Here is a 144179-nt window from a genome sequence, read left to right as displayed (position 1 = left end):
TCGACGTTTCGAATAGAGCCTATCCTGTCTCAAGAGTGCAGTTACGGTGATCTTCGTTCTCTTCTTTCTTTCAGAAAGACAATATATATATATATATATATATATATATATATATATATATATATATATATATATATATATATATATATATATATATATATATATATATATATATATATATATATATATATATATATATATATATATATATATATATATATATATATATATATATATATATATATAGCTGTGAAATCATGAGGTACTCGTCTGCTTAAAATAATATACATCGAAGTATACGCTTCATTTAAGAAAACATTTTTATTTGATTCGACGTTTCGATCGGAGGACCGATCTTGAAAAAGATCGGTCCTCCGATCGAAACGTCGAGTAAAATAAAAATGTTTCCTTAAATGAAGCGTTATACTTCGATGTATATATATATATATATATATATATATATATATATATATATATATATATATATATATATATATATATATATATATATATATATATATATATATATATATATATATATATATATATATATATATATATATATATATATATATATATATATATATATATATATATATATATGCTTCAAAAAGTCTACTACCTAGCACCCTGCCCACCTTGTCAGGCGGCAGCTCAATTAATCGTGAGAGGGTGCTCTGGAAGAGCAAGAAGGGTGCAACCCAAGCCCCACCGATGGCAACACCTATCATAGAAGGTCAGTTCCGCATCACTTGAGCGCTCCACAACTGCGCAAGGAGTGGTATAGAAGACTCCCAAGGACCCATGAATGTAGAGAATGACCAGTTCCGCACATATGGACATTAACCCATTATAGCTATCCGAACAACTGCCATCCAGGAACACTGGATCTGAACACCTGAACCTAAGTGAAAAAAGATCTGGCACCTTGCAGGAATGGGTCGATCCACCATTACACATCGGATCATCGGACGCACTCCGGCTCTGGCGGGCTTTTCTCCTATACTTCAAAGAAGAAGAAGGGCCTGGCCGTTTCTTCGCAGAGCCGACCACAGGACCACCCCACTTCGAAGAAGTGGAGACAGGCCCTCCTCCCCCTCCCCCACCTCCACCCCCATGAAGCCCCTCATTTCTGCCGCAAGGCTAGGCCTATTTTATGCAGAAATAAAGACGTATAAAAAAAAGATCTGTTAGCGCACCTAATTCGCATTTGGCCTAGCTACGCAAATCGACCATCATTTTTTTCTTCCACTTTCCAATCAATCATCTTTCAGCCATAACATAATTACACCAACCATTTCCTCTTGGTAAACATCATAGGGCAAATAGAAATAGACATTCCCCTATGCTTTCCTTGGTTCAGGTTACTGTTGGCAGCCTTAATTGTGTAGTCTTAAAAACTACTTTGAAACTGATTCATGACACCAGAGACATAGCAAAGAGGAACACAGATCGCAGAAATCTATTGTCTTCATTTCCGCTCGTTAATGAGAGTTATTTACTTCATTTATTCCAGTATTCCTTGCCTCGAACTTCTGAGAAATTTATGCATAAATCAGATGCCCCGAAAGGTTTTCGGTCTAGGCCTTTCTACAGTACATTCAGTACTTTCAGCGTGGAACACGAGAGAGTTTTGCAACCTCCGCCTCAATGCACTGGACCCTGGACTGCGCCTTCGTCTTCCACATAACTTAGCATGTCGCGAAGCATCATTGCTATGCCGTTTATGAATCGGTGTTGCTTTTACCAACCATTATGCTTTTCGGATGGGGATGGCCGACAGTCCTGCCTCTGAAAGCTGAGGTTCTGAGGAGACCATCACTCATCTTCTCTGTGGGTGCCCTGCATTTGCGATTGCAAGACATACACTATGTTGTGCCCTGGACCGCCTCGATCCTCGCCCATTAACAGAGCAAAAGATCCTCGGTCCGTGGCCACAGCAGTCGACTGCCCTCAGGCATACAAGGCACTCTTTGCCTACTTGAGAGCGACTGGATTGAGTGACAAATTGTGACAGCGTTGTGCGTGTGTGTTATGCCTTTTTCCCTTCTCTCTTCCTCCTTTTAGTCCCCTAATTCCTCTTCCCCAGTGCAGGGTAGCCAACTGGAACCCCTCTCTGGTTAGCATCCCTGCCTTTCCCTCCTCCTTTTTATCTACATACATACATACATACATACATACATACATACATACATACATACATACATACATACATACATACATACATACATACATACATACATACATACATACATACATACATACATACATACATACATACATACATACATACATACATACATACATACATACATACATACATACATACATACATACATACATACATACATACATACATACATACATACATACATACATACATACATACATACATACATACATACATACATACATACATACATACATACATACATACATACATACATACATACATACATACATACATACATACATACATACATACATACATACATACATACATACATACATACATACATACATACATACATACATACATACATACATACATACATACATACATACATACATACATACATACATACATACATACATACATACATACATACAAGTTTTATTCTCCACAAAGAAGTGGAAGGAGGCGGAGGGAAAAGCCGTACATTTGTGGCTTGAAAAATCCTCCGCCCCCTTACAGTGCATACAGCAGCAGAGCGGGACAATAGACAGTCACATTTTTTTTTTGTTGCAAAGAGGAAAAAAAATAAACAGCACTATATCGCATCACAAAATAAAATAAGCCTAAATAAGAGTTTCAATAGAACACTGGGTTTGGACTCCTGGAAAAACATTTTTTTTTAAAGTAAACAATGCAATGTAATTGAACATAAAGGTAGACCTGTGCGTTCATTCACAAAAAAGAGTATGAGTAGCAAAATATTTGTACATATTTGGAAGAGACATATTGGATACATCAGCGCCTTCTTTTTCTGCAGCATTCAATAATCGCGGAAGGTTATACCGGAGTGTTTGTTGTCCATAGGCAGTACGACATTTTGGAACTTTCCATCGTTCTGGAGTTCTGGTGCTGTAGATGGGATAATTGGGTTTTAGTTCTGCCATTTCAGTAAAAACTGTACTCTCTCGTTGGACACTTAAACGGTACTGCCTGCATAATTTGTATTCGTAAATATTTCTTACTTTCAATAAATTAAGCGAAGCAAAGATATCTGAAGAAGGCGCTGTGTATTCAACGTTTTCAATTATTCGTACTATTTTTTTCTGTAGCCTTTCAAGCTTCAACAGATTAGTTTTTGTTGATGTTCCCCAGACTAAATGAGAGTAGTTTAGGTGGGAAACAAAGAGAGCGTTATAGATCATTAGTTTAACTTTTTTGAAGAGTATAGCGGTTGCGATTTAAAATTCCAGTTATGCAGCTCAGTTTGCTGATTAGACTGTTTACATGATCATTCCATTGTAAAGTTGAAGTAAAATATACCCCTAACACCTTGACAGTATCTACCACATCAATGGCTGCGGATCTAAACATTACGGTTCCTTGTAACGAAATTTGTTTACTTTTTGGTCGAAAAATTACCACCTTTGTTTTGTTTGCGTTAAGTTTTAAGTGATTGCTGGAAATCCACGAGTCCAATTTGCGCAGAAAAATATTTGCTTTAGTAATTCCTTCAGCTTCAGAACGTGATGGCACCAAAGCACTCGTGTCGTCGGCATATATAACGAACTTGGTATCTGAGCAGATGTGTACAATATCGTTAATGTACAAATTAAATAGGACAGGGCCTAAAATGCTACCCTGTGGGACTCCTGAAATTATTTTTTTTCTGTGAGAAATGAAACCATTTATGTCGACATATTGAAATCTATTTGATAGATAACTTTGGAGCAGGGCCAAAACATGTCCCCGGATACCATAATGATGCAGTTTTTCAAAAAGGATAGTATGACTAATATAATCGAAAGCTTGGCTAAAATCAACAAAAATACCGATAACAATACATTTCTCTTCAAAATGTTTTAGAATATATTCCTTATGGTCCAACAGTGCCAGCTCTGTAGACCTGTCCCTTCTAAAGCCATATTGCGAAGTAGTTATTATATTATGCTTGTTGCAGAAGCGCGATATTCGATCTAGGATGATTTTCTCGAGACCTTTCGAAAAGGCAGGAAGAATTGACACCGGTCTGTAGTTATATACATCATTTTTATCACCTATTATTTTTATTATTATTTTTATATATCTATCTATCTATCTATCTATATACATATATATATATATATATATATATATATATATATATATATATATATATATATATATATATATATATATATATATATATATATATATATATATATATATATATATATATATATATATATATATATATATATATATATATATCAATTTCTCACCGCCCTGTAATCGAAGTGTAAGAAAGACGCCAACAATAAAATCGCGCAGTGGCCGCTGATTGTTACAAGCTTCGAAAACTATTGCGCTGTGAAAAAGAACGAATTATATGCTCAATCAATAACATACACTTACCCTACGGACAAGGCGCTACCATAGCGCTACATCTTGCTTTCACTGAAGCTTGTTCTTCGCAAAGGTGTAGCACCAGAGCAAAGCCATCAGCCCGATTCACACGCTCCATAAAAAATGCCCTCGACGATATCCGCGTTTATCTATTGCTCACCTTTTATTTATTTTTATTTTCTTCCTGGCTAAGACGAAAATGGGCAAACGCATTGGCGTTGGTGAAAACGCGTTGACATTCAGAGGTAGCCTACCACATGCTCGTTCTTTGTTTCTTGCATCTGTCGTCTCACCGTTACACCTTGCTTCTATTGAATATGTAGTCCGTAGCAAACGTCCGTCACTTTTGTCTACGTCTGGTGGATAGCCCTTTGTATTTTGATGCGTGATCATTGGAGGGGACATGTCTCCTCCGGCTAAGCATAACGTCGGACGTCAATTAAGGTTTAGGATTGGTGTCGCGTGCATTACATGCAGATGAAGTTATGTGCGGATCTTGTATCCGAAAATGACGGGCATGAAATCGAGCATACTAATGGGGGCCTAGGTTTAGTTGCCGCTGACAATGAACAGTATAAGTAAGTGGTCGGAGATAGCTTGAGGGGTAATAACAGCATGCATGTTTTCAGAAAGTACAGGCAGTAATATTTCACAGTATGATTCACAGTCTATAACAGCGCCGCCTGTCCACGCGTACTGCGACTTTTAATATGCTCATGCTTTTAATAAGGCGATAGCATTAAGGGGCGCAGTCGCAGAAAATCCGGCGTCGGCGTCGTTGACCGTGCGCGAAAAATCCACGAAAAACCCCCCAGAGAAGCAACCTTGGAGGCAGGTGTGCCAAATAGGACTCATAACTTCGTGGCGTCATCACAACCTGCCAACCGGATTGCGAGCAAACTGCCCTTCGTGGCATATGGCAGGTGGCAATTATTGATTGGTCGCGAGAGGCTGCTCGCGAAGAGAAACGAACCTGTGCCGCACAAGCCCCACCGCTGGGAGCACCTACCATCGCATGGCAGTGGCGCATCGCTTAACCGCTGCACCAGTGAATCAAAAGTGGTATGACGACTCCCAGGGATCTATGAATGTAAAACAAAGGATGACCGTTGTCTGTGCGTTAAAATAAGATGACAAGAACGAAAAATAAAAGAAATAAAAAGAAACGGCAACCGCTCACGCATTTTCATCGCGTTGCCCAAACGAGCTGGATTGAGGTTTTCATGTGTATTTAGCTTTTTCAGCGACGAACCGATCATGTAAAGACTCGTCTTTACGCTACTATGTCCCACCGGACAGGTTTTTGCAGTCGTAGTTACCCGATCTCCTTTTCTTCCGATCGCCTCTGGGTCCCTCTGCAAAAGTCGCCAGATAACGACAGACACTGCCCGCAAGCCAGAGATCGAGGCTGTCTTGCCGTGCATGCAAGCACTCGTCTCGTGTTTCTGCATCGTTGCATACATCTTCTTGTTTTAATTCTTTGGTTGTCTGTTTTCGGCTCCTGTCTAGGATGTACTAAGGCCAAAAGTATGCTCTAGCGCGAGCACTTTCTTTAATGACCTTCTCTGTCCCGCTTTGGCCATTTCTTTTTGATGTTTTCAATGCAATATTCTTTTTTTAGAGGCGATATTTCTTCCTTACAGGTTATTCTGGGCACACGTCTGTCCCAACCGTTGCCAAACAGCTGTTGCTAAGGAAATCGTATCGGCTGCATTTATGCGAGCACCTTATACCTGTACTCCCCTGTCCCTCTTTAGATAATCTCCTTTCCTTCTTTCGTTGCGTGTGCGTGTGTTAGTGCATTCCTTGTTCCCGTTTCACTGTGCTAACTTTGTAGCTCAAAATGTGGACTTCTGTATCAAGCTTTCCGGGGCCTTCATGGAATTTCTTCCTTAATTCGTGACGTCATTTCAACGCTATGTGTTATAGGTACGTTTCACTGTGCCAGTGCAATGTGGACGAAGGTAACACGAAACAGAGGAAGTCTTAATTGCCCTCTCGTCCTGCATCTTGCGTGCACTATGCGGGTTTCACTGATAGCCAGTTTTACTGAGCCAATACTGATAGGGGCACTCGACTAAAATACCAGTCATCCGCGTGAAGCCTCTACCATTCAGAAGCCCCACCCTCAATCCACCTCCCCACCACACCCCCTAGCTGTAGGTTGACGCCCACCTAGCCACTGCCACCTTTGGTTCACCTCCTCACGGTCATGTGCCTTAAGCGACAGCCACCGCCAATCTACCTATGTACACCCACTAGACGACTACGCAGCAGCGGAACGAAAAATTGACGGTGAAATTAAATTCAAACACGCAGTGAGAAAATCGGCTTCATTCCAGAACCCCCCGACAGCCATCTCCGCACTCTACAACCCTCCGAACGCCAGTCTCGACCCACATCCCCCCCTCCCCCACCAGGCAGCAAAAACATTCATTAAAACAAAAATACCGAAGTATAATCATCAAGGTGAAATCCAACTGCTAACAAAGCTTTCTCGCTTCATGTTTCGTGATTGTCCTGACAAATTTTTCTTTTTTTTTTTTGGAGGGGGGTGGCACTGCAAAACAACCTTCTATTATTTAGTCCTGTTGTATTTGTAACTTCCTGGGGTAATACAACTTATGTGCTTTACCATTAGCCCATTATCGAACACCACCGCCTTAGCGACGGTAAAATTTATGTACCACCACCCCACGTGCGAAGGTGCAATCCTCGCGAATGTGCAAAGTGTGTGAAGCGATAACATTACAACCCGTTCCTAGCAGCAGTCGACGGCCTGTCAGCCTTACAGGAAGAACCGCACGCTCGGAAAAGGACGATAAATTTCGCGCAAATCTCAATTTACTAGGAGGATATAATGCCACGGGAGCGTTCGGAAGTGCTGTAAGAAGCGAGCCTGCGAGCATCCCGAGAAGCAGGAAGGCATTTGTCACTTTAAGTGACAGTTTGACAAGCAGCAGAGGTTTCCACAACTGCGAGAATTTCGCTGATGCGCTCGAGCTGACCGAATGGCCATGGAAGCGCGGGAAAATGAAGAAATATCGATGTTACCCTAGTGGCGGTTGGTTGTGGCCCCATGTGAGTTTCCTGAAAGCCTTGTAGATATAATGTTTTGAATCGAGGGAAAAACTGGTTATTTCATTCTATTTGTGATCGTAAAGTGCAGTGTGCCCCGATGACAGATTGATTTTAGTTCACAATTTATCACGACCACTTGTTTGTCCTGTCTCTTCAGTCTCAGTTTTCTTTGCTTCTTTGCGTAGGGAGAGTAAATTTATTTTGTGGTTACACAGCAATTCGGTCGCTTTTGGGCCAGTTTATGCCCGCTTTGAGTCATCATAAATGGAAAATTTTGACGCCACCCTTTAACCATCCTGAGTCATCCACTTAATAATAACCACGATTCTGAAAAAAAAGTTCGTTGTTTGCTTTCTGTTCATCATTCACTGTCGAGATAGATATGACACTAATGCTGCTTGCGCCACTAGCTGTTTCGTTGACACTGATGATGATGCTTCCAAAAGGGTGTAATAAATCATACTCACAGCCAAGACTCACAACTTTCTTGTGAGAAAAGTTCTCCACAAAGCAAGAACAAATGCGGAAACCAAATTTCTTTTGCGTTTTCTACGTGCTGATTTCGACTAATACGTCTGCTCATTTTCAAGCTATGCGGGGACATGCGCAGGATACAATGACTTGCATTTGTTTTCCTTACTTCATTTGAGAGGCGCATATACGTACTTCGGGCTAGGTGCTTGATTGTAATGGAATCAACAAATTGAAATAATGTAAAATGAAACGTGTTTTGATACTTTTGCAAACTGGCAGACAGATCATAGAAAGTGAGATGCCCTCACCCGACGAAGGCCTCACCCAACACGAAGATGGCGACAGAGCAATATTATATTGCTAGAATTATGCCGAACAAGTGTACCACAATAAAAGCAACATTTCTGAAAGAATTCACACATAATCGTTCAACATAGAGAAATTACCACAAAACCAAAACTGAGGAAAAGATTGGAAAATGTTTGCACTGAATTTTAAGCTAAAATTGACAATAAAAATTATCTAAATGTTGTGCTCTTGCTTCTAGGAACAGATAGCAAAATAACTAACCAGGAACATACAAAAGGATATTATAAGACAACCACTGCACGAATCATGGTTTTGAATGATGTCTAGCTATTTATTGATTGCAGTAGGACAAGTACATCTGGGTATGTATTTATTATATACACGGTATCTGCTAATCCAGCCTCACAAATTCGTAGTTGGTACAAGTTTGCATGCTGCGTTGATAAAACAGAAAAATAACACTTTTATGATCGTATATTTTTGAAACTTCTTTTTACACGTAAAAAGCAGCAGTAGTTCTGATGTGCCTCATTAAATCAGAGAGTTTTCAAATCAAACCTTGTCGGTATATGGACAAAAGTAAAAATTATTTTTGCCGGGTCGCCAGCATTAAGCAGTGGAAGTGAAAGTAGGTACAAATAATAGTGTGAGAGCGAGAAGTGGCCAAAATGAGAGTAATTGAATAAAGTGCGAGCAGTGAAGAAAACGCTAATTACCGAAAATTAACAACGACCTCATTTAGAGTGAACGTTGTTACACATTGCAATCTGCGAATGGATTTCCTGACATCGCAGTTTGCTGGAACAGGTGGAACAGGGGTAAACAAACGTCTGATAAAAAGCTAGCAATAGCCAAAAAGGAACACCGTTGACCGGAAATCCTCCAGAACTAGATTAGCCGCAATGCTTCTATTTTGGTTGATTCTGCGTTTATATCCGCCTACAACCAATTTTCTGCAGCAACGGAGGCTTTTTTGGCACAAGTAAAGCCATGTCTGCGTTTCCGCATCCTCTTCCTTCAGCTTCCGGGCCGGAGATACGTTCGTCACCAAGTAAAGCAAAGCGTCTGCACTTCCGTTCCTTGGCCACTTTGTCAGCAAAATGTGGCCCCGTGACAGGGAGGTAGACTGCCTGTTTTTTGTTCGTGTGGATTTGTTTTTCGGGCACTTTCTCTTGTTTTGCTTGCTTCGGAGCTGACGCAAGTTGGCTGGAAGCATGCTCTCACTTTCGCCACTGGCGCCGATCTTGAGCGTTCATCTGGCACCTGCGGAACAATAAAATGTGACCGTCAGTTCTAAGTAGCTCTCGCTGACTGTAGAGGGTTGTCTCTTTAATCCTCGCAAGAATGACTTAGCAAAAAGGAAGAATATGCTGAAGAATGTTTTGCCTTAAATGAAACATTAAAATTCTTTTCCTGAGGCTCAAAGCCCACTATGTTGCTTTCGCTACCAATGCGTTTGTTTCTGCATTGCTTTTCACCTCAGTGTTTGAGCTTTTTTTCCTCAGTTAAGTTCATATTGATTAAAAATTCCGTTCCCTCAACAGATGCTCGCAGAGTCCGTTACAAGGTTATGCCTTCTTTACCATTCGGGGCTTTCACCGATCCTCTCGTTGTTGTTGTTGTTGTTGTTGTTGTTGTTGTTGTTGTTGTTGTTGTTGTTGTTGTTGTTGTTGTTGTTGTTGTTGTTGTTGTTGTTGTTGTTGTTGTTGTTGTTGTTGTTGTTGTTGTTGTTGTTGTTGTTGTTGTTGTTGTTGTTGTTGTTGTTGTTGTTGTTGTTGTTGTTGTTGTTGTTGTTGTTGTTGTTGTTGTTGTTGTTGTTGTTGTTGTTGTTGTTGTTGTTGTTGTTGTTGTTGTTGTCGTCGTCGTCGTCGTCGTCGTCGTCGTCGTCGTCGTCGTCGTCGTCGTCGTCGTCGTCGTCGTCGTCGTCGTCTTTCAAGTTTCAAACCATCATCTCAACGACCCTAAGATTAGTGGAATTACTGAGTGCTTCAACCGGACCCTCAGGGAAATATGCTCGCCATATACGTTGACGCCATTCACCGGTCGCTATACGCTGCGTCCATCGTCTGTACCACTGAAGGTACCCTAGCGGCAGCCGTTTGAACCATAGCCGCTGCAAGCACGGCCGAGGTACGTGCGGGTGATTTTCTCTGGTGCGCGTCCTGTAAAGATAATATTGCGGCGAACGCATGCACAAGGAAATCCCACTGCATGAGAGTGGACATGTACTCGACGTTACACCTACCTCACAAGGACAATATTTTGTCCATATACAATAAGCATTTGTCACAGACTAGCTTCGCCGACCGTTGCTAAGACGAGGAGCTGATTATACTATGCTGCCTTCGTTGTTTTTTTTTTGGTAGATTGATTCCGAGAGGTGTTTTTGCAATCAATAATCTTTTCTCATGTGTTTACCACGCAGGCTATTTTGCCTTGCTCACATTGTAAGTGATGATTTTTGAAGCTTTGAGGCAGTGGCGTCAGACTTTCGATTTACTGTCACAAGTGAGGGCTTGTGAAAGGCCAGCGATAATAAAGCCGAGAAAAACTAATGCACTTAATATTCGCATGCGAAATTAACTGCCGATATTCGTGGTTGGTCACAACGCATTTGTGCCTGAACTACTAGCTTTGCTTTCACGCGCACGACTAGGTCTTATGAAAGAACGTTGGTAGACGGTCACACTTGTTTTAGCACAAATGACGCTGGCCTTTGCCTGCGTAGCTTGGGGACTGTAATTAACGTGAAAAGATAAATATTACAATTCTTACAAAAAATATATTAGTCGGTCGTGAATAATATGACTATTTTCATGAAAAGGCACACAATTGTCTCCGAAGAAAAATTTTCTTTCATTTGTTCGCATGACGCCCTCCTACATGCCGTGCATTTACTTCACGTGTTCATTCGTTAGAAGAGTGGAGCGGATGCAATCTATTGTCGGGAGAAGCGAGTGAGATTATATGACAACACGCACTGCTGAAAAAGCTCCCGACTAAGCACGGCAGGTCATTTTTTTATGTTTTTATTTAAAGGACGTGCACATTCGTACCCTGTTGCTTAGGATGACATTATAAGTATACTTAATGACAATGTAAGCCTTAAAAAATTTTGTCCACTCCGGTCTGATTCATCCCATCTTATCACCAACATAATGAATAGCGTCCAAAGCATTGACACAGCAAATGAAGCTGTGTAAAGTTTGCGAAACTGAGCAGGAAGTGTAAAACACTATCGAGACAGCATGAGAATGTGCCATGGCTACAGTCACCATGATTCTAAATCAGAGGCTCATTGAAACACCATCGAGCCGTGCTACAAAGCGCTTACAGGCTTACAGGCAAAGCACTTACGCGAGGGGAAGCGTATAGTGCTCACAAATGCAGGTGCATCAAACAATGCAGCCATTGTGGTAAATTATCAACATGCATATAGCGGAAGCACTTGTCCATAAACAATTTTAAAATGACTGGACGCATTTCGGCTCAACTTTAAGGTGGAGCGACAGCCAGTTCTTCTAGAGGCGGGGTACGCGGTCTTGTGTGTAAAGCTGGCACGTGCTTCTCGGTAGTCTTGTCCCAGAAACATGCAGAAGTAGTCAGCCGCTTATAAATTCGTTTTGTGTCCTCTGGCTAAACTTTCCGAACCAAGTTTTTTGTTTGTTTTTTCAAGCGCAATTTCAGCTAAATGAGGAAGGCATGTCATGTTCACAAACAGCGCGCCTGTGTGGCCCCTTGCTAGTTATTGGTGATCCCACTTGAAAACAATCCCTAAATGTGGAGAGGGACGTAAAAGCAAGAAAGGTGCATAGCACACCACGATTAAAATCAAACGACGCAAATTTAATTTTACTCGCCGAACAGCCGCTATCTGCTGGCGCCGCTGTTCATGAGTGCAGGCAAGGGACGTTCGCAGGAGCGGGTTCTGGGGAGTCTTCGAGCAGCCAACTACGCAGCTATAGGTTTCTTTACGTCGCTGCAGGCTTTCGGGAACGAGCACTGGCGACTAATGAATGTTCCACACAAAGAAACGGAACCGGAGAGCGACGCGGCCCGCCTATGCTTCGTGGGCCTGCCGAAAGGCGGCGCAGCCCTCGGCATGCGCACGGAGTATGTCCCTGACGCCTCTATGAGTAACCTCCTTTGCAAAGTTCAAGCTCACTCCGCAAAATGCCAACTTGTACCCCGCTTGTTCCCCACTCTGCACCAGCGGCCCCAAAAACACAGCCGTGACCCCACCAACCTCGCCCTGTCGTACCCACTTCAGCGGAGTTTAGCGTGTTCTTCAGAAAACCTCCAGCACCGTTGTCGCCGCCGGTGTGAAACTGTGTACGTTGAGCGTCTAAAACCCAACTGCGGCACACTCATTATTCGTGGCCTGAAGTCACATACCGGCGTCAGAGAATACGCCATGACATAAGAGGGCTGCAACGCAGATACATCGGCGCCGCGTTTTCGCAAGAAGCCCCTTAAATAAACCCCAGATCACACTCATTATATTGATCAGTGAAGTACTGGAACACTGCAGCCATTTCATGTGGATACCAAAGAAAAATAAAATTTTGTGAGCCTTACAAAACAAGCAGCCTGTATCTTGCTTATATAGCTATTGCCGCGGCTCAGTAATGAATCAATTTCCTATTTTTCAGGTCAGCTGTCATATCTATCCGAGCAGCGACGCAGAAATAAAAATTCGATACAGGGATTCAAGAAATGTGGGAGGATGAAATTAAAGAGTCTGCGGCCATACGGTGGGCGCAGCAGCTGGAAAAGAACAGAGTTAATTGGAGAGGCATGGGAGAGGCCTTTGCCCTGCTGTCGGCGTATTCAGGCTGATGATGATAATGAAGAGTAATTCAGAATATGGGGAAAAATTACGCCTCTGAAGCATGTTTTATTCCTAGTTTTCTTTAAAGTTCTAGCAAGAAGTAACACCACAGACCATACTATATGATAGCACTTGATACCCCAACATATCGACACGATAACGAGATCGGTTAAGAATGAGGACACATCTTCCCACTGGCAGGGTCGCTGGTCGGCCAGCGTGGCAGGTCAGCGCAACGGAAGCGGTTGTCTCCGGAGCTTTGTTGCCTGTCACCGCCGTCGCCGTCATCCGGAAACGGAAAAGCGGCTTCCGGGCCACAGCTGCCTGTGCACATATCTTGCTTCCTGTGCACAACGGTTCCAATTACGTACGGACTCTCTTCCTTTAGCCCCGCGTGCAGCGGCACTAATGAGGGTCCGAAAGGAAGGTCCTTCGAACGAGCACGGACCGATGGATTATTGAGAATAAACACCCCGAGGACGCAGATTCCCGATTAAATTAACGAAGGATCTGATACCGCGCTCCGCTGGGGATTGAAAAATAAATACAGCGTGCTCTCTCAATCACCGAGCTGAGTTTACAACTTCGGACCTTTGGATGCACTTCAGAACAAGGAGCTTCTCACGGGTGTGCAGGCGGATGCAATATGAGAGGCAGGAATCTATGACCACGCATTTATAGATAAATCCTGGATTGTGCGTAAGGAGCATAGTTTTCACTTCGTTTATCTCTATGCGTATTATAATTGTATTGTGTTTTAAAGCTAAATGCTAAGGTAGAAATAATGAGCTCCTTGAGCATGAAGTGCTTTTTGTTTGACTGCTCCTACCTCTGAATTTCCTTTTAATTCTGAACAAAGTTGCTTTTTCAGACGCATGGATACTTCTGTGTTACCTAATACTATTTATGCATACTAAAAAGACCAGAAAAGTAATATATATGGTTCAAAGCCTCCGTATAATTTTCTACCACCGTCGGCTATTTACTCAGCCTACTCGGTTTTTTTTGTCGTTGCACTTAACTTGCATCAAAATTCTTCCGCCGCGGCTATAGATAAGGAACCTTAGAGCCTGTGTTGATCAGAACACGGTCGCTACTGAATCACGCCGGACGGCATAGTGGCGTCATACACCTGACATAAAATCTATTCAAACTTATACGCTGTTGAGGGCCCTGAGCAGATTCCTCAGAATCCTCTTTAGTGCACCTTTAACATTATCGCGTTAAAACTGAAAATAACTTGCGTTCGTTCACAATTTTTAACTTGCTCCTGCGGCATGCTGTCAGTGCCTCACTGCTCTAATTCAGGCCTTCCTATGTTTTAGAGCAGTGCGGGCCTCCGCTGTCAGCTACAATCTGGCACTCTAGTGGTGCGCTTGTAAATATTCACTCTTCTCTTTTGTTGCAATCGTCCCCAATGACATCCCTTTTCCTTCCCCGGCGTGTCGCACTCCCGCTTTTCTACCACTCCACGCATCCCACCGGCACGCATCCCACCGGAGCGAAATGATATAGCAACCCCGCCTTATAGCACAGCCTTATCGCTTGTCCGGTAACTGCGCAGTTTCATCACTTGAACCAGTTGCTGCGAATGAAAACACATGCCGGTTACGATCAGACGCACATCTACTAGGCCTCTAAATTCGCAGCCCCTGCGGGAGCCTCACAGGCTACTCGATGCCAGTTGCCGTTACCTCTCTATTTAGAGCGGCTCGGCGTCGATGGAACTGAAGATTGTGGCTCCCACTCCACACCTTTTTTTTCCTGCGTAAATAGCCAGAAAATCCACTGCTCTGTTGCTGGAGGCGCTCTATACGACAATCCTTTGGCTCACAGAGGTTGCTTGCGTTACCACGCTGGGCTGGAAACAATAACTGATGCGCACAGCGCAGAACCCAATGGTGAATGTATTTTTTTTTTCTAAATAAAGCTTCGCTGGTTTTGATTTTTTTATGCGGTTGGCTGATTAATGTCTCCGGAATGAAACGAAGCTGCAATTAGAGAATAAATAATTTATGTTTCTTTTGCTTGTCCACTCCCCGGCTCTTAGTGGAAGGTTCATTTGGAGAACGATTCTCTGGAATTCATGCTTTATTAGCGAGTCGGAGCAGAATTTGAAGGACGCTCGCCACAGTGCAGCTATTTGTGTATACTCAGTATACTGTATACAATGAGGGCATCTCATCGGCACTGTTGCACGTTAAAGACCGAGTACTGCACAACATATGCTCATCAGGCTGTGTAGCTCTCGATTTCGACATCTTGTACTTGATTCCTTTGTTCCGCAGCTACCTCACAACAACTACATCAGCTTGCTACTCTACTTTGCAAGAGCTGTTTTGTACTGCCAGCCTTATTACATTCCTGTTGCGCTTGAGTTGTCGCCAAATTTTACGTTGCATTTTCGCAGCCTTGACTTGAATTTTTAAACCGGCTCGCTATGCTACGAACGATAAGCGTTGAGCAGAGCCCTAAATCCCTAAAATGTCACAATCACTGTTTCATATTGCAAGGTTATTATCAGTGGCATGTGCAGAGGGATAGCAGCAATATATACAACCATATGTCTAATGAGAGTCCATCCCTGCCTAAAAAAGTAAAGAAAACAAAAAAAATAAATGGCCTGAAGAATATCCCTAGCGCCCGGTCTAAGAGCATATATGCATTCAAAGTGAGCCAAGAAAGCATTCGCCGTCGGCGCCTGATGCAAGAAACCAGCCGGACATTTGTCAAATCTCAATGGGAGACTGGTTTCACAATGGTTTCGCTGTATGCATGGGCTTCAAGAATTCTATACGAGAGTAGGCACCGCAGTAAATCCAGTTTTCATCTAAATAAAGGCCTAGCGCGCGTTCTTACCTCTTATTTGCTGTCCAGGATTTCCGTAGCTTCGCCATACAAGGTAGCGGTCAGTGAATTAAACTCAAAAAGAAGCTAGCTTAGAGAAGTTTACTTTTCAGTAATGACACTAATGACAACACTCTGTCGTGCTGTTCCGGAAATTCGGCCGACTTCTTGATGTACCGAGAAAAAATAGGATTTGAAGCACACTAAAAGTGGCACCTGGGCCATCAGAAAGATCCATGGCGTTGAGAGGAGCACAGCAGGAATGGCACAGCTCGCCCTCTCGGGATTAGGCTACTGTAGTGCGGAGAAAGGAGAGATGAATTTTTTTGGAAGGTAGTGGGGTGGCTGTGTGACGCTTGGACACGACCAAAATGTGTGTGTTTGTATTTTCAATGTAGGTGCCGCATATCTGACAGCGACGGTTGCCAGGTCAATTGAGTATGTGGCGCTTGTAGAGGCCACAAGGTCGAGAATTAGTTTGCGCTCGTCTGATTCAAGTAGACTTGCGGGCAATGAGCTCTGAGGAAGCCGAATAAATAAAGCGGCGGAAGTGGCATAGTTTTTTGAGTCTCTGGCTTCTGTATTCGTGGCGTACGTAGGGTTTATCCCTAGAGCTGTAATCCTCTTCGTTCCTTTCCGTTACGTGGGAACAGAGGACCATTCTACAAGGACTTCGACGTGTGGGTGCTGGGACGACAGGTGCCTGAATTTTCGTGGATCAGTCTTGATAGTAGGATGGTGGCGAAGGCGTTTTGGCTGTTCGTGCGCACTGCGATGGCGTTAATTTGGTGAAGGTGGTGAATGTAGATTTGACGATCGCTTGTGCTTCATGTGCGGTTAGGTCAAGAGCGCCGATATGATGACGGATGTTGGGGGTTCCGTGATGCGCCGGTCTATCGTGGATTGAGCTTCTAGTACCTTACTAGCGTATACTGACGACGCCTGGATCGGCAAACAGCGCTCTGCTTTTGGTATTCTACCAACTGTGTCATTTTTCTTCTTTTTTTACGTGTAAAAGAGTCTGCCGGCGCCCGCCTGATTAATGAATCTTGTGCACTTACCATACAAAATCAGGAGCAAAGGCTCTTTTATCGACCCTCGGTTTGCGGTGAGCCAAGGACCGAAGAAGAGCGAAGCCATGGCTCAGTCAATAAAATCAGAGCACGGGAAGACGAATGTAATCATTAGCGGGTGCAAGAACAGGGTCTATGCATTAAGGCGTCCTCAGAAATAGCTGATGTGAACAGAGAATAGATTGAGGTTAATAACGATGACCTGCCCCGCAAGCTGGTAAATTGTGCTTCGGGAGAAGTTCTCCTAACAAGTGTGGTAAAACAAGCTTGTGGTAGTCTTCTTCATATGGATCCCTTACCGCTCCTTGTTGTCTGCAGCAGTTTTCAAAGCGAAACGTGTCCTGTCATTATTCCAAGTGCCTGCATAAAAGGCAGAATAAAGGCGTCTTTCATCAGACCTTAAAAAAAACCTGTAGCTTTATCCACAATCAATAAACATTGATACATCGCAGTTTCATCTGATTCAGTGCCGAAAGTGATTACCGGCCACTGTAATTAGACCGAATGGCATAACGGCTTTGCTTCAGCAGCTATCCCGGAGATGTCAAAGGGTTGAAGAAAACATCTCTGAAGTAGGCTTTACAGCAACTTTTTTTTTTTTTTCTGGAACAGGCAGCGCCGACCTTTTCTTTGCAGAGTGATATCACAACTATGCCGAACGTCATTGTACTAATTAATTCAGAATTTCTGAACATCACTATCAATTAACAAACTATTTTGTTTTTATTCATTTAGTCCTCATCACAGAATTAACAATTGGTTATAATTTTTCTTGCGATTAACACTGGATAATAAAATTTACAAGTGTGACTATCCTGTTGTCCTGAAAAGGGCAAACTGGCAAAGCTTCCCGAGGGTCGTTAAAACGCACGAATTAAAACCGTCATGGCAGACTTTTACACATTTTTTTTCTGCAGAAAATTCTTTGAATGGATACTGTGCGACTATTTTTGCTGCGAAAATTTCGTTGACGCAGTTTCAAGGGTAAAAAAGAACGATGCGCCGAAATTTTAGAACTAAAAATACTTCTTTAGAAAAGCACAAAGGAGTTGGTTCGTCCTGAGAAAATATTACGCAAATTCTGTTGCATTTCCTTTCAGATGTTAAAGCAGTCTGGTCAAGTGTTCCTGTATAAATAGGCGAATTCGTCAGCCATGAGGTCGAAGTTGTGACCACTTCCTTTATTGCCGTTCAGGCTTTTGAGATTGCTTCGTGCAACAACTTTGGGTGTTGTGCTTGCCAAACACCTCTGTGGCAGTTCGCGCCTAGGAATTATGCAGCTATGCTGTCCTTCGAGACGCCTGAAGAAAGGTTGGTTGTTATGCTAATCTCTTTCCCGGCACACGTTCTGATAGAGAAAAAAAGTGGAGAAAATTGGCAGGCAAGAGACCAGGGCTGCGTCTATTTTCTGAAGCTCTTCAAAAAGTTTGGGGATGCGCATTTCCTAAGCAACGCCTGGAATGCAAATGTGGCGAACAATTTTCGAATTACTAAGCAGGACGCTGACGTGAGTACAACTGGCGAGCCCTGAACAAGGAGTTGAACGGGCGAGGCCCTAAAAAAACTTGAATGTAAACGACAGCCTGGAGAAGAGATCTGGAGTGAAGATAAAATAACACATGCGCTGGGTACTTAAAGCCGGAAATTAAACTTTGCATCACACTTGAGGATGCATGCTTCGAGGAGCCGTTCATTCCGGCCGTTCATTCGTTTGAACGAATGCCGCCTTAAGCTTAATTCTACACGAAAACAAAAGACTATCTGGCAACCTTTCATTCGTTTAGCGATCCAAACCTAGAAAACAGTTTATCTACTATTTAGCCGAAAAGTCTAGACATTTATAGATTATGCTCATGAGTCTGAATGGAAGGCTTAAGTCGGTCTTAATGGCACGTTATTTTAAAATTTGTTCAAAGCGCTACTTGGCTAGATTGGCTGTTTTCTAACCCGCAGAAAGAACTTCACAACAGGAATTCTAAAACTTCAACTATACGGAAGCAAATACAGCGAATCAACAACGACTATTTGCACATGCGATTTATCACTACTGCCTGGCCCAGCGGGAACAAACCGTTTGTTCGTAACTGAGCTTATTGGCTGGCCAGGCCGCTGCTGATTCTCGATGACGACAACTGCCATCTTTTTGGGTTCTAGGGCTGACCGAACCTCTAGCCTTTCATGGTGCTCTTCTACGTATGTATATTTCGATATGTATATTTCGATTGCGAAGCTCAAGAGCGGTAAAGATAGCGGCGCATATGTGGCAAGGCACTGCTGTGCGCGCAGCCGAAAGTGCGGTTGTTCTTCGATGCGACCAACCCGAGCATCGCCATCAAATGAAAGCCGTTGATGCCCATGAACGTCAGGTATGACAGCGGGCGAAGGTTCCGCCCGTGTCTGGCCAGTCGACGACCATGACAGCCCATGATGGAGCATATCAGTCGCCGCCTCCTCTCTTTAAGCTCAATTGACCCATAGACGACGAGGCGAAAAACCTAAGAAAAACGCCAGCTGTTCGCTGAAATTTCCTGTTTTATTCCTGTCATGTTAACTTATATATCCACATATTTCCTTCAAAACCTGCGAAAAGTGCATTGGTTCGATCTTAGCAGGGGGGTTGTATGACAAGTCGGACATTGCATGCGTGATAGAGTGCAGTTAAAATAATTATAATTGCTTACATTAAGTATTAATTTCTGATAGAAATTGGTTTTATGGTTCAATATTACAGAACAAAACCGAAGGCCGTCAGGATTGAAGATCAGCCCAGTTTTTTAGATTTCTGCGTTGACACCATGGTTCGAGACTTCTATTATAAAAAAGAGGCTATCGACAAATTTTTAATCTGGTTTTCCCCCTTTCACATCAATCAGATAGAGTTCCTCGGATTTTTAAATCCAAAGATATGGACGCAAGTCATATTTTCATTTATGCGCGCGTCCACTTTTTTTTTAACGTGCTTCGGGAATAAGTTAGGAGACTTTGCTCCAGCAAATAGTTTCTTGTCGTGTAGTTTTCTTCACAATGCAAACTCTTTTCTTGCGGTGAAGGGTGGCGGGTGCTGTGCTCCTGCAAATTTCTTCTGCTTCTCGTTCGTTATAACGCCAGCGTGTTACTACCGGTGGTGACACGCCTTCGACATCCACTTTCAACGATTTCTTGGCTCCTTCCAAAGACTAATTTGCTTCACCTCATCAATATAACATATGTGGCGCAGACCGCTTTACAAGCCATCTTAAAATTGGATTGCTTAGTTGACATTGGCAATGACTGAGTTCATTCTTGTGTGTATAAACCGGTGCTGAACCCTAATGCGGCAGGAAACATCGCATTGCTAAACAGGATTAGTTACATAATTAACGCTAAACGCTTGTGTCAAGATCTGGGCACATAAGCCATTCTTAACAGCGGGAAATGCGCACCTAATGTCAACGTTAAATGCAAAATTACCACTCAACCCGGCAGAAAAGTTCTATTCGATTCTTTATTGCTTTGGAGAAATAATCGTCCATAACTGCAACATCACCCTAGCAGTACTAAAATAATGGCGGGAAAAAACCAGTCCTCAAGCATAAATTTCTGTGCACGTATTCTTCGCGTCATGATGGGATAGCAGACTTCTTGTGTCGTCGTTTCTATCCTGATCGCCTACATCCGGGACTAACAATATACGTTCGGGTCATCATTTCGTAATAAGGAAGTAATTATTCATTTAGCATCCACCCAAGCGCAGCCAGTAATTACTTCTTTATTACAAATATAATCCACGTTGGGAGATTCCCCTAAACATTTGACTGGGTCATCGTTTTGGATGCAGGTATGAGGGGGCAGCGCCACTGCTGCATCAATACTTCTCATGCAACTTTCTATTTAGGCTTAACTGTAGGCATTGAAATATTGCAACACAGACGCCGCATTAAGAGCCCACGGCATGTCCTCACGCAGTTCTGGCAGTAAAGGCGCCCTGTTCAGCTCAGGCGGCGCTCCGGAAAATCGAATGTCCTACTCAAATCTTGCTATGGAATCCGCTTGAGCCGCAAAGGAAACACGTTCTGAGTGACACTGTGCACGCTCCCGACTTACAGCGTACCTTTGTGCGTTTAATATGTCCCAGTTGAAGTGATGGTCAAGTCACGCTGGGCGTGCGCTACAAGTGCCAAAGGTAAGATTTGGACGCTCGTGCCTTAGACCTACGCGGCAGGAGGTGGAGTCGCTCTATTAACGCGATGACGTTAAAGGCCACGTTCTCCAGAAAATCCGGTGTGGGCCTTGTGGGCGTCGGCACCGGCATTGGCTTTGGCTTTGGCGTTGTCGGCTCTGGCAGACCAGGGAGCCACCTAGGAAGCAGGTGTGCCACAATGGCCACGTGACCTTGCGGCGTCATCACAGCCTGCCCACTGGATAGTGAGCAAACCGCCCACCGAGGCAGATGGCAGTTAAATAATGATCTGTCGCTCGGAAAGAGCAACCTGGACCTCACAAGGCCCGCCGCTGGGAGCAGCTGCAATCGCAGGGCAGCGTAACATCGCTTAACCGTTGCACCACAGCGCCAGGAAGGGTATGAAGACTCCCAGGGATCTATGATTGTAAAGTAGAGAAACACCTTCTGCACATATCAGAATTAACCCGTTACACTATCTCGTCGTACCCTTAAGGCGAAGTTTAAGTGACCCCTCTAATTTTTGTCAGGAGTCCTGGACCCTAATACAACGCTTAGCGCTGTTGCCTGCACTCGCTAGGCTGCATATTATGGGGCTAATGTGAGGGCCGAAAGTTTCAGTGGTGTCAAACATGCCTTCCAGTCGACGCTTCTTTACGCCTCCCTACTGAAAAACAAATAATTTTTCGATTTTTATTATTGAAATAAGAACATGAACCGTTTTGTATACAGGACCTGTAATGTTGGTAATGATCACAATGATGATGACATGAGTAAGGGGCACAATATCAAATAAAAACTCTGTGCAGCTGGCCGTTGGTATAAAATATACAGATGACCACACTCTTGTGCAGACAGTATAAATAAACTAAACAAGTGAAACTAAAGATATCAATGAGCAAGGTTAACTTCATCCAAGTACTGATCAACATTAACGCTCCACACCTACGAATTAACACAGTAAACGCTCTAGTACACTAGTATAGTATTCGTGATAAACACACATGAAGAAAAATGCACATTCAGATTTCTGATATAATAGCTGCTTGAAAACTTCTCTCCAGCACGATAGGATGTTACTTTACCGAACTCTTGCTGACTTTGCATAGTGATTTTATTTTCCTGCTACTCTCTTTTCTCCTCATCTTTTCATCCCCTGAAACTTTTCCCCCCATGCAAGGTAGCAAACCGCTTATTCTTCTGGTTAACTTCCCTGCCTTTCCTTTTCCTCCTCCTCCTCCTGCTACGAAATCCGAATGGTCGACAATGAACTTTTTGTAATTAAAAATCTGAGAAATACCTCTCGGTAGTTGATTCCATCTATTGGCTCATATATGCCAAACTGAAATGTAATGAATTAATTTGTGTGAATACAATGGTTCAGCGTTGCAGATGTGATCGACGTGACGAAATATTTGCAATGCGGGCGTGATTAAAGCTGACGTGTAGTCGATGAACTGGAATGAATGATGAGCATGTGCAGTGAACCGCTTCAAGTTGTGCTCGTCTAGTGCGGATACGCAGACACGAGGTTTTTGTGCGCCCACACAAAGTGACAAGCAGAGACCAGCTCCACGTTTAGAGCTTCCAGATTAATCACACGCGTACGGGCCTCGAGCGAGACCGCACCTTAAGCAACCTTCGACAGCGCTCGCACCCGTATTTTGTTGTGGAAACTTGGCCTCCAATAAATAACGAAAAATATCGAGGCACACATATTCTCACTAACGCCAGCAGTTTATATTTCGTGCGGTTAAGAGTATCAAGCTTTGGTGTTGCAAATGAAGCATGAGCCGGGTCTATATAACTATGGTGGGGAGTAGATGGTGGCAGCACTAAAAAAAACTGGCAAAGTTGCCGTGGTCAAGTCATAACGCTTTTATATAAGAGTGCTCTTAAGAACTTCGATTCTACGTCAGTCATGATTATTATCAGCAAGAAGACGTCTGGGCTAGACAATGCAGATCACTTTGCAGGTTGTAGGGGGCTGAATAGGTTTGTTCACTGTGACGACGCTTTTTAGGACGATAGAGCTTAGGTTGGGCAGAAAAAAATAAAGAAAAATAAAGTGCCCGGCCTGCACTGCTTTAGGCTGACAGCAAGAACACTGTCTCAGCTCGAACACGCTTTTATTCATGCCGGACAAACTTCCAGTCAAGTAGAAAAAAGAAAAGCTACTGCGCGCTATGAACTAAGAGAACCCGTGTTTGAAAATGTTCCGCACTCGAGTGAACATTTTCTTGGTTTTCTTGCTCGACCGTGTTAGTAAACAGGACGCACATGCTTTTCCTGGCTCAAAAACTAAAAAATACATTGAAGGAAAGTAAACTTTATACAGAATACTGAGATACGCACACTTTTCCAATACGTTGAAGTAAACTCAATTTGCAATGTGGCCTTTACGCAGTCAAGACTTCAGTATGAAGAATAAGCGGGAAAACCTGGGAATGTCAGCGGATAAGCTATTTTTCGTGTGACTGCTATCTGCGTAGGCTTCTTGTAACAAAAGCTGCGCCGCAACTTCCAAAAGCACAAATTGTCACGAGAAGAGCTAGCCCTGCGTTTAAAACTTCCCAAGTTTTTCTTGCTGTTCTGCTTGTTTCTTTCCACCGCTGCTTTCCATCTCCGCTCTGCGCCACAGAGACGTTCACTTGCCCAGTTGCGCTAGACAGACAGAAAGAAGGGAGTCTGATGCATTGCAGTTTGGAATGGCAAACAGGTCAAATGCGATCTCTCTAGCGGTTCTCCGCGCTAGTCCAGACGCAAGAGAGGGAATCTGAATGCGCACGCTTCAGTATACAGGAGGGTAAGGAATGAAGTAGCACCAAGAAAAGAATGAAGAAGAAGAACTTGCTTTTTTTTAGTACCGGGCCAGCTGAAAGTTGATTTCCCCCCCTTTTGTTCGGCCTTCGCAGGCATGCAAAGTGTCGCAATGCGTCAAGTTTAAGCTTCATTAAAACTTTTTTTGCGGCGAGTTGGTGCGTATTGACTTAGTGAAAAGTTATAGCACAAACATCGACAACCCCAAGAAGACGGCCGTCTCCATGTGGTTGTCGATGTTTGAGCTATAACTTTTCACTAAACTTTAAGCCTGCGTGTAACTGCCGTGTAAAAATGTTTAATTAGTATGCAAAATTCTCAAATTAAGAAACACGGCAAATGCTTGCCTGTGGTCAATCGAATGTCCCTCTTTTTCCGTCTTTCTGGCCAAACCTGGTAAACGGTGAAACTCTCTTGCACAAAATTTGTCATGAGAGGGGAAGGAGGTGGGAAGCGTTCTTGTTAACCGCACATGCTCATGAAAAATAATTTTCATTGATAATATAATTCGAACGTTGCTCGGGTGCAGTTATGCAGCCCCCTATGAGCACAAAAATTTACACGCTGCTAGTGGCAGCAAGAGAGTAGCTTAAGCTTGAGAACAAACTCGAGCTGATGATATCTTGATGAATATGTGATGCGAAGAGAAGGTAACCTTTGGTCGTTAGGGTAGCAAGGCACATTCCGAGAGATGAAAGCGTAGCAGAAGACGGCAGAAGCTAGAAGTGATTGAGAGACTTTCTGAGATAAGATGGCCGCAGCCGGCTGAAGATAGGGCAAATTTCAGATCAGGGGGAAGGCCTGTAGTCCCGTCGTGGACGATGATAAGGATGATGAATCGCACAAGTGGCATTTCGACAGTGAGATTAAGTTGGGTACCCAGGAGCTGCCCATACGGTAGCTTTCATTGTGAAGATGAAGTAACTCCCTGAGCCATATGTCGTATGTTTAACAGTAGTAACTTAGTTGTGTTAAATGATACTGACATGCGACCTCCGGCATATAGCTGCGCACACTAAGATTAACACTTGCTCTCCGTTGATAGGGATGCTGAAAATCCGTGCTTACAACGCTTGTGGTTTAAGAACAACTGTAGACAACTTCTCCGCACTCATGCCTTTCTACAGACGCCCTATAACTTTCTCGTATGGCCTTCGGCAGTGGTTGTGCCGCTACATTGTTTGCAGAAATCGTCGCCGGTGTTGGAGTAAGATACGAGTATGCTCATTCGGTTCCCGAAACCAGCTGGACTGAGCGAACAGCCGTTTGCAGTGTGAGGCGCGTGCACTGAAGGGGATGTTTGCGTGCATTCCTCGCAAGCAAATTCCTCCTCACTGTATTATCTATTCTTTTCTTGCACCGCTACATTTTGAAGTCAATTTTATAATGCCTCTATTGGTCGAACGTACGTGCAAAACACTTTCGCAAGTTCAAAAGAAAACAGGTAAAAGTGTAATGTGAACACAAAAAATGTCTTCAGAAAATTGTGTTTTACTTCTGATTACGAAATATTCAAAACATTTTAATAGTTCTTCTTGCAAGAGAGTAAATCATATGCCCTACACTTGTTTTCAAATTCCTTAAAGGCGACGACTATTTTCATTAACAGCAATATGTATTATAGACTTAGATATTCAGAAAAATGCGCTGTGTTTGGAGCATGGTAGAATTCATTGTTATTACGCCATAAAACCCAACATAACTAGAACAGGTAGGCTAACTAACAAAGCTGATTTCTTCGCGACACAGTGGTCAGAGATCCGAGCAGGCTCTTGTTTAAGCTTATATAGCGTCCACTTTTCACCATCACTTACTTATACCGCACATATAAGAGCCACCCAGCTTCTCAAGGAAATATGAAAGTATATTATTGCAAGACTTAATATTACTCGGGAGCGGATGCAAGTAACCGCTGAGAAAACCTTTCAGCCACTGTCTCACCTTTACTCGATTATAGTACGAAACCGAAATAAAATGAAATCATAGAAAGCTACAGCCTCTTGTTGTGTGTGATTCCTCCTACTCCCTGGTAGAAAAGACAGCGTCTCCGTTTGGAATCGAGCACCAAAGCCTATCTAAATAGGCAAGCCTATCAGTCCGTCCCAAAGCCAGTCGGGCACTCTACTCTTGAAGTAATCCTATCTGGGAGCGCGGGAAGAAAGTGGACGGGGGGAAGGGGGGGGGGAATAAAACAGAGTAAGAGCACTAAATATAGGACTCTGCACCGGGTGCTTCCTTCAAATGGTAGTATAGAGCATCTGCAAAATTAGTCTATGCGAAAAGACGGCGAGGAAACAAAAGAAATAAATACAGGTGAAAGAGGAGAGAAAAAAGGAAAGACAAGGGGCAAGACAGATCAAAGGAAAGAAAATTTGCCATTTCCAACCTCCTTTGTAGTCCAGCATAAGGCGCTCTTTTTTTAATGCCGCCTCAGAAACCTCCCAAATGCGGCTCGCTGAGCCGATGCATCGAGAGTTTCGGTGGCTTCACCACCTTTTTTCTTCTTTTTTTTTAGTCTCTACGTTAACCCGTTAAGGTGGATCCTTCGCTGCAATATAAAAATCAAACTTCGCACAATGAATTGTTTTATATTTTTTTCCTCCTATTCCAGTTTGAATGACTTTATCACGGATGACTAGAGGAATACTTCATGCTAACTCGCAAAGCTCTTCGGGTAAGAGCGAAAGACTTGTTAAGTTCACGTGCGCCTAGTCCAACGATACTTCTTCGCTACCGAGACAAAATGGGCGCCCGGCGGCCGTCCGAGATTGCCTGGGCCGTCGTTTTACAACTGGCAGAGCCGACACCGTGAGCTACTCTGGGGCCTAGGAGGGAGGCTTTGCGATTACTTTGGCTTGCAAACGGCGGCTCGTTCATCTAGTAGCTGACTTCCTGGCAAGCTTGCAGCAGAAGGAGAGAGGCATTTGGACTCTAAAGAGATTGTTTGCGTGAGTGCGCAGTCGCGTGTTATCGACTCTATTTGCCCCTGCGAGTGCAGTGCTTGCAACTAGCTGGAGCCATTGTAAATTTTATGCTCAGCTGAACCCCGACTATCCACTCTATACCAGCCTTTGCAGGGAAGACTTTCAAATATTTTCGAAAAATGCTTTTTTGGGGTAAAAATAAGGCTTTTGTGGCATAGTTTTACCAGTGTCGACGGACACCGGAAATCCGGTGAATTGTCGTATTAAGCTGGTTAACTAATTTCTTATAACTAACTTTTTAACTATCACAGATACGCGACTGGGTGCAATTAGAGATTTGTAGCCGCTCGTTAGTAACAGCCATAACAACTTTTAGAATTTAGAAAACGCGATTACCCTCGTCGCTGTGGCTCGACAAATGTTGCCTGCATCGTGAAAAAATGCATTCGCTTTCGAAAGCATGCAGGCAATGCGACCCCTCCAGTGCACGTAACTAGTCGAAGAACTCAAAGTTTGTCGAGCTACAGTGCCAAGGGTAATCACGTTTTCGAATTTAAAAAAAGCTGATAAGGCTATTACTAACGACCACCTACAAATCTCTAATGCCAACTAGGCACCTAACTCTACTAGTTAAAAAGTTAATTTTTAAAACTTAATTAACCTGCTTACTACTTATGACGATTCATCGATTTTCTGGTGTCCGCCAACATTGGTAATACCATACCGAAAGAACCATATTTTTACCCCAAATGACCTATTTTTGAAAAATTTTGAAAGTCTTCCCTAAAACCCCGGTATGTTGAGTGCCCCTTGTGTATATGACCGCACTGCATGAGTAGAGGGACGAATTTTCGTACCACCCTTGACGCTGTTCCTGCTCAATATCGGCTCTCTAAGCGCAGTAGTGTGCATTATTAGCCTATTTTGGTGATTGAAGTCCTTGCAAATTGTACTTATGTCGTAGCACGCGCAGCTTTCATTTGAAGCAGATGCATACAGGTTCACGACAGAAACAAGGCTCGCGTCATTAAGTTTCCTTTCAAACCTCTGAACAGAAAGCAGTAAAGCAAACATTTTCCCTAGCACTAGGCGTATCTGTGTGGATGACAACGTTACTTACTATGTTCCTTCTTGAATGCTTGCTTACACTGCCGTTTCGTACCTACAGAGATGAGGAAAAGCAGAATCGGCTGCATGTAGCGACCAGCTCTACTGCACTTGTAAACCGCAGTAGTTTAACGCAGCAATGTATGTGCTGCGCCCTTCGTTCTGGGATTCTATTTTTACAAGAATTTCGGGGGTAAAAATCCGGAGATATTTTTTTCCTTTAAATACGGGTACAAATCGGGCTATTCCGTCAAAATTTCTACAATTTCAGTTTTTGGGCCTTTTTTTTTTCAAAAAAAGACACTTTGGTATAGACGAATACGACTCAAAAACGAACTAGCAAATGCTCCTCGAAGGAGGACCTCCAGCCAATGGCGTCCACCGATTCTCTCTCCCCTTGGTCAATCACCTTGCACCTGTTAGCTTGAAATCGCGGAGGAGGCAGATCAATGGTGAATAGCCATGGCTTAATCGAATTAACCGCGGAGTTCAGAAAACCGATCTCGGGGGGTGGCAGCTCGATAGGCAATGACCATGGCTTAATCAGGTGAACCACGCCGTCCTGAAAATCGGCTGACGCCTTTGGCTGTAGAGTCTATTTCAAGGGGCATTTGCCGCTTCGTTCTTGAGTTGTATCCGACAATATGAACACTCGTTATTGTGCGGGACACAAATTGGCCTATGTTTCGCTCAATATTCACAAACATGAAAGTGACAGGTAAATCGTAAAAAGACTGTTCAGCAAATTAGGTTTTTTTTCGTCGACTACACTTATTTCATCGCGTAAACTGTCAATCTCCTACGCAGTAGTTCGCGATCATTGCAATGCCTTGTACACTACGAAAACAGTCATTAAAGATCAGAGGCTGTTTTAAACGGGCAATAGCCGTGACTCAAGACGTTGTTAGCGCGGATAGTGCTTGATACATGAAGCCGAACAAACACCTGGTCAATGCCCGTGTTTTGGCGTCTCGCTTCTAAAAGTTATTTACGAGCGTATCCTGAAAAAGTCACGCCATGAAAACAATCCCTAAGAGAGGTTGAAAAAACACTTCTCTGGAATGAGCGCAGAATAACCGCTAATTTTAGTGCAGTGTCTTCAGCTTTGTTCACGAAAACGTGCGTTCTCTGTGTCCTTTCATGTAAACGTATATCGTAACGAACCCTTCATTTCCTTGCCCGAATGTGTACTATGGAAGGGGCAATTCGCGGTAGAAATCAAACTTAAGCTAACTTTTAAGAAATGTGTTCGGGGTTCAAGAAGTGGATAAAATCTGGTTTTACACTAAAGCGAAGGGTCTTGTGTATGCGGGGGTGTTTTGAGGTTGGGTTTATATCCCGAAGCTGCACATGGTTATGATGGACGTCGTAGTGAATGGCTTGGTTTCGCTTCACTGACATACGTTGACATAAGAGCGCACGTGCGTGTTTGAATAGTGCCCCTGTTAAAAGGCGGCCAACGTGGCCGAGGTTAGGCCTGAACATACTATCCGAACTCCATAGCCACCGAACCACCGCAGTGGACGCTAGCTGAAAGTAACAACAGCAATAGACAGAGCAATAACAGTTAGCACCCTTTAAATTGAAGTGGCTAGTGACTCCAAACCAAATAGGTATACATTCTATTGAGCAGTATATATGACGCGTTGGTGAAATCCTCATAGCTCAACTGTCGTACATCAGCGTCGCTATCTTCCCCCCTTACTTGCGTAAGAGTAAACACGAGAAAATGTTCCTCAAGTCTCCTGTTTCCTGTCCTTCGGAAACAGTTTTCCCCTCCACTTTTTCACAACTTCGCGCGAATTATGCTTCCAAGCCCGCACGTCCACCTCACAAACTTTCCGCTCCACACTAAGGAACTCGACGAAGACGGTAACGCCGGCTCATCTTCATTCGGTGACACCTGGGCGGTCGCCTATGTTTTCCCACGCTGGCTTGCACCGCCTGTTTATCTAAGCACTCCGCGGTGCACCCGCGAAGTTTGTTCAAGATGTGCGAGAGCCCTAGCGAGCTTACTTGAAAGGCCTTAGGTGGCGAAGAGAGAGGACAGAACGTCTCGCGAGAGCCCTGCATCCCTGCACCTTTCGGTCGAGACAACGTACTCCCAACGAAGGGGCGGCCTATTTCGCACAACTGCCTTCATCTCACATCAGTGTTCGGTGAGCAACGGAGCTCTCCTATAGATAGGCTACTGCCGCCGCTCAGGAAATGAGACTATTTTCTTCCTTTATTTTTATGCCGCCTTGTTTTTTTTCTTAAGTGATTTATTTCTCCGCTTTCACCACTTCTTTCTCGCTTCTCTTTTTTAAACCTCATTACTGCTCTCATTTACGGCCGAATCCCAGAAGATTGTCTTGACCAGGATGGTACCTCGCGGCGTACAGTAAACCGTCTAGCGCTGGAGCGCGGCAAACATTGTGGGCAGATCTCAACTCCTGCATGCCACACTGGTCTCTAAAGCGCGGCTTTGGCAGCTATTATTTTCACGCTCGGATGAAAACAATGGGTTGAAAAGTACCCTTCCGAGAGCTGCCTCGAATCGTGACAGCTTGAGTTCTCCTTGCATACTGAACGAGCGGGAAATAATAAAAAGGTATATCTTACATAGCCGTGCGAGCTTTTATGATATGCCCACCAGCCGCGACAAATAGGCTTAAACCACCGCACATAGAGGTTGTGTCTAATGTCTGAAGTATTTCGATCTCCACCTTTTTTTGCGACAGAGCTCTGTGGGAATCTCTGCGGGCATTGTATAGAGTCTGACATTGCTCATATAGCTTGGTATGTCGCTGGACTCTGCACATTAAAACGGCAGCATGTATAGAAAAACGAAAACGCAGTGGCGAGGGCAAATGGCGATTTGTGTTAAATTGCGTTGTCGCCTCCGGCAGTGTTCGAGCTTCACCTTTAGTTCTTGGGGTCGCCATAGTGAACGGCTAAGGGTCTATTTCGGCTGCGGTCTTCTTAATGTGTTCTGTGCAATGTGAACGCAGGTAAAGAACTCCAGGCGGTCGAAATTAATTTCTAGCCGTCCATTACAGCGACTCTTTTAATATCCCTGCTCTCAACACCTACCCCCCTCCTCATGGTCAATAATTGTTACATTTATTAGTTGGCAATATTGTTACTATTGCAACATGTCCGGGAGCGTTGGGTGATGCTGCGGAGGGAAGCTGCGTCACTTTCTGTCTCAAGGGACTACTTATATTCTTTGTGCATTCGTTCATCATTTAAGAGTGTGCAGAAAGTATCACTGTCTTTATCGTTTGGAACGGCCCGAACGGGTTGTACTTTCACGCAAGGTAGATTTTAACTGATGCTTTTTTTAGTTGCTCTCTCCTCTAACGCATCTCAGAGAAAGGTTGTCTATTGGCTTTCGTAGTATACAGAGCCTGTGATTATAAACGTACTGGAAGAGGGCCCAAGTTAAACGTTGTAATAAATCCCCTTATTAAAAAGCAGACAGAGCTTTAAAAACACTCACGCACAATAACTAGACCTTTTATTCGTTTAATTAAACCTAAACAAGTTGCAATTCTAGTTTTAAAATGGGTGTCCAAACAAAAAAAGAGCGAACAATGTTTCGCATCACAATGATGTAAAACATTTCATTCAGAAGGAATGTTTCCGTGAAAAAAAATTAGAGAAAAGCGACACAATGTTCGCAGACACCAAAAAAAAATAAACAAAGCATGTGTTTCAACAAAGAGTTCGCTTTTGTAGCTGGTTCAGGCTAACACCTTCTTACTTTTGTTTCTTCGATTTACGGGCACCTCTGCCTCTTCATTAGGGAACAAGTCAACGAGCTCGGGCTTTGCGAGCCGCTAATTGGGATTTTACTCTCGGAGACGTAAGAGAAAAGGAGCTGTGAGACGTATGAAAGAGAAAAGAAACTTGTTTTTCCATAACATTTTCAGAGCGAACGCCAAACGTAAAGCACATAGAACAACCATATTTGAAAAATATTTGCGTTCTACATTTTTGAGCTGCTTGCAAAATATGACATATGACACTGCAAATTTGGAAGCCTCGTATAATTAATCAGAAAAGACCACAGAAAATTATCACGCAGCATAGCAAGCAGATGCGCCTTGCGTAAGAGTGTTTTTGTTTTTTAGAATATTGCAGCCAATGTCGACAATTTGACAGTGTTTTCTTGCGCTCATGTGTATATCTTTAAATTACGTATATTTACGTGCTTAGCTAAACTTATTTTTATCGCATGCTGGCCAAAATTAAATGTTTCGTTATCTCTACAGCACATACGTAGGGGTGACGGCAGTCGAAGCAGCGATGAAGACCGACAAAAGGGTCTTCTAAAAGAAAACTGTTTATTGGGCTGACTTGCACCCAAAATAAACTGAATCACTCGGCGGCGGCGAAGCGACAAGCGTGCTCGGCGGTCGTCGAACAGAATGCCCGCCGCTGTCGGCCGTGCTCAATTTAAAGCTGATAGCGAACTTTCGAGATAAAGCGTGCAAAGTTACTAGATCATTCCGGAACAACGTAGAATCAGCTCTCCCTGGCTGCGATCAATCGAGATAAATCTAGTCACGTCTTGTGTCGCAAACAAAGCGATAAAGTGGTGTGGGGGCAGATTTGAAAAACGAACAAATACTGCAAATATTCGCGGCATTACTCCCCTCTCAAAGACGCATCGACTCGATGCATTAAAACAAATTAAGCGACTAGTAAGAGAAAAACGCATCTTGCGAAAATAGAGCATAGAAACGCAGCGGCCTTTAGCGCGCATAATACGGCTTCAGACGGACTACATGGACAACTTCTGGTCGCACGCGGCGTCGCTGCGATGCAGTCATTGCGTCAGGGATGACTTCGTAATCCAGTTCACCTAGCCGACGAAGAACTTTGTACGGGCCGAAAAAGCGGCGCAAAAGCTTTTCACTCAATCCTCGGTGGCCAATGGGCGTCCACACCCAGACTTGGTCTCCTGGCTTGCATTCCGCGTTGCGTCTTCATAGGTTGTAGCGTCTGGCGTCGGACCACTGCTGATCTTTGATCCGTAATCGGGCAAGCCTTTGAGCTTCTTCAGCGCGTTGAAGGTAGGCGGCGATGTCGACGTTCTCTTCTTCGGTAACATTGGGCAGCATGGCGTCTAGCGTGGTCGCGGCCTCCCTGCCATGGACGAGCCTAAAAGGAGTCATCTGGGTGGCCTCCTGCACTGCGGTGTTTTAGGCGAAGACGACGTAAGGCAAGATTACATCCCAGGTTTTGTGTTCGGCATCACATACATGGCGAGCATATAGGCGATGGTTTTGTTCAGGCGCTCGGTCAGTCCGTTGGTCTGCGGATGGTATGCAGTTGTCCTCCGGTGGCTGGTTTGGCTGTAGCGCAGGATGGCTTGCGTTAGTTCCGCCGTGAATGCTGTTCCTCTGTCCATGATGAGCACATCGGGGGCGCCGTGTCGCAGAAGAATGCACTCCACGAAAAATTTGGCGACTTCTGCTGCTGTTCCGTTCGGTAGGGCTTTCGCCTCGGCGTAGCGGGTCAGGTAGTCTGATCGCTATGACGATTCACTTATTTCCAGACGTCAACTTTGGGAAAGGACCAAGCAAGTCCATGCTTATCCGCTGAAAGGGCCTTGAAGGGGGCTGAATGGGTTTCAGAAATCCTGCTGGTCGTGTGGGAGGGGTATTTCGTCGCTGACAATCTCGGCAGGTTTTCACATAGTGTGCGACATCGGCAGACAGTTGGGGCCAGTAATACTTGTCTTGAATGCGGCGGAGGGTGCCAGTAAACCCGCGGCTGGGAGGCGGCGTTGTGGAACAAGTGGCTCATCTCGGGGAGGACGTAGGGGTTGTCACTGGGGCTGAAGAGTCCTTACTGCAGCGACGTAGGACATGGCCTGGGGTTCTGTAGCCGTCGGGGTGCCTGTTGCACTTCCCGTACCACATCCATCAGATTCGTTGCTTGTGGCTGTGGGTAGGATGGCAGTAATCGGCGTAGCTCCTCTCGGACGATTTCGCGGATAACTTCCCGCAAGCTGTCGCTGGTGGTGGCCGTCGTGTCCGATCGGATTGCACAGATAGAGGAAGGGCGATTGTACTGCCGAGCTCGGACGTCGAGGGTCTTCTCAATCGTGCAGGCTTCTTGCGTGAATTCTTCAACTGTTTTTGTCGGCTGGCGGACGAGGCTGCCAAAGAGTTGTTCTTTTACGCCGCGTATTAAAAACTGAACTTTCTTTTCCTCGGTAATCTCGGGTCGGCGCGGCGAAATAGGCGCTTCATCTCCTCGACGTAACCGCGGACGGACTCATTCGGAAGCTGGAACCTGGACTCGAGGAGTCGTTCGGCTCTTTCTTTCCTCACGACACTGGTGAATACCTTCAATAGTTCTCTCTTGAATAGCTCCCATGTCGTAAGGGACGACTCGTAGTTTTCGTACCACGTGCGTGCGGAGCCATCTAATGAGAAGAACACGTGTCCAATTTTTGCCGCATCATCCCACTTGTTGAATGACGCCAAGCGCTCAAATTAGTCCAACCATTCTTCAGGGTCTTCGTCTAGGGATCCATTGAAAGTTGGCGGCACCAGCGTCTGCTGCAGTATGATTGGTTTCGACATCTTCGGTGAGGTTGCGATGCTCGTAGCAGCGTCTTTTCGCTGTCTGGTGCGGTCCGGCAGAGTCCCGAACCCAGGCTCTTCTCCCTGGAGACGTCGGCTGGCTCGTTGAGCTGCTGGCTCGTCCTCGGGTGCGACGCGCTGAGGGCTGGCTTCACGACTTGAAGGGGGCGTCCGGAACATGGAAGGCTTCCCCGCACCACCACCAGATGTCACGTAGTGGTGACGGCAGGCGAAGCAGCGATACAGACGGACAAATTGGTCTTCAAAAAGAAAACTGTTTTTGGGCTGACTTGCACCCAAAATGGACTGAATCACTCGGCGGCGGCGAAGCGACAAGCGTGCTCGGCGGTCGTCGTACAGAATGCCCGCCGCTGTCGGCCGTGCTCAATTTAAAGCTGATAGCGAACTTTCGAGATAAAGCGTGCAAAGTTCTTCCGGAACAACGTAGAATCAACTCTGCCTGGCTGCGACCAATCGAGATAAATCTAGTCGCGTCTTGCGTCGCAAACAAAGCGATAAAGTGGTGTGGCGGCACATTTGAAAAACGAACAATTACTGCAAATATCTGCGGCAATATGCGCGAAATTGGGATAACGAGAAATCGTGCACTGAGATTTTGCTTACTACTGTACGAGCGTGATATGTTATCTTGTTTAATGAACAGAGCAGAAGCTGGAGTTGAGATTACACTCGCCACGCGTATGATAGCGACGCGTTTTTAAGTGCTCTCGTGACGCCCAAGTTAGATACCCTGCATCAGTCTTTTCGGTACATGTACAGAGTGCTAAAAAAATTGTGTCGAATCTGTACATGCACTACATAGAAAGGAAGCTTTGTTTCCTCAACGTCTCGTCCATAGCACCGCAATCTTCAAGTCTTTAGGTTCATATACTTAAACGGCACCGTTGCTAAGCATTTGCCTCCCTGTAGTAGTTTTACCCCCTCGTTATTTTGAAAACAATAATATGAAAATGTGCGCGAGTTTAACGCCACATAAGTGCACACTAAATATGAATGAAGCTGTAGTTGAGGGCTGCGAGTTAATTCGTGTCGTATATTTATTTAACGCGCATTGACATCGTACAGCATGCGGGCGTTTCAGCCGTTTGTTTCGCCACCGGAATTCGATTCCGTGGCCTCTTGTATAGTAGCTGAACGTCTTAATGGCTGATCCGCCACGGTAAGTCTTGAAAACAGCATTATTTGAGTGAACATGAACACTGTTTCCTTGTTGCAGCTTTCTCTGTACAAACTAACGTGAGTCGGTTTCACGACATTCATTGTCCGATTCATTCTGACGTCCCGGAATCCCGTCAATTACAAATCTTCGCCATGGTTGGAGCAGCGGCTTCATCTCTCGTAGCGAAGGCGCAACTTTCTGTCCCATGTTTCACCACGCTTCAAAGGCGTTTTGCACTTTTTATTCTTGAGCCTAACATGGCACATATTTTTAAGCACAACGAACGCAGTGTTCATGTATGTCTTAAGTCCTACTGATTTCCATGTTTTTTTTTTACTTCGCGTTCTTATATCTTCCGCTAGGAGCTTGCTATCCGCTTAGTGAGCTTTCAATTTTTTTTACAATTTATTAATTGGCCTGCCATACAGTAATCTTCAAGGCCACTATGACATATGCTTATTGAATTTTTTATCTAATATTTCTTTTCATTGGTGCAAACATATATCTCAATATGGTTATGAAGATTGCATTTTACTGTCATGTAGGAACTTTTGAATTTACGTCATGTAGAAATTAGTTTGTGCACTGGCTACAAACATACAGTAATCTGTTTTTATATAAAACCCTATCAACACTCTGCATTAAATCTATGGGCACTAAAATGTATGCTATAGCCTGTAGAAATGAAAATTTTGACCTACTAATCGAAAACCATGATCGCTGCCTCATTTGTGTTCGAAAAATTTTCATTGGTACGTTATGAAGCGGTCATAACTTTTACGGGCGGAAAATGTGCATACGCCATCATTACTCCATTCAAAGGCTATCGTGTACATTCTTTTAGAAAACCTGCCTAGATCAGACATTTTGAATTCTATAAAGGAAGATCTTTTTGCAGCGGCTATACGTGTATCTACTAAAAACATCTGATCGCCATCAAATCTGATGCACTGAATTTGTTCTGCACTAGGGGCAAAAATGGATCAGGAACCACTGATGCATTTCTCGGAGCATGCAACCGCTCTTAGTCCCAAGTCATTCTGATGCTCGTTTCAATGCGAAGTCTCCGTCTAATACCCCTGTCACACGGCATTCCCAGAAGTCCTTTCCAGCAAAGGCACCTTTTTTCACCAAGGGAGCGAAAGCTTAAAGGAGCAGCGACGCAGCTACACGGTGCAGCCCAACGGTGAAACAGTCGTTGAGGCTTAGCACCCGCTGGTGTGCACAAGGCGGCTGAAGTGTTTTAAAATTAAATTTGGAAATTCTGTTCATTCGTTGAGCTAAGACATTTTTTTTATTCTAATTTCTTCTTTAAAGGATCTGCAACAGCTACTCTCATAAGCAGCAGCAGGTTTTGTGTATTGTCTTGGCCACCAGGGGCACTCGGTGTTGCTGCAACACTTTTACTGTCTTGAAATCTGGGCATCAAATATAAGCACCCGTACAAAAAGCAAAACATTGTTGGCTACATCTATTTTTTCATTGCTTTTACTTTTTGACGTGGGAAGGCACTGTCATCGCTGGTTCTCGAAGGCCGCGTTTTTGGGCTCCAAAGGTCTCGGGCGGGCGCCTTCGCCTCCAAGGCCCTTAGCGGCAAAGGCGCAACATTTGTGCCGTGTAGCTGCACTCCTTACGCCTTTGGATATAAGGACCTTATTTTCAAAGGCCTTTCCGGTGCCCGTGTGACAGGAACATAAGACAACAATCGAGAGATTTAGCGTAGCGAAGACATTCTAGTGGAGGCGTACTAACGGCAGGCGTATAAGGAGTATTCACGTGATGTCGTGGGAGCTATTTTGTTGTCCAAAGCGTAGCTTCAGCAGTGCAGGCCGAAGCAGAAAGCGATAATCCCATTAGACACGCCCGCACCCTTTCGCGGTGCTCCACAGACAACAAAACTGCGGCCCCTGTAACGTCAGTAAATACCCCGCATACCTGATTGACAGACGCTCACTGCGCATGCGCAGTGGCCCCACCAAGCCGACCCTTGTCAAAACTGCGTGTGCGCAGGTGGCACCCGGAATGTAGGTATATGTTCACGCTAGAACGCATTCGCTATGCTAAATATATCTAAAAATCACCGGCGCCCTTCCGAAACAAGTCTCTTTCTCTGCCGCAGTCCCGGGAAGGTGTTTCCATAAATTTGCTCGGAGAGGCGAGACGCGCCAGTTTAAGTCCGCAACAGCAGCTGTTTCAGTAACTAAGACTACCGATACTAAGACATTCCCGCGTGTATTCGTTTCCTACCCGCCGCGACGTCTCAGTGGCTTTGGCATTCGGATTCTAATCCTGAGGTCACACGATTGAACCCTGCCGCAGCGACTAATTTTGATGGAGGAGTGTAATGCGCGATGTAAAACCCACGTTAAAGAATCCCATGTGGCTTAAATTAATCCGAAGCCCTCCACTACGGCATCTGTATAGGGCAGGTGTCGCTTCAGGTCATTAAACCCCACTTCAATACAATATTTTGTTTCTCCTCCACAGCAGCCACGCGTACTAAAAATGTCTCACCGCTGGGAGCATGATTTGGATGTTGCTAGAGTCCTTCAAAAGATGCTGCTCAGACCTGCAGTGCGAGGAGGGTCGCACATAAAATTCATTTAAGCAGATAACCTTCGTAAAAAGCATTTTCTCAAACGAAGTTTCATAAGACAATAAAACACTTTAACGAAACTTATAATAATAAAAATAATAAGTGCGTGTTTGTTCATTTTAATAAATTGCAATAAGTTTTAAGCCTCATAGTTTGTGCGCCAATACATTTTAACAAAACCCACACAATATGGCCAAATTTCCCACGGGAGTAAAGAAAGTGGTAGGCTTTTAACGTAGTTAAACCGAGTATACATGCGAAAGCATGCGTTTAGTCTGGTTGCCATTGGTTTTGCTCTGCCGGGTCGATATTGGTTCGATAACAGTATTAGTTTGGGAACACGACAATGTCAATGCACGGCACGAGAGTGTGTTGCAAACAAAAGGCGGGATCGGCTGCGGCGATAGCGTAGTGCTCTCGTGCAGTAGCCGGTGATCTGTTCGCGCCGCCGCTACTTATAAACTAAGTCACGGCAATATTTGTCTGTTTGTTTGTTTGTATGTTTGTTTGTTTGTTTGTTTGTTTGTTTGTTTGTTTGTTTGTTTGTTTGTTTGTTTGTTTGTTTGTTTGTTTGTTTGTTTGTTTGTTTGTTTGTTTGCTTGCTTGCTTGCTTGCTTGCTTGCTTGCTTGCTTGTCAAGGTAACCCTCAAAGTCAACCTTCACACAAATTCGGCCAGCCGGTTAGACCTCGTGAAGAAGTGCTTTCGTACTATATATAGTTTACCTACACCAGAAAGATGGTTTCACCTTAGAGAGGGTCGTAGAACATGAAAGCACGCTTTACAGGACGCTGGAAAAACGTGTTGTAGCGAATGTTGTAAAAATGACCACGTATATCATCGTCTTTGGGGACAGTCAGGCACCATTTATACTTCATGTGTCTCCCCCGAAGAAAAGCCTTTTTTTTAATCATCGCCGCGGTGGTGCTCGGTTACTGAACCGGCGTGCTTAGAATCACACCCGGCCGCGGTGGCTGCGTTTCGATGGAAGCGAAACTCAAAAGGCGCCGATGTGCTGTGCGATGTCAGCGCACGTTAAAGAACCCCAGCTGGTCCAAATTATTCCGAAGGCCTCCACTATGGCACCTCTTCCTCTCTTCTTTCACTGCCACCTTCTTTCCTTCCCCCATGGCGCGGCTGGGGTGTTCACCAATAAGTGAGACAGTTGTTGCTCTTTTCATTTGCTGATAACCAATTTTTTTTTCTAATCATGCAAAACGCTTCGCGGCACTGCGCAATCTTTGCGGCTCTAGAAACCATTTTTGAAGCAAACTAACTTGCTTATCTAATCGTTCGTTTGTTTCGCTCGCACAACTGCGCTTATCAAGTTGAGCGGCAAACTTCTCTAGTGATCCAAGCTGGGTAGAAGTTTCCGGAATGGATAGAAAAGGCGCCTATTGCTTTCCACTTTCCCTAGGGTGAGGGCACAGTGGGCTAAAACGACTGGAGCTAGAATTAGTATTACGTGCTCGGCAGAGTCAGACGTTCCGCCGGGACCAGTTGCCGCCGGCCTTCACAGGTTACCGCTGGCGGCTCGGCACGTCCGAAGCCCACATCTTCCTCGGTGCCTTGCCTGCTGCCTAACCTTCCCTCCGAAAAAGAAAAAAAAACTCAGTAGTGCGTTGCGCTTGAGGGCACACGTGTAGGATGTGTGTACGTTTGGAGAGCGTGTGTGGTTGTTTTTACGTGCTGGCTTACTATAGTGTGATCTAGCCTTCCGCTGCGGGCATTCGTTCTCGATTCTATTCCTCTTGCCAAGACCAGATTGCGTACCCTTACAGCTCCTCCGGGTCGCAGACTTGCTTCAGGCGTTCGGCTCTGGGCTTCTGTGTGGATTGCGGTGCGTTCTGTGGGGATCTGCCATGTCATTTGGCTAGATCATTCGTTAGTGCGCTTTCCATTGCCGTGTTGCTGTAGTCCCAACGACTGCGAGCTTTTTGTTTTGATTAACCAAAAGAATCTTGTCGCTTGAGGGTCAAATATAGTTTTTGTTCGCACATTAAGCACAAAGGAGTTTTCTGTCATTTGAATATGGTATTGTCCCCAAACTGATTTCAAGGTTTAGCGACGTAGTAAGGTACTCCGTACCTTTCGTCTATGACTTTTTAGTTTTCTGTGCGTATAACCCTAAGAATAAAAATAACGGCCGTGGCTTAGCTTGGTTAAGCCTGGTGATTGCGAAGCAATAGTGTGTTATACTCGGATCAGCTGGTGGTAGTCTTGGGTTATGCTAGTGTTACGGCTTACAGTGAATCATCTATGAGGAAGTCATCCGTCGAATCCGTGTATGCCGGGAGTTAGGCCGCCGTTGGTGGCTACCGCCTCGCCTCGCGACGGCGTGAGATGGGGCCCCGTTTTTACACAGCTGGTGTGACGTCACACCGACCGTAGCGCCCCTGGTGAGAGGAGCGGGAGTTAGGCCGCCGTTGGTGGCTACCCCCTCGCCTCGCGACGGCGTGAGATGGGGCCCCGTTTTTACACAGCTGGTGTGACGTCACTCTAGGTCACGTGGTGTGACGTCACGCAGCGAGGTCACGCTAAAGGTCAATGGTGCCTACCACCGCCTCGCCACGGAACGGGCTGAAGTGCGACCTAAAGTAGTATTGCTTCGCAATAAAAATGAAATCGCCCTGCGGACAACTCAATTAAACTATTGTTCTCATTAAAAATTGATTCTCCGGCTCTTTCTGGCCATGTTGATATTTTCCGACAGCAGAAGACGCACTCATCGCTGATGAAATCAAATTTGAAAACCTTCCTCCTCGTCTATTCAAACTCGTGACGTCTATCAGAAAAAGTAGCGTTTGCCACCGTTGTTAAGTGAATGGCGTATAACGTACCCTCTGGGATTCGTGCCAGAAGTCATTTTCGGTCTACGTGTTTGACTTGCAAAACCAAGGCCACGAATGGTGTCTCCTGCATTTCGCTTCTTTTTTCTTTTTTACTGCTTTATAAAAGCTCCGTTTGGCGAGAGTGGTCTCTCTGTAATTATTACGCGATACGTTATTGATAGGGCCAATCCTATTTGTCCTCATCATTCTTTAAAAGACGCCTATATGATATGCCACCGAAAATGGAGGCGCTTTTCTGTCTCTCCGTGTAGCGTTCTATGTGTACATCCTGTAAGCGGGCTTCTGGTGATCTTGGAAGAAGGAAGATAGGCAGACCTTGTTTTATAAATTGCTGATGGCTCGCAACCTTAAATCCAAAAGTCTTTAGCAAATATCTTCAATAACTTCATCATTTTTTACTATTCACGCTTCTAGAATGGCTTTCTGTGTTCCTTGTGTGAGCGCCATCAACAAATCAAATAAAGGAACGCGAGATGCTCTGCACTGAAACGTATTTAAAAATTGTTCCTTAGTATGCACGTGCAAATCCTTCTCTGTGTTCTAAAATGCACAGAGATGGGCAAAATTACCTTAAAAGGTAGAGTATGCTACCAGATCAAGAAATAAATAAGTGAAGCGGAAAAGAAAAAATCCAGCTTCAAAGTGTTCTGCCGTGATGCATTTACGTGCGCATGCTGAGAGGGACCTTATTATTTTCGATGCGAGTGTGTCCAAGCAGGGCTGTTTAGCAAGCTTGCCAAATCATGCTGACAGTCAGCCTCTCAAGTCATCGTTCTTCTGTATTGCACGCTCTGACTAGCATTTACATTATACAACAGCCGAAGCCAGAAATGACGAGCTTTACACCAACATCACCGCACGGGATCACTGAACAGCGAAGGACCAGCTGGATGCATGTTCCAAACTGCAAGTAATCCGTTGGTCATCTAAAGCGGACAACTGGGCTAGTTGGGGATCTTTAGATTCAATGCATATGGTAACTAGCGCTAAAGACAAGGACAGAAGAAAGAAAGACGGACACCACGAACTCTAGACATCAACTGGTTTTATTCCAGACAGACACATTCAAGATATAGGCAAACATGTACAACGGATCACACCCTAAAGCGCATGTGCAACGGCACCTTCTCGTTTATGAAATACAATTCTTTGGATGACAAAGATAAGGTTGGGCTGCTTACGCACGACTGTCGTTCCAAGTGAATGAGGAATGCTTCCAGTATTTCGCGTTCCTTCTGGTCTGCACTTGCAAAAATGACCCTAGTCTGATGATCAATCGGAGCACATTTATTCTTGCAACGCTTGCAATGTGCCGTCAAGTGTCCCGGACCTGATAACGCCTCGACAGCCAGCTTGTGCTCCATTAGCCGAACATTGATACAACGGCCAGTTTGACCGATGTAGCAATTCCTGCATGACAAGGGAATTCTCTAAACCACGTTGGTCCTGCATCCGTTGCAAGGATAAATGTGCTCCTATTTATAATCAGACCAGGGTCATTTTTGCAAGCTCGAACCAGAACGAACGCGAAATACTGGAAGTATTCCTCATTCACTTGGAACGACAGTCGTGCGTAAGCAGCCCAACGTTATCTTTGTCATCTAAAGAATTGTATTTCATGAATCAGAGGGTGCCGTTGCACATACGGTTTAGGGTGTGAGCCGTTTTACATTTTTGCCTATATCTTGAATGTGTCTGTCTGGAATAAAACCAGTTGATGTCTAGCGTTCGTGGTGTCCGTCTTTCTTTCTTCTGTCCTTGTCTTTAGCGCTAGTTACCATGTGCATTGAATCCGTTGGTCTCCGCGAAAATCATTACTCACAAAGGCCCCATCCAATCTGTGGTGACTAAAGTTTACACCCTTTGATTTTCATTGCCTGCCTATTCCATCCTTTTTCTCTCTTCCGACTGTATGCTCGCGCAGTCGTGCGTGAAAACCTCTATTTAACGGAAGTAAAGCAGGACTCAAGCACGCGAGGAAACTAAGTTTAGTTCATACACTGCCGCAGACCACTGAAGGCACAAGTCACGAGCAATTTATCGCCTAGCGACACGTTCGGCAATGTTTTATTTGCTGTTCAGAGTCTTGTCTGGAAAGAAGCTCTGTCATCGACATTACGGTCTGGTTAGAAGTCATTGCGTCACGTGGCGGGGCAAGCTTTTTTGTATCTGAAATGCAATATTAATTACTCCCTGTATAGAGCCGCAGTGGCTCCGCAAAGATGCAGCACATGTGTATTTTGCTTTAAGGTCACTAGCGGCATAACGTATACTTTAGTGCTCAAGAATGGAGCCAGCTATAGACGGAAGCGACTCAAGAACAAAGCGGCAGACGCCCCTCAAAGGAGGCCCTCCAGCCAATGGCGTCGACCAATCTTCATGAAGCTGCAGTCAACCCGATTAAGCTGTGGTTACTCCCCTTTCATCTGCTACCCCCTGTGATTTCACGCTAGCAGTTTCAAGAGGACCGGTCAAGGGGGAGAATCGGTCGACGCCATTGGCAGGAGGGGCTCCTCTGAGGGGTATCTACAGCTTCGTTTTTGAGTTATATCCGACTGTAGCTTATCTTCATTGGTACAAACTTTAATCAGTGAACCAGTTAAAGTAAAGCACGATATCACTACTTGTCTTTGTTTCCTAGTTTACAGTCTCAATCAACATGAAGGTAAACACTACAAGTATAACCTGTTCGGATAAAGAGTTCCATCGCTTTGATATTTGCAGGAAAACGGAAACAAAATATGTTAGCTGGCTGCTTTGTTCCTGTATTAATGCGACAGCAATAGGAGCCTCAACGAAGAAAAAACCTGGTGACGTCCGGTGTCGTCTGTCACAAAAATTCGCTGATTGGTCCGCGGGGTGTAGGGCATCATGAGACCGCGTGACGTGGCCAGAACACTGATTTGTCGAAGGAGTGTGTGACGTCATGAGACGCCGTGACTCGGCCGAGTTGGCGGGTGCGCGGGCATTTTTCAGGTGGCATTTGGGAGATGCGCTTGACACGTGACATGGCCGAGCGCGATGACGGGCTCGACGTCAGTTGGCAGGTGGGCTTGGTTGTGTGCAGATGTGTCTACACAGCTCGGCGAGTCTGCTTAAAATGAAGCCAGAATCGACGCCGCGTTTATCTACCATAGTGGAAAATCTCCGCAAGTTGAGAGGGCGACCACGGAGGTATGACGCTCAAGATAGAGTATCGGCGGCTGCGCAGGCTCAGCGTATATGCGATGAGTAGAAAAGATGGAGGAGAAGAAGCAAGCACAGCGGACTTCAAATTTTAATGCTACCTTATTCTCAACACGTACAGTAATTAGCTGCAACAAAATTTTTCTTCCCAGTGTCTTCTTTTTCTCGGTGAATGAGGCATCGCAACATTACAAATATTTATTTTTGTCCGCCTGCACAAAAAACGGTCGCCTGCAAATTCATACTGACTGAACAGTGAGATGTGGTTTGACGATGATCATTTCCGGCCTGACTTGCCGACATAAAAGTGCTCTAAAGCAGTTTATCATTGCAAGAAGGCTGGATAATATACATGAGCTCAGCTGACCTCTAGGTCTCTCTGCCCTGTACCGTCACTTTTATTAGAAAACTTTTGAACATCAGACCAGGAAAAAAAATAATTTTCGTTTTCTGCCGGAAAGACAGTGATAACATTTAAATTGCATCCGACTGTGCACCATATCACTCTCGGCGCATGGTAAACATCGAATGGTACGCAACGAAACTTTTTAGGCCTAGTTTTGCCCGGGTCGTACGGTGCAAGTTTCACACCCACAAATTTTAGGAAAGCGCATCTTTCCGACGGGAAGGTGTTTATGAACGAATTTTTTTTCGCATATCGTAAGACTGCAGGACAAACTTTAAAAGCACGATTCTGCCACGCATCAGAAGGCTAGACCATTTCCCTCAGTGTGTTCATAACATTATGTTACAATATTCTACGGTTTCCTCACAATTAAAAGTAATAGCCAAGAAAGCTGGACTTGAGAACTGATCACTGTACTGAACTATACATGGAATTTAGAAATGGTAAGCCCAAGGTTCGGCACCGCCGATGGCGGCACCTTTCCCAGTTTCAACCTTGTGAAATGAATATTCCACAAACTGAATATTGCTCTACGCATTCACTGGCTGTTGTTTTAAAGTCAGATCCACCAAACTCAAAATTGCACTACGCATTAGCTGGTTGTTATTATAAAGTGCAATCCATTTACTGATCACGAGTGCAGATTGCCGATGATGATCATGAAAAACGTTTAGGTTTTGCTTCAATGGTTCCACATGCATGTGCTTTTAAATTATGCAGCTCAAATGTCACTGCTGAATGAGAACATTGTTGTCAAATATATATACAATTTTGAAACTGCAACAAATAACAACATAGACGAGGTTCATTTTGCTCACTCGGACCGCATTTCCACTTGGCTGAAGTAATATTGCAGATATCGTTTTGAATAATGCCGCCCTTACGTGTCAGGCTCTGGGGTGTAGCACTCAAAAATGCCTCATTTACTGACTATTGTAATACCCAAAGAGTGCCTATTGCATATTCCACGCGATTTCACTAAATATACCTTTTCGGCAGCGGTACTTTGTGTTCACAAAAAAATATGAAAGACGTCTCAAAGGGAATGTTATTTCCAAATCTCCCTGGAGCTTTTCAAATAACTCGGAAGTCGGCGAAAGCGAGGCTTCTGGCCATACGATTGAAAGGCACAGTGAATGATTGGAATCTCGCGTACAGCGTCGGGAAATTTTTCCAATTAGGCCACCCAGAAACGGACAAGCCCCCGTCAACAGCGAGAACTTCCTAGGGCCGCTCGGTTAGCTGCTCTATTGACTAGCGGCATTCCACGCCTGCCAACCTAATTTCTACTTTCAGTCGTCGGTTTGAAGACCGCCGCTCATTCATTAAATTTATACCAGTTCGGGCTGTGTGGAGTAAAACTGAAATTATAATTATTGGCATCTTAAATATCAAACGCAACGATCTAAATGCAGTGCGCGCGGCTATGCGTCGCTAATAGCGACAAATAGACCAAAACGAGTGACTGGCTGATTGCTTGATTAGATTAACAGAATCTTCAGAATGCTATTCGGTAAATTTTGTCTTATTTAAGTTGTGTGTTTACACTTCCGCGTTTTTTATTTTATGCTTATTCAGCGGCAACAGAAGTTAAAGTTAAAAAATTTTTTTTCTTCATTTCAAACCCGTAATGCTGATGGTGTTGTGCATTTAGAACTCAGTGATCTTTGCCCGAAACGGGCTGATGGTGGTGATCAGCCTCAAATATCTGACAGAAATGCACTTGACGTCACTTTGCTTGACTTAGAGAAAGGGGCCTATGGCAACAAGGTTTGATGTCATTTTAAAGTCTTTTCTTGCTGATGAGATGTCTGGTTCCTGAAAAATATCCTCGTTGTCCTTTGAACGCGATAATCAATTAATGTTTGTCGAATTCAATCTGCCTCGGCGCCTTTTTAAATACGCAAAAAAAAAGAATTTCATTGGCCATCTGGAGCCGACCATTCAAGACTGCTGCATTCAAATCCGGCGTTAGCGTCCTCGTCTTCAGAGAAATCTGAAGACGCACTGTCTTAGCTTCCCAGCATGGTTAGGCATTCAGTTGGCATAATGGTAAATTTCAGGTTTTCCATATTCAAGTCGTAGTTAAAACTGAAAGCATTTGAAGAGGATATATTAATGGCGGAACACGGAGCGTGTATTTCGCAAACATTGAGGAAGTTGAAACCAAAGTAGCTGTTGAGATTTAGCGCGAAATTCTCAGTCATAGCGATCAAATGAGCATATGCAGTGGCGACGTCAAGAAGTTATCAGGTTGTGTACTGAGCACCGATGGCTGAAAAGAGTGAACTGGAAAGCACTATAGGAGAGGCATCTGTATCTTAATGCAACTTTCTAAATTCGGCTAATGACCATTATCGTCGAAGTACGCAGGCAAAGCCTCTTTTTTTTTTCAAAGCAATCAACCAAGAATCGGGAGAATTGTAGCTATTGTTCTTTTCATCCCTAATCAGCAAGTAGTTGTCGGCTGCCGTTGCGTGTATCGTTTCATTCTCATCGTTTCGCTTGCTTTACAAATGCTGTGTAACCTCCACAGATTCCGAGAGCTAACTGTGCCGCCGTTTTTTCTCGAACGTTAAGGGTATATTAATCCTAATACGGAAATTATATGTAGAACAGTCACTTGCCGCTTGACCTGTGAAACCAGCGTGAACGAACACTTGCACAAGATGTGAAGAAGTACATTGGAAGTCCATAGACCTGCAGTTGACTTCATTCAATGACAGAAATTTATCGGAGACAGAGAGGCACACGCATTCGCTGGTCCCAATACAATATCCGATAAATGTCTGTTGTATTGTTTGTTGTACTCTAAATATGTCTTGTTTTTCTCACGGAATAAAGATTCGCGTTTTTTTGGCTTGGCCGTATAAGCGCTTGATATGAATTTCGTGGGCCCGGCACCTGCGTACGCCTGTCACTGAGAAGTTTGTGTCATTAAATCAAATCAAGCTGTAAATCCATCGCTGCCCCATCTGCACCTTCTCTTGTGTTGTGTATGTTTGCGCTCGTTTCACTTATTTACCCACCGGAAGCGTGACTCAAAATATTTTTTCCGCATTTCAAAGTTTTGCCTGTGTCACGGTGGAAGAACAAGCTGGCCTGTGCGATGGGAGTGTCCAATATATATATATATATATATATATATATATATATATATATATATATATATATATATATATATATATATATATATATATATATATATATATATATATATATATATATATATATATATATATATATATATATATGTGTATATATATATATATATATATATATATATATGTGTATATATATATATATATATATATATATATATATATATATATATATATATATATATATATATATATATATATATATATATATATATATATATATATATATATATATATATATATATATATATATATATATATATATATATATATATAATATGGAATTTCTGATGACTACATGAAAGTTAAGGTCCTAAATATTAAGAACAGTTTTTGCTTGTAGGCTTCAGTGTTAATAGTGCTAAGAATTGCTTACAATATTTTACCGCGTGTTAAAATTTGCGTGAATTGTATTACGTATTTTTAACGCCACCATAAAGTGCTTTCACGCTGACAACAGACTTTTTAATGGCAAATCAAGAAGAAGAAAACTACCGGATTTTGGTCATACTAACCAAATAACAGAGCAGGTTCTAAAAGAAGCCCAGAAACAGCATTCTACAGGATGAGACCTTATTCCAAGGTCTTCTAGGATGCGATTGCGTTGCTCAATATACTGAATAAATATTTCATTCTCGTGTCCTGGGAGGATACAGAGAGACGCTTCATAGCTAAGGCGTCAAGCTTTCTGTTAGAGGAAAGTTTTAAATTCCACGAATTGAGAAACAAAAATCCGCTAGACAGCATGGGAAACTTCAAATATAGCTTCAGAATGGACATCGTGATATATTCGGAACCAAAGTACAATTATAGTGCAAATATTTTATTCCCCAAGGTTTTCAAGAAAGTTAAGGGACCTTCGCCACACGGCTCCAAAGACACTAGAAAAAGCCAGCTTTTCAAGAACTCTGGGGCAAAGTGCGCGGCGTTCAAGTCGTGCGGACCGTTGAGAAAGAGAAGGCAGTGAAAGAGTTGAGTGAAGCAAAGAAGGGCAACCCGGAGCACGGCTGGGCAGCTCAAAACACTGAGTAGCGGCGGCACGGGGGTGACGGTGGCTGAATGCATTAAAATATCGAAGGCTTGGCTTCGCTCGATTGAGGTGCACGCACCTGAAGAGTTGCCTATTCAAGAACGCCTGCGTATCCGCAGAATCCGTATTTTAGCATGCCGTCTGCGTTTGTTTTTGTTGTCTCTCGGGAGGAGGGAGGGGGTGGGGGGTGCAGGCCCAAGGCTATAGTTGGCGTGAGCACTCTGAAATTGCATTATAATCCTACTAATATTTATTTCATTACTCCCGTGAGTTCTTTAACCCCCCCCCCCCCGACTCGCGCTGTATTTGTGCTAATAAGGAGAAATAATAACTTTTCCGTCATACCGTTGTTGCTACTGGTGTCCACAACTATAGCACCAAAAAAGGGTTATGTGGCTAGCACACAATTACGCGAAAATTTTTAAATGTGCAATTTTTCACGAAATCGCGACGAGCCCTAAGGCCCACTGGAACAAGTGGCCTTATTCATTGTTAATGCAAAACGCGATGGCAAGTCATATCGTTTACCAAGCCTCTGCCTGAGATACTATGCATTTCTTTTATTTTTCAGGACACTGTGCACTTTGCGACGAACGAATAGATACTGATGCGGTTGTTCTATCTACGGTCTGCACGCACAACCCTCAGGTGCCGCGCAAAACCCATACGTCAGCGATTCGCGAACTTGTCCTGCCACCTTCCGCCGATATCTTAAGATACGTACTGCGCATGTTGCAGTTAGCTGCCGCGAGGTAGCGCTGACAAACCAAATCGCAGAACAAAAGAGCATTAAACGACAGGTTAAAAACGTCGAAGGTAAAAATTGAATAGATTCAATCGAAGAGAAGCGTAGTGTAGAACTATATCGATGCTAGAAAATGAAGATCAGGAAGGAAACGTTTTATGATAACTCCTCTTTGAAGCTAGGTCAGGGTGTCTTAGAACGCGCAGCTACAAAAAGAAATTTAACGAAGATGATGACACATGCGCTGTGTGTGGTAAATCTGTAGAAACAATAGAACACCTCATCCTAAAATGTGATGGTGTCCATCCCGATGTCGATGCAGGCACAGTCACTCTTCCTGAGGGCTTGGGGTTTAGAGACAACAATAGTCATGTAAATAAATCGGCGGTGGAAATTAGCAAAAAGCGATTGGAGGATTGGTGGCACAAAAGCAGAGAGGTGACATATGTTCTAAAGTGTAGGAAGACGTATTTTAAAGAAAATGGCGAATTTTATTATCTGACAGCAGAGTTAAACAAAAATAAAGGAAAAAAACTGAGCATGGTGGCAACTATCACTGCCCCGTTTCAAAGGGGACGCTCCTACCTTCCATCCATCCATCCAGCAGCATAACCTGGAACTCTGCATCAACGCAGGAAGCGGAAAGAAAAATTTCAAGATAGAACAGTCTGAAATTGGAAAAAGAAAAAGGAAAAAAAACGTCCTACTCTGCAGTAGGACGGCTTTAGACATATTTCAAAAAAAAGTTACGAGAGTAAGTGACGGCGCTTTTCTTGATCCCGACCACTGCGGTCGCATTTCGATGAAGGCGAATGCCATAAATGCCCGTGTATCGCTCCATGTAAATGCACGTTAAAAACCTCAGGTGGTTTAAATTATTCTGAACCGTGACAATGGCGTCCCTCGTAGCCCGAGTCACTTTGGAACGTTAATCCGCATAAACCAAGCAAAACTTCTCATGGTTTAAAGAACGTCTTGCTGTGAAAGTTGGTAACTGCACATCTTTTGTTACAGCCGACACAATACAACGCTCCGTCCCGTCTTTCTGACTTGTGTCTGTTTTCGCGCCTGTAACCAAAGATATACTTTTCTTGGTGTCTAAAAACTCGGCGGCGCCATCTCGACTGTGTTCTCGCAAGTCCAGCTGATCTATTCCTTCTGTCCTCAGTCTCTCTGCCCCTTCCAGCTGACGAAAACACCTTTTCAAAAAGTGTCGATGGGCGCCGCCATGTTGGGCACTGAGCTGTGCTCGTACTCTCTAAACACGAATACGCCTATATAAGAGAAAAAGAGTAAACTCCACTAGCGCACTCCATTTTAGAAAGAGTGCACTATAGGACAGTTTACTTTTACTCCTTTCTGTTTATAGTGTAGTACAGGACAGAGTTGCGGATTAGACTCTCCCGCGTTCTTCCCACAGCCCAGAAAATTGACTTTCCCGGAGGTCGTCGCCCTCGGGGAAACACCGGGCCACGGTCACGGCCCGCGGCGTCCTGTGTTACTCCGCTAGCAAATCGAAACACCAAACAAAATCAGCTTTTTATTGTTTGACTATTTAAGAAGCCAGGTATCCAAATTCTAGAGCTTTTAATATTTTTTCTTCAGTTATCTTGTTTAGGTAACAAGAGTAGTTTTAACAACGGACTAATTTCGTGTCGTGGAGGAATTCTGTGTGGCAGTGCTGAATGTGGGCGGAGCTTCACTCTAGGCAAGTTGTATCGTACCATATCCCCAGGAGCCATTTAGCAGTAGTTTACTTATACCCACCGTTCTTTGTTACTGCATCTGTTTCACTGATTATTGCCAGGCGCGCGGCTTTGCATCTACCAATACTCTCGGAAGTGCTCGGAAGTCTGCAACACGGGCCCCGCGACAGTCTGTAATTCCCGAATTTCAGGCCAATCAAACCACCACTTTTTAATTGTGAATGGTAAGACCAAAGAGCTCTGGTTAGGAGCGCCAAGTGTTATGACGCTTGAATAGCTCTGACGTGCTTAACAAGAAGTTCCTCGTATACATGCGTAGTAGTTGGGGTGGCGCATGGAGTTGACCAGTTAGTCGTGCATGAAATATGGCGGTTCCGACGGTTCCAAGCAGGGTCAGGGTGAAGATTGTGCGAATGTGTGGACAATACCAGAATCCACACATTATTAGGTAGTGGCCGAGATTGCGTTGAATGTAGCGCATGAGGGCGAAACCGCCTGGCCAGTACGTGCTGTCCGGGCGTGCGAGACAAGGGTTGGGCGCTGATAAGGAGCATCAGCTGAGTCTTCCATCGCTGCGGATACTGCTACGAATGATAAGCGACAATCTAGCTATGAATAAAGTAAATATGAAAGAAAAGAAACAAAACAAAGTATTTCAAGGCGCCGAAGCAGTTCATGCACAATGTTAGAACCGGACTCATTATAGAGTACTGTCGCTCGGTCTGCATGCGTATACAAGACGCATCCGGTCCTCGTGTCTAACGCAAATGTAGCGTCTGGTAACGCAGCATCCAGTTCATCACGCTCACACACCAGCCACAAGGTATCTTAGAAAAACTAGTGGTTGAACCGCATTCGATTAAGCCGGAAAATGTCACAACCAAACCGCTAATGTAAGCTCTGCGCGCGGTTCGACAGCGCACACTCAACGGGAGACCACACAAACGTTCTGCAACCGGACTGTACGTCATTCAAATCGCGTAGAACATCCAGCGTGCTCTCTTTGGAAACGCAGAAAGCCTCGCAGAGGCTATAACACCATAACACTCCGTGCAAACAGTCCACACTCATGTAGCTCACTGGTCCACACGGCTTATGAGCATCACTATAATCATGTAATTTAAACACTTAAAACATATAAAAACGCTCCGCTGAAATGTTCGATTGAGGCGTCTCTTTCACGGCACCAGCTGGTGGAGGCCGCCGCTAGACCTGCCCCGGACTGGAGGACTGCGAAGGCCCAGGAGTCGAGCCGGCCGTCCGCTTGTGGCGCGTGAAATGTCGGAAGACCTCGGTGAGGCTGACGTCGCTGACGAGGTACTCGTGGATGAAGTTCTCGGCCCGCAGTTCCTCCATGCCGCTGAACAGCTCGTGCCAGGGCCTTGCCGGCACGATAAAACGCAGCAGAGCGCCGGCCTGGCGTCGGCGCAGTCGGCAGCCCGGGAACCGGGCCTCCATTGCCTCCAGCAGGGACTCTGGGGACATGCAGTATAAGTGCGCCCATCATCACATGTGCAACACGGATTCCGTTGAAGGCGCCCCCCCCCCCTCATAGGTACACCACCGATGCAGTTAAAAGCTGCGCAGGCTGCCAGCTCTGATCCAGTACAACCTTGACTTGAGTGGTGCTGCAATATGTATGCATAGGCACTTGAAGACGAATAGTAGAATACAGGAGCACCGAACTAAACCGCCTTACTTTTGACGTTTCTCACCAGATATTAATCCTCAGTCAAGAACAAACATTGAAAACAAGTCAAACCACTGAAGTACAGAACCGATTGTTTCAAGTATTATTTTTTAGTTCAGTCTATACACGAGTAGAACAAGCTGCCAAATGAAATTGTAGCCCTTAAAGAACCAGTACCACTTGAAAATGCTTTGACAAAGTACTTGCTAACAGTATGATATTTCCTGGCATGCTGTAACCAAAACTGGTTATCCACGCGCTTGTTTAATTATGATTTGTTTCAGTGTATAGTTTTTGCCTTGCAAGGCAGTAAGTATTGTGCATCCTGTACGTTAACACTGCAAGCACCAGCGTATTGTATAGTTTCACTGATTTGTATTTTTCCTTTTTTAAATGTGTAGTAATTTTTATTGTATTCATCCCGCAACTCCTGTTTTGGCTCAGGCTGGGAGTATGAATAAATAAAATAAAAAAACAAGATACGGTAGACAATCATGCTGGCAATGAAATGGACCAATCTTTTGAGGCTATCTGGTAACACCAAACACAAGAAACCGGCGGCGGTGAGAGCAGCAATTTAACTTGCCAGTGATCCGGTTAAGAATGAGCGTCGCTTTCGCCATGCTAAATTTAAAGGTGGCGACAAATTTTCATATTTTTTAGGTAAAGCACTGTAACACCTACAACAGAGCCGAATACCGTATAAACAGCTGAACGTAGCTAAATTCACTGCAAAATAAACGTGGTCGCCTCTAGCGTGGCAAGCAAAGGGGTTCCACGCAACGAAAAAAAATGTTCGTTTGGCGGCATTAAGCCCCTTTGAAATAAACATGGTCTATTATATGGAATGAAGAGAAAGTCAGTAATAAATATTATTAAAGTAAATACTAGTAGACTCTAAAACACAGCGTCCACAGCGCGCGTGGTACGCCTTGAGACGGGAATGCGCGGAGCCTCTCGGACGCAGCCTGTCGATCATGGACGACCTCGAAGTACAAGTCTCCAAGTCGTCGATGGATCTTGTATGGTCCTCCCGACGGCGTAATAAGGAGGCATCCGACCCGCCGCGGTAGCTCAGTGGCTTTGGCGTTCGCAAGCCTATCCCTAAGTCGTGAATTTGATCCCGGCCGCGGCACCGTATTTCGATGGTGGCGGTATATAAAAACGGCCGAGTGTTGTGCCGTTTTAGACCGCGTTAAGAACCCCAGGCAGTCTACATTATAGCAGAAAAAGAGGAGCACTCGCCAAAAAAGAAAAAAAGGAAAAACAAAGACGTTTCGGGGCCCGTACGGGTACCTTGTACACAATGGCAGCGGATGAGCGAAGGTGGTTACTTATGTACGGTGCAGGTGACGTAATGAGCATGCGTAGATCTCAGGAAGATTACCCCTCGTTCGGTTTAATACATGTGGTGTCGTTTGGATGTGAAGTGATTCTAGAAGTAAACGGGACTATAAATACTTCTCCGTCGCGATGACTGAGGCGTTGTTCCAATCGATGGCATGGGATGCACTCACACTGGTCGGTACCTGAGTTTTCATTCGGCACACCCTGTCGCACATAAACGCTCCGTTGCATCTGCACTTTTCGGCCGCGCTTTTCGCCTTTGTTCAAGCCCGAGGACACTCAGATCCGAACTAAAAATTGTGAGGAAGGATCTTGCCAACAACGGGTACCCGAAAAATATGATAATCACTGCAGAACGCCGCTGTTCACGTCGAAACGCGGAAACAACGGCCACCAAGAAAAGCAAGCAAGCAAGCATCCCCTACGCTCCAGGAGTGAGCGAGGCCTTAGCCAGGGTCTTCAAGGACTACAATGTCCATATCGCCCACGTGCCACCAAGTAAGCTGAAGCAAAAACTTGTCAGAGTTAAAGACCGGGTTGAAAGAAACAGATTCCCCGGAGTGGTGTACAAGATCCCCTGCAAGGACGGCAAAGCTGCATACATCGGTGAATCAGGCAATTTTATCAGGCGCTTAAAACAACATCAAAATGACGTCGCCAAAGGCCGCACGAAAGAAAATGCCTTGGCTGAACACTATCAAGTTGCATCCCATGCCATCGATTGGAACAATGCCTCAGTCATCGCGACGGAGAAGTATTTATCGTCCCGTTTACTTCTAGAATCACTTCACATCCAAACGACACCACATGTATAAAACCGAACGAGGGGTAATCTTCATGATATCTACGCATGCTCATTACGTCACCTGCACCGTACATAAGTAACCACCTTCGCTCATCCGCTGCCATTGTGAACAATGGACCCGTACGGGCCCCGAAACGTCTTTGTTTTTCCTTTTTTCTTTTTTGGCGAGTGCTCCTCTTTTTCTGCTATTATGTTCCCTCCTCGCCAGACGGGATTCCGTCAAACGCTCGACGCAGTCTACATTGATCCGCAGCCTTCCTCTATAGCTACGGCGTACACCATAGGTCATGTGTCGCTTCGAGACGCTAAACCTCTCAGATTAGATTTATGAGGGAGCCTCCCGTGATGTGAATTTGCCGGCCATCCTAGGCAGTCGTAATTTTTTTTTTAACTGAGCGAGGAACGATCTTATAGGAACAGAATAGCCTGCACCTCGGTCCACCAACGCAGCTTCCGCTAAGCATTAGAATAGCACTCTCTAACGCTTTAAAATATCAGGACAAAATAAATTAAGAGGTCAGGCATGGTAGGACATAACACACCAGCAAATGCATAAATGAGTTGTTTTCAGTGACTTCTTGCCAATGCGATCTATGAAAGTAATAAATCACCTTTTCAGAAAACACTCCCTACGAAAAATGCTGGAGCACTAAACTTTAAAACCGTCCTGCTGAAGAGTTACGATCCCGTATTTCGGCTATTTTGTTCCATGCTTTCGACGTGTTTCATGTTCGCACCGCTTTCTGTCATCAATGCCCATAGGCAGAAATGCGCGCTCACGTGGGTTGGGGGACGCGCTGCGAGCCAGCACCGTGGCACCGTGACCGATGCTCTCTTTGAGCTGCTGCGTGGAGCCGAGGCAGGCGAAGCGACCGTCGGATAGGATGCCCACCCGCGAACACAGGGCCTCGCATTCGCGCATGCTGCGAGGAAGTTTACACGGATTTGCGTGAATATCCTGGTGATGCGAGACCAAAAAAACTGCCAGAGCGTTGAATCACATCTAGTGCATTCCAAATGAGCATTGGAAAGCTCTGGATGGACCTGATAAATAAAGCAAACAGTCAGCCCTGTAGGCCTATGAAAAAACCAAAGGGAGTTTCAGAAACTGCGTTAGGTTCTAGCGCCTGTCTCGGCTGCTGTATACGTCTGGGTAGAATAGTCGCATGCAGGATGCATGCATGCGTGATGTTAAGGATGCCGTGCTCGCCAGTCAGCCTGACACATTACTGCCGTCACGGCACAGACATGAATTGTCGAACTGACGGGTACAACCTCACCCCGTGTCGTTTGCAACGGCCAAAACCCACTTTTGCGAAACGAACCGCGAGTACCTGTTGAAAGATCCATCAATGGTGTCTGGCTCAAGAAACCTTGTTCAAAACTAGCCTACGTATTTTCTCGTAGGAAAATTCTGGACATGGCTTCTTGTTGCGCAGACGAACTCGTGCATATGCTTCTCCATCTTTTCATTACCTGCGCGCTCATCATTCGTCGTACGTTACTACTGTACTGTAGGTGCCAATTCATCGAAGTGTTTAGCAGAATTGTGAATCAGGAAAAGACTTCGCAGTATCCGAAACTATAGCTTATCTGGCTGTACCAGTGTGAAGAGAGGAGGATGGCCAGCTCCAGGTGCTGCTTGGCGGCGATCAGGATACTCCAGATGCGCCTGCGCGCCGGAGGATCCACGGCTGCCGTGGGCTCGTCCAGAAGCACCACGTTCGGGTTGCCCACGAACGCCACGGCCAGGGACAGCTTGCGCCTTGTGCCGCCGCTGCATACGGTAGGTCTTAATTTTATGCAAAGCTAGGAGAGGATAAAGCGATGAGCATGTGAGCGAGGCGCATATCTTATGAAGGATGGATAACGGGTAATTAATGCTGAAGGGGACAAAGAAGCAGAAAACCGCGCGCATTTATATCGGCCGTTTGGTTCCAGACGTCGGCCGCCCCCTTATCGTAAAACGTTAGCGAGCATTATGAATTAAACATATCTCTCAAATACTATAGCAGCGATTATCGCCAAGTTCAGACTGTTGATTTATCACTCATATTTTGGGGAGTATCATGCATAGCGAGAGAAACTACATCCATGGACAGAACTGTAGCGATGTCAATGCATCCCTTATATACGTTTGTGTGCTACTATAGAGTGTGTGTGATACTATATCATCATCATCATCATCATCATCATCATCAGCCCTACTACACCCACTGCAGGGCAAAGGCCTCTCCCATGTCTCTCCAATTAACCCTATCCTTTGCCAGCTGCATCCACCCTTTGCCTGCAAACTTCTTAATCTCATCCGCCCATCTAACCTTCTGCCGCCCCCTGCAGATACTATATTGATACTATATAATGATACTATATAATGATTGATACTATAGATTGATACTATAGAATTGATACTTTGATATTGATACTATAGAATACTATAGATTGATACTATATAATGATGACCTAATCTTAACAACGAATGGGCAATTGGTCAAAGGCAACCATGACACAGGGTGTTTTTTTCCACACAAGGTAGGGTGCAAGGCCCAGTTGCGAAACATGTCGCCCGAGAGAAGCCGAGCACTAGGTCAGAGGAAATCTTGCACCCATTAGGAAACCGATGGGAGCCCGGTGGCACTGAAGATCAGTTCAGACATCTCCTACGAACGTGGCAGACGATCTATACCTTTTTCTCTTAGTTCGCCAGTTTCCATATCATGGAAGCACGAGCAGCCGACAAAGAAGTTCTTCCACACCAAATGTGCGCCGATGCTCTTTACCAGCGCCTGTTCAAGAGGTCGTCCATGCTCTTCAATTCACCGTCGTTGAGTTCGTAAATAGCATAAGACTGCTTGGTAAGCAGCCGAAGTTCGTTTTCCGCAGCTACATCCATGAGTTCGCCGCCATATCATCCATGCTGAAGACTGCGCCCAGGTGACAAGTGCACCCCGAAATGCGAATTAAGGATAAGCGCACCACACGCGTACCTGTATGTGCCGATGGTGAAGTCCGCGTACTCGGTCATGTCCACGAACTCGAGCGTCTGGTGGATGACGTCGGGCACGCTCTGCTCACGGATCCCTCGCAGCCTGGCAAACAGCGCCAGCATTTCGCGGCCCGTCAGCAGGTCCAGGGCCACGTCAGCCTGGGGGCAGTAGCCGATGCGGGCCTGGTACTGCACCACCAGGAGATGAAATGAGACACCCATTCCCAGAGCACAATCCTGCCTCAGGAAGTTGCGACATCTACCAACTGAGCAGTGTGTAAAACAAGTGCCTATTTATGCATTGTGATTTTTTTCTATACAACCACTCCTGCAATGTCTCACATTGAGACAGCAGTATTTGCAAATAATAATAAATAATTATTTCCTAACAAATAAATAACGCTAATTTAATGCTGGGGTCATTTAAGTCAACGGCTTTCTCTTGGTGGAATCAACGAAGCACTGCTGCGAAAAAGGCACGACTTCGGCTATTGGCAAGAGTGTGGTGACGACACGTCACGTTTTTTTTTTTTTTGACGCCTCCTGCGCAAATATTCCACGTTTCACCCTAACATGAGCGCAGATATCCCTTAGTCAAAAAACTGGCGCATATGTCATGCCATTATAACTGGAGAGATACTAAAGAGAAATTGCATTTGGTCTATATCAATAGATTACCGCATTATAACGACAAAGAGCCTACATTCCCGGAAAACAGAGCATTTATGAGCTAGAAAAGGCCGAAAAATTAAATGTCGCCACCACCGGCCGATTTGGCAAATAAACTAGGTGCGTATTTTAAGCTAATCTACAACGTCATTCGCTTCAAACAGTGACTACGGAATCGTTTCGGCGTAGACGTCACAAGTCTCAATCAAGTGGAGGGAAAACTTTCACACACAATTTTCTCTGTAAGAAGTACAACACAGCCAGAAAAAGGCATGTAATCGATCTATACTGAGGATAGAACTTGGATGGCGTTGTCCTAAGTAGCCCTTAATATGGTTTTAAAAAAATAACTTCAGCGTCATTTCGTTACATGGGTTACACCTTCAGTAGCCATGCACTGTAGAGTATAGCGTTAAAGTTTCGTTAGATTTCCTTTTGCTTGTCCCAACGGGCCCAATATGTCTCGTATTGCTAGGCGCCGTTCTTTACATTGACTTTTCAAAACCTGCCGCATCGATTGGCAACGCGATTATTAGCCAGCCCATGCAGCGCTTTCGCTCCTGGCGTTACAGAGGCCGGAGAGTGCATGTTGCGCGACTAACCTTGCTCCTCTTGGTGACCAGGTCGGCGTCGTCGATGAACGCGTTGCCCGACGTGGGCGTCAGGTCGCCGGTGAGCATGCGGAACGTGGTGGTCTTGCCGGCGCCGTTCATGCCCAGCAAGCCGAAGCACTCGTGCTTGCGCAGCGCGAACGACAGACCGTGCACCGCCTCCATGGTGCCGTAGCTCTTGCTCAGGTTGCTCACCAGCAGCGCAGCCTGTGTGTCACGTCGCACCAACAACGTATAGGAGGGGTGAGGTCACACTGCACTCTTGTCGTCCAGCAGTCACGTGCCCACTCACCTGTTCAACGCGGCCTTGCGAGATGAGGCGGCGCACGCGGGTGCGCTCCTCGACGACGCCCCCGTGCTCGGTGGGCAGGGCACGCGAGTGGCGCCGCATGCGAGCCACGTAGCCCAGGCCGGAGTCGAGCGCCGTGACCAGGACCAGCAGGGCGAGCCCCACGAGCAGCATGAGCAGCACGTCGCGCCCTCCGCTCATCTTCTCCCACGTCAGGCAGCCCTTGGACAGCGTGCAGTCGCGGCACTTCTCTGCGTACACGCACCAGTCGCCACACAGCAGTGAGACGACGCGGCGTTAACGACGAGGGCGCCCTCTGACGTACGCCGCCTCGTCGTTTACGTAGCAGGCTTAAGTAAGCAGTGCATACATTCCCACTTCTAGTTCAAACAGCTAGCCACAGATGTCGGAGGCAAACGAGATTAGCAATTATTAATATCTTGCTGCGGGCTAGTCGGTCATTCATCGTGAAGGGTGGCAGCGCGAACGAAACGGGAACGAAGATGTAGAAACGTGGATGAGAGCGCTTGTCCTGTCGTCCATGTTTCTATACACATCTTTGTCCCCATTTCTTTAGCGCTGCTACTTTCCATGAGATTGGCAGGGACGATGGTCGAATGTAAGTGGAGAGGCTCACCTGGGCAGCATTCGATGAAGCGATTAAGGTGGTTCGGTATCGAGTCGAGTCCGAAGTTTTGGCAAAATAGCAGCCGGTCGAATGTCGACATGTAGCGGCACATCACGCTCTCCTGCGCTATCTGCAAACGAAGCAAGTCACCTGTCATTAACGGATTTCCATCATGTTCAAAGGAGGCTTGTTTAGCAGTTTAATGCCCATATTATGAAGGAATCCGAGAAAAGAAAAATCACTACCTGTCATTGTGCTAGCTGCTTCACCCATGTTCAAAAGTTCACATCGAGAATTTCTTTGCGCGGTTAAAACTTGGGCAACGGGCGTGTCGCTAATTAGCAACAATTAGTATTTGGTCTATTTTGTGCAGATAGTCCGAAACGTGTGGAAGACCAAATCAACGGTCTCTAACCAAGTCGAGGCACACAGACAGTAAACAATTTTACAATTTTTCATGCAACATTTGTCGCAAAATGAGACGAGAAATTGCTGCACGCTGGCTCATGTCGCGCATTTTCACCCACTATTTCCTCGCACAACTTTCTCACAGTGACGTCAAGCACTTAAACTAGAAAGCGCTGGCGGCTGAGAACTTTTTGGCACCAAATTTTGCATCCAAGCTGCTTGTAGTATACCGAGTACATGGCGTGCATACTGCGTGTTGTGAATACACGACTCTGGGCTGTAAAGAAAGACATTTACTGCATTCAAAAACCACGAACTGCGTGCCACTTTGACACCCGTCATTGAAGTTTCTGTTAAGTTACAACAACACGTGCACACAAACAAGACTTCGATCATCCATAAATCTACCAAAGTTTGCCTGCCTCAGTCTATATTTTCATTTTAAAATTACCCCAAACTACTAAAAGCATATCCTAACCATCACATATAAATCATGTACTAGTGCAGGTACCCAGGCACCGCCTGTGGATAGCGTGAATCAAACTGTGAAGCATACTGTCTGACCAAGTGCTCCTAGCTCACATGCAATAGTCGTTTGTTCGCTGCGATCACTTTTAAAGAAAGCTCACTCCTCTGACCCCTCAATGCCTCTGGATGAGACAGCATGAGGGCTCTCACACCACCTCTTCGTACTTTTGATTGTCAGCCGCAACTACGCCATTGCTCCAATTAGTATGCTGTATTTCATGCCATATTTTTCGAAAGCAAGCTATATAAAGTCATCGCATATCATCACAGACACGCCGCCAATCCAAAACGTTAAATGACGCACACCATTCAGCTCAGCCGGAGACGTACGGTGTCGAACACTTATAGAATAACACAAGGGTTTGGCAGATGAGATGGGGTGTTTCTTTGAGAAGTTGTCCATGCAAGATCCCAAACGTGCATTTTCTTCTTCAGTGTTCCCGCGTTTAAGAAAAAAAACACTTCGTTCCTTCACAGCACACCTGGAGGCAGTTGGAGATTCCCCAGGTGAGTGCGAAGCTGGGGATGCCCCTGAAGATCCACAGGGCGCCGTCCAGGTATGGCGTCTCATTGGTGCCGTTGTCCTGGTTGCCCGTCAGCGCCGGCAGCAGGTACAGCAGGGACATGCTCGTGTTCAGCACCATGCCTGAGCGCCCGCCACAAAAGCAGCAACTGAGTCGTAAGTTTACAGCGATAGTCGTGCAAGGCACTTTGTCCCGCGTAAACGACAATGTCGGCGCCACCGTCGTATGTCGTTACATAAAACAGCCATGGTTATCTGCCGCCCGAAGGCAATGCTGCTAGGCTACCTGTGCCTCGGCCATAAAAGATATACTCGTATTACCCGCAGAGCGAGGTCGTCGGAACGGGCCGCCTTCGATTTGGTGGTAGCACTTGCGCAGGCGTTAGTACTTATGCTTTCGTGGCTTAATTGCTTACCGTTAATTCGACTATTCATCGACATCGCTGTCAACGCCATCATAAGCCTGACTATACCCACTGCAAGACAAAAGTCTCTCCCATATCCCTCCAACTGATCCTGTCCTGTGCCAATTGCGGCCACCTTCTCCCCGGAAGCTTCCTAACCTTATCCGCCCACCTGACACTCCGAAATCCCTTACTACGCCTGCTTTCTCATGGGATCCAGTCCGTTGCCTGTAACGACCATTGGTTATCTTGCCTTCGCATTACATGCCCTGACCGATCCGTTTCTTCTTTTTGATGTCAACTTGGATATCACTAACACGGCCATTAATTTACCCGGAATCATAAAGTGCAGCATTATGTGATTTCCTTATCATCATGAAGAGTCAACTTCGGTCTAATGTTTTCACTAGTAATGCGTAACTTAGGCTCGAATCATTTCATAGAAAAGATCAGACTGGCGGCCGCTCGTAGAGGTACAAAGGTCTGAGGCAGAACTGCATAAATAAAAAATCTGAGCAGCTTTATTTGACCATGCAGGTATGATCAGTACAAGCTTTTTTACTGCGAAAGCAGTGCTACTGCGCACCACCCCAGAGAATCTGATGTCTGCAAAAGTGTAACATCCAGCCCAAGCGAGGAACCTCCGCCTCCGGCCTCCAGAAGTACCACCTACCAGCTGCCTCCCCGCCATCTGTCCCTCGAGATCAGGAGCTGCCCACACGCCCACGAGTACCCTCGATACCGCACCCCACCCTACCCACGCAAACCTTTGCCCACTAGATGCCCCACCCACCGCCCATCCAGCCAACTATAACCTCCAGAAATACCATCCACCATCAGCCTCCAATCCATGAATTGAACCTCCAATCCAATTAAATTCTAAGCCGCAGTGCGAAAGCCTTTCAGACGCAAAACAATTCAAAATAATTTTAAAGTAAAATAATTCAGCACAGTAAAAGCAAGAAGGTAATCATTGAATGTAAATACTACTGCTTCGCTGAAATGGAGAATCAGATGTCTGATTATCCCGTAATTTTTTTTCGCAATTTAACCAAAAAATGCGAGAAAATTAAAACGATGCAACAACGCAGTGAAATTTACAACGCACACTGTTTGAACCACAGCTCACCGACTCGCATATGTTGCACTGAAACAACGAAAGCTGAACTTACCTGCTACGATGCTCACGCTAGCGATGGCCACGTATCCCGTCGATGGTTGGTCGCAGACCAGTGACGCCACGTAGGCAACCGGTATCGAGGCCCAGCCGTAGCTCAGCATCATTGCGTAGACGGCAGCTGTAGAAGGAAACGGCCCGGCCATAGCGCCCGAATGCTGGTGTTGAGTATACAGATAACTTGCTGACGTTCTGCTTCATTTATAAAAAGCAAGGCTGTCTTCCGATATAGCCAACCTTGTGAAGCATCGAGTTGTAGCCAAGTAAATAGGCCAAAAAATATGTTTCTAGCATTCTTAAAAGAAGCCTCAGTCTGCTACACCATAAGAATCCGGAATTGTGCCCACTTGACATCTTTTATGCACGAGTTTTAGCTTTTCAGTTTGCATTTGTTTACCGCATTTGTTTTTCTGGCACTTTTCATGAAATAAGGTGTAGCGCGTCGCTAAATTACTTGGTATCTGTTTCTCAACCCTTCAAAATTGGTCTCGACAATTTTGTGCATTATCTCCAGAAATAAAAGCGGACAACAAAATCGGCCTGCACCAACATACGACACCAGCCATCTGTTCTGGGATTGTCGAATGTCTCGAGCGGTCTCACGCGTGCCTTGCAAACCCTGGACCGCGTCGAGAGCGAGGCTGCCGGACTTGCCATCGCCCTTCAAAGCTGCTCGCTTATTGAAAAAAGTTGTAAGGTTTTTAACGTAGTTAAACCGAGTAGTCGTCCGAAAGCATGTATTCAGCCTGGTTTGCTCATATTTTGCTTTTCTGGGTCGACTGACACGTCTGGCTGCCACGGCTTCGAAACCCCGTCCCGGAAATATTAATTTTATTTCTCCATGTTGGCCAAGGCCAGCCTCAAGATAACCTTCCGATTGGCTGCATCTGTCGAGACGCTCCCCCGAAGTTACCCGAGGTCCCTCCCATTGGCTGCAGCTAGCGCGACGCACCTCCGAACTATCCCGAGTTTACCCGAGTTACTCCGAGGCTTCACACTTTTTTTTTTGTTGCAACCGCGTGAAGTAGTGATTTCGCATTAAAAGTTCCTAGCGACAGTGCGCACGCACAGTACGCACCGAGCGTGTAGGTGTCCGAGTAGAGCCGGTGCCAGTCGAGCAGCGCGAAAGGCAGCAGCAGCACGATCGAGCACACCGCGTGCAGCGCCAGGTCCACCACGAACGCGCACACCCAGAAGGACATGGCGCTCGCGCCCGCCAGAAGCTGCAGGAGCTTCACGTTCTGGACCCGCTCCTGCGAGGCCCAGTCCAAGGACAGGGGAGCTGTGCTGACGTGTCTCGCATGGGCTCCCGCCTCGAAGCCACTTTTCGGCAGAAAGAGTCAGCCTTCGGGCTCGAATATTTTGGACGACATCCGGGCCATTGTCCAGTGCCTGCTGCAGCCGGATTTTGTCAATCTACGGACACCTAGGCATATTGCCGGCTGACTGCCGGCCTAGCCATCGAGCTCGACCTAGCTCGTCACCTCTCCGCCGGGAACTGAGCGCCCAGGGACCCGCACAGATGGAGTACGCCGTGGAAGGCGAGAAAATATCACCGTCGGAGCTCGCGGCCGGAAAATGGGAAACCATTCTTCGTTACCGCGACCGACAACGAGGCCTGAAGAATAAAGGGCCCGCATCAACCGACGACGAGCCTGCGCAGGGGCACGGCCAAGGCAAGTCTAATTCCAATTTTCCATCGCGAAAGAACGGGAAGAAGCTACTTGCACTCAGCAAGAAAGCCCTTCTCCCGCGCTTACCGACCGACGACTACAAAATCGTCTGCCGACCACAAGGTTGGAATCTGAGGGACTTTGCGCCCGGACTACTACTCTTCTGCGCCTGCGAGGTGGCCAGGCTGCCGTATGATACGGTGAAGAATGAAGACATTATCAGAGTCAATACGGCCAACAACACCTTTACGCTATGCACGCCCGATCGTCAACGGGCGACTGCATACGCCAATATTGAAAAACTGAACCTCCAAGATCAAACCTACAACGTAACGTCGTACGTGGCGGCGCCCGAAGACTCGGTAAAAGGGGTCATTTACAACGCCTACGCGGGAGACTCGCCCGAAGCGGTTCGCCAAGGCTTCGGAAACCGAAACGAAGGAATAGAAGTTGTGGATGCCCGAAGGATCGGGAAATCCAGAACAATACAAATCACCTTTTTTGGAAAGAAGCTACCCAGCCAAGTAATCTATCAGTGCGGCGTCTTTCGGGTCCACCCCTTCAGGGAGCAACATGAGGTATGCTACAACTGCAGGAGAGTAGGACACCGGGCCGATGTCTGCTACAAACCTACAACGAACCTTTGCCGCCGCTGCGGAGAAAATCACTCGCCTCCACCTGAGGGAGAACAGCCAACCTGCCAACCTGTATGCATCGTCTGCAACGGGGGCCACAACACAGGCAGCCGGAACTGCAAATTCCGGCTGATCAACAAGAACAAACAAGGAACGCCCCATGGCAACCAGACACCCAAGCAAGGGGACAACGACTCATCACTACACGGACACCAGTCTAGGCCCAGGAAGAAGGAACACGGTGCTACCGGAAAAGGAGGAAGCCACAGCCGGAACAACTCCAGCTCCTTCCCGCCCCTGGGGAACCCTGCAGGGAAAGACAAGAGAAGCTCAAGCCGCGGACGCAGCGATAGCCGCTCCAATAAAAAGGTGAGCTGGCCAGCAGAGGCCTCCCAATCTATTGACGCTCGAGAGAAGGAGTTTCAGATCCAACTACAATCCCGAGACAGAGAAATTGCCAGCCTTAAAAAAGAGCTGGCTGACATTAAACGCCTGTTACAAGCGCATCAGGTACAGAATGCCACTGCGGCTAGAATGCCACCCACCGCGTCCCAGGATTCGACCAATAATGCGATGGAAACAGACGCTATTTGCCACACTCCCTCCAACGCGTCCCAGTCTTCAGCCCATAACGCGACGGACACAGACGCCAGAATAGCAACTAAAAGACCGCATCCTACAAAAGAAGGCGAGGAATCCAAAAGAAAGGCCGAGGCTTCGGAAGCCGACACCCCGCAGCCGTCGAAAGCGCCTACCAAACTCAGGGCAGACATCAATACTCTGTCAGAGAGAACTAGCGCTATATCAACAGAACAAGCTACCTTCCAAGGCCTCGTTACTACCAAATTTGCAGAGATAGATATTCGCTTTGCAACACTAGAGGGACAGGTATCCCAAATAGCCACCTGCATGCAGCAAATAATGGATAGGCTTACAACTATCGAGGCCCGCCTACCCCCCTCCGTGGATCTGTCCACGACGCCACAACCATCTATAACCCAACATGGCACCACGCCAAAAATTTGAAATTTGGCAATGGAACTGCAGAGGCTTCCGCCGCAAGCGGGCCCACTTGCAGCTCCACATCCAACAAGCACCGTCTGTTCCAACCCCAGACGTGATTGCATTGCAAGAAGCTAGCGGCAGGGCTACACTGCCAGGCTATAAAGCATATCTGCCACCTCATTATGATACTAGTAACGCAGCCGGCTCCTTCACAGCCACTCTGGTGCATAGAAATATCACCGCAATTCAACATTTTATAAATGATTCGGAAGAAGATTACACCCTACTTGAAATAGTTCCAAGGCAAAAAGGAGGCTCAAATCTCTTCATCCTTAATGTATACAACCCTCCCAGAAACAAAGGCAATGGACTCCCACACTTGTTGATAAACACAGTAAAGCTGGCTGCTAGGGCTCAACTATTAATTGTGGGAGACTTCAACGCTCAACACCCAGCATGGGGATATACCAAAGCAACTCCGAAAGGGAACCTGCTCTGGCAAATCATACAGTCACTAGGGCTCACAACGCTAAACAACCCGAGCGACCACACACGCATGGGTAACAGTGTATGTGTAGACACATCTCCAGACTTATCCCTCTCTAAAAACGTCAAGGACGCAAAGTGGGTCAACACCGGGCAAAACCTTGGCAGTGATCACTTCATCCTTAGCATCACGTTCCCCACGACAAAACTTAAAAACAAAGCAAAAGAAATACGAACCACGGATTGGGACAAGTTCAGGCAACTTCGCGACAAAACAGCTCCAAAGGAGATCTCTAACCTTAGCGACTGGGTTATCTCCCTGAATGAGGATGTCAGCTCCACTAGCGTTGTGGTGCCAGTTGAGAAGGAGGAGCAGATTGCAGACTCAAAACTGTTACACCTGTGGCAGGCACAAAAAGGCCTCCAAAAACGCTGGAAGCAGCAAAAACACAACAAGCGACTACGCAAAAAGATCGCTGAAATCGCGAGGCGAATCGAGGAACATACACTTACTCTCCAAACACAACAATGGAACCAAATATGTGAAAGCGTCAATGGACAGCTCGGAAATAAGAAGACATGGCATCTTCTAAGACACCTGCTCGATCCAGAACAAACACGTCCCGTGCAACAAAGTCAACTGTACAGACTCATACATAAATATGAGGGTACAACTGAAGACCTAATCAAAGAGCTAGCAGAACGTTATCTAAACACGGATGATAGTACCACACAACCAGACTACCGGGGGACTCCTAATCCAAATTTAGACGCAGACATCACAGACGCAGAGGTCTGGTACGCAATTGGAAAACTGCGGACAACATCTGCGGCAGGACCAGACAAAGTTACAAATAAGACTCTCAGGAACTTAGACGCAACGTCGATCGCGGCGGTTACAGACCTTATGAACAAATACTGGCATGCAGGCAACATACCACCAGAGTGGAAACACGCGAAAATCACTTTTATTCCTAAAGCGGGTAAGAAACTCAGCACTGAGAATCTACGGCCAATTTCATTAACATCATGCCTAGGCAAACTCATGGAGCATGTCATCCACAATAGGCTCCAAAACTATGCGGAGGACATGAACCTCCTACCTGAAACAATGTTAGGATTCAGGGCCCAACTATCTACCCAGGACATTCTCTTGCAGCTTAACAAGGACATAATTGAAGCTGACGAGGGAACAGGAACGAAAGCAATATTGGGTTTAGACCTTGTTAAAGCTTTCGACAACGTCACCCACAAAGCCATCTTGACAAACTTGTCAGAAATCAACCCCGGAGAAAGGACGTACAACTACATCCGATCCTTCCTCACTAACAGAACAGCAGTGATAACGGTCGGAACAATAGAGTCTGCCCCAATCAAACTAGGAAGTAAAGGAACGCCACAGGGCTCCGTCCTGTCCCCTTTCCTTTTTAACCTCTCCCTCATCAAAATTCCCCCCAAACTGGCACAAATACCAGACCTACATCACACGTTCTATGCAGATGACATCACACTTTGGGTAACCAAAGGATGCGAAGGCTACATAGAAGACACACTCCAAGCAGCAGTGGACATCATCGAGACATGCGCATGGGATTCCGGCCTCACTTGTTCTGAGCAAAAATCTGAACTCTTCGTGATCCGTCGTAAACAAAGAGGTAGGCGTACCACGACATCCCCCCCGCAAATAAACGTCTATGTTAATGGACGATCTGTCAAAGAGGTACAGACCATGAGAATACTGGGGTTGTATTTACAAACAAATGGAAAAAATACTGACACACTCACTAAGCTAAAACGCACGGTAGAAGCGACGGCGCGATTACTCCGCCGCATAGCTAACCGCAGACAAGGGGTGAGGGAAAGAGATTTATGCCGCCTAGTGCAGGCCTTTGCGCTGAGCAGGATACTCTATGCCACCCCTTATCTGAAATTTTCGAAAGCGGAAAAGGACAAATTGGATAGCATGATACGGCAGGCCTATAAGGCTGCGTTAGGACTCCCACTAAATGCCTCAACCGAAAGGCTTATGAGGTTAGGAATACATAACACCTACAATGAACTGAAAGAAGCCCATTTAATGGCTCAAACAGCGCGATTAGCCAATTCCAGAACTGGCAGGAGTATTCTTACCAGGCTCGGAATTAACTTTCAACCTACGAATAACGATGCTAAAGTAGACTTACCCCGCGCCTATAGGACGGCCCTACTTATCAAACCACTCCCCAAAAACATGCACCCCTTACACCATGAGGGTAGAAGACAAGCACGAGCCAAAGCCTTATATAAGAAATACAGACAGTGTGCTGCAACACTTTATGTAGATGCGGCAGAGTACAAAAATACCAATGCCTTTGCAGTTGTGGTTGTGAACGAGAATGGTGACCACATCGTCTCGGCGACAATCAAAACGAAATCCTCTGAAACGGCAGAAGAGGCGGCTATAGCCCTCGCCCTAGCACATACCCAAGGGAGCATCATCCTCAGCGATTCCAAAATGGGTATCAATAATTTCGCTAAAGGGCGAATTACACACACCTCCCTTAGAATCCTTAACGCAACCAAATTCTCACCAAATTATTCCGAATTGATATGGGTCCCAGCCCATTCGGGGAATCCGGGGAACGAGGCAGCCCACAATAAAGCCCGAGGTTTCGTCGACCGGGCAGTGGATGAGTCTGGCTCCCTGAATTTCACGAAGGACTCAATGATCACATATCATGATCTCACCAATCATTTTAAACTAGAGAGGAGAATTTTCCCCCCTCCAGACAAAAGACTTACTAAAGAACAAGAGGTTACGTGGCGTCGTCTACAGACGAGATCGATACGCACCCCATCACTCCTCGCGCACATTTATCCAGATCTTTACAACCCAAACTGCAAACACTGTGGCCAACGTGCTACCTACGATCACATCCTGTGGGACTGCAAAATAGAGCCACCTCCGGGTGATCTAGTTACAGCTCCTTCTCTCGAGCGGTGGGAGACCGTGCTGGCTAGCTCTGACCCCAGAACGCAAGTTTTGGCGGTGGAGTGGGCTGACAAAGTCGTCGAGGGCTATGTACTCTCGACCACTTAACGCGATTTCTTGCCAAGCTCTTCCCGGCGAATAAAATGTTTTACAATCAATCCAAGGACAGAGTAGCTCGATGCCGGACAAACAGTGCGATTCGAAGGCAAACGCGGTGCTTCGTTGGACGCTTGAGTGGCAAGAGAATGGCGTAAACTGTTTGGACAAGCACGAGAGTAACCCTGGGTGCAGCTACTGCTGAAGTGAATTATCACCTATAATCCCATCGAAACCCCTTTATTCTTTTTAGGCTACCTTCTTTGTATACTACTCCTTTCGAGCTCACCTGAATAACAACTATAGTCTAGCCTTCTACCTTCGCGACACTGTAATGCAGTGTAGGTTATATGCACGGTTCTGTATACAATGCGCGATTCAGTCGAACGCACTTACAACAAATAGATTGTAACGAACTCTCACTCATTACCATAAATTGTGGTGCTACAAACAAATTACGCACTATGGAAATTTCTCAGCTCCTCAGATACAACGAATGACTACTGCCGCCCCGCTCGGTTAGAGCGAACGAGGAGGCACCATAAACTGCTCCATCCCCCATTCCCCACCCCCTTTTAGTCGGAACGCGCGGATACTGAAAAACATTTCCTGGCACTGGTGACATTTTCCCGTAAAGAACATGGCCGTCCAAACAAACACAATTAAAAAAATGACAGGACGGTTGCCATTTTGTAACGTGAGGTTCAGCGACAGTTTTACGATATGCTGACGTAGAGAATATGAGAGAAACTTCTTATCTGTACAGTTCTAGGGCATTCTTTTTAGATTTCCAAACACACTCGCTTTTCTACTGGCTCTCCACTCCAGTCCGCTGCTCTAAACGCGGGGAGTCACTGATGGCCTTCTCTCCACCGGCGGCGCGTTTCGCAGCACCTGCCGCAGATAGGCCGTCTCACACACACTCCTCTGCTCTCGCCATGCCATACTCTCTCTCCTCCTTCCACTGTAACCACCCTACAAATGGTTCCCATGGTAACCACTCTCCGGTTATGCTTTCCTTTGTTCTCGCTATACTCTCCTCCTTCCACGATAACTACCCTCTGATTGGCGATTCCTCCACTCTCGGCACATCTTTCTCCTTCTACACTAACCACCCTCCGGACGGTTCACGGGGCAACTATACTCCCTCTCACAAGATGTTTGCAGCACTACGAAAGGTACAGCTCTCTCGTCCAATCAGGATGGCGCGCACTACATTAGTGTGTTCCTACGCGCCTGTGGCTCGATCCACCTGATGTCCAGGTGGCTTCTTTCTACCTCTATTTATAGTAGCACCGAGCCACAGGTGTTCCACCGCGCAGCGCCGCGCCTTTCCTCAAAATCCAACTTTCAATTTTCAGTTTTCTCTCGCTTCTTTCCCTCCTTTATCTCTTCCTTTACGATGCGGTTCGGGTGTCCACCGATATATGTGAGACAACCAGGGTACTGTTCTCATCAGTTCCTCTGTTGTCGCGTCGCAGTAAATTTCAGTAATCGTGTCATGTGCATATAAATTTATTTACTCCAGCGTGCCGAGGCAGCCGAGTGCCGATGGTGGCGAAATGCAAAACAAGCCCATGTGCTGCGCGAGAGGCAACGCACGTTAAACAGGTTCGATCATCTCATCGTCCTCATAACAACTGAATTCAGCACTGCTGGTTGTGTCGTCCTCCAGGTTGGCAACAATGGCCGGTTCCTGGTCAATAACATCGTCGATGATGTGGTCCAGTTTTCTCATCACATCTTCCTCACTGATAATATGCTGCACGTAATTCTTCCATTTCTCAACAGTCACTTGCGTGATGCCTTGCCAAACCAGAGGCTCGACGTCTTGGAGCTTAAACGTCTTGTTTTTGCTGGCCACGAAACCCTTGACGTCGCTCCAGACAAGCTCTATCGGGTTCAGTTGGCAGTGGTACGGTGGCAGGCGCACAACGAGATGGCCAGCAGCTTTAGCAATGCAGTCGACACGGTATTGCTCCCCACCTGTGTTCACATTGCTGACAAGCTGCATGAGCTCGGCCTTCACCATGCCGCTGCTCCACGCGACACCTTTTCCGGACAGCCAAGCCTGTATGTCCTTTTTGAGGCTACTCATCCGCGGCACTTTATCCTGCTTCACAGAATGATATGGAGCGTTGTCCATCACTATAACGCTGCCGGGTGGTAGTAGTGGGAGAAGTCTCGTGGAGAACCAGTTTTCGTAGTGTTCCCCGTTCATTTCCTCGTGGTAATCGCCCGAGTTTTTCTTCGCTCGGAAAACTTCCGCTGCGCCTTCGACAAAACCTTGCTCACTACCGCAATGCGTCACAATAAGCCTGCCACCTTTGCCACTGGGGTTTTGTAGACCAGTCGACAGTCCGGATCGATGCGCTTGGTGTGCAGATTGGATGGTGCAGTCAGTCCACACTCGACTTCGCGTGTGGCCGGCGTTAACCCACGTTTCGTCGGTGAAGAAAATAGGCCTACCCTGGCGTCGCAGCTCCGCTATCTGGCGCAGGTACCGGCGGCGACACTGCACAATGTGCGTCGCTTCGATTAACATCGCATTCCGAGAGCGCTTCTTATATCGGAAGCCAAGTTTCTTCAACATCCTCTGCATTGTCGCTGCGGACACGGTCGGTAGCGTTTCGTCCTCTTCGAAATGCGCAACCACCTTCGCGATAGTTGGAATTTCCCCTCTCTGGAAAAAGGTGTGTACCACCCTTCGCAACACGCTCAGGTCAAAATCGTCCAGCTTCTTCGTCCGCTCGCGGCCTCTTCCGCCAGCACGCTTCTTCGGTGTCAACACTCGGCCCGCGTTCAACGTCTCCGTTGTCCACTTGTAAAGCGTTCGCTCGCTCACCTGCGTGAGTTTTGCCGTCCTCTTGATGAGCGCATTTGTACTCCAACTGCCCCCGCACTCGACGCGAAGCGCTTCAAGAACATTTAAAGCCACCTGCTTCGCCTGCTTGGGGAAACAGCGCACTGTCGGTGCAGAGCACACAGGAGACACAACAGACTCGTCCGACGCCATGTTGGAAAGTGGCGACGCATCACTACCTCGCAGCAGGCCTCCGCAGAGCTGTGTCCGTACGGGCTTTGTCTGGTAATTTCACCAGTGATTGAAACACTCCCTACCATTTAAATATACCTGTCCAAATCATGTTTTTAGTTGCAATGCTTATTGTTTTGATTAATAGTCATACACTCCTCAAATATTCGAGGGACTATTTTCTGCGTTTCTGCAGCCCTGATTGGACGAGAGAGCTCTACCTTCCGTAGTGCTGCAAACATCTTGTGAGACGAAGTATACACTCTGGTTGTGCTTTCGTACGCTTTCTCCATACCCTGCTCTTTGCAGGGTAAAACCCCTCCTCCTTCCAGGGTAATTAACCTCCGGGTTGTTTCCGTTGCAACCTCCGACCGGTTGCGCCTTCCTACGCTCTCCATACACTCTTCCTTCCACGGTAACCACACCCTACGGATGGCTCCAGTGGAAACCATCGCCCGGTTATGCCGACAGGTACTACGACATACTACTACTCGACGACAACCCTAGGAACTGGCGGTTAACAGCTGTCACTGCAAAATGCGGCAATCGGCTTCAGAAAACCGCCAGCCAAGAGTGCGCCGACGAGGCTACTGGGCGTGGATGGTCTATCAGTTAATGCGTGTTTGCCAGCTAATTGGGCAAACCGTCTCATGTGTAAGAGGACACGTGAGCGCGTGACAGTGAAAGCGTCGGAAAGGGAAAATAGTGCGCACGGTCGGCTATCAACCAATAGCATTACACGGAACTCGCCTTTGAATTGCGCTCAGTCATTTTGAATTTTGCTTAGTCATTTTTAGTCCGGCCTCTCCTCCTCTCTCCTAAGTGGAGAAAAGAATCTAAACATGCCAACCGTGGCAGGTGGTTAGTATAGAGAGGGAAATCTCCCTTAACACCACCTGCCACATGCTAGGGTTAACAGGCGGAGGCTTTTCGCGTTTCATGGCACTACTACTGCTATCGCATCTCTCTCCTCTCACCTATAAGTGGAGGGGGCTTTTCCTCTCTCCACCTGCCAACCATACCAAGGGCACAGCCGAGCCCGGACATAGCCTTATTCGGGTGAACCCTGAGATGCGTACTCAAGAGGGTTGCCTCGAAGCTCTGCTGTGCAAGGCATAGAATTGCATTACTGCGTCAAGAGAGAAGAGTTTCTGCTTATGACAGTTTTACATGTGAACGTCACCTGTACGGGGAAGAGGACGTAGGTGGAGGCGAGGAAGGCCAGGCCGACGGGGATGAAGACGCCGCACATGACGCGCGTGGCGAGCACGATCATTGGGTCCGGCTCGGGGCTCGGGTGCTCCCTGGGCAGCGGGTGGTTCACGACGTGCACCTTCCAGCCGGGCAGAAAGGCCCGGGTGGCCGCCGTCAGAGACACCACCGCCGAGTGCGGAGAATACGCGCTGTGCCACGCAGTCACCTGCGGTGATTGCCGCGGCATGGACCGAATCCAATTCGGTGGCAACTAACGCGCCCAATATTCCGCTAAACCAGCAGGAGTGTTTCGTAAAGCTAACTCTTCAGCTTTACCTGTTAGCTCTTCAACCAACAATTCTTTAAACGAGAGGCTTTATTTGATAGGGATTCTTTGCGGCTCTAATGAATTGTTTGCTTTCTTGCCATTCGCTGGTCCCGCCTTCAACCCCAGAGCCGATGGCTGACAATGCTTGTTTAGTTTTCAATCATGGCGTCACAGCCGGTAACTGTGAAAACGTGATCAGTTCGGTTCGAAAGCGACCCGTCCCCGCGGCCACTTTGGCGGGGGAAGCGGAGCGTGGAGGGAGAGGGGGCTTACGGATAGTGGCGCCATCTGAAAGCGGCAAACAAATTCTGTCGCAGTTTGTCGCTATTATCTTCTGAAAAGCGTGAGGGGGGGGGGGGGGGGGGGTTGCATGTTCTACCCCTTATTTATCTCCTTGTTACTTATTTCTAGCCTGGCGGCCAGAGCCGATGGCTGACAATGCTTGTTTAGTTTTCAATCATGGCGTCACAGCCGGTAACTGTGAAAACGTGATCAGTTCGGTTCGAAAGCGACTCGTCCCCGCGGCCACTTTGGCGGTGGAAGCGGAGCGTGGAGAGAGAGGGGGCTTACGGATAGTGGCGCCATCTGAAAGCGGAAAACACATTCTGTCGCAGTTTGTCGCTATTATCTTCTGAAAAGCGTGAGGGGTGGGGGGGGGGGTTGCATGTTCTACCCCTTATTTATCTCCTTGTTACTTATTTCTAGCCTGGCGGCTATGCATTCATCAACAACCTAGAAGTTTCAAACTGAACATAGTATACATTTTAACCAAGGGTGTCGCAACAATACGTCAGCCAAACAATTCTGGCCCAATCGAACCGCCGTGTTAATCCATGGACCCTATTGGAAGTTTCGAAACTGGTTAAGATCTCTGGCAAATATTAATAATGGGTTAAAAGAATGCACCGGGAGATCACCTGTTGCAAAATGCGGTCCGCTGCTCTTTTGTGGGATAGTCAATAACTAACGACAGCAATGAAATCTTAGCCTGTGCTAAAGGTTTTCAAACTCAAGAACAGTGGTGCGTCGCTTGTTTAAATGCTACAACACGGTACGCGATGGACGCCATACTAGGTGGCTTAAAACGGCCACATAAATGTAAATATCAACAAGTCGATGCCTTTTCTTTTGCGCTGCCTTCAAACCAAGGTTACTGCCTCTGGGAATCGAATTCAAAAGCCCTCGCTTATTATCCATATGTCCTAACCAATAAGCCACCGCGGTGATCGAAGAAGTGTTTGGCTCCTGTCTGCCGTGGTTGTCACTAACCTCGATGACAGTCTTTTCATCGTTCAGGGTTCCCGAGGGCGCGTGCACGAAGGCCTGCGGAGGCACGGCCGACAAGTTGCTGGTGAGTCGGTACGCGGCGCCCACGGCGAAACTCCGCCGGTAGCGCTGGTAGTTCTCCAGCGCCTGGCTCTCCAGCCACTCCCAGGGCTCGTCCCGTTCCAGCCGCTGCACCTTGGCGCCTTCGTCTTCGCTCAGGTACCTGTGTCGTCGTGAATAAACACACACACGTTTACTCACGCAGTTTATGAATAGACGGTCGGGCATGACAACCTTTTTGGGCCCAGTCCGCTGTTCATGAGTACAGATTCGTCTTTGGCTGACGATTGGTCTGCCACTACTTGAACAGATGCCGGTTACACTTTAGATTGATTCTTTACCTCACACAGATGCTGAATCAAAAAGAATTACCAGAATCGATGCATAGGAACGGGAGTTATTCAATGAAGAAATTTCAAAATGCAAGCAAACAAAATGCTGCCCTCAACTCGATTTTCGCGCAGCTTCCCATTCCCATTTCACCCTCCCAATGACGACACTTAGGGGGACCAATCAAAACAGCCTATCTGAGCCCGTCGCGGAAGTTTGCACTCCATGGTCGCCTGTCCTCTATAACTTGTTCATGCCAAGGCTGGCAGCGCCGTTTGCATGGTTACAACAACGATGTGAACGCCCAGCTGACCCAGCGATGCTTCATCGTCACGCCGACGGCGCAGAAGGGAACACTGATAAGTGACGTTCCCCGACTTTTGGATCCGAACTTGAGCGCGAGATACTGCGATGGTGTCACGGTCTGGGCAAGATAACACACACATTTAGCATAGTGCGTACCGCTACTGCTCACCGCATACCATGGCCCGTCGCTCCTAGCGCACTGGTTGGCCGCGGCGAGCAAGGAGCGCGCGCTGTTGACGGGAACGTGGCGCCATCTGGCGCCGCCACCCGATGATAGTCCACAAGCTGACGATACGCACTGCTAAATGTGAAACGAACGGCTGTTTTCTTTGCATCCTTCCTTGGGACCGAAACGAGCGTTTATAGAGTGCACTGGCTTGATCAGATCGATTCCGCAAAACCCTTCTCAGATACATAGAGAGTAGCCATAAGTGTTGTGTGTTAGGTTGTAGGATGTTTACAGAGAGGCGCAATGTAAAAAGTAGCCTGAGCCTCTGGTGGTGTATTTTTGTTTTACTTGCTTTACAGCGCTTTTATCTAAAGCAAACAAGCTGGTTTTGTTGATGCAATACAAACGACAAAAACTTGACGAAACGTATCTGTAGTTATTAACCCAATTTTAAGCATATACTGTTTGTCCAATCATGAAGCTCCCACCTAGTGTCGTCATATCCACTGCTAAAAACCGCCACTGTGTGGTGACACCGTCAGGGTCAAGATGTTTTTGCGAGCTAATTAAAATATTATAAACCGCAGTAAACGCGGTATGACCAATGCTAATAGCATCACTATAACTCATTCTATGCAACCAAGAGACAATACAAGGCACTGATTATGTATTTCGGGGCTAAAGCTAAAGCGGTGGCCACACACGAAGCGATCTAAGCAGGAATTAGGTGTCGCTCTTTGCTTTTTTTGACGGCGACAGCTGTATACTACTCCGAAGTCAGAGTACCAGTGCATCCTAACCGAAAGTTCACACTATCACCAGGTGGACGATCAAAACTTCTTAGTTTGACCAGAGGGTGGGACGGAAAATTGGCGCCCTAGACAGTTAGCCCTGTGCGGTTACGTGACTCCGGTGAGGTTAGTCCGTGTGAACTTTGAAATGGACGCTTTATTGTCGAATTTTATTGCTCCCTTCAGCTAACCTTTGCTCCTAACACGTTGGCATCGCCTCAAATATCTCGTATTATACTTTTTTCTCCATTGGAACAACAAGCTGGTTTTCATGCAAATCAGATTTTTTTTTGTTACATCTACGGTCGCAAACAACTGAAACAGCTTTTTTGCTCTATGTATAATACTTGGCGGTGTTTCTTTGTAGGTGCCATTATAAACCATTAAGAAACTGAGAGGGTACGAAATATTATTTTGCAATTGGAGCGCAGAGGGCACACATATAATAGGAACCTGCAGCTGCGCTAACATAGCCTTTTCTTGGTACTTCCTGTTAGTGGAACAGAAAAAGATGCCACACATACTCACCCTCAACTCTGCTCATAAATGCTAGAGCATAACTAGCAGCAAAAGCCATTTAGCGTTCATTCCTCATCCTTTTGCCTCGCGTGCATTCTGGCTTTCAATGTTTTGCTTAATAAACATTTGCGACCACAATTAGTCACAATGGTAAAAAGAAAATTTGAACAACCCGCCCCCGCACCCCCCCCCCCCTTTTCTTCTTGGGTCCTGCATAGCATTTTCGCATTTGAACAATCGGTATAACGCGCAAGCTTCCACAAAAAATACTCTTTTCCTTTACGAACGTACCGCGATTTATTTTTTTTTACGAATCGAAAGCATCGCAGATTGGGTGCGCCGTTTCTAGGGCAGAAGGTATATCACTGAAACATATTCAAACGCCACGTCCATGAATCAGTTTACAGTAAAAGTATATCTACAGACTGCACAGAAGATAAGGGGAGCCGAGAAGTCAAAGGAAAGTAGAGGCCCCCAACTTTCTCACAAATGTATGGAAAGCATGCCTACTGTGCATGCCGCTGTCTCAAGAATCGAGCCCACAAGAATCAGTCTCTCCGTACAGCCTTTTACAGTATCTGCGTACAGCAGGCTAGCGGTCATTTGTTTACAAATTCACTTAATAATACTGGCCTAAAAATCTCTTACACTAATGCATAAGGTGTTCCTGTCATGTAGGTCAATTATCATTTGGGAAAATATAGTCCTGTTAAGAATAAGGTCAAGCCTGTTCAAGCAGAAAGCGCTCCTTCTTATATCCAGCTCAGGGCCTTCTCACTTCATTAAATGCCTACGCGGCAAGGAAACTTAAAATTTTCCGGGTAAATAAAATTATGGTGCATTATGCTAATCTGCATACTCTTAAGGTGGTCATTAAAAGCAAAGCTAACGTACGAACGAGTCCACTAACAAGCTCGAGCACTGACCGTTGCAATAGCAGCTGGCCTGAGGCAAACGTTCCCTCAACGCATCAAGGTCCTGCTTACCTCGCATATCTTCGAGAAGCCACGTTGTTCATGCTCTCGTCGGTGGTGTAAAAGGCAACCGTGTGGCCGAAGATTTTTCGGAGCGAGTACTCCACCGGGCCGGAATAGATGAGCTTTCTCGAGATGTGCGTCTGGTTCATGAACACGAAGAGGAAGATGACCTGCAATTGCAGACAGACACACGTCGACCTGTTGTGATACGCACTCAAAACACTGCTATCCCGCCTTAATCATCAGCAAGAGTACTTATGTCTGCACCAAACGCCCCAGTCCATCAATCTGACGTGGCTTTTCCCATAACATTAAACCGATTGATGCTTCCCTGCGGAGCTGCAGAGAAAGACAGCAGTACAGCTAAACATCGTTATAACGAAGTCGAAGGAGTGGTGCAATTTCTTCGCTATAGTGGCTAGTTCGTTATAGCCGTCGGTCACGTTGGCCGCATTTGACACATGCCAGAAGCCCACTGGCGCGCCCATTTATACCGCTTTCTCTATTAGCTCCGTATTAGTCCCACAAGGAACCCTTACACACGTAAATCCAGCGCCCCCAACGGGGCCGAATATCGGTACACCAACCGAATGCGCCAGCCTCGCTAAGGTGGATTCCTTTCCTCTGCAACCCGCATATGCTTCAGAGCCCATGCAAACAGGCCTTGGAAGAATAATGTCGCTGAGGACAGGGGAGTCTTCTTTTGTATATTTAGCCTGCGTTTTCCTAGCGCTGAAGCCAATACGGCCCGCGGTAAAAGCAGGGGATCGGCGAAGATTCGTTCGTAAGTACCCCTTTTGATAGGCTTTCCCGCATGACGGAGGAGCGCGTTGGTTGGACCAGAAGCATTATATGGCTTAAGCGCATGATAATTGTCTTCTGTGGTAGAGAATGGCTATGCCGGACCGAATTAAACTATCAGTGCTTTGGCGATGGCCGATTTCTGGTCAACGGATCTTTCGCATTGTCCTTTCGCCGCTGTTACTACTCTAGGCATTCTTAAACAAGCGGGAAGTCAATCAGCCAAGCGCATGAAGCACACTGCCATACGCTCAAACCAGAGTCGTGAATACGTAAACTATACTGCACAAGGCACCAGAGTAAGACAGCGCGCTCGCAGCAGGCCATTTGCAGCGACGTGTTCGAGAACGGATGAACTGCAATGACGTTAGCAACACTCGCATCAGGCTGTGTGCACCAAGCTGCCTGATAACATTCAGCGGGGCGCGTATTTGTGTAGACCACATGTCCACTCACATACCCATGACCACATATCCCTGGTCAATAGACTCAAGGTCCCTTACCTCTTTATACAGAACATTTTGCATGCAACCTTCACTCTACAACTTCTGGTAGCATGCCTTGGCTACCAAAAGGCGGCCGGCAGTATTGAATAAATAAACAAATAAATAAATAAATAAATAAATCGCGGGCATTGTCTGCAGGGTGGCCACAAGCGACCACGGCCTATCGGAGTGGGAAACCTCCAACATGACAGACGCCCTCACCACCAGATGCTTATCTTCCCTATCACTTGCTCAACAAAACGTAACAAGATAAAGCTGATGTTCTTGTCAGAAAGGTGAACACCTCCACACTCCGCTTACCCCAGTCAGCACAAATCACTTACTATGGGCAGCTACATTACTATCTCGGGAACTACTCGAAGCCCATCAAAGCAACCATATACTTCGACTATCCGGCACATAAAAAAAGCCAACACCTCTTACGGCATCTTCACCCCACCTACTCACCTACCCTCAACTCTAAAATCATCCCACCTGACATCCAGGCCGAACTGGGCATCAAACCTCTACCCGTAAATATGAATCCCGACCTACACAGGGGCAGACGCCAGGCTCAAGCTGAATATTAAACCACACACTGCAGAACCAGAGCCGACATCCTCTACGTGGACGCGGCTCGACACACCCTGCCAGGCTATTACACCGCTGTCGCCGCCCGCGAAGATGGCACCATCGGGGTCGCAGCCAGCCTCCACGCCAACCCTAAGGAGCCGCAGTGCGCGACCATCGCCTTGGCGCTCGTACAGGCTACACATGATCCCGGCATCACGGAAATTTGCAGACTCCCAAGCTGCATACCGTCACTATCAACAATGATGCCCGATGCAATTCTTCTCGCATCAGGATACACGCTTACTCAAGAGATAACCGTCACGTGGTTTCCTGAGCATGCCTCCATTCCCGGTAATCAGCGCGTAATCCCGGAAGATCGAACACCCAAACCCATGCAGGAAATCTCGCGGGCTCTACTCACATACCATCAAATTACCACTCATTACAAAACCAGCCGCTTCATACAGTGCAGTCTGGCGGCAACTGCAGACAAACTGCTACATCTCACCTTACGTCCTTCATCGCTACCATCGCACACTCTCGCCGCCGCTGTGGCTGAGTGGTTATGGCGCTCGGCTGCTGGCCCGAAAGACGCGGCGGTCGAATTTCGATGGTGGCGAAATTCTAGAGGCCCGTGTACTGTGCGATGTCAGCGCACGTTAAAGAACCCCGGTTGGTCGAAATTTCCGGAGCCCTTCACTACGGCGTCGCTCATAGCCCGAGTCGCTTTGGGACGTTGAACACCCATAAATCAAATCATCGCACTCTCACTATGGTCGACATGTGGGTCGACCAAAGTCACCCTCACACATTACCTGTGGGAATGCCCCACCCATGGCAGTTTCCCCATACCCAGCCCATCCTTCTCATGGGAGGCTGCTCTGCGAGCTGCTCAACCAGCTGGCCAAACATGGCTAGTGGACAGAGCTCTCTGTGAAGCCCAGGCCCGTGGACTCTTGGACAAGTGGGAGCCCACCTTTGAGGACATTATGTTCTTTTGTTGTCCCTCCCCCTCTCTCTCTCTCTCTTTTTCCCAAGTCTAAGTGTCCGTACATGGGCGCGCCGGCATCAAAAGTTGAGCTACGTCGCGCCGAAGCTGGTGTCGACTGTTCGTCATGGGGAACGCCCTATCGGGACGCGACTTGTGGCGGGAAAACTTTTGAGCATATTTTGCGTTCTGCTTGGCAGAGCAGGTTATGCGCGGGTAATTTCAATATGCTGCATCGAATTGCTACCAAACTGTTGCGTACTGCTGCGCATCGATATACTGTGCGTGAAATAAGCAGTGGGACTCCTTTAGAGGGTACGTTATATCCCTATAGATAAAATTTTATTTGGCAAAAACGAGATATCAAATAAATGGGTTTCTGGGGAAGCTTCTACAGGGAATAGGTATTTATTTATTGCATCCGTTATTTCTTATAAACCGCTTTGTTATAGCCAGGTTTGACAGTTTTAACGCGAGAGCGTTAAGGGGCTCGTGTAGCAGAAAAGTCGGCGTCGACGGCGTTGGCCATGAGCGAATAATCCTCCTCCTCGCACTCCTCCTCCTCCTCGCAATGTACCCCACTGCCCCAAGAGATAGCGCACGACAGCATTATGCCGCCGTTGCCCGAGTAGAGTTGGGCCCGGCTGCGAGGCTAGCGCGGGAGCGCTGCCGAAGCCTGCGCCCGACTAGAGTTGAGCCCTGCTGAGAGGGAGGCTAGTCCTGCCACCGCGCAGAGGGAGGCTAGCCGGCGCTTCCCCTCCTGCGCGCTGCTGCTGACGCACGTGTTCCCTCCCCCTCGGGCTCTGCTCTACGTGGTTTGCCGCTCCGCGCGTCCGTGTCATCGTATACGTAGCAGAGCGATTTGTCTAACGGGCAAGGCGTCGCGCCGAACGGGTGATGACGTTCCGTAGACTCCCTGGCAGTGCTGCAACACGCTGTCGCCTTCCACTCTTAAAGGCGAAGCTTAAGCGTCCTCCAATTTTTCGGAACAAGTATTTATATTTAAGCTTATATTGTAACCAACACAACCTATCATCTCACCAGAGCACACAAAGAACCATCGGTTTGACAAATTTATCACCGCAGCATGTCGCTCTCATGCCATTGACGCTTGAGACCGTGGGATCTGTAAAAGCGCACATTTAAAATAATTCCTAGAACATACAGGGCCCTTCAAATGCACGCGTCGATGAGATCTTTGTGGTAACAAAAGTTTCCAGTCCTCTTTGCTCAGGCAAAGGGCACAAATGTGGCATGCAGTTTATGATTTTGAAAACGACAGGTGACATTGAACACTGTTCAGAACTGTTGATGAGGAAATTTGCGGGAAGCGCTGTACCGTGGCGCTCTGCAGCATGCCTCTATCGCTTTTTGTTTGATTGACGTCGATTCTTACTTGTGCTATATTATCTGCCATCCATTTGGCGCAAGGTAATGTGTATGCTACTAAGCACTGGACTATCCTGGCTCTCCGTGAGCGTTGTTAACGCAAACCGGCAGTTGCCGCCGTGTGGAAGTCCACCCGCGAAAAAGTGGGCGAAGCAAACTGTCTCGCACCGTCATCTACCGAAATTTCAGAAAGCCAGGTGCACGAAGAACAGAACCTGACGACTCAGAATGCTAGATTAAGCACCTCATAGTTTTCAACTACCTTACGAAGTTGTTTTACGCATGTCTTCCTTTTATCTCAGCCGTTTCCGGCTGCGCGCTCACCGAGAGCGGCAGCAGCAGCATGAGCATTGGCAGCCTGAAGTCCCGGCGGCCGTAGTGCAGCCTCTTGAGGACCAGGGCTAAGAGCCGCTGCTGGGTGCTCGGGTGGACGCCGCCGGCGGCCACCTTGTTCGCATCGACCAGGGCGCACGGGCAATCGGGCAGCTCGGGTATGCCGTCGTCCTCGCTCTCACCTGGCTCGCGGTCCACGTAGCGCAAAACGTCCTCGAGCGCAGCGACAAACACCGACACCGAGTCGAGAAGGTACCTCCGCCGGTTCTCCTCCAGTTCTCTGAGCAGCTGCAAGACACATACAGGGTACTCAGCGACCTCACTGTTTAGAGAATTCGGCAGCCGTGAGGACTGTCAACGCCACCTAATTTCAGTGCCCACCTTGTCAGGCGGTTTCTACAGATCAAGCCCTTAATTCTTGCTAGCCTTTCTTCCTCTCCCTCTCCCCGTAGCCAAGCCTTGGTTCGTAGTCCGCTCGCGCAGTGAGAAGGGGACACCCCATAACTAGCGACATACCACAGGAAATGACCGAACAGTTTTTGTTTTCTTCTGTCGCATCGTGAGGCAGCGCTCTGTAGAGGAGCATTCCCCAGCCGTGCCAGCAGCATGCGGTATGATCCAAGTCACGCCTCCCCATAAGTGGCGTTTCATAGCGACTAGGAAACCAACACACGGCGTCCGAAGGAATCCCATGGTGAATCGAGCCATATCAGACATTAAACAGAGGAGGCGTTGTAGTGCAATCGGTCTTGCAATAAGAGGCGACGTCCTCTCCTCGGCCACTCCCCACCTCTCGTCTATGCCGCACCTGAATGAGCGTACTGACGCCAGGGTCGCCCACGTTGGCATTGAGCGTCTGGTGGTCGTCGGCCTTGATCTGGGCCCGGGGAACGTAGCGCCGCACCAGGTCAGCCAGAGCACGCGCGGGGCTGAAGTTCTTCATGCCAGCCCGGATCCAGTAGCCTGTGCCTGCGCCGCCCATTGTGTGCTGCTATAGTCTTGCGGAGATGCAGCGATGGCGTAGAGGTAGAACATCCGCCTCGCGTGCAAGAGGACCGGGGTTCAAATCCTGGTGCCGCGCAATTCTCCACCGGGTTTAAAAAAAAAATCCGCGTGTCGATGGAATTGCATAACCAGGCCTGGAGTGCGGCCTGATCTCGGTGACCAGAACCGACAACGCACTCTCTCACCAGAGCAGGATTTGGCCACCCTGGTGTAGTACTTGGCCACAACCTTCTATGATCAAATCAATTAACCCTCGGCCCTCAGTCCCCAGCGGCTGCAGAGCAACTGACCACGGCGGCGGTCAGACCTGTGACGCAGCGGAGGGTGCTAAGAATCTCTGGCTCCGGACAGACCGCCATTGGAATCTGAACCTGACAACGTTTAATGCTAGAATTTTAGCTAGTGAGGCTAGCCTAGCAGTGCTGTTTGAGGAACTAGCGGGAATTAAATGGGATGTGATAGGGCTTAGCGAAGTTAGGAGGACAGGTGAGGCGTATACAGCACTAAAGGACGGACACATACTGTGCTATCGCGGGTTAGAGGATAGACGAGAAGGATATAGCTGGAAACGTAGAGGAGTTCTACAGTATTAACGAGAGGGTAGCAGCTATAGTAATTAGGCTGAATATGAGGTACAAGCTGAAAGTGGTGCAGGCCTACGCACCCACATCCAGCCATGATGACCAGACCGTTGAAAGTTTCTATGAGGACGTAGAATCGGCAATGAATAAAGTAAAATCGCAGTACACTGTACTGATGGGCGACTTCAATGCCAAGGTGGGCAAGAAGCAGGCTGACGACCACGCGGTAGGTGGCTATGGGATAGGCTCTAGAAATAGCAGGGGACAGTTATTAGTCGAATTCGCGGATAGAAATAATTTACGAATCATGAATACCTTCTTCCGCAAACGAGAAAACAGGAAGTGGACCTGGAAGAGCCCCAATGGTGAGATTAAAAATGAAATCGACTTCATTCTATGCGCTAAACCTGGCATCATTCAGGATGTGGCCGTCCTCGAAAAGGTGCGTTGTAGCGACCACAGAATGGTAAGGTCTAGGATTAGCTTAGTCTTGAAGAGGGAACGGAAGAAGCTAGTGAAGAAGAAGACCATTAACGAGTTAGCCGTAAGAGGGAAAGCACAGGAGTTTAGGATAGCGCTGCAAAACAGATATTCGGCTTTAACTGAGGAAGATGATCTTGATGTTCATTCAATGCACGATAATCTGACATCAATAATTACGGAGTGCGCTGTAGAAGTAGGCGGTAGGACAGTTCGAAAAGATACCGGGAAGCTATCTCAGGTGACGAAAGATCTGATTAAGAAGCGCCAAAACATGAGGGCATCTAACCCTACCGATAGAAAAGAACTAACGGAGCTATCAAAGTTAATAAATAAGCGCAAGGTAGCCGACATAAGGAAGTTTAATATGGAGAGAATCGAGCATGCTATAAAGAACGGAGGTAGCCTAAAAACAGTGAAGAGGAAACTAGGCATAGGTAAAAACTAGATGTATGCATTAAGAGACAAGCAGGGCAATGTCATTAGCAATATGGATAAGATAGTTAACGTAGCCTAAGAGTTCTACGCAGACCTGTACAGTAGCCAATGTAATCAGAGCGTTAATGAGAAAGACAGCAGTGCACAGCAATGCGTCATCCCGCCAGTAACGAAAGATGAAGTAAAGAAAGCCTTAGAAGCAATGAAAAGGGGAAAAGCAGCTGGGGAGGATCAGGTAACCGCAGATCTGTTGAAGGATGGAGGGGACATCGTGCTAGAAAAACTAGCCACCCTGTATACACAATGCCTAATGACCTCGACTGTACCAGAAGCTTGGAAGAATGCAAACATTATCTTAATTGATAAGAAGGGAGACGCCAAGGACTTGAAAAATTACAGGCCGATCAGCTTACTATCCGTTGCCTACAAAGTATTTACTAAGGTAATCGCTAATAGAGTCAGGCCAACGTTAGACTTTAATCAACCAAATGATCAGGCAGGCTTTCGGAAAGGATATTCCACAACAGATCATATTCACACTATCAATCAGGTGATAGAGAAATGCGCAGAATATAACCAACCTCTATATATAGCTTTCATTGATTACGAGAAAGCATTCGACTCAGTGGAAACCTCAGCAGTCATGCAGGCATTGCGTAATCAGGGGGTAGAAGAGCCTTATGTCAAAATACTGGAAGAATTATATAGCAACTGCACAGCTACTATAGTCCTCCATAAAGTCAGCAATAAAATTCCAATAAGGAAGGAGACACGATCTCGCCAATGCTGTTCACCGCATGTTTACAAGAGGTATTTCGAGGCCTGAATTGGGAACAGTTGGGAATAAGAATAAATGGAGAATACCTAAATAATCTGCGATTTGCTGATGACATTGCCTTGCTGAGTCACTCAGGAGGTGAACTGCAAATCATGATCAATGAGTTAGACAGGCAGAGCAGATTGATGGGTCTAAAAATTAACATGCAGAAAACCAAGGTAATGTTCAACAGCCTAGCAAGGGAACAACAGTTCACAATTGGCAGCGAGAGCCTAGAACTTGTGACGGAATACGTCTACTAAGGGCAGGTAGTGACAGCTGATCCGGATCATGAGAGGGAGATAACTAGAAGGATAAGAATGGGGTGGAGCGCATAGGGCAAATTCTCGCAGATCATGAGTGGCAGTTTACCAATTTCCCTCAAGAGAAAAATGTACAACAGCATAATCTTACCGGTACTCACCTACGGGGCAGAAACGTGGAGGCTAACGAAAAGAGTTCAGCTTAAGTTAAGGACAACGCAGCGAGCCATGGAAAGAAAAATGATAGGTGTAACGTTAAGAGATTGGAAGCGGGCAGAGTGGGTGAGGGAACAAACACGGGTTAATGACATCCTAGTCGAAATCAAAAGGAAGAAATGGGCTTGGGCAGGGCATGTAATGCGAAGGCAAGATAACCGCTGGTCCTTAAGGGTAACGGAGTGGATTCCAAGAGAAAGTAAGCGTAGCAGGGGGCGGCAGAAGGTTAGGTGGGCGGATGAGATTAAGAAGTTTGCAGGCAAAGGGTGGATGCAGCTGGCAAAGGATAGGGTTAATTGGAGAGACATGGGAGAGGCCTTTGCCCTGCAGTGGGTGTAGTAAGGCTGATGATGATGATGATGATGATGCTGATGATGATGATGATGATGATGATGCTGCTGCTGCTGATGATGATGATGATGATGATGATGATGATGATGATGATGATGATGATGATGATGATGATGATGATGATGATGATAGTCTTGCGCACACTTTGCGCGGAGAAATGTCCAGCAACGCACTGCAACCTTGACGTAAGTGAAAAAGCCACTGGTACTGAACTGATATGGTGCAGAGCCACAGGTGAGGAATTGGTTCTTCCCGGTGATGACTGCTCAGGTAAAAGTTTAACCACCTCCACTGAGAAAAGACAGTGACCTCAAGTTCCACCTGCATGGTTGTTGTTTGCTATTTGCAGCAGATATCGCTGGATGTAGGAGGCCGCGCTGACCAGCTCGAGCCTGGAGGAACCGCTACAGCTGATGGACCAGTCGAAGCAGGCAGAAAAAGGCGTAGGATCCCTGTACTGAGGTCCCCTCCCAGGAGGGGACAAACTCTTTTTACAAAACAATAAAGTTCATCGTTACCACTGCCTGAAATGTTTCTGTTATAACACTCCCTCGTGAATGCTGCCACAAGCAGATCCTGTGATCCAGATCCGCAAAGAGAGACACGACTCTCACCGTAGGTGGTTCGCAGGAAGAGCGGAGAGCCGCAGCAGCGCAGCCTGCCTCCGGACAGCACGGCGATCCGGTCGCCCAGGGTGTCGGCCTCCTCCATGCTGTGCGTGGTCAGCAGCATCGTCTTGTCCTCGTGGAAGCGTAGCACGCACTCCCACAGGGCGCCCTTGCACTCCGGGTCGGCGCCCGCCGTCGGCTCGTCCAGGACCACGATCTGCGCCAACGAGTGTGTCCCACTGTGTTCGTAATTAGCTACGACGGCGAGTTTGCAGCTTGCAAGGGCAGCTCTACTATCCCGACTCGGAATAAGAATGTAGCGAGGGCTTCGTCCTCGCTGCTGGATAAAAAGAGACGTGCTGACAGCGCGGAGATTCCGAGCAGACTGACTTTATTCTTCACAAAAAAAAAATGAATTCGAAAAGAGAGCCCGGAGCCAACGAGAGAAGAGGGGGGGGGGGGGGAGCTGAGCGGCTAGACGCTCTGATGATGCCGCGCCGCGCAGGTGCAGGTGTGAGGCATCTCAAGTTATCGGCGAGCGGCGCGGATGTGCGAGGCATCTCGTGTGTCCGGCCCACGGCGGCACCGGCGCGTCCCGTCGCCTCCTCTCCTTGTACTTACAGGCCTTCCCCTCCACCCCCCCCCCCCCCCCTAGAGCGCGGAGCAAAGAAGAGGAAAGGAGAAACCAGGCATATAGGAAAGAAAGAAAGAAAGAAAGAAAGAAAGAAAGAAAGAAAGAAAGAAAGAAAGAAAGAAAGAAGGAAAGAAAGAAAGAAAGAAAGAAAGAAAGAAAGAAAGAAAGAAAGAAAGAAAGAAAGAAAGAAAGAAAGAAAGAAAGAAAGAAAGAAAGAAAGAAACGGAAGCAATCGGAACGGGAACGGGAAGGACGGGGTGAAATCGTCGAGGGCGACAATTTCCTGCGCCCTCCCACATCGATGGTTGCTGTTTTATCACAGAGCCGTAGCAGTCGAAACGGCCCGTCGTAGGCCGGGCTAATTGTGGCTTTAACCAAGTCTCGGCGCACAAACACGTGCTTTGCATTGTCCATGGACCCGCCGCGGTCGCTCATTGGTTAGGGCGCTCGACTACTGATCCGGAGTTCCCGGGTTCGAACCCGACCGCGGCGGCTGCGTTTTTATGGAGGAAAAACGCTAAGGCGCCCGTGTGCTGTGCGATGTCAGTGCACGTTAAAGATCCCCAGGTGGTCGAAATTATTCCGGAGCCCTCCACTACGGCATCTCTTTCTTCCTTTCTTCTTTCACTCCCTCCCTTATCCCTTCCCATACGGCGCGGTTCAGGTGTCCAACGATATATGAGACAGATACTGCGCCATTTCCTTTCCACAAAAAAAGCCAATTATCATTGTCCATGGTTGGAAACTTGAAGACTTGCTGCTCTGTTGGAGCACGCGGGGTGACCGGTCTTAGCTGCCGTAGCCACGCTTGTGGTCGCTCTACGTTAAGCAGGGGTTGGCAAGGCTGTTCTCCGAAAAATTCTCCGGCAGTCGGCCAGGTGATCCATACAACATTTCTGCGACGCTGAATCCAAGATCGTCCTTTATAGTGGACCGCAGGCCTGAGAGCACGTGAGGCAGCTTTTCCACCCGGTGCTGCCGGTCGAGCTTCGCAGTCAGAGCGGCTTTCAGCTGCCGGTGCAGACGCTCCGCCATGCCGTTGCTTGGTGGGTGGTAGGCTGTTGTGCAATAGAGGCGTGCACCGAGATGCTTTCAAAAGGGCAGGGAATAAAGTATACTCGTGAATTGTCTGCCTCGGTCAGTTGTCAGCCGTAGCGGGGCATCTCGTGTGCCCGACCCACGGCGGCGCCGCCGCGTCCCGTCGCCTCCTCTCTTCGAGCTCTACAAGAATAATGAATGAGGTGCTGCAATGCGGGCGGGAACCTCAGGCTGCACGTGAAAGTGTCTTCTCAAAACTTCTTCGTGACGCTATGGAAAAGCTTTGCAGGGCGTTTGGAAGTGCGCTAGAAAGGAATCTGAACTCGTCTTTTTACCGCGGGAGTTCAATCTACACGTTCCAGGCATTCTTAGAAACTTAGAATTATTCCGATTGCCCTAATTAAATCAGATTGAACGTCCCGGCTGCTGCCTTTCTTTCTTAACTCAACGCGGTAGGTAGGAGGAGTCAACCAACGCGAGGAGTGCCTTTCGGGCAGTCCATTGGCGGCTTCGCTTTCGCTTTATTTTGTTTTTTTAGATATCTATGAATAAACGGTTCCAGTAACAGACAGTACAGCCGCAAATCAGGCCCACGGAAATAAAAATACACGCGGGCTCATTAAAGTATCACTCCGCCGATGGCAGAGCGGCAAGCCGCCACGGGACTGGCTGAAAGGCACTCCACGCGTTCGTTAACTCCTCCTACCTTCAGCGTTGAGTTAAAAAAAAGAAGTTGGAAGTCCGGACGTTTAATTCGATTTCAGTTAGTAAAATCGGCCGCACAGGACAATAGGTATAAGTTTCTAAGAATTTTCGGAACGTGTAGATATAGTTCTCGCGGTAAAAAGACGAGTTGATTCTTCTTTAGTGCGCCTTTAAGCGACCACACTACGGCGTTGACTGAAGCGCAACGCATTCCCTTGGAAGACAACTGGGCAGTCTCGCTTGATTTACACACACGTGGCACTGCGCGTGGCTCAGGGACCACGGACCTTATTTCATGTAGGGCACGCGTAAATTCACTAAGAAAGTGCGGAGTTTGTGCGAAATTTCGAGTTTTATCTAGGCTGCCCAATTCGTGTCTGTATTCCTCAGTTTTCTTATCTCTAATAGAATTTTTATTGAAGCACTCCTAGCACCGAGAACTATCCATGTCAGAAGGTCCTACAACAGGGAAGCTAACAGGACTGTGAACTGCCGCCCCTTAATTGTTGCCTCTGCATCTTGTAGCGGCTGGTTCTGCGCTTGTACATGAAACTACTTAGTTACCAGTAAAAAGTTTATCAACACACCTTGACATGTTTTTAGCAATATATATGCAGAGCTAGACATTCTGTGGGGAGCATAGAATAACTTCTTAAGGAGATAAGTTTTTCTATGTGCCTGCTGCGGCCTACAAGAAAGTCTGCACGTAGAAGACCCTGTAGACGGCAGTTCTACTAAACTAAGCAATGTGCAGCACGGGCGCATTGATTCATTCATCTCTTCACCTTCATGATCGACAACGTCAATCACTGTAATGAATTGCAATACTTCTTTTTGTTCGCAAATCTATTTTCATAATACCAAAAGGAACTGGTAGCCCACCAGCGCCCCCTTCCCGCCACAGGTAATCGCGGTGTTCGCTGCGAGTCCTTGCATGTTTGCGGTTTATTTTCGTAAAACGAAACACTGCCGCAGGTGATACATCCCCACTAAATCTTATGGCATTGCAAATGCTCGAGCTTTGTACATGTGAACTGAACTGTACTGAACAAAGTAGGCGTTCATTTTGGCTATAGGAAAAGCCAACTAATAATATGACGCCCTGACCAGGGGACTGCCGACGATGGCCACGCCGAGCTGCAGCTTGCGCCTGGTGCCCCAGGAGAGAGAGCTGGCCAGCGCGTCGCGCTTCTCGGCCAGGTTGAACGCCTCCATGATCTCCTCGATGGCCTCGTCCGCCGTCGCCCAGCTGTCGCTGCGGATCTGCATTCGCAAGACGGGGTCCCTTTAAGGCCCTGTAAAACTTTTCAGTGCTGCTTTTGCAGCACAGCTGACCTACTGTCGGGGGCAGATGTGGTGGTACATACCACGTGCGGTTGTGCGGTTCGCTGCTCTTAAGGCGTTTTCGCCTTTAGGCGTTTTCGGCAAGCAGGAGCACCGCGGATGGAAACTAGGGAACTAACATGCCTCTAGATAAAAATGGTCACTTCGTCACCTGCCTCGACAGCGTACTTTTCGAACTGTCGGATGGAAACTCGCGTAGTAAACACCCTTTACTCTTGATAGTACTAAACTCTAAGCAACCACAAAGCATGCTGCGGTACCGCTGGCCTCGTGCACAATTCCATGTAATCTTTTGCGTAAGAAAAGACTGCAACTCTTAAAAAGATTAAGGCCTGGCAAATGACCGAAAAACAAACGCCGAAGGCTTCGGCGGTGCTCTATTCAAAGAGCAATTACCACTTGTCTGTGACAAAAGCTTGTGTCTATATCACCCTAAGCAACAACACCAGCAGCGACGCGTTCAACGAATGTATCGCACGTCTAATTTTGTACACCGCGCAAGCCTGCCGTGGTGTGCCTGCAACCATGCAAACTTGAGCGTTTTATAATTAAATGTCGCCATTACCTCAAAAACGCATGTGGAATAGTTCATTTGGCAAAAAAAGTCGCTTATCTAAAGCAGCTGCACTACTTTGACGCACAGCTTTTGTAAAAAATTTAGAACCCATAAACTGCTTTTGGGCGATGTGTGGCGCGCTCTGCACAGCCAATGTTTCATACCTTTAGGGTGAGAGGAGCCCTTTCCTGACCGCTACGATTGTTAGGACTTGCAGGGATGCTACACAAGCGCCACTAGAAGGTTTAGAAAGAAACCCCTTATACTCATGTTCTGACCACGGTGACCTCTCGTTTCAACACGAGCCGTTGCGCATGCACCACTAGCATAAGCGCGCACCCTGGCGAAGAACTGCAGGTGCTCGAGGACCGTGAGCCCCATGAAGAGCACGTTCTCCTGCGGGCAGAAGCCCATGGAGCGGCGCGCGGCGTCCGTGTCCAGGGCCACATCGAATCCGGCCACGTAGACGCAGCCCTCGGTGGCCTGCTCGAGGCCCGTGATGAGCCGCAGCAGCGTCGTCTTGCCCGCGCCGTTGCGGCCCAACAGCACCGTCACGTCGCCCGGATACGCCTTGAGGCTCACGTGACGCACGGCCACAGTCTGGTTGTGGTACATCTGCGTGGACGGAGACAGCGAGTACCCTCGGCATATGAGAGGACTCCGTGAGCTCCCGAGATGTCGGGGTTGAAGCGGCACCGAAGAAAAATTTTATGAGCTAGAAACGAAATTTTATCAACTAAGAAAAGTAAAAGAAATGAAGTACAGGTATCGTCACCACAGGCTGTGTTCACAACCAAGCCGACCAAGCTCCGATGACACGGAGGTAGGAAACGCAGATCCCCGAGGCTAGGCTACTCCGCCATTCAGTTTTCAATTGTAATCACGGAGTCTTTTTCAGTGTGACCCGCGCGGTGGCTCAGTGGTTAGGGCGCTCGACAACTGATCCGGAGTTCCCGGGTTCGAACCCGACCGCGGCGGCTGCGTTTTCGTTGAGGGAAAACGCTAAGGCGCCCGTGTGCTGTGCGATGTCAGTGCACGTTAAAGATCCCCAGGTGGTCGAAATTATTCCGGAGCCCTACACTACTTCACCTCTTTCTTCCTTTCTCCTTTCACTCCCTCCTTTATCCCCTCCCTTACGGCGCGGTTAAGGTGTCCAACGATATATGAGACAGATACTGCGCCATTTCCTTTCCCCAAAAACCAATTATTATTATTATTTTCAGTGTTGACGTCACGAGCTTGAATATAGCGGCGGAAAAATTCTTAAATCCAATTTTTCTCAGAAATAAATGTGTGTTTTGCAGCCGAACAAACACAAACGTAGCCAGAAAGGGCCATACAGTCGATTTTTACAAGGAACAAACATTCGGCGGAGGTGTCCTCAATGTCACTTTAAGCACTGTAGCTGAATTTTGTAGAAATAGTACATCTGCATGCAAAGAGAAAGTAAGTATAGTCATCCTTGACGTTTAAGCCCCGAGGCGACATTTTTATAGTTTTTACAAATTCATTATTTTACAATCGTAGTGCTCTAACTAGAGCGTGTCACGTAATGTCAGTTAGCTAGCAAAAATATAATTTGCCGGCTCTACAATCAAAGCACATGATCACTGCTCGCAGGCAGTAGTAGCACGCGATGGTGGTACCGTGCCGGGAGCGCTGATTGCGACGCTTGATGTGGCTGGAGCGCCGGTATCATATCACGACACGTGATCAATCGTCTTGTTGCACTGAGGGCCATGAAAAGAACACGCCGTGAATAAACCGTTTCATCGTTCCGGCAGTCTTCGTGCCTGCTTCAATCCGTCCACCTCTGTCGCCCACACTGGTCAGTGCCCAAGTAACATGGCATATAAAATAGCGCAACATCAGACAAGGACATGAAAGAACACACACGAATTCACTATTTTATACGTCATGCACTACCAACAAGCCCAAACCGCCACCTTGTTGGACCCCAAATAACAGAAAACAATGCTTTGAGGAAGGATACCTACCTCTGTCTAATTTGTAACAAATACAGTGACTTTAAAAAAGTCAATCCCATTTGTTGACCTTTCTCCAAATGCTCGCCACTTTCCAGCACCTTCACTGCACGCAGTACGGTGATGATGCTTTCAGAGGATTTGCAGCTGAGAAGTCATGTTTAAAATTATGCGATAATGCTCTGATCCATCGTCCCCCAGAGTACATAGTAAGCTCATTTCTATTTCATGTCAAGGTTCATTCAAAGAATTCCTGCAAGGACTTTTTCCTTTGTTGTTTGCAAAAAGGTGGCCTTCCCAATCCAATTTTATAATCGGCATAGTACTCCTCACGTAAATCAGGCGTGTATCCTCTATTTTCGCTGTGCATAGGAAGCGTACTTCCCTTTCGGTGTATTGTGTCTTCGGACTATTCTGCATCTTAGCAAGAGCCAGAGCCTCAATCGTCACATTACCTCATCTACCCCTCCATCGCCCCCCCCCCTCCAATTCCTCTCCCCCTGCGTAGATCTGACAACGATGAAATTTCGCTGCTCTTGGCAGCACCAAAAATTTCCTGGTCCGTTCGTATCTCACTGCTGACTTCCACGCATTCGGTCACGAATTCTGCCATTTGTTTGAAGGCGCAGTGAAGTGAGCATGCCTCTGGTGCGCACCCCGGTTACTCGCCTTGGTGACGTCGTTGAGCACGATACCGGGATTGGTGCGGTCCCCGATGCCTTCCATGGGAGCGCTGGCTTCTGAGGAGTCCGAGGTCGACTCGGTCACACTCACCTGGCCCCTGCCGCGGGATGTCCAGTAGCTCATCTGCACGGCGCAGAAAAGAACAGTGGCGCCACAGCGCCATTTTCACCCGCAACGTCTCCGCACTGGAAGAGGCTCGACTAGCATTAATTCGACCACGTAACTAGAATGAATACATATCGGCTTTTGAACACATCCTATGTAACAGCCGATCTCGTGACAGTTTCGCTCGCATATGCTGTGATTTGCACGCAAGCGAAACTTGAAGTGACAAGTGTTTTATGCACCCGTCCATGCATCTATTCATGAAGTGAAATTACCTGTTCTCGTAGACAAAAAGGTCCAGAGAGTGACAGGGGGGATTCGACGACTACTGCCTATAGTGCAAAGACTGTTTTCCGCCACTCAAATTCTGTGCCGTGCTAGTACTCGTCCAAGTGTCACAGTCATGAAACTCATTTACGACTTCTGCCGTCAGCGTCGTGGTATATCAAGTCACTGTTCGTGTTCTACGATGACAACTGTTAGCGTCGTCGTAGAGCTGTTAGCGGTTCTATACATTGGATCTGCCGGCAGGCTTTTAAATGTAAGCAAGATGGTGGCAAAATATGCAGAAACGTGCAAGCAAACGGTTAAGAAACGTGCCGTCCCGTCGCAGGGTGCGATTGTTTGTTTCAGCGCACGCAAGAAATTGATCTATAGCCTTGAAATAGTTCATCTATGACACAAACACACGCGCACACACGCACACACACGCACGCACACGCACGCACACGCACGCACACGCACACGCGCGCGCACACATCTCAGTGCCACTTCATATCCTACTCTTAGGGACATCTCGCACAGATGCTGCGCAGTACCGAGTCAACCAAGCATCATCTCTGCTGATGGTAGAGAGACAGCAGGTAGATGGGTTTCTTGACAGCACGAAGTGAATGAGAGAAGCGGAAGCCTCAGGGTGCTTGCCAAGGTTTCGACAAGAAAATTTGTCTTCCTCTTTGTGTTATCATCTGGATGTGCTTGGAGAGGCGTAGTATTAGCACAAACCTCATTGGCCCACGCTGGCTTCACGATCAAAATATGGTGTTCGCCAGTATCCATAAATGTAAAAACGATACTCGACACCAGGTATAGTAATAGTATCACAATAAAATTAGGGTTGATGGCGAAGCGGAAACTAACGCCATAATGCGCCATAAGAAAGATATTGGTTATATTTGTCAACATTACGTCCAAAACGCGATTTTTGTTTTTCTTGTGTGGCCAAAACATTCCAGCGAGAAACGGGCGCCAGATGAGTTTTCGATGTATTTCCACCCTACTCTAGTCTCGCATCCTTGTTTCCTTGCTCAAACTTTGACCAACACCAAAGCACGGCGTACGTGGTGAGCATATGGTACCTTGGCGAAGAATAGCGGCTCTTTGGGGATGCCGTACTGCCAGGGCCAAACGTTGTCCAAATACCAGACCACGATGGCGTACACCACGCAGTAGGCGCACACCACCAGCGACATGCTGACCAGCGTCACGTTGTCGTAAGGCGACCCGGTGGCACGCAGGTTGCTCCAGCGTGCCCCTTCGTCTGCAAAGCGACCGGGGGAGAGGCGTGAGCATCATTCATTGACGGCAAGGCAACGGTCATTGGAAGTCAACACCGGCTCAGAAAAAGGTTATCATGTGAGACACTGCTACTCGAGTTTACTAATGAGCTGCTTCATGGTACAGACGAAAATCTTCAAATCGACTGTATATTCCTCGACTGTGCTAAAGCCTTCGACCGCGTTCCACACTGTCGTTTAATAGCGCAACTTTCCTTCATGCGCCTCGATTCTTTAACAATTCCTTGGATAAGAAACTTTTTATCATTTCGCAAACAATTCATTTCTATTGATAGCCATTCATCTTCTTTAATTGATGTAACATCAGGCGTGCCGCAAGGTAGTGCTATAGGCCCGTTATTGTTTCTGATCTACATCAATGACCTACCATTAAGCATTACCTCGACGCTCAGATTGTTTGCTGATGATTGCGTTATTTATCGCAAAATCCGCTCTGTTAATGACCACATCGCTCTTCAAGAAGTTCTGCACCGCATTAATAACTGGTGCTCATCACGGCAGATGTCCCTCAACACTGATAAATGCCGATTACTGACATTTAGCCGGAAACGGTCTAATTACCTTTTCGCTTACTCGCTTAACCACCGACCAGTCACTCTTGCCTCACCATACAAGTACCTTGGCGTCCACCTTTTACTTTATCTCATGAAAAACCCACATAGAAAAAAATTACTGCCAAAGCTAACAGTACATTAGGTTATTTAAAACGTAACCTCAGAGGTGCGCGTCCTTCCACACGGCAGCTCGCATATCAAACATTTGTCCGCCCTCAATTTGAATATGCATCTTCCATTTGGTCACCCCAACAACACTGCTTAATTTATTCCCTAGAGAGCGTACAAAATTGTGCCGCTCGCTTCATTGCTCGCAACTATTGCCGATATTTCGGCATAACTAGCATTAAGGCGTCGTTGTCCCTGCCATTCTTAGAATCTCGCAGAACAATAGCACTTATCTGCCTCTTCCATAAAATTGTTTACAGCCATCATTCCCTTAACTCTTACACAGCCGGCCCGCACATCTCACCGACTGCATAATCACCTCAGTTTTAAACGCCTTTCGGGAAGGACCACCACATTTAACTCATCAGCCCATGCCCCGTGCAACCATTTATCTGAGTAGTCTTCCTGACAACATTGTTCACATCTCAGATTATACTATTTTCAAAGAAAAAATAAGCAGCATTTTGTTTTGAAGTGTTTTTTCTGAAGTGTGTTCTTAAGTTTATTTTTTAATTTAGTTCTATTTCTGGTTGGTTGTTTACTATAACATAACAGTGTTAAAATAACCATCTTCTATTTGCTTCTGTTTCGCACCCCAGTTATGTAACCACCCTCACATAATACTCCTGTTGGAGCCCGTAAGGTATTTGAATAAATAAATAAAAAAGGTCATTGTTGATTACGTGAGTACCGTTGGTGTCGATTTGACGCGACGAATTGGATAAACAGAGTTCATCATCAACCGAGTTAGGCCTACCATGAGACAATGGCCCCTCCCAATGGTGGCCAATTCATTTAATGTGAGGAAGCCAAGCAACCCAGTGAATGCCATTTTCTTAAAATCCACCCAATTTCCTCCCTCTCTTGATATAGCATAAGTTGCTGGCTTGAAAGATGCCTTTCCGAGGCCACTTTTATAACACCTGGACGCACGCTATATTCCCGCCTCAGCCAATAAAAAATGCTCTGGTACGTGTAATATGAGGCAATAATTTAAACACACACACTCTGTGTACGCAGTTTATCACACGTTGGAGGCAGCGATGAAAAAATAAACGGCCGTGACAAAATCCCTTAGGTATGCAATTTGCACGCACAAAGAGTTCCTTGAGACTTGTTCAGTGGCGTCACAAGTAATTACCAAATAACCACAACAACAACCAAAAGCTCCGCCAGTCATTTTTCTCGCATCATAGCAACGTGTGAGTCATCAAATTAGGGCTGATGATCGGCAAGGTGACGGACAAAGAACGTGCGTGAACGCGATGCACTTTACTCGTGCCTGGTCCACGCAGTTCACAGTGTTTCAGAGACTACCACGAGGATCAATTAATCCACTCTCTAATCGGCAACCAAAAGCCATCAGGTTGTTAAGTGAAGCTTAATTCAATTAGCGACGCTTCAAATCCTAGCACAGCTGTCTCTAAAGGACAAGCAGTCTCCCTTAAAAGCAGGTTGTGTAGCTGCAAGCCTCCGTCGTCGATGTCCGCGCAACAAGCCTGCAGTGCTGAAGAAGAGCGAGAGCACTCAGCTGTTCTCCTCGTGCAGGGTGATGATGCGGAATATCCAGTGCACGGCCATGTTGGGAAAGATGGAGCTCTGGATCTTCTGGCCAATCGAGAGGTCCGCGTACTCTGCCGACCCGGGCACGTCCATGAAGAAGATGGGCACCTCGTAGGTCAGCATCCAGAGGCAGACGGTGGCGAAGACGGCGTACACCGCTGCGCATGGGGTCGGTAAACGGAAATGAAGGCGCAGGTGCCGCTGGGCTCCATACTCTATCAGATGGGGCGCAGTAATTACACTCGGTGTCTGGCTGGTGGAAGTAAAAGCTAGCAGTGTTTGCAAGAACATACACCTTTGTACTAGGAAGGGGTGATAGCCAAACGTCATGATGCCTCAGTACCACCGCTAGAAATGTACGCCAATAGGTGAGAAATATGACGCCCGTCCTTAACGTAAGGCATTTACTAAACATCGACAAGAAATTAGCGCACATCTAGGGTTGTCGCTTCTTGGTGAAGTTGGTTTTCCTTTGCCTTTCTAACCGCGTGGGAAAAGCACAGGGCAAGAAATAGCAGAGCTAAGTGCATGTACCCTACTATGTGTGTGGTGTAGCCGGCTGTTCTGCAAGGGATGCCTGCACAAGCGAACATGCGCGGTAGTTGCCTGCTAATAAAGCCATAAATTCGCTAATTTACCAGAGTAACAGAGATCGTAGCAGTAACGCTGCTAACACATTAGCAAAATTCTGGGGTAATGAGCAAACTTTTCTTTATATTTTTGATAACGCCTGCCACTTCCAAGCCAGCATGTTCTTGGCGGTCACTACTTGTGGATTTAAAATTGACGAAAAGTCTGTGATTTTACCATCCAAGCCAGACTGGGACGGATATTTAAGATTTCGACAGCTGATGAACGCGTTGTAGTGCCGTTCATAAACTTTGTTGCCCTTGCAGACGTTCAGCGGATATGTAAGGTTCTTTCGGGTCGCTTTTATGTTTGTGGCCGCTTTAGAAGGCGAGGTGTGTGGTCAGTGACGTTAAGAGCACTGCATCATACAAGTTTTAAAGTTAGTATCGCAGGGCTCTGATGATCACTAAGTGGTAAGATTAATTTTTCACGAAGATCTAATCATTCACGATCAACACAACGTACTTACGGCCCGCTCAATCAAGAATACGTTCAAGAGTGCAGTGAACAAGTGAATGAGGGATGAACAACCCGAGAGCGAACGCCCATGCCCTGGCCACGTAGGTAATCACATTCGACGCCTCTGATCAATACAGAGGCCAGTCTAGACGCCAGGTCGGCGGATAATTCGGACGAAACACATCTGGCGAGCGGGTGCAGCAGATACTGAGAGCGAGAGTGCGAAGCTCACGTGTCTTGACGACGCAGCTGACGAGCAGGCAGAAGAGGTCGCAGTAGAAGGCGTAGAGCATGATCATGGCCAGCACAAGCGTGAAGTCACTCTGCGGCAGCAGCGCGGGCGAGCAGAAGATGGGCAGCTTCATCAGCACAGTCATCAGCACCGCCACCACCGACATGCCCAGCAGCCCGCTCATGTAGGCGGCCAGCCAGTACACCGCGTCGGACACGCCCGCGATGTGCAGAAGTTCCTGCGGCCATTCATGACAGCACGCACGCACAAGCACAGCTTAGTATCACAGCTCGTCCTATATATAGTGACTCGTCAGTACTGGTATTGTCAAAAATGCTATTGTATTGCTATTGTCAGTATTGCTATCGCTATTGTCAGTACTGCTATTGTCAGTATTGCTATTGTAAGCATTGCTATTGTTCCATTTGTGGAACAGCTTTAGTACCTTAAGTACTTGACTTACAAATGCAGTAAAATATCAACCAAACACGTTTCTATGACTGGGCTAGCGATTACATGATGTTGCATTACAAATATGGAGGCCAGAAGATGACACCCCTTATCGAGAGATCCTTTACCTAACTGTGGCAACTTAAAGAGCTGCGGTGGTTTGCTCCTCAGCGTGTCGCACCAGAAGCCAATTACAGCCCCAACATTAAGCATTGTTGTGAAACACTTTTTGTTGGCCTATTTCGTGTATGCATGGTTAGATAGGGTACTGACACAAGAGTCACGTCCGCGGTATTACACAAAGGCCAGTGTATACTGAATATGTTCATCCTGTCTCAAATGCGAGCTCAAACCCGCTCTTTTTTGTGTGAGCTTGAAACGATCAATTCCAGTGTAAATGCCGTTAAAAGCAAGAATCAAGAAGGCTGAGTTTTCGAGAAGGTTATTCCGGATCACTGCACCCTCGTAACATTCACACATCTCCGTATTCCCTCCCATTCCAAACGTACAATTGTTACGCACTTTGTCGGCTTTCACCAACAAGGAATCTCGCAGTACCCAGGATGCATCTAATTTCCTTGAATTTACGTACTTTGATAGCTTTATTTTTATCAATTAAAAGCAACTTTTGGCGGCCAAGTGGCCGCAATTCAGTGGAAGCGAAATGCAAAAATGCCCGCCTGCTGTGCGTTCTTAGTGCACATTAGAGAACCTCATTGGCCAAGATTAATCAACAGCTCTGCGCAGCTCTACCGACATGCCATATTTTCAAGGAGTGACAAGTCCGTGTACCGAATGCTGATTACAAACCACAATATAATACCACATAGTCTTCGTCTGGCTCCACCAATGAAATGAGTCAAGTGGATCCGAACGCCATCATTAAATGACTCGGTAGAAAAGATTCACGGTCAAATTTTATTAACAAGGGATAACAGGAAATATCATGTACGTAAAAAAATTACGCGTAGCGTCTACTACAACGCACTTCACAAAATACAGATGTCAGAGCTTCGATGCCCTGACAAATCACAGTTTCAAAATAGTAAAGCCAGTGCTATTCTTGCGTCGCGACTCGCCAAAAAGGGAAAGATTCTCCGTTCAGTACGCGAAGGTCTTATTTTTTTAGAGCATGCACGCAATGAAATTAAAATCTAGAATAAGACCTTTGCTGCTGACACTTTTACATATATTTTTAGAGCATTCCAATTTCGTACATGGTGGCACAACATATAGTTGCGGTTATCGAGCATGTTTCATTTAAAACGCCGACTGTTGGTGACCAGCTGCGTTATTTCACGACTGATAAAAGGCTGATACATGATGTGTGGCTCAGTCCGTGATTCTCCTTCGCATCATGGAACAACCATAGCTGCGTTTGCCTCCGCTTTTAAACGCACGCCACCTAGGCCTAACGGCGCGTGAGGCTGCGCGACTACCTTCATGCCGACGGACTTCTCATCCGCGATGCGCTTCACGGTCACGGGCGCGATCACGATGAAGCCGTAGACGACGCAGATGTCGGTGATGCGGCGTGCTCCCCCACCCCACCCACGGGCCTTGGGCGCTGGGAAGCGGCGTGTCTGGAAGTACACCGGCGGCAGAGGGTTGTCTAGGCGCTGGGCCTCGGCGCGTGCCACAGCCATGTTCAGCCGGGACACCATGGGCAGGAGGATGCCTGCGGAAAATTGCAAACTTTTATGCCCAGCTGCTGATGTGCCATGAGCGGATTAAAAGTGGAGCCACAAGAACGATCACTCTCCTTCCTCGCCCACAGTCGGCTAATTTTTGACTGGAAGACCTCATTCGACCCTCTTACTTTGCTTAACCAGAGAAAATCCAGACAAGACATCGCGCAAATAGGTCTTCAAGAACTGCTCATTACTCCGCCATTGTAATGCGCGAACTCTGATGGCATATTAGCAGCGAATAATAATTGGCTTCCTTTGCTTTGTGTGCAGGTCTGCACTCTCACAGGCGCGATTGCCTTCTGGGAAATTTTCTGCTCTTCATTTAGAGCGATGCTTTGTGTACTCTACTCAAAGAAACCACCAGCTGAACCATCTGGGGGGCCGTCCTTGGAAAAACAAACCGAGTTAACTGAATTAACCGAAGTCATGCAGCGTCCGCCGGTATCATGGGAAAAGTGACACGGCGATCGAGCTTCGTTCGGAAAACAGTAGCAATCCGACTACACAGGTGACGGCATCTGCCGAGTTAGGAAGAAACTATTTCCAGATATACTGAGGTATATCTATAAACATTGGTACGTTCGTCTGGGCAGGCGAGCCTTTGAGGCTTTTCTTAGATTTCGTATATACTGCATCGAAAAGAAAGCCCGTGTTTTGCGGAATTCGGAAGATGCTCCCAGGGCAGATCCAACAATCAGCATGTTCGGCTTTTATAAGAGGAGTGAGAAAACGGTACAGGCAAATCTATACCGTTAAACCAGAACGGCGGCTGTTTGTTGGCCCCGCTGGCCACCATGGTCTGCTTGGTGTAGAATTCCTGCCAGGAGGGAAAACGCAGCGTGTAGCTGAGCACGCCCTCGCCGGCCTGCTTGAACACTACGCCGTAGTTGTTGGCCAGCCCCAGGGCGTTGGTGCGCACCGACAGGTTGGCCACCATCTCGGCCTCGGTGCGGAACGCCTCGAGCTTCACCTCGGGAAAGGCCTGGCGGAGGACTTCCTCGCCGGTGGCTGTGCCTGCACGCCAAGCAGCACCTTTGAGCGTTTTAATTTTAACCCGCCGCGGTGGCTCAGTGGTTAGGGGGCTCGACTACTGATCCGGAGTTCCCGGTTTCGAACCCGACCGCGGCGGCTGCGTTTTTATGGAGGAAAAACGCTAAAGCGCCCGTGTGCTGTGCGATGTCAGTGCACGTTAAAGATCCCCAGGTGGTCGAAATTATTCCGGAGCCCTACACTACGGCACCTCTTCTTCCTTTCTTCTTTCACTCCCTCCTTTATCCCTTCTCTTACGGCGCGGTTCTGGTGTCCACCGATATATGAGACAGATACTGCGCCATTTCCTTCCCCCAAAAACCAATTATTATTATTCACAATGCTATCTTTGGTGCGCGTGGAATATTAAGGGCCTGCCAACGACACAGAGGGTAGTGGCAGGCAGTGCGGAGCTTTGAAGCTTAGGTGCATCATTTGCGGAAGGAAACGGTAAGGCGCCCGTGTGCTGTGCGATGTCAGTGCACGTTAAAGATCCCCAGGTGGTCGAAATTATTCCGGAGCCCTCCACTACGGCGCCTCTTTCTTCCTTTCTTCTTTCACTCCCTCCTTAATCCCTTCCCTTACGGCGCGGTTTAGGTGTCCGCCGATATATGAGACACTGCGCCATTTTCTTTCCCCAAAAACAGATTATTATTATTATTAATTTTATTATTATTATTATTATTATTATTATTATTATTATTATTATTATTATTATTATTATTATTATTATTATTATTATTATTATTATTATTATTATTATTATTATTATTATTATTATTATTAACGAAATGAGGCTAAAGTAAACTCTTATTAAGTAGCCCTCATTATCACATTTAACTTATGTTGATCTCAGAGGTCTAGGGCTCGTGGCTTGACCACAATAGCCTTATTGAACTAAAATGTCATTTCAGTATGTCATTTCAGTATGTAATTTGAACTGAAATATGCAACCGCCTAACCTCATCTCCCCCACCTGCCACAGCCCTGCAGAGCGCTATCGTTTATCTCCTCTTCGCGTTGTGTCGAACTACGGCGACGTCAGCCGTGCCAGCCCAGCTGGGTACGCGATGTGTGCTTATTCGGCTCAGAGACGTGCCTGGCGCCGGCACGAATCCCACGGTGGCGGGAAAGTAGAGCGAAGGCCTGACCACGCTGGGCGCGTCGGCGTCGCTGCCGGCGAACGTGGTGCCCACGGAGGGGATGGGCAGAGGCGCGTCGCCCAGGCTGTGGCCGTTGCAGTGCAGGTACGTCTGCACCAGCGTCAGCAGCAGCGGCGTCACCACCTCCAGCGCCGTGATGGCCCAGTTGCGCCGGAGCTTGTACAGGTAGACACTCTTCCAGAGCAGCAGCCGCAGCTGCCGCCAACGCATGGCCCTGCAAGGGCAACAGATCGGCCACAGTATGTACAGTACTCCACACATTTCTCTGAGCGTCTGAACAGCGCACTGTGTACAGTATTGTACGTTTTTATCGTGATGAATTTCAAAACTTTGCCCGCCTCAACCGCTGGTCATTTGCGGAGAAACTGCACACAGAGCTTGCGCATTATGCTAACTTTTGGATCGTAGCAAGCTTGACAATGGTACTTAGTTGAGCCGTGCACGATGCGAAAACGTAATCGTCTTCGTGGAGATCGGCGAACCAAAACCCGAAAACGTTTTTTCGCTTAAGGGCGGCCGTGGCGCCACCTGCTTTTGCAGTGAAAAACGTCACGACAAGGCCGCCGAGGCGAGCGTTGCAAACAATATTCTTTGAAAGGTAAAGCCTCGTTAAATCAGTTCTGATTTTTTTCTCCGCTCAATTAGCCAAAAATGTTGTAAGCGTTTAAGTAGAAGCCACGGTGAAATACATAGCTTACTCTTACACCGTGGTAGACGCAGACGAAAAGGCCGGAACGCCATATTCAAAGGGCCCGCGCCTCTTGCAACGCTCGCCTTGGTGGCCTTGTGACGTTTTCCACAGCAAAAACAGATGGCGCCACTGCCGCCCTTCAGCGAAAAAACGTCGTTTGCGGGTTTTGGTTTGCCGATCTTGGTTTTGATTCGCCGTACTGTTTTTTTTTTTTTGTCGTGAACTGTTTCTTTCAGCTCTGTACTGACTCCAATACCATGCCACTTGACAAACCTGTAGACATTGATTTTTGGTTAATGCTTAGCTCGGCAACAAAACACTTCAAGCATCAACGATAACCAATTAATAGTTTTTATCAGTAATGAGGCAAAATATATAAAGATTCAAAGAGCAAAGAGACGGCCGGAGACGGGGCAAAGAGTCGGGGCCCGCATTATGACCAGGCGCTCAGCAGGGAAGAAATATTTCCGCGATCACGCTTGGAATGACTATTCTTGGATATCGGCTCGCGATTAGGAAGCCTTGAAACAAACATGTACATCTAGCGTCGATGTTTGTCGGTGTATCTATATCTGACAGACCAGCTGACGTGTGCAGCCGTTCTCAAAACAGCCGCATTGGTTAGATCACGTTTCCTTGATCACATGGCGCAGAACTTGATGTTCCGCATTTCTCGCAGAACGTCGACTACAAGGGCATTCGTGTCAGTTAACACGGAGAAAATTGGGCGTTTCTCCAGTAAACAAACTAAAGCAAAATAGCGGGCTTTGCCACAACGCAGCTAAGCGCAACAGAAAGCAAAGTACAGGGCCTCTCCCAAGCTTTCGGCTATTCCAATGGTTATTCCTTGCGTCATCATACCGGAGCCTCGTATGAGAGACGTGCTTTTAGAATCAAACATAAAACAAACAATTTGCAATCAACCACATGAGCTCCTCTAAAAATGTTATTAAAGTCAGCTGTAAATCACTGTCATCATCATCAGCATGACTACATGCAAAGCAAGACAAGGGCCTCTCCCACGACGTCCAATTAGTATCGTCCTCCTATACACAGGAGCCTGGGATGATGGTCCCAAGCTTGCTTCTAAAACGTTTAACCAAAGGTCGTTGTTGCTGATGCACTGCGCACGGCGCCAGTCGGGAGGGTCACGTCGAATGACAAGTGTTTGACCACGTATTTTCTGGCGTTACCCCTGGAGGCACGGTACAAGCACGGTGAACTGGGAAAGTTTTGTAGGTACATCGCCAGACTCGGTCCAGGCTAAGTCTGTGACAGCACAACCGAAAGAGGGGATCGAGTGTAGAGCCCGGACCACTAATATCTCTTGCAAGTCACAGGACCAGGCTTGGGCAACTAAACGAAGGCAACATCAAGCCTGGTAAAGGGTTCCCGCGCAAGCCGAAATGTACAGCCTTGCTGTGCTCTAGCTCCATGCAATAGCTTAGCAACGCTTCCTACGATGTTATAACGCCAAGATTATCGCGCTTTCAACGAAAGAACTAGCGGTCCAAAATATATTTAGCCCACCACAATGGCTTAGCTGCGACACCTTCGCTCGCCACCACGCATGCACACACGAAAGGCTACGCGTCCGACCTTCGTTCGGCGTTCGGCTCGCAGGAAAGAGCTCGGCACGAAATGGGGTACCGTGTCCCTTCATGGCCGCGAAACCTAACGCTCGCGACGAGAAGTCGGATGACACTCACATTGTTCACGATGAGCCGCTTGCGCCGGGCGTAGAACGTCGAGACGTAAGGCGATCGCGAAAGACGGCAGGATGAGAAACGGGAAGCTGCCAGCTCGGTCGTTCTTCTTCTTCTTCTTCTTCTCCTCAAGTAATATGGCACATACCCACGTGGGGGGATTGGCCAAGGTATAGGGTAGAATGCCAATGAAGCATTTGCGCGGGGAAGGAAACGTCAGAAGACTGAATCAAGATAAAAAAAAATTGGGAAAAATAAAATGAATTCAAGAGGTATGAGTCATCCGGAATAGAATCAATCTAGCCTTTTTGGACATGCGAAAGAATTTTGTGTATAGCTAACAGGATAATCGATTAGTTGCACTTATGTAATCGTGAAGGTAGCCGCATACACTGCTTAACGGGAATCCCTTGGCACTCGCACCGAACGATAGAAGAACTGTAAGAGACAGAGGCAGTCCTAGTCTCGAAAGAGGAACCTCCAGATATTGCTTTCTCTGAACCGCGAACCGCCGGCAAGAGAGGAGAAAATGATCGATTGATTCAACTTGCCCACATGATACACAAAGGTTTGTCGCAGCGAACCCGCACCTGCATAAGTACAAGTTTAAGTGAGGGATTCTACATCGCAGGAGCGTCATGGACACTTCACAAAGCCTTGACTTACACCACCGGATATTCCATGGGTACTTTAGGTGTTGAAAGTCCACGGTATTCAGCAACGGATCACTCAAAGTGGCTGAAATATGTTGGAACCGCTGGAAACGTGAAGCTGCTAACAGAATGAGGTGAGGGACGGAATATATTACAGGTGCGCTGAGAGCTGACCTTGCCAATAAATCAGCCACCTCGTTAAAATAGACGCCTGAATGCCCAGGTACCCAGACCAAACGGATCTCGCGCACTGTGCTCGGAACAAAAAACCTAAGTGAACGAGTCAAGAAAGATTTTTCCGAATTTTGGAGAGAGACAATAACTGAAAGGCAGTCTGTGAGAATAAGAACCCGTGCGACATGTCTGGGAATTTTGAGAAGAGCCAAACCAATGGCCAAAAACTCTGCGAAGAATATAGGAGTATAATCAGGGATACGAACGGAGTAGCTCCAATCTAGATCCTGCGAATATATGCCAATCGCCGCCTTCTCACAGCTGCCGGAGGCATCAGTGGAGAGAACAGTATGATGTGGAAAATTCTGTAGGTGTTCAGAAAGAAGACCATTTAGGGTATGTGCGGGCATATGCTTCGCATGGGACGGGAAAATAAAGTCGTAATAGAAGACGGGATCAGCCTGCGTGTCAGCAACTCGTTGCAAGGAGATCAGATCAACCTGAAGCGGAGCTAACAGATTCTGCGTGAACCTAACTTGCGGAAGCTGATAACGTGGCCAGTGATTAGTCAAAAAAGGTGTGGTTGGGATACAAAAATTGGAACACTAACGCCTGGGGCCGGGTCAAAAGACTTGAGGAAAGTACGCACTGTTAGAAGTTGGAAGCGGGAATAGAGGTTGGGGATACGCGCTTCCAGATAAAGGACAGCGTTGGAAGCTGATTTTGGGAGCCCGAGGCATAGCCGTAGGGCACGTCTTTCCAGTAAGGCTAATGGCTGCAGCTTGTAGTTCGCGCTACCAGAGAACAAGGGGCAACCAAATTCCAGAATCGGTCTCATATAAGCCTTATAGAGCAACAGTAGCGTGTCACGACGCATGCCAAACTTTTTATTGCCAACTCGGGTCAAACGGCCCAGTGCACGTTCCCCTTTAATAACATTATTCTTAATATGGTGTCGCCAGTCCAAATTTTGGTCATAAGTAACACCTAGGTATTTAACCGACTCCACCTGCGGAATTGGAGTGGAGCGGTAGGCTAGCGAGATGTACATAGGAGCGTCGGGTGGAAATACCAGCACGCCGCATTTGCTGACATTAAGTGATAAATTGATTTGGTCCAACCAGACTTCAAGAGCATTCAGATATGCCTGCAAATACCCGTAGAGCACATGAATATCATTTGCTGATGCGAAAAAAGCTATATCATCTGCGTATACATAAACTGTAACGTTAGGATGAATGGGGATGTCCCGAACTAATATGTTGAAAAGCAGCGGAGAAAGAACAGAGCCTTGCGGCACACCTCTTGATTGACCATAGGTATTAGAACAAAAAGACCCGTCTGTACAGAAGAAAAATCTATCTTTTAGAAATTCACAAATCCAGGCGTAGAGGTAATGCGGTGGTTGTAGTTGAGCAAGCTTGTTAATGAGGACTGTGTGCTCCACGCTGTCATAGGCCTTCGCAACGTCAAGCGTCACCAAGGCCGAAACTTCTCTCTGGCGCATTGAGAGTCGTATTCGGCTCTCGAGATCCACATGCGCGGACCATATGGAACAACCGCGACGAAAGCCAATCTGTGCGGGGCTGAGGCCATTAATATGATGAACATGCTTTGTGAGGCGACTGTGTACTACTCTTTCTATTAGGTTTACTAAATTTGAGGTTAAAGCAATCGGCCGAATATTGTCTAATTGAAATCCATTGTCTGCATTTTTTAAAAGTAAAATTATTTTCGCAATTTTCCAACTGTGAGGAATCCAAGAGGTTTCCAATGACGCATTTACAATATCTAGAAGGTGAGTTGGAAAGTCGTGCGCTAAAATCTTTAACATGCCCACAGTAATCCCGTCAGATCCCGGAGCAGCAGAGTGCATCGAGGAAACAATTTGCAGGAGCTCCGACACGTCGACCTCAGGATAGTCCGAGCTGGGGGTGAGAGTGTGCAAAGGTTCTGCTTTCTGTACCTGGAAACGTAAGGCCAGCCCCTGCGCGATGCGTTCAAGGTTTTGCTTAGCCTCCTGCGGAGACATTACCATTGACCTTATGCGATTGGAGGCCGGAGAGCTGTTATTCTGCGCCATGAATCTATAGAGAGCCTTCTTATTCTGGGGTTTTGAGAGATACGTGTTTAAATTTTGATTATAATCCTCCTTTGCCTTTTTAACAGTTCGTTTGAAACATGCAGAGAAGAACTTATAATTTATCCAATTAGCTGGGCTCTGATTATAGGAAAGGCTTTTCCAGGCTGCTTTTCTACGACGATAAGCTTTCTCGCACTCCTCCGTCCACCAAGGAGACGGCTGTCTGGCAGGAGCAGTAGTGCACACCGAGAATACAGAACTGTCAGCAGCATCTTGCAGAAAGGTAATTGTCCGCTGAGCTCTTTGTGCTCGACCTGAGCTAACTATGGAGGGGAGTGAGGCAGATATCAATTTTTTGTACATAATGTGGTTTAGAAATTTCATGGTTGCACCACCTTTTCTGATAGGCGAGGATATAATAGAAAAGGTTATTGGAAAGTGGTCACTAGATGTACCTGATTCTTCAGTTGACCATGCAGATACGCCAACCCCACGAGATGCTAATGTTAAATCTATGATTGAACGGGATCCTCCACGCATAAAGGTTACTGCTCCGGAATTACAGCAGCGCACTGCATTCATTGACATCCAGGACCACAGAAGCTGGCCGCAGGAGTCAGAGCGACTATCCCAGGCACTGTGGTGCGAATTAAAATCTCCTGCGATGACTGTGCTGTTTGCGCCGCTCAGTAAGGTGTCCAAACAGTCTGTCCTGTGAACACCGATTGGGAAGTAGACGTTAGCAATAGTGACTTTGGCGCACTGTGGAAGGGAGATTTCAACCGCCAACAACTCACAGTCAGGGCGCATAACTGTCTGCAAGATTGATGCCCGGTGACATATTTTCGTAGAGATCATAGTTATTAACCCACCACCCCTGCCATTAACGCGATCTACCCTGAAAACACGAAATTTTTTAAATGTGAATGATTTAAGTGGTGAGAGCCACGTTTCTTGTAAAATCACAATATCTGGATTATGTTTATGAAGAAGTAATTCAAGATCCGGTAAAGAAGAAAGTACGGAGCGACAATTCCACTGCATAACTTTTAGACCCGCCATGATTATCGACTGGTTAAAGAGGCATCAACAGCCTCCTTCAGCACATCAGTATGGGGAATTAATTTGGGGGGTCCTTTCTTTGCTTTGACTTGCGGAACAGCTGACTTCGAGGGTGAGGAAGAAGCTCGACGCTTCTGGGAAGTGGTGAGCATTTCAACGTCCATACTACAAGGATCTACGTGAGCGACACTGTCAGGAGCGCTGTTGGCAGGCGGTACTTGGGGCACGGTAGGAGGCGACATGGAATGATTCTTACTAGCAGCACTCGGGAGTGATGCCGGCGTAGCCGCCGAAACATGTGATTCAGTAGGCAGAGATTGGCCAGCAACAAGTTGAGATAGAGCCTCGGTGAAACTGCCCAGCATTCGCTCGACCACCACAGAAAGAGCCTGTTCTACTGAGGACACTATTGAAGTAGTCAAACTTGACGGTATATCAGCAACAGAGCTTCGCGCACGGCTGGCATATGTATTACCCCTCCGATCCAGAAGTGCATAAGCATCTGCTCTCGAACATCGTTTCGCTTGAATGATATCGAGCAGGCTTTGTTCGTCGGCTCGTTTCGAGCAGTTGACATCATCAGCTGAGTGGTTGCCCTTGCATAGGCAACACTGGGGCTGATCAGAGGCGCAGCTGTCATCTGAATGCCCTTCTCCACAAACCCGGCAGCGGGTCGCCGACTTACACGCTTTACCACTGTGACCGAAACGCCAACAGTTGTTGCACTGAAGAGGACGGGGCTGCAGAGGGTCCACACGATACACTATCGGCCAAACCTTGAGTTCAGAAGGACAGGAGGAACCAGCAAACGTAGTGATAACTGACTCTGTCGCAACACGCACACCATTGAATTCTCTACTGCACCGGTAGACAGAAAGAACCCCCACACCTGCATCCTGAAACTCCTTCAGTATATCCTGCGGGGAAGATGCTGGGTCCACGCCACGAACAATACCTTTGGAACATGCGAGCTGTTCCGGGATGAAGGCTTTAACCGCTAAGGACTGAAATATTTTGCACTGGAGCAGGTCTGTGACACAATCAATGTCAGCGGACCTGCAAACAATGCCTCTCCGGCCGAACGGTCGCACCTCAGAGATCTGGAGGTAGTGGGTAGTGAGAGATCTTAGCTCCTGCTGAAGGACCTTGGGGCTTTTCATCTTGATCGTTCCCTCACCGATCGGCACGAAAGCCACAGGGATGATGTCAATTCCATTTTTACGAAAATTTTCTAGCGGCAAGCTTTGGGTGGGCAAGCTGGCAAACCAGGTTGCCGTCCCTCCACCCGGGGAGGTCAGCGACATACCTAAGCCAAACGCACCCTCAAATGCACATTAACCTGGCCTACAGACCTAACCTGAGACCTGGCCAAATCCCCCACAGAGAACGGCCTCACCAGAGATGACCACGTAGGCACCACCAGGGAACCACAGTTGAGCTCGAAGCCAAGCACCAGCAAGAACACGTCAGCAAGAACACGTCAGGCACGGTCTTCCAAACTGGAACGCGGGAGCAGCCGTCTTCCTCGTTCTCTCGCGTGGCACGGACTGGCACGTTGATTCGCGCGCGGCTCGCGATGGACGTCCTCTTCGTCTGCGCCTCTAATGCCAACAGATGACCGCTTGGAGGACAGACACAGTTCAGTGCACAATTTGCCATATAATCTGGGCGTTTCACCTAAGAAGACCTGCAATTTGTAAAAATAGGCTTTTGGAGTCAGAAAACTGGAGTGTTTCTTTTCTTTTTTTTGGCATAGCATTGTCAGCGGTGTAGAGCATCATAATACAGCTAAGACGTGTTAACCAGTAGGCACTGTAAGTAATATTGAATATTTTACTTTTCAGCTATTACTGTTAGTCCCCTTGTTTATTGATACCGTAAGTAATATCCACATAAATTTTCATAATTTCAAAAACGCATTTACCCTCGGCGCTGTGGCCCAACAAATTTCGCCTACGTCGTGCCAAAATCCATGCGCTTTCGAAACGCTGGCAGGCAAAGCAGCCCCTCCAGTGCACGTCACTCGCCGAAATAGCCAAAATTTGTTGGGCCACGGAGCAGAGGGTAAATGCTTTTTCGAAACTCTGAAAACTGATCTGGATACTACTTTCGGTGGGCTACACGCCTCTTAATAAATAATGAGACTAACAGTAATAGCTGAAAAGCTAAATATTCAATATTATTTCACCAGCCTACTAGTCAGCACGTATGTGTTGGCATACTGCTACACTATACCGCTGACGATGTTATGCCGCTAAAAGTGGTCTTCTAACGCAAAAAGCCTACCTTTGAAAATTGCACATGTTAGGCGAAACACCTGGTGTAGTATACTGCAGCCGCACAACATAACGTTCAAAAAAGTGCAGTATGGTGGTGGTAACAGGAAAGAAAAATGGAGGGAGCCTGTCGGGGCGGTCGTAGCGGCTGCGAACAGCATTCCTAGACCTGCGAGTACGTGCGTCGGTTCTGTGTCGGACGATGTTTATACATCGTAAGGATGGGATATGACAGGCTAGGGGTCTTCAAAAAACGTAATATTTAGAAGCCCCGCGCCTTTAGACGTCGTGTTTCTGTAAGGACTCCACTAAGAGCGAATGAAGACGATTCAAAATTAGACGACCTTAAAGGGGTTGAATCTGTGAGACTTGCAGGGTAAAGAATGCGAAGTGTTTTTGGGCTAGCATTTGAAATGGTGACATAATCGCCGAATGAAGTCGCATACTCGTTCAGGCTACTCCGCAGTGCACACGACGGGCAGGGGCCGCAGTGATGACGTCATGTAAGGCGGCACTGCGTTTATAGCGAAAAAAGGTTTGCTTGAACGAAGGAAACCAACACCACAGGAGGTAAAGCCTACGAAGCGCTGTTTGGGGGCTTCGGACAACGCAGCGTAGGATGTGGGCAAAAGCGGCAGAAATAAATTTCGCATCAACGACGTCATCATGAGTTTCTCCGCTTTGCTTTGACGTAGTGCGAAGAAGCCTAAGCATCGTCGCTGTTTTAATCGGCGATTAATAATAATAATAATAATAATTGGTCTTGGGGGAAAGGAAATGGCGCAGTATCTGTCTCATATATCGTTGGACACCTGAACCGCGCCTTAAGGGAAGGGATAAAGGAGGAAGTGAAAGAAGAAAGGAAGAAGAGGTGCCGTAGTGGAGAGCTCCGGAATAATTTCGACCACCTGGGGATCTTTAACGTGCACTGACATCGCACAGCACACTGTCACCATTTTAAATGGCTGCGCAAAACTACTTGGCATGCTTCGCCTATAAGCCTAATGCATACAAACAGTTCAATACCATTTCGGTTCCTTTTTAATGTCCTCCCGGGTCTCGCATCGGGCGAACTACGGACTCAAGAACCACTCACGCCCGAGTCGCCCAAGTAAAAAGCGCCGACGCCTGCATTATCATCATCAACAGCCTACGCTCATTGCAGGGCAAAGGACTCGCCCATGTCTACCCAATTAGCCCTGTCCTTTGTCAGCTGCGGCCACCGTGTGCCCGCAAACTTATCGATCTCATCCGCCCATCTTACTCTCTGCCGCCCCCTGCTACGCTTGTTTACCGTTGAAATATACTCATCTAGTGTAAACCTCGACGTCCACATGCAGCCAGGAGATTGCCGCCAGGCTGCGCCTGAGCCATAAAGAATGTGTGGGTCATGCGCATGTGGACTTAGGAATGCGTGCACTTATGAAGGTGTTGAATAAAGGGGGGGGGGGGGGGGGATATGTCATCCTTTTCACTTCGTCCCACGGAAGGATTAAAACCCTGAGCTTCCGTCATTTATGCCGTACCGAGCACCTCTTTTCCCTTCAATTGTATGCTATATACGTTGCGAATGCTTGAGGGCTGCAGAGAAGGGCGAAAAGAAAGCACACACGCGAACAGCAGCATCAGTTGAAACAAAAAGGGGGAGCAGGCAGGGAGGGAGAAAAGCAACAAAAAAAAGATTGAAACGGGGAGGAAGGCGGGACGGGGGTTATGGGCAGGGTGGCAACGACAAAAGTGCAAGAAAAGAAACAATCTAACTAAATAGAAAGACGGGCGCCACTGTCGACGCGGGGCCAAGGAAGCACCGAAGCGAGCGCTTTTTGGGGGGTTCACTAATTTCCCTTATAATAAACTGCTCATCTCCAACCAAAATTTTAACTTTAACCCAACGTTTCGAAGCCGACTCGGCTCCTTCATCAGGGGTGACTGAGGGCAGTAGCTAGCGTCTTTCCAGGATTCCAGAAGGAGCCTCTTGTGGTAATCCTGGCATATCCAAACCACCCCGAAAAATATCAACCGCACAAAAGGAAACCTGCCCCCAGTATATGCCCAGGGACTTCGCTCTTCAACGCAACGAAAAAAAGTCGCCATTCAGCACCTCCCTGCAGTGCGCCAGCGTGACACAGCTGTCGTTCTTTTCACCCCCCCCCCCCTCCCCTACATATTTAAAACACGCTAGCTACTGCCCTCAGTCACCCCTGATGAAGGAGACGAGTCGGCTTCGAAACGTTGGGTTAAAGTTAACATTTTTGGTTGGAGATGTGCCGTTTATTATAAGTCTTCAAACCCAACCAGACAGGCAAATCTGTCAAAATGTTTAGTTTTCAAACTAATTTCCCTTGAGCGCACAGATAGAAATGTTAGGAAGGGACGAAACAACCTACGTCGTCACAATTAAGCATGCCACAAGCAAGAACACACACGACAAGGTTCAAAAGAAAGCATTCGACAAAGGTCTGTTTAGCTGGGAAAGGAATTTAATTTAGGTTACAAAGAACGGCAACGGAAACGCCAAAATCCACGGTCTGTGTTCAGTGACCCTGCGGATGACTAAACGAGGGCTTCAAAAGGCAAGCTGCAGCCACGCCTTATGAAGGAACCGAGTAGGTTCTGAACCTTCGGGTTTTTAGTTTGTTTGTTTTTTGAGGGGGGGTGGACGTTTTTTACGCTCCACGCCTGCCGCAAGGTCACCTGAGGACAGGAAATAAGCTGCTTCCTGGAGCCAGCCTTGGTACAATGGAAGACCGTTCCCCCTCGGGACGGGGCGGCGAGACGCGCTCGTGCGAGCGAAACAGGGTCAGCAGCGTGCGGGGGCTACTAGTAGCGGCAAGTGCACAGTGGCGAGTCGTCGCCGGAGTCTTAAGGTCCGTTCGATTCGCCTGCACTCCCTGCCCCAGTTCTCTAAACTTCCGCAGCGGTGCCGTGGCGGTGCCGCGAGCGTGCAGCGCCAGTTCCAGCAGTTCAAGTGCTGCCTATACTTCCAAAACGAATGGTCGAGTGTAGGCCTGTTCGTCTGCTAGCCTTGGCGTCGCCACCAAATCGCAGCCAGCATCGTGGCGCCCAAATCAACGGCCGCCAACATCCCGAACCGCGTAAAGAATTTTCAAACAGCCCATTGCAGCGAAGTGTTGCCATGAATCAGCCTCGTTGCAACCTCGCGGCAGCTAAGCTTAAACGCACGTGTGTTCTTTTACTGAACACGACTGAGGTGTGCGCGCGCCGACTTGCATGCTAAGCGGCTGTTGCAACAACGTGCATCATGCGCTGTATGCACGTGTTTACTTTTTCGTTAATGTAACCGGCTTCGAGTACTAATATAACTTTATTAGTAGAAAGGAAAGACGCCGGTTACGGGTCCGTCGAGAGCACGATGGTCGAGAGATGCAAGGTGCAGGCGAGGGCCGCCGTCCCCACCTCCGTCGCCGCCTTCCCGGGTGGCCACTCACGTTCCATGAGAGTCGGCGGGCCCGTGTGAGGCACTGCTATCATCGATGAGTGGAATAATTTCAGTATATCTGCCGTTTATCGCAAAGCGCAAGGTATCGTCGCGCAAGCCGTCGTCTGCTTCCATGGCGGCTGCACTGCACTATTTCGGCACTGACCATTGAGGAGGTGCAGAGTTTTCCTGCACTTTTCTGAACTAGACCTGCACAACGTCTGCACTTTTTTGAAACGAATGACGTCGTGCAGACAGCGCCATCTTGCACCGCTGGAACGAATGGCGAAGTGCAGCACCGCGAGAACCAGTTCACGTAGTGTAGGCGAATCGAACGGACCTTAAAGGGATTAGCTCTGGTGTCGGGCAGTTCGGTGACCCCACCCCCATGTGTACCGGGAGGAAGGCCGCTAGCTTGGCGGTTGTGCTACTGCCGCGTTGCGCTATGTGGCAGAAATTTGTGAAGCACTGGCGTCCTGTTCGCGCCCGCCCTGGTGGAGACGGCAGAGGGGCCGGCGGCGGTGATGACAGCAGCGACGGCAAGACGAACTCTTTCCTGATATGGAGAACGCGCAGATAAGGACGAACTGAGCGATGGCGTCACCTGAGTTGCGATATGGCGAGGATGTGTGTACGATGTTTATTCGCCGCCATCTCCGATGGAAAGGAGGAAAATTGCCAGAGGGCGGGTGTCGCCGCCCCGGAGCTGAACCTCTACTGGTGGGCATTGTGTATGAACGGTACTTAACAGCATAGCATGTAAGAATGGAAGGTACTTTTGATTCGGTTGATGATGTGAACGAATAAATTTCAACCTCTAAGCCGATGCTTGTCTGGGAAGCTTCTTCCATGTGCCGACAGATAGAAAGAGCGCCTGTGGAAGAAACATAACTGCGTTCTTTCTAACTTAAATTAAATTACACACGACCAAAGTTTGCGTTCAAGTGAACAATGTTTCCTCCTCGCTGTTCGAGGCCGCCGGAAGTACCTCATTGTATACTCGCGGACAGCTTTTTGTGGCTATGCTGCGGAAGCTACGGGCGCGCGCCTCCGGCTTAGACGCGGATCCCTCTCCCTCGTGAGAGCGTGTTAAGAGCGCGCTTGTGAAAGAATTGCGCCTCGCCCTCGTAGCTTCCACTGCATTGCTACAAAAAGCTGCCCGCGATAATAGTGGCAGCGACACAGGGCTGCGTGGCAGGCTTTCACTCGCAAGGAACAAAAAAAAAGAGAAAGCAAAAACAAACTATTCAGGAAGGACGGTCAACGTTTCAGAAATATCTTCCCAAACGTTGTTTATCAATACTTCACGAAGCAAAACAGTGAGAGTAAGGGTGGCGAAAAAAGGTCTGAGGCCTTGAATACGACTTATAAAGTGTATATAAGCGTTAGTCCATTTATTAGAGGTGTAGGATTATTCGGTTTGCAGGGGGTGGATAAACTAAAGAGGCCCAGGTTTTTCGTTGAGACAGTCTTGAATGGTACTGAACTTGTGGATAAAACAGAATTCATGTTGTTCACGTTCTCGCGTGTTTTTGAAACCACCTTCATGAATAGTAGCATTTAGTGCGTCAGATGACTGTTTCCCCGACTATACATGTTAGGATAAAGGAAGATTTATAAAAGACTTGGTGTGGGCGCGGTGATTGTTAAACCGAATACGGAATAGAGTGCCTGCCTGGCTTGCCGCGTGCACGCCTGCCCGCCTGCCCGCCTGCCTGCCTGCCTGCCTGCCTGTCTGCCTGCCTGCCGGGTGTGTGCCTTTGACTGACGTTCGGTTGAGTGATACCGGGGTGGGAAGAATGGGACCCAGCCGCATTTAGTACTCCACTCAGCCATTCGTCATGGGGAACTTTCTCCCGTATCAAATTTCTAATTTTGATTTTTCCTATTTCTGACGTTTTTCTCTTTCCGAAAAGTTCTACTTCGTCGGCCTCTCGCGCAGAAAAGAGAAGATTATTCCGAGCGCGACGTTCCTCTGTTCCTGCAATGACATCAATGCCTTCTCAGAACACCCAATTGTGATTTTGAGTAATTGTAGAGAAGCTATTTTTGATATGACATTTCATTTCGCTTTGTCACCTCTTGATAGGTTATTCATTGATGGTGCAAGCTTGAACTGTAAACCTTTCGGTACAGACTTAGCCCGAAGGTACGTTTTTATGATTATAACATAAAGGTCATATCTCAGTCATTTGTCAATGATTTTGCGTAATTTGAGACAAGCTGAAGTTTTTAGGGAAAAAAAGCTGTCGGTGATATAAAAATAAGGAGGTCGGCGTACTCACGAGCCCTGTATACCAGTCCTGGCAGACTCGCTTGGCGCAACCACAATGCTTTCGGATGTCGCATCGGGACACGAAAATACCGGGGGGCTGTCCACTGTTATTTGACGTACTGTGCGTGCTGGAATGCTGCTCCGGTGTAGTACGTATGCACGGCAGTCTTCTGCTTCTGTTGTCTCCTTCTCATAGGGCTTGACTCACGGAGCGAAGGCTTGGTACCAAGGTTCGCTAGGGCTGAAATCCCCGCTGTAGGAGAATGTGTTGCTGTTGCGGCCCAAGTGGTCTGGCGTGGTTGTTTTGGTGTTGCGTTGCCACGGTCCCCCTAATGTCCAAGAGTTGGGCGGTGGGCAGGTGGCGACGTCGGGATGGCCCAGCTTTGCACTTCTTGTCCAGTGGAGCAAACGTTTTCGCCGAAGACTTGGGCACATGTCCGAGTCTCAGGATATTTGATCAAATTTTGCTGGAACGAGTATAGTCTTTCCATTCCATCATTATGCAGTGGCGATTTTGGAGGAGCAAGTTGTAGATGTTCCAAGATAGTACGGACACTCCGCTGAAGCTGGGGGGCACGCCGTCTGCCAACAACGCTGCGCTTTAGCGGAATGCTTCGATTTGCTGGTCCATGAAGAAGGCGTTCTTCTCTTGTCGACAGATGTCGACAAGGAGGGAATTAAATGCTTGTACATTCCGGTTAATCTTTACAACGTGATACATGTTGGCTGAATGTCTTCTAAAATTCGGAGTCCACGGCAGCACAGGCGTTGCGAAGAAGTTAATGATATCCGATCTTACTGTTCTGAAGTGATGGAGTAGTTGCACATATCTGTCGGCTGCGGTAGCGGCATTCATGATGGCGACGTCGTTGCATCCGACGTGAGTGATGATATCCGACACCCCTCGTGGTACCCAATCCAGAAGGTTGGGGATGTCTTCAGTTTTGGCACCAGGTTGGCAGATGAATTATGGGGTGTGTGGGATTGCTGGATCGAAGTGCTGATGCAAGTATTTATCTTGAGCGTCCTCAGTAATGGCGCTGGTAGGTGCCACGACGGAAAATTTGCGAAGGATGTGTTTTGACAAAGTGCAAGCAGGAGTCGTATAAAGAGTTAAGAAAGTAGGTTCCATTGGCTTCCCCGGAGAAAAGGTTGAGTGAAGTAGGCACTTCTGAGACACATTCGCTGTGGACGTTTCGGCTGGGGTCCGGTCTTCTTCAAGTCTCAAAGGCTTGAGAGCTGCAGAAAAGGGCGAATAGAAAGCAAGCACGCGAACAAAACAGCGGCAACAGTTGAAAAAAGGGGAGAGGGAGACAGACCGGGACAGGATCAGGAGGGAAAAAAAAAGAAAAAAGGAGAAGCGAGAGAAAGGGGGAGAAAGGTGGGGAGGGACATGGGTAGGGCCACAACGACAAAAGTACAAAAAGAAACAAATAAACAAAATATAAATATGGGCACTACTGTCAAATGCCAAGTCGGCGCTATTTGGGGGGGGGGGGGGGTGTCACTAATTTTTCGTGAAGGGCCAGATGGAAATGTTAGGAAGCGGCGAAACAGGCTACGCACGGCCAGTCTCGGAGGGGGGGGGGGGGGGGGGGGGGGGGCGCTCCCCTCGAGACCGGCCGTGCAAGAACACACGCACAGGGGTTCATGTTTCCTCCCCGAAGCCCGGCTGATTCTCCTTGAGCAGGTCGTCGAACCGAGGCCGCTGGGAATACTTTGAAGTGGCGGCGAGGCAAGGCTGCGTGGGAGGCTTCCAGTCACAAGGAAGAAAAGAAAGAGAAAGCAAAAACTGACTAGCCAGGAAGGACGGTGAAGTTTTCAGAAATATCGTTCAGAAACGTCTTTCAGATTAAGTGTCGGCTTAATCGGTTGCGAGAGGTAATTTCTAAAAGTTATTTATAAATTATATGGCCGACGCATAGCCCTTAAACTTGACTTGTGATACGAGATCAGTTTGTACAGATTTGTTGCATTAAAATATGACCACCAGAATCATTTCCGGGTCTCTTTAAGTGCCGTCGCACGGCCAGCACATCCGTCAGAGAACAAACAAAAAAAAGGCTACCAGTTAAATTTCGATAGTTGCTGCGACTTCGGCGATGTTCTCTGCTCCCACCCGCCACGCACGTGAGAGGGACCGGCGGTCTTTTGGGACGTACCTGCTGGCACCTTGGAGCAGCTATTCAACCGCCCTCACTTCCCAAAACAGTCGATTAAACAAGGTTTCAAAGCAATGCGCGCCAATCATAATCAGGTCCACTCCCTGTAGAGTAGCGGATCGACCCCCCCCCCCCCCTTTTTTTCAGTGTTTCCCCTCGCCCCTGAAACGGTCCGCCAATCACTCCGCCGCCAATCCCAAGCACTCTCTGGACAGTCACTAGGTCGCCGCAAAGTTGCCGAATCACGTGGTCAGCTTCACGTGCCCCTTCGAGCTGCGCGCTGCGCGTGACTCCGGCTTCATTCGATTCAGAGCTAGTTCACGGTACCAATCCTGAAAAAGTGTCGTTGTTGCCAGCGCAGTGCTCAACCAGTTCTGTGGTGCAGATCCAGCGCGTCAGCAGAGCCGCACTTTACATGCGACAATTTTAAATCGAGCGCGTGCGGGCAGGTCTTGACGTCTGCTCGCCGTGGAGGTGTTCAGTGGTTTAGTTCTCGCGTGTGTTTTTTTTTTGTGTGTGCGGTCGCTTTCGTGCATAACGAGACTTGCGTCGGCCATGCAGTTGGCCATGGTCGACTACGGGGACATCACATAGTTCCTTTTATGGAGTAGTTATATACTCTTCCGACAAAGAATACGAAGAAACCGACTCCGTGCTGTCCTTTGCCGCAACTCACTTGTTTGAACCAATCGCAGCCGAATTCCCGAGTACTGTAAAAGCGTGGTTGCAATTGCTACTTCGATTTCAAATTCATGAGGGTCTTCAGACTTTTTAGAGTCGTCCGAAGAACATTCGGCGCGCTTCAAGGCCCGGCATATTTTCCGACGCCTATAGAGGGCCGCCCGCAAATTACCGTCGAGAGCCCGCCTCGCTCATTTAGCTCACTATAAGCAGTTTAAAAGCTACCCCACTGCTTAGCGTGAGCCCCGGATCCCCGTAGCCGCAGCAGAATGACCGAGCAGCGGCGATCCAGCAGCATCTGCCTGCATGCTAGCGCAGCAGGCAGAGGTGCCAGCGTCGGCAAAATACGCCCGGATTCGCCCTGCCCATATTTTTCCAACAGCCCACACGCCATTGTTGCGGCGTCTGCAAAAAAATGTTTTGTGTGAACTTTCACGCACACGGAACGCTTAGCTGGCTGTTACAAGTAGCAGGTACCACAAAAACTAAGAAAGTTACCTGCTGGCGCGTATATTTCAGCGCCATTTTCTCGCAAAATGGCATAGAACCCGTCGACGACAGCGAAGACCTCCCTCAATTCACCTTCAATACTTACGAGCATGTTAGCGTCGTCTGCGCGTCGTCTGCTGAAAGCTGTCTGCACGTGCACAACATTTTGCATCTCCTTGGCGACTGGTGTCGTGGTACCTTGCAACAAAACGGCGCCACGGCTGTATACAAATTAATCGCGGACGGCACTGCAGAGGGCGCTGTGAATCGAGGGATTTGGTGCAGCGCGCCATGAACCGGTGCAGGCGGTGCAGTGAACCACAGCTGAATCGAATGCAGCTTCAAGGTTTTTGAGTATTCGGGGTCATCGCCACTCAACACTTTCTTTCACCGCCGCCGCTGGTCTGACGCGTTGACGTCAAAGTGCGGCGCGCCACAGCCGAGCTGCAGGCTGGCCTGGTTACAGAAAACCATTGTGGATCGTCCCCACCGGGGGCAGTCTTTCGGGAGTGAGGCGCAGACGTTGCGTTGAAGAGAGACGGTGCGTTGACGAGCGCGACACTACCTTACGTCCTCTGGCATGCTATGTATTTTCGGTTTTGCGACGTTCGTTCAGCCAGGCCCACTTCATGTTCTCTGTCATCGCTTTTTGAAAATGAGTCAGACTTGACAGAATTTTTGTAGCGATAGTTACATTACGGTAGCATTCCGAGCCTTCAGTGTGGCTGCGCCGCCACACTGTCACGTGGTTGGTCACGTGGTGCGGAGCAGCTGCCGGCGGCGCGGCGCCGTGGCTGATCATGTGCTTCGTCACGTGGTTGGTCACGTGACCAAGTTCCACTCGGCCAGCTGTAGCTATCGCGTCACTCCAGGTTTAACCAGAGCTAAACCAACGCCAATTTTTTTAATATGCAATTTAATATGGTTGAAATAAAGACGGAAAAGACGGTCAATAAATGTTGCATTCGTTATTTATGTTGTTCTCTTTTTTTCGCATTTGTACAGCAATTTTGCCATGTTTTTCAAACAGCGCTAGCGCGCAGAAAAAAGATGGTAGTATAGGTTGTACTTTCGATGCTTGGTCGCCGCCATCTTGCTTTGCTGGTGGCGCCCCGTATGAGCCAAGCCTAAAAGCGAGCATCGGCGCCATCTTGGGCTGTGTGTACGGAGTTGACGCAGCAGCTACTGCGCGAACGCTTGCGAATGCTGCCCAGCAGCTTGGTGCTTTGCGGTGTCCTTAACTGAGAATAGGGCTGGTTTTGTTTAACCGTCTCGGCCCTGGCGGTGTCAATTGACACCACAACACAAATATTCTACTTGCGCCTCATTAAAGGAAGGAAATGCTATTAATATCTAATAAATAGTTCCTCCGTGATCCCTGTTGCTATCGGCATCGCTGTTCACGCATTTCCATTGAGCTGTGCGGTCTAAGGAAGAAGAAGCAGCAGCATGGTAGGTATGGAGTGAAGAAGCCGAGGTTTATCAAATTTATAGACTTATATCTCACTAACGATTCGCTCTTTTGCGCTCAGACTTTTAAATGATTTGTGAAACGCCTATCCAAGCTCATGCCCCCGTCGTAAATATTATTGAATGCGTAGACACTGCTCTTGAACACATTTTTGACATGTGAGATTTTGACACCACCAGGGCTCAACGGTTGCCAGCGGTGGCCATTGAGTGACGATAGGGGATTTTTTTTGGAAGAGAATCTCCTCGCAGTTTTGCAGATGAGCTTATACAGACGATCTTGTTGGACGGCTGATATGAATGTTCATCGTAGGAAATGGGAAAATCTTAAATTTAGCTTTGTGATGAACTGGAAAATGGAAGTTTTCGCTTTCACACAAGGTGGATGTTCGGATCGTGCCAGGAAATGACAATGCGGATGTCGGCAAACAGCAACCGGAGCAAAGGAATGGAGAGAATAAATGCACGCCTGGCCTTGTGCTTTTATTCCTTATTTCTCTGCCGCTCTCCTCGTCCTGTGAGCATCGACTGTGAGCTGCAAGAAGCGACCGGAGTATTCACACTGCAACTCGCGCAACGCCGCTTGTGCACCACGTGTGGCGCACCCTAGATGCTGGCATCAATGCAGAATGTTTGGCTGTGTTTTCTTGAGAAAGCGTATGCGGTGTGCTGATAAAGAGCTTCTGCTTTCTCTCCGGCCGAGAGATATACGCAACGCATAAACCTATGGATGAGAAGGGTATTTCTTGTCACCTGTAGAGAACAGCATTTCGTCAATATACAGGCACGACAGATTATCTTCCGGTTTGTGAATTTTTCTACAGTAAACAGCTGGTTTCAAAACAGGCGCAAGCCAGATGCACTGTGCCTACGCGCAAGCTAAGAAATTAGATGTTCCCAGCTGCTTCATGAAGCTCGATAGAGGATGGCGTTACAGCTCCAGTAAGGCTGTGCAAGTTTTGGGCATGTGTGTTGACGTGACGCACACAAGATTGAAGACAAGCCTGTCAGCAACAAGAACGAGAAGGTATGATACAAAATGCAAGGTAAACAGGATGAGAGCGCCGTCTTTTGGGCAACTACAAGATCCATCTATACCTTACAAAGTAAAGAAGCCTTTTAGAATTCTGCATACTGAAATATAAGAAATTTTTACGTCCATTTCTTTGTTGTCGGTTGCAGTAACTGTTGAGTTGAGGAAAGCAGGACCAGCAGAACGAGCTCTCGCGAGGCGCACAGCATGCCTCACGTGAACGCGCAGCCAGGCACGTTCTAGGCCTATCCACGTGCAGTGGCTAGGCTACTGTCTACAACATCAACCAAAACGGCCCCTTTCGCATTTTACACCCATTGAGCCCTGATGTCCGACTTTGACACCTGTAAGTCAATTAATACTTGCACTAGGAGCTTTAACTTTTTCTTCGAGCTTATGGGACCTTGACATTGCAAAAGCACGAAGCAAAAAAAAATCTACGACCAAAATACAAAATCCAGCGCCGAACGAGTTAAGTGAGGCAACAAACTACATAATCCGAGTAAGAGATCGTCAGTGCAGCACGGCGGAAGCGGTTGAAAGCAGCAGCAGCAGCGGACAGCGCGACGCCAAGGGGCAGCTCTCCGCTCACCGAGGTGCCTATGTTTTATCTTTTGTGGAGCCCAAGTTTCGATTTATGAACTGCAACTGTGCACCCAAGTCTACAGCGATGGAACCGCATGCGCAGCTCCTGATCCCGAGATGCAGGCATACTACGCCACAGTACACCTGCATCACGCACTGACCATCGCGCAGTGCGGCCTGTTTCGTGTACACATCTCCCAATGGTGCCCGTCACGACTTAACAGTGAGTTACCTCCATATCGCATGAAGGAATTTGAAGTTAAGCAGGTTAAGTTAATAATAATAATAATTGGTTTTTTGGGGAAAGGAAATGGCACAGTATCTGTCTCATATATCGTTGGACACCTGAACCGCGCCGTAAGGGAAGGGACAAGAGAGGGAGTGAAAGAAGAAAGGAAGAATTAGGTACCGTAGTGGAGGGCTCCGGAATAATTTCGACCACCTGGGGATCTTTAACGTGCACTGACATCGCCCAGCACACGGGCGCCTTAGCGTTTTTCCTCCATAAAAACGCAGCCGCCGCGGTCGGGTGCGTGTCGTTTACTGTTGTTTCCAGGTTTGCTGTCTTGTCCTGGAGCCGTTAGACCTAACTGAGCACCGCCCTTACAAAAATGGTCTATATACAGTCTATAGACTTCTTATAGACTCTTATTTCCTCCCTATAGATATTTCTTTTTGTCTATTCGTAGTCTATAAGCTTTCTATAGACGAAAGTCTACTAAAAGTGTATCTTCATAAATTTATAGATTGTCTATAGACAGTCTATGAGATTTGTATTGCCTATAGACTGTTCTCTAGTGTTAGCATATAGAGAGTCTACAGACTTTATATGCAGAAGTCTATAGACAGTCTATAGACTATCTACAAAATTTTGTAAGAGAGGTACCCCACCTGTTATTTGGGTCTGCCCCAAACAGTGGCCAATCCCCGCCTTGGATACGTGTCATTTCAAAAAGGCCAACAAAGACAAGAACAACAACACCCCGAGATCACGAGACCATGCCGTCCAGTTTGCCGCAGAATGCAGCCATCTTCGACGCTATTTCAACGTTGTCACTCCGCGGCGTTTTTCCCCGTCCGGTCTGCAACTGATGACTGCCGCCTACGTGCCCCATAGAACGGAGCGACGCTGTGCCCAGTTACGGGGCTGTGATAGCATTCCGGCCAGCGCACCATGCGGCGTACTATGCCGCTCTAGAAGCGCTGCTGTCGGCAGTCTCGGCACCCGCGCCGTCGACGTGAAGAGGAAGATCAGTGCGAGCGTGAATGCTCGAGTATTTCAGAACAGTTCTGGCTGAATTATTAGCAGTAATCTTAGCCTTACGAAAATTAGAAGCTACCGTTTCTCAGGTGGTGGTTATGACAGACTCTCTGTCCATTTGCTCTTCATTATCCTCACCCACCTAGTCTCGGACATTACGCCTCTTTAAGTTCCTGATTCCGCTCCATCTAAATTCGTTAATGTTTCTTGAGTACCAGGTCATATGGGATTTCACTTAAATGAGGTTGCAGATTCCTTAGCAAGAGCCTCTCTCTGCGGCCCAATAGTTGCTGTCCTGCCAACGTGTACATATACAGCTGCGGTGAGGTTTCGCAGCTACACAATATTTCAGGAATTTGCTGCCTTGGCTCTTACATCATCTCCCGAATATCACCATCTTCTGCATCCTTGGAGTAGCAAAGACTGGCGCTCGCGCAGATTAGAGGTCTCTTTCACGCGTTTGCGTTGCCGGGTTCCCCTTCTAAATTTCTACCTCCACAGATCTGGCCTGGCGGCTTCTCCATTGTGCCCTTTTTGTGCCGAACCTGAGACAATAGGTCCCTTCCTGCTGTTCTGCCGCCGCTTCTCTCATTTGAGGAAGCGTCTTTTGCAAATTCCATTTCATCAACGGGGCTTGCCTGTGTCCTCCGCGGTTGTTCTTTCCATTGGCGCTTCTTTGCTTGGACGAAGCGACAGGAGTGTGCGCTCTGCTGTGCAAAATTTTCTTCAAGAAACGCAGCGACTCCCATTCTAATTCCTTTTCCCGCTCTCAGTCAGTACGACATTGAAACACTACAGGCATTGTATACTATTATGCACATTAAGCCATTGTCCCGTCCTCGATCTCCAAGTTAACAGGACCCCTGTCCTTCCGTCTTCCAATCTATCAGACTGCATATTATTACCACTCCTTTTCCCGTCAAAACTCTCCTGTATCCAGCAATTAACCGCCTGTGTCTTGGCCACTCCTCCGTAGTGGGTATGTGCCAGCAACGTCTGAGGCCTTCCTTCCTTCCAGAACAGCCTGCGACCGGCCTAGGCAGCAAGACGCATAGGTTCGCTCTGCCAGCTCACTAGTAGCGGCCACAGGGCTCACTTCAATCAACGGATGCGGCCTGCGAGCACCGTCCGTCTGCCACAACAAGTTGGTCACCTCGGAAGACCCACAGCGCCCGCAACTACCGGTGCTACGCTACCAGACACTTCGTCCTCGACCCACCTTCGCTCTGCCGCAGCACGACTGTTGTTCAGTTAACAGAACTCAGAGGCGACGTGGCCACGGCTTCTTACATCCTGCAGTTCCCCTAAGGCCACGTCGAAGGCCATGTCGAGGCCGTCGTGTTTTCACGGCGAGCTGCCCGCTCCTTATCAGCTCCCGTACCTCCCGAAGAATTTGCCAGGCTTTTATGCCAAGGACCTTATCTTGTGACTGGCACGGCTGGATTACCACTTCAGTGTCACGATGTGTCCAACCAGTGTCTGAGCAATTACCACAACGTTCGCGATAATCCCAGCGGTCTCCTGGCACAGCTTTAGTGACCGGCCGTCTTGTGGCCTAGGACTAATTGAAATCGGCCACCGCTGGTTACTTCGGCTTGACGTTCCCGCTGCCTCCCCGCTCATGGGTCTGGTTTCTACGCCTTCGCCGCCCACTATCTCGCCGCATCGGCAGAGCGCACATCGACAGCTCCGCTACACCTCTCCACGCCGCTATCATGGAGCTCTCCATCCCGACCATCCCTTTCCTCAAGGTTCGCCAGGAGCCACACATGTATGCTTCGTACTCCTACGAACCTTTTCTACATGCCAAGCAATCTTGTGGGGAGACCCACAACCTATAATCGTTTCCGACACACCTCTCACACCTGCGACGATTCAAGCATGACACAAGCTCCTCTACCCTTGGTTTCGGCACCAGCAACAAACAGGCCACGCCTAGGCGACAGCTGTTCCCCTCTCAAGATCCCATATGGGGTCGACTACACGAATGCTGTGACAGCCACAGTGCTGATGGCGGCCTCTACTCTTCGTACCGACTATCCCTCTCTCACAGCGATCCGCATAGCATGTTCCGCCCCTCCTTCCCATGTTCCTGCACCCGCCCAACGTTGTATGTAAACCAGAGTTGCCAACGTGGCCTCGGAGGTAGACAGACCTCTCTCCACACGGCGAGCTTATGCTCGGAACAGCCGCGCACAAGACTTGCTCCCAAGCGGCAACAGAGCATACACGCCAGCGACTTCGCTTCCTCGGCACTATACGTGCAATCCAATGATGCACGCCGATGCACATTCTACCGACGCTTCCCTCAACGATCGGAGTGAGTTTCCTGCTCGTCAGTTGTCCCGCGCTCCCCTCACCGAAATCATACGAGAAATCATACACACCTCATCGCCGTCCACTCATGACATGGCAGTTTGGTCTGCATACTACTACTACCGGACAGCGGCTTCGGCGCCGTGTCCAGCTGTTGGAAAGCCTAGACCGACGCGAAGCAGTCAAGCACGCCCTTCCAAGTTTCTTCGACGCACCTTTCTGCCTACACGAAAAAAAGAGCCGCCCAGGACTGCTAAGGTTCTTATGAGAAAAGTATATCCATTGTGCCAAAAGCTATCGAGCAACAGGGTTTGTTTCTTAGCCGTGCAACGGGAAACTCATGGCAGGCCGTAAGCTCTAAATCTGTACGGCAAGGATAACGCTATAGTCCTCACGTTTCTAGACCGTTTGATTCTTAGGGGCGCTGTAAAGGTTTTACTATACGGCTGAGCAGCAAACCGCTTACGTTTGGAGAAGCGGGTACAGACGCGTACTTTTCGCCGCACGACTCTACTGTATACAGCCGCTTTTCTTCCTATTAAGGGAAATGCAGTGGCAAAGGCAGGCAGGGTGCTCGCCTGAGAGATCACCACCGGCGCCAGCCGAGCAACCCACACAACAGTCAGAAGAGCAAAGTTTCAGAGATGAGATGAAGAGCTTTATGGCAACAATGCAAAGCCAAATACAACAGAAAGTAGCGCTGCAGGATCAAAGCTTCCGCACCTACGCAAAAAATCAAAATACGCAGAAAACCATAAACGATGCCAGAGATAGGCTATACAACGAGAGGAGATTCGTAGCAAAAACCCAAAGTACAGAAACTAACAACAACACAACATGGCTGGACAAAACCAACTAGAGCTGTGGAAATGGAACTGTAGGGGCTACCGGCGTAAACAGGGGCTCCTACAGCAGTACATCAACACGAAAGACACACCACCAGACATTATCATGCTTCAAGAAACCAAAACTACACCCATGCTAAAAGCGTACACATGCCAGGAAAGCGGACGCACCGCAACCCTCATCAGTAACAAGGTAGTAACCATAGCACACAAAGAAATTGAGGGTACAAAGATAGATTACGTGATAACAAATAATTCCCATGAGAAACGAAGGGCCAAAAGTCCCTTCGTAGTAAACCTCTACAGCCCCCCCCCCCCTCCTCCCCACAGACAAAAGGACGGCGACTTCGTTAAGCTTTTCGCTGAAGCGAGTAGGCTAGCCAAGTCGAACATCGTAATCATAGCAGGGGACTTTAATGCTAAAAGCCCGAGCTGGGGATACCAGAAAGCCGAGAGAAAAGGACAGAATATATGTAACGCAGCAGAAGGGATAGGCTGCGAACAGATGAAAACCAACCAACAAGGCAGGGTAACAGCGTCAGCCCAGACACGTGTCCAGACCTAGCCTTTGTTAAAGGAACAAAGCAGGCCGAGTGGGAGAACATGCTGGAAAACCTAGGCAGTGACCACCATATCATAAGAACCACGATAGAGGCAGAAAACGTCAAGAGAAACATCGGCACGGCCCGCCTAACGTATTGGGACGCATTTCGACAACACAGCCGACAGCTACAAGGCGAGATCACGTCGAGAAAGGAGTGGTGCCAGCAACTAAAGCAAATACAAGAAATGCACACGCAAGAAGTAGATAGAACGGAGCAAGTACCGGAGGTGGAAAAGCGGCTACTCGGGCTATGGGAGGCAAGACGCGGGCTCACCACAAGATGGAAAAAACAGAAGCTGAATAAGAAGCTCCAGAAGAAAACAGCGGAAATCACGACTCAGGCGGAAGAGTACGCGGCACAGCTAGCCAGACAAGGGTGGCAACAGTTCAGCAGCTCGCTGAACGAAACACTCAGCACGGCTAAAACGTGGCGCATACTTAAAGCCCTTATGGATCCCGCAAAGACTAAGGCCGAAAGCGGAAAGGCGATCCAGAGACTCGTACACCAATACGAGGGTAACGACGAGCAACTACCCGAGGGGGTACGAACAAAATGCTACGGCAAGAACGAACCCGAAGGCTGCGACGGGGAGTACCTAGGAATAGAGAACCCCGACATGGACAGACCCATAACACGCGAGGAAGTGACCGCGGCAATGAGGGCGATAACCAAGAACACGGCAGCTGGAGCTGACAGAATCAGAAACTCCCTGATACGCAACCTCAGCGACGAGGCGACGGATCAACTAACAGCATACGTCAACACACTGTGGAAAGAGAGAAGAATCCCAGACGAGTGGAAGCACGCCGTAGTGATGATGATCCCTAAACCGGGCAAAAAGCTGCAGATAGAGTACCTCAGACCCATCTCTCTCACTTCATGCCTGGGGAAGCTCTACGAGAGAATCGTCACGAAACGGATCCAACTACACCTAGAAAACAAAGGGCTATACCCGCACAGCATGTTTGGCTTCAGAGCAAACCTATCGACACAAGACGTCCTCCTACAGATCAAGGAGGAGGTCCTCGAAACAGCACCCAAAACGGGCGAAAACATAGTCATGGCCCTCGACATCAAAGGGGCCTTTGACAATGTCAGCCACGCAGCCATCATGGAAGGGCTGAATAACGCCAACTGCGGAAGAAGGACCCACGACTACGTGAGGGCCTTCCTGACCAACCGAACGGCCACAGCGCGATGTAAGTGCACATTAAACACCCCAGGTGGTCTGAATTTCCGCAGCCCTTCACTACGGCGTGCCTTGCAGGCCGAGTCGCTTTGGGACGTTAAACTCCCATAAACCAGTCTCTCACCCGCCCGAATAACTCGGTGACTGTCATTGCTGAGCTTCTGAAAACAGGCTATTTTTTATTCCAGCCGTGGAGGCGGCAGGGTTTCGTTGGATGTGAACGCATCCTGGTACTCACTGGTATGTGCCTGTTCAAAACCTCCAAGTAATCACAATTAATGCAGAGCACTCCATTAACGCGTGTTTCGAAGCCCCCGTGCAGATTAGGGCTCCGTATACGCTCCACTTGTCATCAACCATGTGCACTCTTTCGTTTCATTTCAAGCACACTGCTGTCTGCTGAGACATGATCGGATGTTTTTGATATCATATGGCGGCAGCTTCCTACTATATGGCGACTCTGGACAACGGCAAATCAAGGGCACTTCGCCGCCACGGCATCGCGAAGCCGGCAACTATTCCAACGGCACCCTCTGGCGGTGCCATTGGAAAGGTAACTCAGGGGTCTAGTTCGAACATTTCAGTCTGGGCTTGTCATTCACTCTTCGCATTGCTTTTCAGCGAGCAACTCATTGTGTTCCCGTCCTAACTGCATCTGCGGACTCTCTTGACAATCTCACGGTTGCACTTGCAACGACCGACCATGCATGCACGACGCTGAAGGTTGTTGCACGAACAAAAGTGCAGGAATTCGCTGGGCATCCCTGGTTTTTTGTTGTTTAAAAGAAAATTGGAAAGAGAACGCCAATTGTGAATATCTCCGACTGCTACCCTGAGCAACTACTGGGTCCTAAGATCGACATGATCCGAGCTTAAGCATCCAAGCATCCTCGTTCAGCTAGAACAATTTATTCGCATTACAACCTGTGCCCTTTCAGCCCCTTTAGGAGCTGTAATAGCTCCTACGGTTCTAAACAGCTCGGCAACGTATGGCGTTCCTTTTCGCATCCATCTGAAGTAGTGCGAGGTAGGAAGAGAAGGAGAGGGAAACAGCTTTATTCGGGGCCAGTACTAAGGCCCGGGGAAAAGATCGCTTGCTCCGCTAAAGCCGGTTGGTCATACGGCGAGCCAGAGCGAAGCCAAGCACTCCAGGGGCCGGATTACGCAACTGTCAATTAGGAAAATTGTCGAAAAATTGTCACAAAGGTGTCAATAAGCCTCGCTCCTATTGGTCGGTCGTGGCCGGCGGCCATTTTGCTGTTTTGCGTCACGGGTGGCTTGCAGATTACGTCACGGATGTGGCAGAAGTGGTGATGTTGCACACCTAATTATGCAGGCGGAAATTGACACTTTTTTGTGACAGTCTCGAGGCGGTCAATTTGACCGTTGCGTTATTGACAGAAAATGGCGGCGGTGTACGCGGCCATACGACTGAGGCGGCTGCGCTTGCGCGAAAAACGGCGAAGGAGGGCGCACGAAGACGTGTTTGACTTGCCGGGCGAGCTGTTTGGAAGCCTTATTCGACTGCAGAAGTAGACTATGGAGTGGCTATGCGACGAAGTCGCCGATGAACTGGGAGGAAATTTGCTTGCGAGCGCGCTGTCGGTGCGGCGGCAGGTGCTGTGTGCACTGCGGTTCTTTGCTACCGGCGGCTTTCAAGCTGCCGTTGGTGGCAAGCTGCGTTGGGGGCAATCTGCAAAGTTAGCGCGCAGAAGGGGTGGGCTCCCGCGGTCACATTATTTTCCCAGCAAATCGCACTTCGTGGTCGTCTTCTGTTTCCCAAAGGAAAATCAACAAACAACCACACATCACATACTGCAACATATCACCTTTTCGCATTTTTGTGATTGATCGAAAGAGCGGAACAACACAGACTTCACAAGACACACACACAGACGACACTGGGGACGTCTTCACAGACGTCACCAGCGTCTGAGCCTCCTCCACAGATGCCTCCCGTGAGTCAGGGCTCTCTTCTGCCTGCTGCGAACTCGTTCCGCGTTACCATCAAGCCAACATTGCGCTTTGATATGACTGCCATCCCTGCCCGGAATGTTCAAGCCACAATTGACCACGCTCTTGGCTCTTCGAACTACTGCGGGTTTGTCCTTCATCGCCCATCGAACACCATCACGGTAAACTTGTCATCCTTAAAGGACGCCCAGAAACTTTGCGCAGTTACGCGGATCCCCCTGGATGACAGCAAGCATGTCCCGGTTCAAATATATTATGCATCTGGTCCTGACACACTCCGCTGCATGGTTTATCATTTCGACAGCACGAGCCCTCCCGAGGAGGTGCGCGCAAATACTCGCTGCTCAACTCACGTTGTACTGCAAGCACGGCCTATGGGTCGCCGGGGCTCATACCTGCTCATCTTGCAAGGCCCGTTGACTCTCCCGAGGTACCTTACCTACTACGGTGCGATCGTCAAACCACAGCCCTTCCGACCTCGTCGTATTTTTTTGTTATCACTGCCACAAAGAAGGACATATGCAAAATGCCTGCCCTAATCCAGCAGCTATGGCCGACATGAATGAACCAACAGTTCCTTGTGCCCTGTGCAAATCGCCGGACCATGACATTCGCTCCCCCGCTTGTCCAAATAAGAAGCAAGCGAAGAAGTTTCACAAGTTGCCTGCAAAAATGGATGTTCCTACAAGTAATCGCTTTGCAGCTCTCGCATGTGACGACAACGACTTCCCTGAACTTCCTTTATCTGAGCCCGCTGCTCACCATACGTCTCCTCACCAGCGTACATATGCACAAGCGGTTCACCTTCCCGGACCAAATGGTACGCCAAAACGTCCAGTGCATCCATCACATGTGGATACCACAGATGAAGACACAGCTTTAGACAATGCAATCGCGGAGGCTCGCCGCCGACTAGACGAACTCACCCAGCGCCGGGAACAGCGTCGTTCTCAATCCTCTAGAAGAATTCTAATAACTCGGGAGCAATCATCAAAGGAATCAACTAGGGTAAGCACTGGGCCACAATCAGGTGCCGACCACCTGTTAGCCGTGACTACCCCGACAGTGGATAAGATATTAGCGCTGATGAAGCAGGTGACATCCCTCATCGTGGAAGCTCTTCGGCCTCGTCATGGATAGCGCATCATCATCGGTGGTGGTGCAGTGGAACTGTCGAGGATTCGCTAATAAGGCCTCTGAAGTGAACATCCGCCTTCGTGACGGAAAGCTGAGGGCATGGGCGTTCCTACTGCAAGAGCATAATGCACTCCCACGCCTTTCAGGTTTCTGCGCATACCATTCACCCTCTATCCCTGATCGCCGTTGCACCGACTCCTCCCTCAGCCCAGGTAAATCTGAAATTTATATTCACAGTTCAGTTCCGCACACACCGCTCGACCTTTCACGGTGGTGCAACACACGTCAAGAGGTTGTCGCCCTTCTCGTAAAACCTGCACGCACACCCCTTGTCCTAGTTTCTTTTTATAGTCGTCCTGGCTCCGTATCTCCCAATCTGGGATGGGTTCGTTTTCTACGTTCTACCAACTCGGGTATTCCTATTCTAGTTGGTGGTGACTTCAACGGCGCACACACTGCGTGGGGTTACCCATCGGATTACTCAAGGGGTTCACACATCCAAGGGAGCTTTTCGGATCATTCCTTTCAACTTTTAAACCACCCGAATACTTCTACCCGCCCACGAGGTGGCCCGTATTCACCTGATTTGACTTGGTGGTTAGGCCCCGGTAACCCTCGTTGGGCTGTTGATTCTGATACTTGGGGTAGCAATCACAGCCCTATTTTTATCTCCCTCACGCCTACGCGTCTACGGAAAATACGCCGCACTGTACGAATAACGTCATGGGACTCTGTACGCGCAGACAATCATTTATCTACATTCAACCCCTCTTCAGCACTGTCTGCTCTCTCTGCTGTTCTCGCTACTCACACTATTACCACTACTGTAAATGAAGACGACCAAAACCCGGACATACATCTCTTGAATCTGTGGGCTCTTCGTCGCCAGGCGAATTTTTACGCTACTCGTCACCCCGATGACTCATTGGCTCTAATCAACTCTTCACCGCGCTACCGCACGGGCGCGGCTAGGCAGGCAACGCTGGGCTGCATGGTGTGCCCGCCTGTCCTCTACGCAGGGCAATCGACATATTCGGAGAGTGTTTCACGCCATGGAGCGCCCTTCTCAGGTTGCAGATTAAACCGAGAGCATTCGCCCCGCGCTAAATGTGGATGAGGACACATTTGCGCAACAAGCGGCCTGTCAATTTTTTCCAAACTATGACTGCACCGCTACGTCTCCACCTGACTTATCGGTTACAGAGCCCTCCGATGGGATTACTTCTGACTTCACCATGGCAGAGCTGCTGGCCTCCATTGAACGTTTAAAAACTACTACTACTCCCGGGCACGACGGCATACCTGACTCCTTATTCCGTAACTTGGAAGGGAGGGCTTTGCAAACCCTACTTGATACTTTTAACGAAGTGTGGCTTTCTGGCATCATGCCTGGAGACTGGAAGCATTCTATTGTGGTTCCAATACCCAAATCAGGTCAGCCTCCAGTATCTCTCTCGGCCCTTCGTCCAATTTCCCTTACGCCTACCATCTGTAAGCTTTATGAAAACATTATAGCCGCACGCTTGTCGTGGTGGCTGGAATCTAATGATTGTTACTTAGATTCCCAAATTGGTTTCCGCACACAAATTGGAACGGAGGACGGCCTTGCTACTTTGGCTGCTGACGTGCTTAACCACTCTCCGCAGAGTCACCTTGTACGAACCGTAATCGCTACAGACATAACAAAGGCATATGATAACATCCTTCACTCTGCCATTCTTGCCTCCCTTCAAACTCTTGGTCTCCCTCACCGGTTCCTCCTCTCTATTCGCGCCTTTTTAGCAAATCGAACCTTCAGCGTGCGTGTCTACGGAAAGCCCTTTGGTAACTTCACTTCCAATAGAGGAGTGCCGCAGGGCTCCGTTCTCGCCCCCACATTATTTAATGTGGCTTTAATTCCTCTTGTTCGAGCCCTAAAGTCCATCCCTTCTATCCGCGTTCTTGCGTATGCCGATGATATAACCTTGTGGTGCTGTCATCCAGATGCGTCTATTCATCAGTCGGTCCTTCAACACGCGCTGGATGTATAGACATCTCGCCTCCCACCTCTCGGTCTAACCCCCTCGGTCTAACAGTGCACGTTAAAGATGATAATTCGTGTGCTGTGCGATGTCAGTGCACGTTAAAGATTATTATCTTTAACGTGCACTGACATCGCACAGCACACGGGCGCCTTAGCGTTTTGCCTCCATAAAAACGCAGCCGCCGCGTTCGGGCTAAGAGCGAGCCTGCCTCCTCCGCACGTTTCGCTTAGCCGCGAGCAGGCTACCACGTGTAGGCGGCTGCAAACGCGGTCGCAGCCAAACCCGTGGACGTATCCCAATATCTTTCCCGATTTTGTAAAGCCGTATTGTCAGCTGTGCGGCGAGCGTGCCACCTTAGACCACATAATCTGGGGCTGCAAGGAGAATCCACCTCCAGCATATCTAGTCAGATCTCCCACGCTTGAAAAATATCAAGCTGTTCTCGCCAGCCCGGACCCGGACGGTCAGTAGCGGGCCACGGCAAGAGCGCGAGAAATCGTCGACAGATTAAACTGCCGGCCACCTGGAGCGGCTGAAGTAACCCGAGATCATCAAAGTTTCATCTCTCTCTCTCTCTCTCTCTCTCTCTCTCTCTCTCTCTCTCTCTCTCTCTCTCTCTCTCTCTCTCTCTCTCTCGGTCTCTCTCTCTCTTCCTTCTTTCACTCCCTCCTTTATCCCCTCCATTACGGTGCGGTTCAGGTGTCAGCTGAGATGTGAGACAGATACTGCGCCATTTCTTTTCCAAAAAAAAGTAGCCGAGCGCCCTAATGATCCGGAGTTCCCGGGTTCGAACCCGACCGCGGCGGCTGCGTTTTTATGGAGGAAAAACGCTAAGGCGCCCGTGTGCTGTGCGATGTCAGTGCACTATAAAGATCCCCAGGTGGTCGAAATTATTCCGGAGCCCTCCACTACGGCACCTCTTTCTTCCTTTCTTCTTTCACTCTACCTTTATCCCTTCCCTTACGGCGCGGTTCAGGTGTCCAACGATATATGAGACAGATACTGCACCATTTCCTTGCCCCAAAAACCAATTATTATTATTATTATTAATTTTAGCCATCCAATGCTTACGCATTAAAAAGCACCGCCACGGGGAAATCATAAGTTCGCGGCCAGTAAAGCTTTCGCTTTGAAAAAGTGCATGTTAAAAATCCCCAGGCTGTCGAAATTATTCCGGAGCCCTCCACTACTGCACCTCTTCCTCTCTTCTTTCGCTCCCTCCTTTTTCCCTTCCTTAGAGCCTAGTTCAGGTGTCCACCGAGATAAGTGAGACAGTTACTGCGCAATTTTCATTCCCCAAAAAATCAATTTTCACTTTTCATTTTCATATTTGTGGTAGTCGTGAAAATGAACAATAAAAAATTGTTTTTTTTTATGACAGTGCACGTTAAAGATCCCCAGGTGGTCGAAACTATTCCGGAACCCTCCACTACGGAACCTCTTTCTTCCTTTTGTTCTCTTAGTCCCTCCTTTATCCCTTCCCTTACGGCGCGTTTCAGGTGTCCGCCGATATGTGAGCCATTTCGTTTGCCAAAAACCAATTTTCATTTCTTTTTTCATTTTTTCACTGATGATGCACCTCGCTTTTGTGCCTCAAGCAAGTGCTATGGCAGCTTCCTCTACAGTCTCTGGGTTGCCCGAGAGTATGGAGGCACTTATTTTGAGGAGTTGTTTCTTATTGATGACCGTGAGTGTTATCGTGTTCTTACCATACTCAGCGGCATCCACGTATAGACCACGTCCTCGTCATAGGACTATATCCCTCACATCTTGCGTCGGAAAACTGATGGAATATATTAGACACTAAGTCGCTCACCACCTGGAGCATTGCATTGTGGAGCGAGTGGCGACATATGCGCTGTATTTAGGGTGAGGTTTGCAAGCGCAGAGCCGTGTTTGGGCTTGCAAACCACCCCCACAAATACATCCGCGCAGGTACCCAATGGCCTTTGAATATTTTGGTTTGGTTTAGTTTGGTTTATGAAGTTTAACGTCCCAAACCGACTCGGGACCTTAGGGACGCCGTAGTGAAGAGCTCCGCAAATTTCAACTACCCGGGGTTCTTTACCAGGCAGAGACGTCGCACAGTACACGGGCCTCAAGCATATCGCCTCCATCGAAATGCGATCGCCGCGTCCAGGATCGAACCCGCGTCTTTTGAATCAGCAGCCGAGCGCCACAACCACTGAGCCAAAGCGTCTGTTCCCCTCAGTGCCGCCGTATTTGACTTCAATTCAGTCCCTGTCCTTTGAAATATCCAGTTTGACTGTTCGAGCATGACATTGAAACTGAAATTGGTTTTTCAGGAAAGGAAATGGCGCATCTGTCGCACATCTTGGCGGACACCTGAACCGCGCCGCAAGGGAAGAGATGGAGGGACTGAAAGAAAAAGGGAAGAAAAAGATGCCGTAGTGGAGGGCTCTCTGTCCTTGATAGTCACGAAGGAAGTCTCTTAATCCCAGAAGTAGTAGGAGATGTGTCCGAGTTGTTGCATTAACACCTGATCATGAAAGACGAAGTAGGTGCGTGTTTTTCGGGAGCGGTCACAGCAGTGGGACGAGTTACGAGAGATGAACTACATTGTCACACGTGACATGAATAGGTTCGGACCAATCAGCGTGGGACACCGCCATGATGCGTTCCAATTACGTCGGGAGTGACGTCAGCGTAATCTTCCTCCTCCTCGTCCTCCTTTTGCAGTACCGGGTGGTTACCGTGGTTTCCAACCTCCGATTACGCCGACTGCTACAACGACGCTCAGCTCAGTGGACGGGCATTTAACAGCTATAGGTGTAAAAACAATGCTCTGTATCGGCCTTAAAATCGGTCAGACTGACGTTCGAAATAGATGGGAAGGCCAGGCGTTAAAAGAAGCCACAGCCGGCTGACTGTGTGCTCGGCAAATATATCACCGTGAGGAATGTTGCAAGCGTAGAAGCCGCAGCATCAAATGAGACCTTTATGAATTATCATTATAGCTTTACGATAATTCATTAAGGGCGGTATATGCCCTGACATTGCACAGAAAATGTTTGCGGACATGTTATATATATATATATATATATATATATATATATATATATATATATATATATATATATATATATATATATATATATATATATATATATATATATATATATATATATATATATATATATATACACTGTTACGGGAATAAACGCCCAGGGCACGGCGTAAGCCGACCAAGTGCCCTGGGTCCAGGAATAATATACCTCAAAAACTCTCTGTGCCCCCAATCCTTGGCCAATCCGCCTATGTGGGCATGTGCCATAGTATGAGGACCACAACAACAACAACGAGCGCGCGCGGATGAAAATAAATATTAGAGCCCGCCAGGCGGTTTCCCGCCCTCAATCAGTACGACATTGAAACATTACAGGCATTGTATACTATTATGCACATTAAGCCATTGTCCCGTCCACGATCTCCTAGTTAACAGGACCCCTGTCCTTCCGTCTTCCAATCTATCAGACTACCATACTATTACCACTCCTTTTTCTATCAAAACTTTCCTGTATCCAGCAATTAACCGCCTGTGTCTTGGCCACTCCCCTGTAGTGGGTATGTGCCAGCAATGTATGAGGCCTTCCTTCCTTCCGGTGCTCCTTGAGCTCTCTTCGACCAAGCGTGGTTTTCTTTGGGCGGGACCGCCGTCCCGTTTCACATTGGCGGCAGCGGCTGGATGGCGGCCACCTGCGCTCGGAAATAGGCTCGGCAGCGGCCGATGACGTCGGGCGCCCTCAGGCTGACACGGCACACGGCGCGGCGGACAGCGCCGCTGATCCCGGACATTCCGACGGCCTGTCCCTTCCCCTGTCGCTGTAGGCCGCCTTTGAGCGCCTCCATCGGCGAGTGGACCGGCTGTTCAGGTTTCCGCCGATATGTGAGACAAATACTGCGCCATTTCCTTTCCCCAAATAATAATAATAATAATAATTGGTTTTTGCGGGAAAGGAAATGGCGCAGTATCTGTCTCATAAATCGTTGGACACCTGAACCACGCCGTAAGGGAAGGGATAAGGGAGGGAGTGAAAGAGGAAAGGAAGAAGGAGGTGCCGTAGTGGAGGGCTCCGGAATAATGTCGACCACTTGGGGATCTTTAACGTGCACTGACATCGCACAGCACACGGGCGCCTTAGCGTTTTTCCTCCATAAAAACGCAGCCGCCGCGGTCGGGTTCGAACCCGGGAACTCCGGATCAGTGGTCGATCGGGCTTTCCCCAAAAGCCAATTTTCATTTTCCTGCCCGCTGGATCGAGCTGAGCCACAATCACTGCCACGTGCAGGCAGTAGGCGAGGTAACTTTTTCTTCCCAAATAAATGTTTTTACTGCTACTAAAAGAGATGTGAGAGGTAACAATGAACGTCTTGTTCTGGTCTTTAGACCAAACTGGAGCTAGGGTCTTCTTCTTTATTCCCCCCCCCCTTTTTTTTTCCGTGTCAGATTTTTCCGGTATCACTCACTGTTAATAATCATGCCACGCCGCTTTAAATCGCACACAAGAAATTCCTGTTAGTTATTCAAAGATGTTTTGGTACTCTAATTGGCTCGCCTTACATGCTGAGCGTCATGTCAACTTGTGAATGTCAAATGTATCCGGTAACCTTGGCATGTGTACATATGTAAATAAAATTTTTTCTAATCAACCCTAGTTCAACAGCGAAAGCTTCGTTTCCTCGGCACGTCGCCTACGCAGCGTCTCATTCCGACGCTCTCGAGAACTCAAACCGGTCTCTTCCGCAGTTGAAGAGTCACTCGGGGACGTGGCACTACTTCTAGCCGCATCTTCTCTAGGACGCTTCTCGAGTCGTGCGGCGCGTTTTTCTGGCGTCTCTTGAACGCGTTGTCTCTTCCTCGCTTCCTTCTGTCGTTGTTGCGTCTTTCGCGCTCTCCATAACGACTACTGACTGCTACTGCTGTTGCCGGAGAACCGGCTCGGACGTGGCGTGGATCGGACGCTCGCGCGAACGCTCCTCGCTTCACCCATGCCCACCGCTGAATTCAGCGACGGTCAACACCGCTCTTGCCTGGATTTCGTCTTCGAAGCTCGGATAACGCCGTCGGACGCATCGGCAAGTCCCTTTTTGCCTGTTTCTGCGGACTTTTCTGCGTTTCGGCTCTCGCCGGTACGCACGGCCCGCTAGGCCCACGCCAGGCCTAGCGACCCCGCTCTGACGGGGCTGTGCCGCATTATCTGAGTGGGATCTTCCTCCAACATTGGACATGGAAGTCACCGTGGAGGGGACTGACATTAGCCCCGAAGAAGTTTCGCACCAATATGGTTGGTTCACCGTCGGTGAACCGAAACGCTCCGGTCACGAACGCCAAAGGAATAACCCCGCGGCACACAATGGAACCGATCGCGCCCAGGGACAGGGCAGCATGCGGCACTCTGCCGACTCCTCTGCGAAAAAGCTTGGCCGACGACTTGCTCGACAATCGGTGGCGTCGAACCTACCTCGCCTACCCAAGGGCCTAACCAAGGTGATATTCCGGCCATCGGGCGGCCTCCGTATACTCGAGAGCTGTGGCCAACTCGGCATCTTTCAACTCATCCGGGACGCCGCGGGCCTCACCTTGGCAGAATCATCTGAAGACTGCATGCTACTCAACTTCAAGCAACACACCATACTGGTGGCCACCCATTCCGCGGTACGAGTGGAACGCTACTTAAACATCAAGGAGCTCATCTACGGCGCGAACAAGATCGCCATCACCTCGTATGTCGCCACGCCGGATGGCAGTGGTAAAGGAGTGATCCAAGGCGTTCCGAAACATCTATCGGACGCTGACATCCTTGCGAACCTTCAGCATCCAAGGAATCCTCCAATATGTGGAGTCCGGTGCATGGGTGCGCAGTCGCAGACGGTCCTCATTCTCTTCAACGGTGAGCGAGTTCCCCGTTGGATCAGCTTCGGTGGTGGCATGATTCGCTGCTGCCTCTACAAAAAAAAATGCGAAGTGTGTTCTTTGTGCGGACAACTCGGACATCGCAGAGACGTTTGTCCGGACCCGAAAAACGCTCGCTGCCGCGGATGCGGCGTGGCCAATCCTCCTGAGACACATAGCTGCGAGCCTGAGTGTGCCTTGTGCGGTAAGGGCCATGAACTGGGCAGCAACAAATGCCGCGAAATCTACCGCACTCCATACATTGTCAGCAAACGCCGCTGGGAACAGGAACGCCAACATCTGACCCAGCATAGCCAAGAGTCGCCGCAGTCTAAAGAGCGACGCAGCCGCTCCAAAAGCAGGGGACGAACAAATTATAGACATCGATCCAGCTCCTTTCCACGACTGGAACCGAGAGGCCGGTCCGCCTCCAAATCCAGGACTCCTTCACACCAGCCACGGAACCCCGGTTTGAACCAGGACGCCGTCGGCACGCAAAAGGTAGGCTGGGCAGATAAAGCCTCCCAGAAATCTAACTCCAACCCCTCTGAGCTAGCAGACCTGAAAGTGCTGGTAGGGAAATTACTTCGTGAGGTCGAGGACCTAAAGAAAGAAAATGCCGCTCTAAAACAGCAACAAATGCAGGCTGGGTCACCGCCTACGACCGATGGCGCCAATAACCCTACCCCCTCTACCTCCGCCGGAGC

At 47.7% G+C, this 144179-nt stretch overlaps 3 protein-coding genes across 3 annotated transcripts; all 3 read right to left on the bottom strand.

Moving 5' to 3' along the window:
• Positions 1 to 50455: 50455 nt before the first annotated feature.
• Positions 50456 to 93754, bottom strand: LOC144128306 (phospholipid-transporting ATPase ABCA3-like). Its single transcript, XM_077661623.1, has 18 exons — positions 93478 to 93754; positions 92346 to 92501; positions 88868 to 89078; positions 84911 to 85071; positions 84094 to 84390; positions 79543 to 79703; positions 76385 to 76604; positions 74777 to 75013; positions 64772 to 64946; positions 63689 to 63814; positions 62072 to 62235; positions 60663 to 60783; positions 60029 to 60276; positions 59728 to 59943; positions 58458 to 58645; positions 57074 to 57247; positions 56251 to 56393; positions 50456 to 53103 (listed from the first exon to the last, which is right to left on the bottom strand). The coding sequence occupies exons 1-18, from the start codon at positions 93751 to 93753 to the stop codon at positions 52835 to 52837; spliced, it is 3543 nt and encodes a 1180-aa protein (XP_077517749.1). The 5' UTR covers position 93754; the 3' UTR covers positions 50456 to 52834.
• Positions 93755 to 95720: 1966 nt separating this feature from the next.
• On the bottom strand, positions 95721 to 97866 carry LOC144129792 (phospholipid-transporting ATPase ABCA3-like). The gene is made up of 3 exons (XM_077663862.1): positions 97857 to 97866; positions 97271 to 97452; positions 95721 to 95930 (listed from the first exon to the last, which is right to left on the bottom strand). Exons 1-3 carry the CDS (start codon positions 97864 to 97866, stop codon positions 95721 to 95723), a joined length of 402 nt encoding a protein of 133 aa, XP_077519988.1.
• Positions 97867 to 99738: 1872 nt separating this feature from the next.
• LOC144129791 (uncharacterized) lies at positions 99739 to 107910 on the bottom strand. The gene is made up of 6 exons (XM_077663861.1): positions 107829 to 107910; positions 105365 to 105642; positions 103987 to 104250; positions 102985 to 103223; positions 101096 to 101333; positions 99739 to 99932 (listed from the first exon to the last, which is right to left on the bottom strand). Coding segments are annotated over exons 1-6 (1215 nt in total). The 5' UTR covers positions 107831 to 107910.
• Between the last annotated feature and the right edge of the window lie 36269 nt (positions 107911 to 144179).

Source organism: Amblyomma americanum, chromosome 4 (genome assembly GCF_052857255.1).
Source record: "Amblyomma americanum isolate KBUSLIRL-KWMA chromosome 4, ASM5285725v1, whole genome shotgun sequence".
NCBI classification, from domain to species: domain Eukaryota; kingdom Metazoa; phylum Arthropoda; class Arachnida; order Ixodida; family Ixodidae; genus Amblyomma; species Amblyomma americanum.
This window is presented reverse-complemented; position numbering and strand designations above follow the sequence as displayed.

Coding starts and splice junctions, on each gene's coding strand:
- LOC144128306 (XM_077661623.1), bottom strand. CDS start 93,753: ATGTACCACAACCAGACTGTGGCCGTGCGTCACGTGAGCCTCAAGGCG. Junction 60,277..60,662: donor CTTCATCGAATGCTGCCCAG/GTGAGCCTCTCC, acceptor GCGTGTACGCAG/AGAAGTGCCGCGACTGCACG. Junction 53,104..56,250: donor CAGCGCGTCCCCCAACCCAC/GTGAGCGCGCAT, acceptor GCATGTCCCCAG/AGTCCCTGCTGGAGGCAATG.
- LOC144129792 (XM_077663862.1), bottom strand. Junction 95,931..97,270: donor AGCCGCTATTCTTCGCCAAG/GTACCATATGCT, acceptor TGCGCCGTGCAG/ATGAGCTACTGGACATCCCG.
- LOC144129791 (XM_077663861.1), bottom strand. Junction 104,251..105,364: donor GGGATTCGTGCCGGCGCCAG/GCACGTCTCTGA, acceptor CTTGGCGTGCAG/GCACAGCCACCGGCGAGGAA. Junction 103,224..103,986: donor GCCGCCGTTCTGGTTTAACG/GTATAGATTTGC, acceptor AATTTTCCGCAG/GCATCCTCCTGCCCATGGTG.